Below are 105,836 nucleotides of genomic sequence, written 5' to 3'. Positions count from 1 at the left end.
CAGTCTGGCACAATTATTTGCCAAGCCATGCGGCAGCTATATAGGGTCATCCTGTTTAGGGGTTCATGCCCTTTCATCTGTGTATTGTCTTTTCACAAGTGCTTTACTCTCAGAATTGTAGATTCCTTACATCTCCATCAAGAAAGCACTCCTTCTTCTCCCTCATCTCCTTCCCCCCTCCCCTTTGGTGGTTTTCTCTCTTCATGGTTTCTATTGCTTCAGCTGCTCAGATCAAGAATGGCAATATTTTCACCACAGCTAAATAAAATACACCCCACCCACTCATTGCCACAACTTGCCTTTAAACTAGCTGGAGCAAAAAAACATTCCAACAGGTAAAATATTAATTTACCGTGGGCTCAAATGAGCCTCGGAGCAGTGCAATGCTCTATGAAATTGCACAGGACAGAGCAGGTGTTGTCTGCAGCTGAATTCATTAGACTTTAATATAAAAGGTTGGAGGTGGGCCCATTGGAAATTGCAGGTCCAGGTTCTGCATCCTGTTGTGACTGCATGCATCTCACCACAATGTCTCTCGATAGTCCAGGGTGTTTCAGATCCCAAGGCGCTTAAAATCCAAATGCAAATTTCCCTGAAATTCAAGGTACCTAAATTCAATGGCCAAATGGAGAAAAAGCTCAGCAGTGCTACTTCTGTTGCTTGGTCTCAAGCCCAGCATGTGGTTCAGAGACATATCTGTGTAACTTTGCTTTTGCTGTGAAAACCTCAGCTCCACTCAGCAGCGATCCTTCACTCCAGGAGACATGTTAGTCCTCCTCTGCTCTGCTCAAGTCTGGCTCAAGACATCTTCACTCTTAGTAGGATGCAAAAAATCAATCAGGAGAGCTATGGAAAGAACAAGAGGAAGCACACCACCTGACTCATTCAACACGGTCTCACAGAAATAAACATTTGACAGCATAATGTCACCGTTTGGCTCTATAATCTAAACTGACAACATGGATTGCTGTTACAAAAGAGAAAACTGAAACCATGTTTTCCCAGATTGTGGAAATTAATCTGGTTGGAGAAGATCCCCTTTCCACAGTGACAGCAGATGGCCCCCCACCTCCCTCCTGTAGCACCTCTCCCTCACAGGTCACCAGTTGGGATTTGGGCAAAAGGGGGTTGCTCAGTGTAATGAGGCCTCCTGAAACTTGAAGGAGCAGTGACCTACAGGTCAGGCCCCCACCAGCGGGCGCAGAAAGGTTGTGGGGATGGGAGGCCCTCAGCTTCACCCTGGCTTTGGCGGAGTATTGCATTTTGAGGAGACAGCTGCAGGGCACAAGCCTGTGTGAAGCTCAGGAGGTCCCACGTAACTCCCTCCAAACCATTGTGTCCCGGTGAGAAGGGCCTGCCATGACAGGTGACGAACAGTGGTTTTCAAGGACTTTTTGTGGCTGCCATTAGCTGGTTATACTACAGTAAGAAAGCTCCCTTCAGTTCAGTGCAATGAACTGAGGCGCAGCAGAAAGGCGATGTTCACTCCGGGAAGGAAGGATGGGGAAGTGACCCAACCCCCAACACTTATCAGTGACTGGTAGCGCTGCCCCCGGGGGCGCTTCCCTGCAGTGCTGATGATGAGGAGCACCCTTATTCTGCAAGCTGCCAGACCAGCATCCCTGGGGTCCAAGCTCCTCTGGGCTCGCCTGAACCTTCTGGCTGTTTGTCAGGCTCATTGCTCATGCTATCGCTTTTCTGAGATTCACAGTGAAACTCAGGCCAAGCAAGACCAGATGTAATTTATTCCAAGGAACTTTGTGACTGTCTGTCTGATCTAAAATTTGAAAGGCTTGTGAATTACTGATGTGGAAAATGTTTTTCCAGGAATGCTTGCACTGGTCCTGCTAATCACATATGTACAGGGGTATGTACAACATAATCAGTTCTCCAGTGTTTTCCCCAATAGAGCAAAGTGACTACTTTGACACTGGAGCATCAAATTTTTCCCACTTGCATTACAAAGCCACAAGTAAGATTGGGGTTCCCTGGCACTTAACAGTGTAGAAAAAATGAAAGAAATTACAACTGTGCTTCAGTTTCTCTGCAGAGTGGATTAAGAAACAAGCATGATATGGTGGCTTGCTCAAAGCTACCTGAGCAATCAACAGAAGATGATAAATGAAGTCTAGATTTCTTGATTCTCATCCAACTGCCTTTCCATGGGACCTTATTGTTTTCACTGACAATATTATTTTTTGTTTGCATAATTTGCAGTTTTAAAAGATAGGTGAATTGGATCTTGGTTATATAAACTGAAAAAAATCACCTCAGCAAAAAAAAACCCCACAACATAAAAGAAGCTAGACATGACTGTGAAATGGCCGTGAAGACAAAAGTGCAAGGTTCAAGCCATCATAGTAGGATGCAAAATGTAAGTGATTTGCTCCAGAAAGAAAAAGAAAGGTTGATCAGCACATTCTAAATTATAAAAGGTTGAAAATGAGAACCATGAATTCTTTTGCATGAGTTTCTCCTGAGACTGGAAAGAGGAACATTTGACATAATTAGATCAGTACAAATGAGCCTGAACAAAAATGGATTGCTTCTTCACGCAGTTTATTAAGCCATTCTGAGAAATTGAGTGGTAAATTGAATCAGTCATTGAATCAAATGTTGCATCTGAATTTAGAGAAGAAAGGCATAATTTCATTAAACTGTAATAACTTTTTCTGCTGAGATGATGACTAGGCACAGTCAAATTTGATGATGCAGGATATAGGATATAAATTGATAATTCTCAGCACTGGGAAGGTGTGGCAACCCTTCATACCCTCTCTGCCAGTTTGGTTGGGTGGAGGGAATATATTTTCATAGTTTATGATAAGCTGCACTAATCTTACCCTAAATTTCATCAGTAGTGGTAGGGGAAATGTAGGTGATTTGATGGCTCTTGAGTAAGTGAGAGTCACTACCTTGTATTGGCTTGGTCAGTGGGAAATTCTTGGCCAACACACTGTTGGTGGTGGACTGGGCTGTTAACATGTAAGCCCAGGTAGGACACGTTCAGAAAGCCCATCACTTTCATACCAAATTGCAGGTGATGTTTTCCCTTGATGTCATGTGCCCCTGACCCAGCTAGATTTCAGCTAGTGAAGCAATGTTACTATTCTTGAGGCCTCATCCAGGTTTGAGTCCAAAATAAATAAAAGTAAAGATAAATTTATCTTTCCCATGATGTATTAAGGCATTAGGGAGGACCAACACACAAGCAAACAACAGGAACAAATCTAGTCTGCTGCAAAAGGATTTTGTTCATGTAATACAATTAACGTGCATTTGAAGAATTTTATGAACAGTTTTGCATGGCATTTAATATATGGTAAACCCCACACAGATCTTTCCTATTTGTCTGGAATATAGGATGGTGTTAGCTCCTCCAGAGCAAAACCAAGATCTCTGCTGCAAACAGGTGACAGCCTGCAGCTTTAAATACCAGCTCTGGAGGGCAGCTATTTCAGCACAACAGATGTCTTTCTCCTGTGAAATTCCCAATGGCAGGAGATGCTTGGGTTTATGTATGCTTAACTGCTCCATCCTTCAGCACTTCCTTTCCCTAGAGTGAGGGAAGCTTAAGGAGAGCTCCACTTCCAGCAAGGATGCAAATGCTGTTTTGAATTACAAAGAGGAAAATGAAGGACTCTCCCTGGGCAGCCTGACATGTATTATAAATGCCTTTGTTGTAGGTGTAGTCTTGGGTCTTTCTCCAGCAAATAAGAAAACCAAAGGGTTCAAAATACTCTAGAAACACAAAGGGCCCAGTTTAACTCCCAGACCTTGAGCAATCTTTCCTCCCACACCCTAAAAAAACCCAAAACAACAGCAGGCAACAGGCTCCCAAATGCTTCTGCTGTAGTTACACTTCTCAGTGTAGCAGAGTTCTGGCCAGCAGCGGATTACCTTTTAAGCAGGCAAGAAGAAAGCATGGAGGAGTTTGGACAAACCATAACACCTGTGAGCTGAAAGCTGCTGGGGAAGCAGGATGAATTATGCAGGGAATGGCTTCTCTGTACTGGCATTTCCAAGCCATGTCTTCCTGATTTGGTCCCATTGTTGCATGCAGAGCTTAGGTTCATTGTATGGTTTGTCTGATCCCAGACAGTTCCCTTCTTCGCTCTTTCGCCAAGCCAGACTTGAAAAGGTTAGAGAAACACCTGGGCTTTGACATAGTCTACTGCAAGGAGAAAGACGTTACCAGCATATTATCCTTGCTTTGTTGAAATATGGAGGAGGACACACTGAGGAAGACTGAGCCTCATAGTTTAATGCAAGATGGCTAAGAAGTAATAGTGAATGCAAAAAAGACAGAGAAAAATTACAGGAACCAATAATCTTTCAAAACCAGTAGTTAAAGATCAAGAAATACAGAATCAAAGGGAATTTGAACTGCTCTGCCCAACAACCAGGAATATAAGCCTGACCAGTAATATAAAAATAGCATCTTCTTATAAAATGAAAAATCTGTGCTAAGCCACAAAGCTTCAAAGTATCATTTGGTTCTTCTATTAAAAGTATCATCCTTCTCTGCCAGACACATTCCTACTACTGTCCATCCAAATAGAAAAAGAGAGGGAGAAAACTGCTCAAACATGATGAAATAAACTCATTACAAAATTACAGAATATATACCAATTACAGATAAAAACATGGAAAGGGATACTCAGAGGGGAAGTTTGTAGTGCTTCTTCCAAATGACTCACACCTGTCAGTGGCCTGAAAATTATCACCTCTAAAAGATGTCATCTTCTAGCACACAAAGTAGAATCATTTCATAGCAAAAATTAAAAAAAGAAAAATACATGGGGGTGTGTGAGGGAGGGACCGTTTGTTCCCCACTCTGCCCTAGAGGAGCGAAGAGGGCAGTTTGCCACTGCCCCTTGATTGCCATTGCCCCTTGAGCCCATCGGCTTGCTACCTACATACACAGACAGCAACATTCATAGAAAAGGTTTCAACCTTTGCAGTTGGCTTCCTGGAACCTCTGTATCTACTCTGGTGATAGGTTAAATCTTGACTGGTCTGGAGGTGTGAGCTGGCTTAGGTATGCCACCAGGCCACTAATTCTAGGTGCTTAATTGGTGCTTAATTGCCTTGCAGGAGGGGGCCAGTAATACTTGCAAACCAAATCCTTATAACACTTGCACACAGTGCAAACCGGCACAGGGCCTGCGGTCAGAACTTCATGCTTACACTGGGTGACAACAAAGCTGAACTGCCAGTTAGTGATGACAAGGTGAGTAATCCCAGCAAAGATCAACAGGGAAGTTAGCTGAGGCATGATGATTGTGCACTGAGCTGCTTGGAAGTCCCTCAGGTGGTCACAAAAGCGTCACTGGCCGATCCTTGCTGTTTCTGACAAAACTGTTCATTTGTCTTTCTCTCCCATAACAGCTTGTCTTCCTGCTGGATATCAGGTGTGAATACCCTTCTGCCAGGACTTGAATGTCAGCCAAAGGGCTGAGTTCAACAGCTGAGAGTGCCCGCATAAGCCCTACTTTAAATGTCCTATCTGGGAACCTGCATTCTGCTTTCAAGAAACAGGGGGGTAAAAAACCCCAAAAAATCCCACCAACAACTAATTAAACATTGCTTTATTGTGTTAAGACAGGAAAGAATAAAACAGCTAGTTTGGAGGCCAACACTACCAACACTCCCTTGGCTGCAAGCACAGGGATGAGAACTGGAGCCTATCTTTCCTGGGAAAGGCAGCTCCCCACTACCATTCCCTCAAGCCCCTCAGCTCCCATACTTTTGGGCCATGGAGGGGACAAGTGCTGAGGCCATTTCACTGATCCCAGCATAAGCAGCCAGGCAGAAGCTGGAGCTGCTCGTTGCCTTGGAAAAGCTGAGCTGCCCTTTCAACTACTGCTCTCGCTAGCAGCCCTCTCTGCCCTCTACCCCACTTACCTCTTCTTCACTGCATTCAAGCTGCTCAGTAGATGACAGCTGCATGGGGGCACAGGAAGATACCTTCCCCATGTGAAGACACTCCCCAGACAGCCCCCTCTCCTTCTCCCAATGGCCAGATCTTCAAGGCCTGAAGGCAGAATGAAAGCTGCCTTGCTGTTTTAGGGAGCCTTGGGTTTGTTGGATACCTTTGGGTTGACTGAGACTTTTCATATCCCTACTATATCTTTTTCAGTTCCTTCGTCTTCAGTGTGTTCATGTGGGTATCTCTCTGATATATAAACACCTCATGTATTGTACAAGGTGCAATGGAGACAAAATATTTTTAGGTCTTCCTGCTGGCTCTGTCTATGTCTCCTCACTACCCTTCTGGCTTCTGGATTTGGGTTGTTCTACTCTTCTTCCTCTTTAGACCTCAGCACCAGCCTTATATATCAGACTAATAGAAAATGCATTTTCTTAAAGGTTATAAAACAGTGAATTGTCTGAAAAGGTCTTGGTTTACTGAAATTTTGCATTAAAAACACGTTTTTACAGCTGTACATTTTTTGTATGTTACTTATGTTTATAAAATACATAACAGGTGCTTAAAAATACACAAGCATCAACAAAAACACTTTGCCTGTATGACTCAGCATTTGGAAAGTCAACTGAAAAATTGAGTCCAGCACTGAACTGCTGGCAACTCAGTGGATGCCTTTTCGCCCACCCATTTTCACCCCCCTGCACTGTCTCCCCACACACTTCATTACCATGTCACTTCTAAATCCATTAGAATGGGATTGCTGATGCTGTGTTTGCTCACAGACCTCAAACTCTCTCAGCATCTCTAGTGTTCTGTGAAAGTCTGTGTTAAAAGCTTTTTAAAAGTATGGCTAGATTAAATCTACCACTTTATTCCTGTTGGCTCTCTGGCTGTGCAATATAAGCATTTGAGCTTTGAGTTAGATGGAATTATGGCATTAAGAAAAACACAAGTAAAATTAATGACCGGACAATGGTCTACCTAAAGGAATATATTTATTCCTTACGACCTTCATACTAAACTGTAATATAAGCATTTATTTTTTCATGATAAGATCAGTCTATAGTTCAAACATACCAAAATTAGACCTCACAGAGAGGGGTAGTCAAGCTCCTTACTTGGTGTGACTTATGAATACATTCTTTTCTGAGTCTAAAGCTACTGTAGTCCTTCTAACACACTTTTTGTGGAGGCTTTTTTCAAGCACATTTGTGTGTGGAACAGCAAAGGAGGGAGCAAAAAGGGAAGTTAATGACACACCAAGGGAGGGGGAGAGAGAAGATAATCATCCATATTAATACGGCTTATGGAATTTCCAGATGTTTGTTAATGAAAAAAACATAGAAAGGATAAAATTAAGAGGAAAATTTAAATAAAAATAATTGAAAGCCAAGTTCACATTTGTCTAAAGTTTGCTGCAGCCCAGAAACCCTTTGTGTGAACCTGGACTGATTTATGATTTCACATCAAAACCACGCCAGCCAGGGGATTTTGCATGGTTAGGTTGTGAGACCAGATGATTCTCACTACTTCCAGGGTTTATTCAATTCCCGGAACACAAAAGAAAAGCCAGAGGGTGCAAGCCTGCATGAACTGACATAAAAGAGAAAACAGCAAATCTCTGAAAAGCACAAGGGCCAAGTTTTACATAGCTCCAGTTGTGAACTAGGAATTTCCACATATTCTTTCCACACTAGTGATTCCTTTGAAATTGCACCCTCTTCCCCTTCCAGCCCAGAGAGCCTGAAGTTACATGTGTCTTGACCCTTCTGTAACTGCACAGCTTGGCCCTCAATCCTCATCTGCAATGCTACATTAAAGTTCCCAGGAATCCTTAGCCAGGCACAGACTTGGGACAGAGGAAGAAATCAAGAGCTTCAGCACATGCTCCAGGTCATGTAAGGCAGTAGTGATCATACAGCTGCACAGCTCCCTGCACGCTCAGCATGGCTGCCTTGGCTTGTGCTGGGCTATTTTTAAATCACAGTATGCCATTTCCTCATGCTTCTCATTCTTCTCTCTCGCTATTGCTTAGAAATGTTATTATCATTTATTTAAATGGCTGGAATACCAAGCAGTCACAATTTCCTTTCTAATCTGTGCTGACTGCAGACTGCTATTTCTCAATCATGCTTACCCATTTCAACATGCAGATTTTGCACTTCCCATGATATATATAGTGCCCTCTGACACTGGTTCATCGGCTTCTCAGTTCATTGCAACAGTGTCCTCACAATGCCAAATTGTCCTGAGAATCCTACAGATGCTGTTTCATGACATTATTCAGCATACATTTCAATCATAATTATTCATTACAACTTCAAATCAACACAGGGAGGAGAGCAGTTACCCAGTTGGAGGTCCTACTTGCATACCTTCCTCTGACATGGTTCCTCAGTCTGTTTCTCTCCTCTGTGGAAGAGATTTATTGGTTTTACTCAAAAAAAGTGATCCATTTTGGTATCAAACTGACTGACAGTGAAAATAAGAAACCCCACAAGCACCCCTCTGCAACTAAAAGCCACTAAATAACTCTGAAATATGGTCTCCTCTGTGCAGCTACAATTTTTTCTCCATGGGACCTGTATTTGAATAGCTCACCTTGCAGTAATCTCTGGGAAGTCACTAGCACTGTACCTAAAGGTTTGCAAGCTCCCTCTAATGTGTCCTCTAGTGCTTGCAAACAGCAAGGACCAGAGTCCTGAAACTTGCTATAGCTGCCATTGCCACTGCTGGTTTCCCAGTCAGTGAGGGTTTGGGAAGCTCTCTTCTAGGTGATTCCTCCTAGTCAGAAATCATCATTATTAGCAATTCTCTCTCAGAAAAGGACACTTTTCTTGACTGAATTAAGTCACACGTGTCTTTGTGTTTTCAACAGGAGATTTTTCATGTCAGCTTCTGGAAATGAGGCCAAATCTCTTTTTGCTTCTAGCAACTGCTGGGCAACCTGTTACTGCAACAAGGCCTTTACCCTCAGCCAGATTCAACTACCCATGCTGTTTCTCCTTCCTCCAAAGGCCAGACCACACTCCTCCTCCTCCATCCAGCCACCTCTCCCACCATCCTCAGGGCTATTTAACTACTTAGCTGAAACGAGTTACAGCTGCACATCATCCATGTCAATCAACCCACTCCCTTCCAGGCAAGGCCACAGCTGCATAGTATCAATGTTAATCAACCCACTGCATTCCTCTACAGTCTGCATTGCCCGGTCAGTCCTCAGCTGGTGCAAGGCAGCATAACTCCTTTGCAGTAAATGGGGTTGGGTGAACCTCTTTGTGCCGTGGAGGATGCCACACCATGGGACAGTGCTTGCTCTGTAAAGTACCCTCGAGCCCCATAGGCTCTTAGCTGCTCTACTTTCAACTTTTCTCATCGTGGTACTCATCTGTCTAAGGCTTGTTTACATTTTTGTGCAATTATTTACTGGTTGTAATATAATGGTATGTACCATGTCTGAGTTTTTCTTGTGCTGCTGACCAAAAATGCATCCTGATGTGATTTGGATTTGTGTCATCTACCAGTACTTCAGATTAACAAATGTGCTGTCATGGAGCATATCAGTCTGTGCACTGAAAATGTAAGATTATGACAGCAGCTCTGAGCACTGTCAGGAGCTCCCAATCCAAGTCAGGATATTTTTTTTCTTTAAAAAAAACCTTGAAGATGAAACCAAAACCAATTACAGTCCACAGCTCTGGGTGATCAGTTCACCTGTTCCTGCTCCTTGGAAGACATTCAGATTACACAAGGCCTGTGCCACTGGAAGAGCACATAAACAGGGAATCCTGGCATGGTGATCATAAATCACTTCCCATTCCTGAGTGACTCGGGAATAGTTCATAATAAGTAGTAGTCCAAAGTTGAAGTTTTATCCTTTTTTAATAAATTAGAGATCTGTTGAAAAGGTTGAGAAAGGAAAAAAATCTCTGTGCTTCATTTTTGCAATCAAATTGGTGAGCAGTTCTTGGGTTGGCCCTATTAATAAGAATTTCGAAGCTATTTAGACTAAAGATGCCATCTTAATCTCTCATTGCTATGGAGTTTCTCCTAGACTGCCAAAGGAGGCAAAAAAGTAGCACATGATGGGACAAAACTACCAAGTTCTCACCTCCTTGACAACCACTATATGTGAAACAAGTCAGCACTTCAGTCAAACCAGTCCATGGGACCGCTCGAAGAATTTAACAATTTCAATACCTCAGATGACTTTCTGACACACTCTCTACTGGCCCTTGTGCAGCTGCCAGATCTGCAGGGTTCCTGGCTAGGATCTGACTAAGGACATCTTTTCCCAGCTGGGTAATTACTTCAGACTGTGCAATGTTGTCATGAGATTTAGAAATTTAAATCTAAACTTGAAATTAAGCTTATTTTACTGCATTCTTTCCCAGCTTGTGCTGTATCTTCAAAACAAGCTTGTTTAATTCAGTCTTACTTAACTTATTGTGGGATTTGAGCTGGAAGAAAAAAGGAGATAGTGTGTGGAAGCTAGCAGGGTAACAGGGAGTGGGAGTCCCACCCATCATTTCATCTTTTTGTGTGTGTGTGTATTTTTAATCTTATTTAAATTCAAGTGCTTTCAGTACAAGTTCACCCTAATTCTCTAGCTGCCATTTGAGAATGGAGAGGAAAAAACGTCTTAGTTAATGTGATGGTTAATTCACTCAATTTGATCTTTGAATTAGAAAGATGTACTGACTTCTCCATCTCCATCTCAGCTGGTCGTCCCTCAGTGGTGTAACCAATGAAGTGCATCACCACATCCTCTGTGGCAATGGCTTTTGGAACTAAAGGTCTAAAATAGAGAGTCGAGTCCTTCTGCAATGTTTTCACTCATTTTAGATTTGTTAAAAAATATAATTATGTAAAGTATTGTCCATTTAAGAGTAGTTGTTTTCACAACACTTGCACTTATCGCTAAAAAACCAGAAGAGTAGAAATGACATGGCATTTCTTTCATGAGAAGTTCCCATAAGCAATCTTTATTTCTTGTGGAAGGCTGAATGAAGAATAATCCTAGCAGGACACATTAGTGTTGTATACTAATCTCTCTTTCCAGGAGATTAAGGAACCTATGTCATCTCACCGCTTTCGTGTCTGGAATAATCTCTAGAATAACTTTGAAGTAATTATTACTCTAGCTATTCCATGTACAATTGCTGTTGATTCTCTTTCTAAGCTTGTGGCAAACACCACTTTTAAAAGACATTGTGTAAATAATAAAATACATCTGGCATTTCAAGGTAAACTTTATTCCTTTAACACTAACATTTTTAGGTTAAAGATTGCATGTGTGTTTGCAAAGCCCGGTGCTTTTTTTTCAGTGCTGTTGTAGTTTATTAACGTCTCAGTTATTCAGGGTGATCAGCATCAGTAGTTAAGAAAAAAAAATAGTAGAAGAAGCACCCAGATAGCTGAATGTACCATCAGAAATTAAATTCTGACATTCCCACCTCCCTTCACATTTTCTAAATAAACAAATGCACCCTTGCACTAGCTACCCCTCCTTGAATTTGGTACCACCACTGCTATCAAACAGGTCAAGCCCAAGTGATGAATTTAAGCAGTTGTGCAATGTTGTTTAGAATGATCCTTTTTTTCCATCTCAGCCCTTATGAGAAAGACAGCCATTTTTCAGAAGGTTTTGAGTACTCCAAGTCAGAAACTTCACAGATACTGTCCGCTGTTAGGAAGCACCGAGCTCCCTGGGAAACAGGCTCCCTGCAGGATTCCCAGCTTAGACACAAAACAAAATGAAAACTTCAGCAAGGGAACTAGCTCCCGGGCAGCAAAAGCTGATCTCCTGGTGGGCTGATTGTACCTTACAAGGACAGCACATATGACTTAGGATTGCTTTCCTTCAGTATCCTCATTCAACCCTGCATGTCTTTTGTGAGCGCTCACAATTCACTGAACTTTCCTAGGGGCCTCTTTGTTGCTCCCATTCATCTCTTTTTTTTGTCTTCCCTAACAAATGCTTCTGCTGTACTTCACCAGCCTCCTTTGTGTACAACATTGATTTCAGCGGAAAACCTGTCTCTGAAGATCAGGCTGGTTCACTGCCCTCTTCTCCACTCCCCTACTCTCCGAGTCTGTGCTGCCAGCTTGCTCAGTCACTGAACTTTCACCTACGTTTTTGCCAAGTTAATGGTTTCCCTATAGACTCAATAGATGGGCATTGCTTCCTTGTCATGTTCCTTTTCCTTCTTGAGTTTCAGAAATGCACATAACTTTAAGCTACTCTCCAATTACAGCTAAATTATTCCCTAAGGTAATTAAGGTGAAACATTACTTTGAAAGACATTGCTAGTGTTTTGAATTAACAGCAGCATTTGATACAGTTGTTAGTATTTTTCCATTAACGGTGCTAACCTCCCCATCCTCCCTGCAAACCCATAAAATTGACCCAATTCCCATGGAGCTGATGGGAAGAGTCCAGGTGCAGTTTCTCCCAGTGAAGCTGAAATAAAACATTTGCAAGGACAAGCTGATTGTCAGAACTCCCAGCTTCATTTATTGATCTCTCTCATTCAGTGCATTACAACTCAAAAAGCTCTTCCTCCCCCTTTTAATCCCCTTTAATCAGTGGCAGATCATGTTTCAGCAGGGCTTTAATGGATTCTTGAGGATAGTTATGGAGCGCTTTACCCTTATGACTTGGCGGCTGTGTAATCATTCTACTGGCTTAAAATCCATCTGATTTCCTGGAATTCTTCTGAAAGAACTGAAAGGAGCCCGACAGTGACAGAATTACACCACAGCAGGGAAATCTGCTCATACGCATGGTATGTGCTACTGGTTACTCGTTCTGCTCTATACGTGCCTACCAGTGACAGTTCAGTATATGCAGAGAGAGCACAGCAATGCTCATCCACAGGATTTCAAAAAGGCCTGATTATCCTTATACGAACAATGTATTTCCAAGGTTAAAATTACACTGTCCAATGCAGCACATCCTTCAGCATTATTTATACAGCCCTGAGCTCTCATTCCCTATTGATGGAGGACAAGGGAGGGCTTTAGGCAACCTAATTCTCTAAGATACAATCAAGGGCCGTATGATCTCTGGTTGCTTGAGTAATACTAGCATCACATTAAGCCTTAGTTGAATGACAGTGCCATCTTTGCTCAGCTAATGCATGTTTTTAGAGGATAACTTTATGCTTGTTTCTTGCATGTCTATTGCTTGCTTTTTTCTTTCTTTTTTTTTTTTTTTTTTTAAGATGTTTAGGTAGATTTTAAAGCAAATGAACATTAACATATTGCTCAGTTTTAAATGTTCTTAGATGAAAACTTTTGAGATAAATGAAGGTATAAGGATGTGTAAAACTTCTCCATCGATTGCTCTGAACAAAGAAATGCAAGACACCTTAAAATATCCAAGCTGGCCACTCAAGTACAGTGGCAGCTACAGTGCCTGGAATACTGGGCTGGAGAAAACATCTGAGGTTAGAAGTAGGTCAGTCTCATAGCCTTTCCCTGATAAAATTAGAAAAAACCCAACACTCTCTGGGCTTTGGATTATAAAACCCTTAGAAATACTGTAAGTATTCTGTATGCAGTGAGCAGGTATCCAAACTAAATGATTACGCCTAACAGGAGACCTAAAGCTCTTGTTTGCAGTCTGAAGGGAATGTGGTGTCACGCTAAGCCTCTGGCCAGCACAGTGTAGATACGGTGGTAGCTGCTGCACCTGACGGGTCACAGACCAGTTCCAGTTCCTGCCACAATCCTTCACTAACAGTAAGTGATGTGGCAGGCCAGCAGGACCATTTGAAACAGAACTTCATAAAATATGTTGAGAGAATAAAGTTGTGAGCTAAGGCTATGCTTTTTGGTAATTCTGTGGCCAAGTTTGTATATGTATGTCAACAGTCCCAACCATATTATAGTAGATCTTTCTGTGGGTGACAGCATTTTGGCACACCGGTACCAAGCTCAGTTGTGAAGCACATTGCTACCATGTTCAGAAGGCGGAAACAACCCAACGTACAGCTCTTCCATGTAAAGTGCTTTTGTTCTCCCCAGAAGTCCATGATGTGACCTCATAGGTCAGTTGCCAAGCTGTGGACAAAGGTCCATAAGAATTCACACAAACAGATCAAGGCATGGAGCAAAGAACCCATAATAAACTGGGAAATTGAAAAGAGTGTATTGTCTTTCTCAAGAAATATGGTAATTGTCATGTGCACTGCAGCCAAGGCCGCTCTGAGAGAAACCATTCCTTGCAGATGTGCTTGTGATTTATGCTGCAGTAATTAGTCTCCAAATCACAAATATTTTCACTACCAGTAAACATCAAGGAAAATGGAAAAAAACAGCTATGGACAGCAAAACAACTGCTGTGCATGGCTGCAGAATCTGTCACTGCCTCAACAGCTTGCAGAACCTGCACTCCAGGACCAATGACTCCTTCTGCCTTTCTTTGGGCTGCTGGTGTGGAGGTAGCAAGCAACAAAAGGTATGAGAACCAATGCCAGTTTGCTGTTCAATTTGGAGACTGTTGTCTGTCCTGTCTGCACGAACAGCTCTCAGCTGTTGAACTGCACTGAATGCCTGATGTCTAATTCCCACCTGGTAAAGGACATACAATTACACTGAAAATTATTCTAAAAGCAACTGCTCGCAATGAAAATACAAATAAACCCATGAAATCGAGTACTAGATTTTCTTTTAAAGGCTATATAGCTCGAAGGGAAGTCGTTCTTATGTTTAAAACTAAAATGTAATAGGTAAAATTTCCCAAATTTCCAAAATTTCTTCATTTTTTCCAACTATCCAAATAGCTGTCCCTACTTTGAGCAGGAGGTTCCTGCTTAGGGACCTTCTGAAGTCCCCTCCAGCTTGAACCCTTCTGTGATTCTGTAACTAAGAATTACTTGAGAACTGAGAGTTCTTAAATCCAGCTTAATTATTTTAAGCCTTATGTCTACTTTAAAAGCATCCAGGTCTGTCTGTCCTGCTTCAAAGTGCACAAGTGAATGCTCAGAAGCAGGCTGCACCAATAACAGCTACTGAAAAAAAGAGGCAATGAAAGAGGTAGTACTATTTCTTTTGCTGCATTTGAAGCTGCTAGGGAAGATGACCCTAACCATTCAGATCTTTCAGCCCCTTCCACAGAAGGTCCACATGCCTTCTTGGTGGCAGCGTAACATTCCTCTCCTAACCACTTTCCCCTTTCATTCCTAAGCCTTTATGTAAGCCTTGCAGATTGCACTGCCTACACAGCACCAGGGCTTCCTGCAAACCTAGAACCACGGGCAAGCTGTGAGCCTCACTCCCTAAGAGAAAGAAAAGCAGAAGAGGAAAAAAATAAAACAAGAAAGAAGAAACACCCCATCTTCATGAGATTGCCTGTGTTTCTGAATGTGATGCCTACTTTTTAGAGACTGACCCAAGTTTCAAAGCTAGAAAACATCATGAGATGCAAGCTACTGATTCAAGAACCACCTCCAGCTCCTCACCAGAGCATTTACTGTGTTATTTAGAATCATTCTACTACCAACATAAGGAAATAGAGGGCTTTGGTCAACCTGATGTATTTGTCATAAAAGACATTCCTGGTCATTGCAGGGGGTAGTGGAATAGATAACTTTTAAAGGTCCCTTCCAACCCAAATGATTCTATGAAATACATTTCTCCCAAAACCTTGAACTCCAACTATTAAAAGAAAAACATACCCCCTGAATGATCACCTCCTTTCTGGTTACAAAGCAGCAGATTTAATAGGGCTTTTTGTTCTAATTCAGAGCACCTGAAGGGGGCCAGGAAGCTGACCTTCAATTCTCCATGGTTACACCTGTGAGCTGGGGGTCTCCTCCTCCTTGGGCACCCATCAGACCCTCCCAGACAGGGTATCCAAATCAATGGGCCTGCAGTTCACCAGCTGAGTGTCTGGCCCACATTGGTTTAACTCCATCAACTAGTTAGATCTGGTTAATATTAGAGACTAATAAAGTTCATGTGTTTTGGAAATAAAGGTGAGCCAACAGTTAAATCTGCCATCAGGAAAATAATAAAAAAAAGGTTAGAGGAAGTCTGAGAATGATTAATGTTGGGCCCAAACTAACCAGAAAACAAATACTCCTCAAAGCTACCATCAAGAAGAAGAGAGCGAAGCCAACATTTTGATGCATGATGATGTAGAAATAACTCTGACTGAGAAATGTAACACTGGAATCAATTTTATCCAATACTGCAAACAATAAAAATCACAAGCCATAGTCTACCCTGGATGTACACATGGAACTCCCATTGATTTCAGTCCTAGCCACACACATGCATCTGAGGGTGGATTTTTGAACCCCAGGTCTTTAATCCACTACCTCTACTAAGCTCAGTTATTACATGCAATAAGGATGAGGGTTGCATAGCTGTAACTGAGAACAGAATTTGGCCCATTTATTGTAAGTTCTGTGTCTGAAGTGGGTTTTCTCCTACTAAAGAAACCTAACTTTTTAGGGTTATGAAAAGTCATAAGTGGCATATCGTAAAAAACTTCCAGTCCTCAATATAAAATACCCCCTGGAAAACTACTTAAATGAACAGAATCCATCTTCCAGAGTCAGGAAATGATTCACTGTAGAAAAAGAATGAGGAAAGGCTCTTTCAATTTCTTTGTCTCTGGACTGGACTGATGTCTCTGCTAGTTTTCTGACTTTCAGGTTCCTTTAGTACCCTTCTATCCAACTTGTACTGTCTCTGAAAACATCTGACCCTTTGCTCAAACGTAGTATTACTGCATCTGTTTCTCCCCACTTTGCTTTGGCTAGGAACACTAGGAGGACAGATAAATAACCAACGATGTCAGAAACATACATCATAAATAATTGGGAAATTGAGGTAATTTGAATAGTCTCGCTGAGTTCTGATACGCATTAACTACATGCACAGCTTTAGGAAAGGCTGCATGCAATTGCAAGTCTTTAACCTGGGGTGCATCCCACATCCCACAGTGTGCTCTGCAGAGCCTGACCCAGTGCTACTGACCTTAAGGGAGTGCTCTTCAGAGTTCATGGCTCATGTACTGAATGCTTAAATCCACCTGGAAAATCAAGCCAATTATGTTTTTCTTAAGAATTCTGTGCCAGTGTTTGGAAAGCATAAATTATCACAAAAATTGTTAGCAAAACAAACAGAGGATTTCCAGGGGACCACAGAAATGTAGGTGTTTGCACAAGTTCTGTGTTTGCTTAGGGTCACTGGGAAATTCTAGCCTTTATGGGCTGAACTTTCCAAAGGCATAAGGAGCAGCTAGGACATGAATTGTGACTGAAAGCCAATGGAAATGAGGTGACAAACCTCCAGTTCTGCTCTCAAGAATTTTCCTGAGGATTTAGCAATGCTATTGATATTAATTTCGAGGACACCCAAATCTCTGGCTGTCAGGGCCCTGAGTGTACTCACCTCAGGGTTCAGCTGCCAGGGTCAGGATCAGCGAGGGACTGTTCCAACCTATGGCATACATGGAGGGCTCTCCACAGTGCTGGAGGGAGGCCACTTTCAGCCAAATCAGGCACTTTGACCCTGCCAGACCTATCACCATGCAGCTCTGTAGAAGCGTCCCAGAGGGATATACCACCATAACCTTTAAAAGATGTAAAGACAGGCCACTGGATGCTCTCTGAGGCAAGGCACCTGACCTCTGAGAATACCTAGCCAGATCACAGCTGAGCCCCATCTTTCCATCCTATATCTTGGCCGTGAGCCTCCTTGTGGACTTGAAAATCACGTGGGAAGCTTTGCATTTGTTCCAGCACAGTGGCATTTTAAAAAGGGGCCAGTTTACTGTTCTGAGGAGGTTTGGATTTATGTGCAGAGAAAGAACAACTCCAGTGCAGTAAGACACAATCCATCAGGCAACACATGCTCAATTCCCACCAGCAGCTTGGGAGGAGTTTTTTCCCAACAAGCGACTTACCTGTCATGGGCATTTGCTCCACCTTTCTTCTAGATTCAGACACACAAATTGTACCACAAAAATCATGAATTATACAATTTTTTAATCAAAGGTAGGTGTTTGCTTCAAAGCATTGGGTGTCTAACTGAGAATGAGGTCTGACTGTTAAAGCCCTAGTCAATAGTCTTGGGAAGCACTGACAGAGGTGTTGAAGGAAATTCATGATAAATCCATCAGTATATCCTGGAGTTATTCATTACAGTATTTCTCTGTCTTCTTTAAAGAGTAAGGGAAAAGTGATTTGCAAAGTAGACTGTAATAAGCATTTGTTTATGAAAGAAGAAACCACACATTGATATGTGACAATTCAGCTCTTGGGCTGGAAATATTAAAAGTTACAAACAGCATGGCCTTTGGTCAGATGATCAGTGCCTGTAAAAATAAGGATCTGTACATATTATTCCTTCTGTCTCAGTGTAAGAGTACTGTGTTCAGCTCTGGGGCCCCTGACATAAGAAGGATACGGACCTGTTGGAGTGAGTCCAGCAGAGGGCCACAAAGATGATCAGAGGGCTGGAGCACCTTTCTTATGAAGAGAGGCTGAGACAGTTGGGGTCGTTCAGCCTGAAGAGAAGGCTCCAGGGAGACCTTCTATCAGCCTTCCAGTACCTAAAGGGGACCTACAAGAGAGCTGGAGAAGGACTTTTTACAAGGGCGTGTAGTGATAGGACAAGGAGGAATGACTTTAAACTGAAAAAGTTAGATATACATTAGATATAAGGAAGAAATTCTTCACTATGAGAGTGGTGAGGCACTGGAACATGTTGCTCAGCGAAGTCGTGGATGCCCCATCCCTGGAAATATTCAAGGCCAGGTTGGATGGGGCTTTGAGCAACCTGGTCTAGTGGAAGGTGTACCTGCCCATGGCAGGCGGGTTGGAACTAGGTGGTCTTAATGTCCCTTCCAACCCAAACCATTCTATGATTCTATGTCCTGAACTGGGCTACAAGTGGGGTGTCAGCTTAGATGACCACATTAACCTTTTGGGTTTAAAATCTAGTAAGTCAAAAGACAAGAAATGTAAAAGTAAAACAAAGTTAAACATAACTGAGCCTTTCACTCATTTCATCCACACATCCACAGCCACGCAAAGGCACTAGATTCACAATGGACTCATTTGGCACTGAGGAAGCAAACCTGAATGAGGGAACAGTCTCTTCTTGCAAACCGAATCTTCCATCATTTGGTCCTGTTTGTGCTCCCAACCAAGCCTGAAGAAAATACACAGAGCACACCACTTCCTTTGCTGAAGGCCCATGCAAGTGTTTCTGATAAATTTATCTCATGCTGCCCTGTGTAATGGATGTTTCAAGTGCCTTGGTGAGGCTTCTGAAAGGACTGACTGTCATCGGTTGATACCCCAGGCCTGTGTGCAGACACAGTTGCCACAAAAGAGACAAAAAGCTAAAATAAACACCACAATATCTGATGAAAGATGGCCGTCTCTTATCGGAGCCATTAAAATTCCAGTCTAGAAGGGAGAGTGGGCCGGATTGTCCCCTGGAATTTGCAGTCGTCACTCAGAAGAGTGTGGTATTTAATAAAATGGTAAATAGTCTGGGAAGTGCCAAATACATTTTTTATTACAGTGCTGTATGGTTGCCTGTTCTCTGATTGATGGTGTATGACAACGTTTTGCTGATAAGAGCACTTGTGAGTGCTGACTTAGCTTGGTTGGGTGGGTTTACTTCCTGGGAGAATGGTTTTGTATGGAAAACCAGACTTGCCTTGTTTGAATTACCTGAGTAAACCCAGCCTTGTAAACAGACTTACATGAGGCCTTCTGCGGAAGGTGAGTATCACTCTTGTAAATCACAAAAAGCTGCAGGATATATATTCCTGGCTCTGATATAAGCCAACAAAAAAGAAGAAATTCACAGCTGGAACTTTAAACCTCTGCTGTTGTCATTTTGCTCTGTACAAATTCATTGCACAAATGAGGAATCAGCCTCTTTAATTATGTGAGTAGATTTCAGCCAGAAAAATGAGGAGAAGCTGGGCATCCAGCTTTCCATTTCCTTGACATTGGAAAACTTTTCTCCAGAAGTACTCCAGCTAAACTTGACCCAGTTTGATTGATATGATCAATTAAAGGAAAAACTTGGTCCTTACTTTGCTTTTTACTTTGCAGACACTTGCTAACATGATTTTCTTTACTAGGACCTTCAACATTACTATTACACACATGTGGAAAGGCTTTAGTCTTCGGATACTTAAAGAGAGGTACCCTATTTTCAGTTAACTCCTGGAAAGGTGTTAAAAATCTTTCAAAAGCACTTTTAAAATAAGTAGGCTTTTAGAAAAGAGGTTCAAGTGGCTCTGAGTACTGGTGAATGTTTAAAAACTTACTTATAAAGCCTTTAAAGATAACTTTTATCCCTCCAAATCCATGACCTGCACTGTTGTATTAGTATCCACTCTTTCCCTGTTTTCTTCCTGCCTACCCTGCTTATGACTGGACCCAGTTCACCCTGAGCTTCTCTGGTCTCATGCACAGACTGTTAAAATTATTCTTCTATCATGATCAGCCTCCATATCTTTGTAATGTTGGCACTGCAAATAGTTACCGCTATTGCTATGGTTGTTACTGGGAGCACTGGGACACAAGGAGGGTTTAAGATGTGTACTGGTCCAGTCTTAACTCTGAGAAGTGGTGAATTCACCTGATGACAGTACCCTGGTGGTAGGACTTCCTTGCCTACTTTACATATGAAGATTTAAGTGGTAATTGTGGTTCATGTTACCTCAATACAAAAATTGGGACCTACTCCTAATCACAAATGTTACTGGTACTGCTATTCTATAAATGAAAATGCAATCCAGAAGTTTTCCTTACTCTGCAGACCTTCCAGAAAACACCTTTTCATTATGGGTAGCATTTCTGAAAAGTGTGAGGTATTCTACAAAGGCATCCTTTTGCTGTACTGGAAACAGCTGCCATCAATTTGGCAACATTGACTTGCTTTGCTGCATAGTGAGACAACACGTATTTTGGAAAAGATCTTTTCCTGATCTTGCTGAGTTATTTGGCATCCAAATTGCCAGAACACAGCCAACAAATTAAGAAACAGAACAATAATAAGAAAACTTTCCCACCTGTGTGCTAAGAAAGTTAAGTCAAAATCCTATGAATGTTTGCCAACATTTCTTGCAGACTTCTATTGCCCTACCAATATACAGCATCTTACCAAAAAATCAGCTGTGCCTGTCAGTGATTGAATGAACTTAGACATCTTTTATATGCAAGTTATATCAGTAATTTATTTAATTCCACTGTTTGCCAGTAGTTCTCCAACCTTAACATCCAGCGTTAGGTAGGTCTGAGGGAACACCAGCACTGAACCTTCATATGGTTTCTGTTTACTGGAGAGCCAGAAGAAACATTACATAGTATGTCACAGATGTTAAGAAGGAGATGTCCACAGGCATAAGAGATATGATGGATGCACTCTGTAAATGTGCTGGATTGAACAGAAAACCTGTGTGCGCAGGGTCCTAATTTTCATAATGGTAATTAAGGTGCCAAATATCACTAACTGCAAAACACGTTACTTTCAGTGGAAGAAGGAAAGGCTTTCCTGCATAAACTATGCTTTGTGAGACACCAGAGGAAAACAGGAGACAGTTTTGGCCTAGGCTGAGGACAATATGCCCCCACTGTACAGACACTCCTTGTACAGAGGTGATGTCACCACTTCCAATCTGATTTGAATTGCTCTAGATGAATGACCATAATCACTACAAGCTAATTCAAACCAGTGGAATATGCATTTAAAGAGAGGCAACACAATTACACAGGACAAAGATTCTTGCAGGGCATAACAGATCTTATGAGCAGCTGGTAGATAATAGGTTTTTTTAAATAAACACTGCCTAAATGCACAATCCAGATTGCACACAGCTCTTTGAATCTCAGTGGCTGCTGTTTCATTTTCCCTGCCGGTTTCAGCCAGAGACTCAGAAAGATGACAATGAATTGACTGCTGGTTGTGATTAGAGAATTGTAAAGTGGCATCTCCATTAGTAGGTGACCTCTCTAGCTACTAGGTTTGCTTCAAACACCTCAGCAGAAAGTGTGACACCTCCCAGAACATTATCAGGACTCAGGTGGGAGGGAGGCTCCAGAGAGATTTTTCTATGTAAATTACTTTTCAAATCCAAGCATGCTTCATATAACGGATTGTAGTTATAGGCTGCAGTGTAATTCTTGCTCTCAGAATTTGGTATATCATTTCTTTGCTTTACCTACTATAGGCTAGTCCAGAATCACAAGAGACTTCTGGCCAACTTTTTACATGTTTCTTTTGGCTGAATTTCAAAATCATTGCTATTTTCTTGAACAGGTGTTATTTCACTGATGAGATAGTTGCTTAGTTTAAGGTAACATCTTTAGAGCTCTCCTTTGCTGGACTGTATCACCGTTGCATTAGGAGATGCCTCTGAAAAACCACAGAAGGCTGCTCAGGTGTGAGAAGAAGTAAGAGGAGTTCAACAAATGCACTCATTGACTTGGAGGACCTTGTCCAGATCAATACCTGGTAGCAACATGCAAATAGTGCCTCATGTTCTCACTATGAGCACTTTAAGTTCAGCAAGACTTTGGGGATTTTTTCCAACAGGGAAATATTGCCATTTTCTCATAAACCCTGTAAGTAGCCTTTGCTTTGATATCTCCCCTCTGGACATAGTTCATCTGAGTCAAAGGAATCCATCAGAAGCACAGATGAATGGCCAACTGGACAGGTAGAATTCTTACACTTATTTGGATGGATGAGCATTAAGTACCTGAAACTCAGCGTCTTCTATAGGTGTCAACATCAGCTCTTAACACAAAAGAGCTGAGCCCCATGGTGGGACCAAGTTCTGCCCTCAGACAGGACCTTGCTTTTTGTGCTACAGAGAAGAGGCTTCCCCAAGGTGACAAGGTACCCGCTCTGAGATCTGTCGCCTCTCCTGCCAAGTAGAGACAACAGGAACAAGTAAGAACTGAGATGGAAAAGAAGAAACCAAAAGCTTTTTTAAAAAATATGCCACATCAAAATAAAGGCACACCATCCCAGCTGTACAAAATTCGGGCCCTTAAGTTTTTTTCCAAGTAAAGATATTAATAGCAGAGACCAGCATTTTTGATGCAATTCTTTTTATGTAGAACAATATAGAGAGTCTGCTGTCATAAACACAGTAGGATGAAAACAACCAGAGGCAACTTCTCTTCTCACAGCAGCAGAACTTTCCCAGCCAGCTCTCCGGCCTCTTGGGCTTCTCCCAGGACACACGTCTGTGCAGCTTGGCTGTGCTGCAGCTCCCCTTTGCTGCTGTTTCCCACATGCCGTCTCCTTTCTTCCCCACCTGAACTGTCTCTTATCCACCCACACATATTCTTTTCCCAAAATAATACCCAGACAAAGCCGGCTTCCCACAATATTCAAATTCCTAAACTGCCTTTGTTTTGGGTGGAAACATGTGCTTAGCATTCTATTGCAGTATCTTAAATGAAGGACAGTTTTCTGCAAGACGTAATCCAGCTTACAGTACACGAGCATGCTGAGATGTGACTTTCAGGCCTTTGCCCTGAGCTCTCTCGTTGAACATCAGCTATCATGTGTTTACACAATCCTAGAGCTAAGTGTCCTTGTTGTGCTATCAAAATTAACAGAATATATGAAAGCCTGCTGTCTTGTTTCTCTTGAGTTTGACATCCAACACAGATAGCCGTTGTATTTGCAGAAATACTGTTAGAGTCCTGCACCTGTGATAGATAAAGCAGAAGCGCTGCGTGAGAAAGAGCAAATGGAAAACGCCTATGAATCCGTGCTGCACACATCCTCTGCCACATGGCAATGACTTCCTCTCCACCACCTCCTCCCAGCTAACAAAATGGCCTGGCATGTAGCCAAAGCACAATCCTCTGCATTCAGGGCAGAAAGTGAGTATAAAACTCCACCCTCTCTTCTTTCGTAGGGTTTTATGTCTGTTGGGCACAAGACCATGAGGCATTGGTCCTGTGCACCTCTGAAAGGTGAATGTGAATCACATGAAGCTACAGCAGTTCCCACCTGTACCTGAGCACTGGTAAGAGAGTAAGGGGTTTATAGCTTAAGTACTTGCTGCTCTGCCTCCGTAGCTCCTGAGATCTGTGGTGGCAGTGGAATTGAGCCCTGTTATTCTTAGGCGTTTTCTCCTGCCCTGTATATACCACTCACCACCCACAGACATCCTGTGAAGGCAAGCCACATAGCTTTAAAAAACGAAAGAGGAGATGAAAGATGTAAAGTGCACAGGTAAAGTTCCTTACCATACAAGTAGGAGTGTGGTGGGTCATTTACTTGGCGCCTGTGACTGCAATGCCCCTGGGGAGTCCTGCTAAATGTTATCATCCTGCAGCAGGGCTTCTCCTCAGAGCCCCATAAAAGAGGCTGGGAAGTTACTTGCATTCCAGGGCCAGCAACTGTTAGAGTACTACAGAGCACTGATGCCCTGGCTGAAGGATGTCAGGAATGAGACATTAGCAGACATCCAGATCCTGCCTGCACAGATCTTCACAGATGGTGACTTGTATCCATTTGAGGACAGCAAAAACAGCGTAGGGATACAAGCTAGGCTGAAAGACTGAAGCCAAAAATATTCCTGTCACTTGATCAGTGTCAGTGCCAAAGGACATGGCTGGACAAGCTTGCTTGCTCAATTTTCCATTGGTCTGCCATGAAGCCCAAAATCACTCCCTATGGATGCATGGATCTGAGGCATTCAGGTACAAGACACCTTCCGTGCTGGGTCAGCCGGCATGGTCCTACTGTATAGCTCCTTTCAGGAAGCAGTAGCATCCACAGGCAATCTATGAGGGCAATCTCAGGAGTCTGGGAGGAGTCATTGAAATACTCTATTTCTCAGAAAAGCACTTGGAAAATGCAGCCAAGAAGCAGAAGGGAAGTGTGAGGATAATTTTTTCTTTAAAATGTCTATATCTGTCAAGCTTGGCTGAACATGAAGACTTTGGGGAGGTAGGACTTTTGAAGTAACAATGAAGGCCATTATAGACTTTTAATACCAATATACCCCAACTTGGGTATAAAGTGTAAGAGAAATGACAGGAGAGCTAGAAGAGACTGGCTTGGTCTCAGCACACTTCAAAGAAGGCACAAAACCAGTTTGGATCTACACATACATCTCTCTAATTCACTTGAGTACTGAAGTTCAGCTCTGCTCTGCTAAAATGCTACTTTAGTGCTCAGGAGCAGAATCTGTACTGCATTTTGGAACTATAATAAGTAGCTAGGACTCAAGTTTTGCAAAAGTATCTCCTTATAAGCACAAGCAAAAAGGCAGAAGTAATTTTATCAAGCTAAATACTGGGGACGTAAATCTGCAGTAAAAGGGGAAATGGAGAAGATAAAATTTTTGTCTGAAAACAGGTCTCATTCCAACATAACCAATTCCATCCCGATCCAGCATCAGAAAGTGGTTTAATGAACCACAGCTGAAGTGGGAAGCAGAATTGCTCAGGTTTCAGGACATGCTGTCTCTGCTTCACAGGGTGCAGGGAATTTGTGTCAGGGTTTCAAGGGAAACCCCTTCCCTTAGATCACCTGCTCCATCCCACTGCAGTTCATGCTGATGAGAATAACAGTTATGAGCAGATAACAAAATGTTGGTTGAAGTTGCACATGGAGTAAGCTATAGGGCTCTGCTCCTACCTTTACAGGATATATCCACATATAGATCCATGCATCTTTCCAAAAATACCTATAAATACACAGAGGCATAAGATTTCATTTCATTTAACCCACTCTTCTATTTTTGGCTATCTTAGGGAGGGCCAAAGAAAGATATCCTGAAAGCTTGATTTCTATTCTGACAAATCATCCTTTAGAGTCAAAAAGGATGCATTTTTTACTGGGGAAATCTCTCCTGATTCTGCTGTGATAAAGCAGCATCCTCAGACACCAGGTCTTTTTGCAAAATCATACCTCTCAGGCAGGTGGTGTGGGTGTGAGAGACAGAAAGCTCTTGTTCACCCTGGACTCCTTTAGCCTCCCAGCCTCTGACAGCTTGAGCAAAGGGAGGAAAACACAATCACTGCTGGAACAAAATGTCCTTGTAAAAACAACCGATCTTCCTAACTTTAAGCATTTACTAATTAAAGCTATGCCTAGGAAACAAGACCTGTTCTTTCTAATCTCCATAGAAACACTCAGCCATGCTTCCTTCCTAACCCATGCACAGATCACTGCAAGCATGTCAGCATGGGCCAGCAAGCCTTACTGGCTGGTTCAAGCCTTTTTAGCTAGCACAATGTTTACCTGAAGTATGCAGAGAGGATTTTTTTTTAAAAAAAAGCGTTTCCTGTTTTTCATGCATTACAACGGGAAACCTGGGATGTTGAGAACTGTCTGCAAATTCCTGGAAATCCACAGACATTTGCATGCATTCCCAAAATATTTGACTAAAGCTAGGACTAAAAATTACAACTATGGAAATTCTCTTTATAGCAGGTGTTGGTCTTCTTTTGTTAGAAAACTGTGTTATTAAGGTATTTGTCAGATTGACATTTTGCCTTGGAGACTCCAGGTAGAAGCTAAATCGAAATCTTAAATTATATTTGAGGTCTTGCTTGCAGTTTGATGGCTGGAAATCTGATGGCAGCCTAAAACAAAGGTAAAGGACACACTACATTCTTCTTCTGGTGCAATCTAGGAGTGGCCAGGAGCTTCCCACCTCTTGTCCTTGCAGCTGCTTGACAGCCTGTCGGCTGCCTGCAAGCAGACTTCTGGCAATCTGTTTGGGTGCACGTGGCAGGATAGGGAGCTGCTTGCTCTGTAACTGAACTTTCTATAGGGAATGCCTTCTTGCAGTGCATGGGTCCCACGGTGATGCTCACTGTTGGGACACACAGCTAACCTGGCTTTGGGGAGACCTTCAGGTGTCATGCCCACTTACCATTAGGTCCTCTCCTCACAGTCAGAGGTATACCGTGGTGCTCAGGATAGCCTTAATGCTGGCACAGGGAATGCTTTGGAACTCCCTCGTTTGTCTGTACCACGAATGGTGATCCTTTATCTTTACCTACACCAGCAGTGACTCCTGCATGCTCTAGAAGCCATGGTGTGATCACCAGTAGCAATAAAGATATGTGCTGCCAGACAAGGCAGCTCGCTTGCCTTAAGCCCTAACGCACAGGAGCTCTGCATACAGCAGCCATTGTCATTCTGTGGCCAGCATGGATTTTTCTTCCTTCAATGAATGTTCGCTTCATTCATTCCTTACCTCTTTTTCCCTTATTAGTGAGGGGAACAGCTTTTTGGTTGGCCTGTCTCACGGTAGCAGTTTACTTAGCATCTGGGAGAAATCCTGAAGAAAAGAAAAAAAAAATCCATTCCAGGAAGCAAGACTTGTGTAACGAGCATGGTTTCCATATCTGCTCCCTGACTAGCATTTCAAATCCATCTTAATAACAAAGCAACTGAAGTCTATTTGCATTTTATAAAAACAAACCTTGAAATCCTAACCTCAGGCTTTGAAATAGAATCTAACAGCTCACAAATTCCATGTGTCATGCTAATCTGAAGGCTCTGCCTACCATAAACATTTCTGAATCCACAACTGTATTTAATGCTGCCTCTGCCACACTTCAGTGGAAGAGGAGAGAGAAAGGCAAAGCTCTGCAGCACTGAAAGTAATCAGCCTTAGAATAACCAGCCTCATATAATCAATCTTAATTGTAAAAATGTTTTCAAAAGAAAAAGAATAGAGTAGAAGTTTGTGACATCAACAACAGGATTATGTGGACATTGGATTTGTAAATTCTATTGTCTGGTTAAATTACCCAATTCCCTCCATCTTTCCAATGACAGATTTAGCCAATTAACAAGACCAATAAACTTTATGATGTGTAGATTAGGATTTCAAAATTGATTAAATAATGTTTAGGAGGTAAATGCAATTAGGCTACATCACAATCCTGATGGTATTTCTAATTAATTTGGAGCTTCAATGTGAAAGACCAAAGGCCAGACGCTCAGCAAAGCACAGCTGATAGTAAGATAATTAAGTTATAACACATGATGCTCTCTCCCATTTGGCCTTAATCCAGAACCCTAGCTTTATGCTAGAAGAGTTACTCTAATTATACACTACAAAAGGAGGACATGTCTCTCACTGGTTCTAAGTCATGATATGCACCCTTAATCCCTGAATCCACAGAATTCATACACAGCAGAGAGTAAAGAGCATCGGTGCTGAGTCAGACTAGAAGCCCATGTTGTCCTCTGCGGTGCCTCTGAGAGTGCTCAGCAGCAGGTGACCGGGGACATCCCTGCCAGCTGGTTGCAGTGGGACTTAAAATTAAGAGCAGACATACTTACGTAGGGGCCTGGATGCCAAGGAATGGAAGGGCCAGGGTGCACAGGCAGAGACAACTGCAAACAGTGAGACTTCTGCAGCTTTGCCCTTTGCTATTTCCTCTAGGGAATTAAGATCAATCTTAATTAATAAGATTATGATATTAGCTTAAAAGTCTATCAAGCTGTAGAACTGGGTATTTCCACATTCAGCAGCCTGAGGAGGTCATTACCACAAGGTCCCTGAATGCCTTAAAAGCTGTGAGCAACTCCAAGGAGACTAGAAAACTTTATGTACACAGATCAGGCCCCAAACAACATGAAAAGATGGTCACCTATTTCCATGTACACCAGAGAAGCTGTAGTGAACTGTCATTTTTCTATGGATACTTAATAAACTAGGTGCTTGGCTTTGAATGTTGAAGAATGTTGTGGTTGCACTTTATTTTTTAGGAGGCAATCAGCATTTTTTCCTTTCTCCCACAGAATCTGTTGATATCTACAGCTTAAGCACCAAAGAGGTGTGAAGATGAGAAAAGGGCAGGAAAGGACAGAGACGTATGTATAGCACATCTGCAAACAAAAATAAATGTATTTTTCACTTGATTGTATTGATATATCTGCTTACAAAGTTTGGGTTTCATCTTGTCCAGCTAGGTACATATAAGAATTATCAAGATTTCCCTTATAAGCAGTAGAGAAAAATAAACACCCCCAGAGGGCATTGTACCTCAGCACTGGCTGTACTTGAATGGGGTGACTAACCCTTCAGAGGTGGGTATTGCTTTCTATAGAGAGATTTAAAAGGATGAGCTTAGACTGGGATGACTGGATTTTAGTTAGTGCGACAAACCCACCCAATGAGACCAAAAATATGAGGATTTTTCCTAAAGAACAAGTCGGTGATTAAAGTGAGCAGGATACTGAGAAGCAGAACAGAGCCCTGCTGTAAGAATTATAGCTCATTTACATTTACCTTCCCATTCATTTGCTTGTTTGCAGCATTTAACCACTATGTACTAAGATGCATCCAGGATCCTTACTCTATGTTGGCTAAGCAAGTTTTTGAGGTGAATGGGAATTTTTCAGAATAAGGATAAAGATAATACTAAGAATGCACATCTGGATTTCTTCCTGTGAGAAAAATAGGACGAACAATCTTACTTATCCTTTGCTACAACAGATGAATGTCATCACCCACTAAAACCTACTTACAACAGGACAAGTAAAAAGAATTCACTGCCTTTGAGCCGAGCTTAGACAACTCTGTTCCTGGAAGTAAAAGTGGCTTCTTTTAAGATTAATGGTGCATTCTGCATCCATTAGCTTAACACAGGAAATGGGAAAAAGGTTTTTGGAAAATAGCATCAGCCTTGGGCAATACGTGTATTTGGAAGGCTCTGTAACGTGACTTTGCTGAGACCTTGCTTTCTTCTTATCGTATTTACTCAGAGCTGCTTGATACTTTATTCTTCTTTTTATCCCGGCTCATTCTCGCTTCTGCTTTCCCCTGCTACATTCTTGTAGTGTGTTATTTTGGAGGTCAGGAAAAAGATCATGATGCTTCCAGCCATGAAACTGCTTGATGTGTGTTCATTGTACCTTCCTTTTTTATTTCCATCCTTCTCATGATTTCTTGCTCACCTGTGACTTCAGTCTCCAAAGCTTGTTTGGCACCATGAGGTCCCCACCTATCCTTAATCATGATCTTTGTCATATTGATTTATTTTAAAAATATAATGGTGATGCAAGCTTCTTTTCAGCTCTTTTGTAGACAATTCCCTTTGGATATCCATCCTTGAAAACTATTTGTTTCATGATAGCTGGAATCCATCTGTAGCCTCTAAAGAAGATGAGCCTACTCCTACGCAATAAAACTGGTATTAAAAAGCCCTAGTGTAACTTCACTGATTTCACAGAATCACAGCAGAGGAGGAATTTAAATCCACTGGGTTTATGCTACTTCAGAGCACAACTTGGTGTAACTTGTTCGTTGGTTTCAAACCCCTGATGTAATTTGTGGCCTGTACTTTATGTATTTATCCTGAAAGTCTTTGCCCTACCCAACTCTGTCTAGAGAAACTCTTTGTTTCAAAGGCAAAACTACTAACTAGTGCCATTTTCATGGGGAAAAGTCTTTCTAGAGTAATTCAGTGTTATCATTCTGATTTGAATAAGTTATCCAGCTGAAGACAGCCAAATTTGTTTCTGGGAAATCTTCCGGTTAGTAAGTCGCATGGATGTCGGTGACGGAAAGGTTGGTCTATTTTTTCTAAAGGTACTCACTGTAAACTCTTCTCCTTACTTGTACAGCTGATTTACAAAGTGGCTGCCTGCAATAGCAAGGGCCTGATGGTGAGCTCAGAAGTAGATTGTTACCTGTGTTCTCAGGTATTTCTGTGGTGGAATACGCCTTTGTGTAATACAGAGCTACTGTATTACACTGAACTCCCAGTTAGAAGTAAACATGCACCTAAGAGACATTTTCTTTGTCATACCTGTTGGTCTGAGTTATTATGCCTTCAAACTTTTAAGACTTACATACGTATTTTTGCTATTGCCATTTAAAGGTGGTGGTTAAAATAAAGTATGTGAGGTGTAGAATAGCAAGTTTCGAGTTGTTATCTATTGACAAAGATTAAGATGGTCGTTTAATCTTAGAGACCCAGATATGCTCAGCAGATATGCATGGACTGACTCTGATAAGCAGGCAATGACTAACCCAGGATTTCTCTGTGATGTGAGAGCATCGTCGTTATTGAGGGTGGAAGGATCCTATCTGCCCTGCTCTGCTCAGCCTGCTATGTGATAAAGAGCTAATGCAATCAAACTAATGCAAGTCAGTCTTTGCAGCAGATCCAAGGCTGAATGTTGGCAGCTCACTTTTTAGACATAAAGCATACAAAATACAGAAATTTAGCAGAATGATGCTTACAGAACTGGCTGAGGGTGCTTTGCTCAAAGATATTAAAGGAAAGGGCATTTTGCTATAATTTCTGAATTGGCATGAACTTAACCCCAGAGTCCTTGTCAGTATTGCCTCCTGTGGCTGGGAGACTGGCAGCTGGGTGCAGAACGTCTACACTAGTGGTTCCCACACCTAGACCATTGCCACCAGCCAAAGACCTAAATCCCAGAGACCTTCATCAAGCACAATTCTGACGTGCTGCAGTGGTCCACGAAAACTGGCACCGACTCCTTATTGTTAAATGCTTTGGGACATCTCAAATATGAATGGAGCTATATAAAATTCAATTCTATTGTAAAGAAAACAGCTGTCATGAATTAAGGCTACATTCAGTTTTTGAGATGTGGACAACTGTCCAGTAGGGAATGAACAGAAAACTCAACTCATTTAACTTTAAAACGGAGATTTGTCTTCTCTTTCCCAGAAAACAGAACCCCAGGGATTTTAAATCTATAAACCACATATAGCATATCACCCAAACAATTTCTTCTGAGGTCTGAAAAACCCCTTGCTGCTAATTATTGGTTATAGATGGTTTGAAAGAAATATGTAGTTTTAATGCTGGGTTTAATTAAAATGCCTTTAATAACAGTCATGGATTTTGCAGCACAAGTGCTAAAAGGCCAAATCCTGCTTTTGCAGAGAATTGAGTTCAGAGGAACTAGATGAGCAAGCAGCCCAAGCCAGATTTGGGCCAAACTTTGCAAAACAGTTCTGCTTTTAATATGAAGTCTGCTTTCCCAATAAGAACATTTTCTGGAAAGGAGCAGATTTACTGTTTGAACTTTATCATTTCCTCGTCTTCAAAACAATAGGAGAGAAAAGGAACCTTTCCAATTTTTCACCCCTTTAATTAATAAGACATTCTTTGGCATATGACAGGAAAAATATGTGATGAATGTATTTGATAGGTTATGATTAATAGTGGTCTAGGGAGGTTTTAGAGATATGAGACGCCCCATAAACACGGAATTAATACCAAAGTGAACATTTTTATAATGTCCATTTTGGCACTCTCCTTGACCTAAGATGTTAGTAGCTTTATATGTAATTTAATTAATGCTTTAAAAAAATATAATGCAAACAGCTCTTTTCAAACCATAACAACCCATTGTATGACTTATGTGGGTTTGAACTGGCACAGTTAGTCAAAACATTCCTACTGCCACTTTATTTCCATAAACCATTTGTATTGTAAACTTTAACAGAAATTTCTGTGCCAGGTTTGAAGAGTTCAGGCAGAGGGCACTTTGAATATAGGGCTGGATGTAGCCCGCTTACCAAAATAATTTAATCATGTAAATATTAATACTTAGAGAAAGAGACGGAAGCTACACCAATGGTATCTCTAACTTATAGCCAGAATCTGCAGCTAGATATATTATAGGAAAAATTAATATCTCCTTTCAAGTCTGAAAATGTTGGCCCTGACTTACCTCTCACACTGGTGGAAATTACAAACAACTAGTGGCATTAGTGCCAAGGGATCTTTTGGCCTATTGTCCATCCTTTGCATTAAAGGCGATGTAGGTGATGTCTTCCACTTGGTCCTCTCTGGAAAGGTCCTCAGTCCAGAGCTATTTTGGGTACTCTGCTGAGCTGATGGTAGAGGCAGTCAACCATTGAAGAAAAGCCAGCTGAGACAAGTACGTGAAAACAGAAAGACGGTATTATACATGCTCAGTGGCTGCCACTGGAGCAAAATGCAGAAGGCGCGTATCCATGCAGGATGAACACCAAGCCCAGAGGGAGTCACTTAGTTTGAAACCCTGAGCTGGCCATGGAGTTGAGCTGAGGAGCACCAAGAAGAGGGACAAAATGCTGCATGCGCTACAGCTCCTTCATTTCTGAGCACCCAGACCATGGTTATAAAATAGTAATATATGCATTAACCTTCCCCAGCCTCCAAAAGAAACAACAGAAGGGAGGAAAAATGGAAAGTTAGTACTGAAAACAGCCACCCAAGGGATGGTGCTGTTAAAGGAAGGATGGTTTCTGGTTTGGTTACTAAACCATCAATCTTTAAGGGACAACTGAGATGTCCAGGCTGTCCCTAAAAAATGAGGAAAATTAGAATATGAAGCTGAGGATCTTAAATCATGCTTCACCAAAAGTGTAAGATGCTTTGTCAAGGATGAGAGAACAAGGATATTGAAGGGGTTGTGGTGAAAAGATGTATTTTTAGAGAAAAATGAGGTGGAGTAAGAGACCATGCCCTAAGAGACCATAAAGCAGTAAGCAATCATGTAGCATCGGTAAAACTATTCAGAGTACATAAGTAGAGTATATTGTGCTATGCAAAAATATAGGATGAAAAAGAAAAATAAATATTTATAATAAGGATAAGGTCCAGGTTTTCCTGAGTATGATAGCAGGCAATTTTCTTTATCAACTACGATAAAGTTCATTAAACAAGAGGGCATCTTAATTAGACTTTGTTTTTATAAGTGATAAGAAATAAAAACTTGTTTCAAGTGGATCATGGGTTGATTCAGTTTAAATACAATTTAAGGATAAACAAAGGCAGTTTTATAATTAAGGTTTTAGATTTCAAATAGATAAAGACTGAAAAATAAAGGTATCTAATTAGTGAGCTATCCAAAAGAAATCAAGGACATGAGTGCAGAGGAAACATAGAATTACTCAGAGTCAGACAGATGAAGCTTATCTGGAATCCGTATCATAAGCAAAGGAAAAATCTTTGTAAACTTGTGGGGGAGCACTCTGGACAGAAAGAGGTAAATAACCACCTTACTGAATATACTAAGATTTTAGAAAAAGCCTTTTCAGGAGGGAAAATTGAATGATCAGCAAAATGAACTACATTAGATGTCAGGAAACATACAGGTAAAGTGAGAATGAAATTCAAGCTGAATTACGAAACTGAGACAATAAGCAAAAAGCTGTTTAACCATATCTATAAGACTAAAGAAAAAGTAAAGCCCGACTGGAGTGAAGATGGTATAGAAATCAATGATAATTCAGGTAGAGTTTCAAAATTCTTCCTTGTTTTTAATAAAAACAACAAAATAGGGTAAGGTGGGTAATGAAAGAGAGATCCTCAAACTGGAAATGTACACAGCTGAAGCTGAGGCAGAAATCTCTGGACCAGGCAATCTCTCTTCTGGAACTGTGAAAGAACTGGCATGAGAAACTGAGGATCAGGTAATAATTTTTGTACCAATTACATTAAATTGGCATGATGCATCATGGTTGAACATAGGTAAAGTAATGCTGCTGCTTGTGAAAAGATAGAAGTAGCCCACTGACAACTAAAGACTAACCTGACTTTGAGAGTATACAAAGTATAGAATGAATTTTGAAAGAAAGTATATGTAGAGAGAAATAAAAAAATTATATAAAATGCAGTATGGCTTTACCAAAACTGAATCATGTGAGAATAAGCAAGTATATTTCTTTGGTGATAAAAATGCTCTCCTAGATGAAGGAAGCACAGCTTTTTATCTGGATTTCAGGTAAACATTTGATATGAAGCCGTAAGGAAAAATGCCATGTTATGTGCAGAAGATGAGAATTAGTATAATAACTATAAGGTCAACAGGGAACTGCCTAAAGGGCAGGTCATAACAGATTCTACTGAAAGGGAAATTATCAGGTAGGAGGAAATCTATTATGTGATGGATTGACCTTATGACCTATTCACTTAATGGTTTCATTAGTGACCTTGGCATGGAAAATAGTAGCAAATGAGAGATACATATGATGACATAAAACTGGAAATCATGAAAAGAACCGGAAAGAAAGACACGGATAACCTTGGGGGCTGGTGTGCTAGAAGTGAGATCATGTGTAACAGAACTGAAAGCAACACCCTTGCACAGAGGAAGAAAAGACACACGTCTGCCTCCATCTGCCAGCTACTGGCTAGTTTGAAACTTCAAAGACAGATAACTAGTAAGAAGCACATGGATACAGGTTGAATGTAGGCTATCTGCCTCCAAACCATGAATTTCTACTGGAAAGAAATATCTGCATAGGAGTGGACCACAGGATGGGGTCTGGGTCATCAACAGGATGTATCCATGGACAAACCCAGAAGCTACTGTGGTGAGTATATAGGGGAGGTACTTCCAACAGCAAAAGGAAAATAGTAACGCTTCCTAAGAATCGGTGGGAAGTCCACAGAAGGAATACCATTTTCTTTCCTGTTCATCTATTATCAAGAAAGAAGCATTGAAACTGAAAATAATGCAGGGGACTTCTCAGAAGAGTGGGTAGACTACTTCCTGAGAAAATACAACAGGGCTTATTTAGGTCAGCAAGGTGAAGTTTGAGAAGAGGTAGGATTGTTTTCTCTAAGTACATTGGGGTGGATCAGAGAAAAAGCTATTTAAGCTGAAGGACAGCTTTGGCACAAGAGCTGTGTGCACTGCCTCCTACTCAGAGCTGTAATTTTTTCAAAGAGTTACCCACTAGCAGTATCTGAAGGAAGAAACCTCACTAGCTCATTATTAACCACTTTATGCAATGGACTTTACTTCCACCAGTTACCTGATGTAGCCAGGCAGAGGGCTCACAGCCTGCAGGATCTCTTGCAGTCCTACACTCTGAAGTTGTAGCCACATGCATCTGAGGTTCACTTGCACCGTTTGCCTTTGAGAATTTCAATATAACCAATTCCACTTATGACCCATCCTCAAAAATATTTAGACACTTTGAAAATGCTGGCTTTGAAAGGAAGGCAGAAGATCTTCAGAGTGCTATCTCCACAACTTTGGCAGTATTAACCTCATCACAGGGATTTCAAGAGTTAATCAAGCTCAGAAACACTGAAGTTGAAAAAAGGAGCAAGGACGGTGTGGGGCAGGAGGGAGAACTGTCAAAAGAAGGCAAGTTAGGGTAAGACCTTACTGAGCCCTGTCCTTTCAAATTTCCTGTGCTTGACACATCATCAGGATGATGTCAAAGTGACTTAACCAGCTATGACACTTCATTCCAATGATGTGGCCAAGCAGAGGAAATTTGAAAGAATGTGGCTTATGGTACTGAAAACAATCGTTTAGAGAAATGCATGACTGCTGTTTTTCAATTTAAATGAATTTTAAGCCCTTTCTCCTGTCTCCTAAACACATATTGCACCACTTGAAATATTTGCATTGCTGCTGAGCTTGCCAAAGGTTGTTAAAATGGCTTTACTGTGATTAAAAGGCAGCCTCTAGTTTTGATGTGGGGACTTCACCATATTTTCGGTGGTGTATTATAGTGTCTATGGCACTACATGCATAACTACTAAAAATAGAAATCTTAATTCTGTTTTTATTAATTTTAATACCATTAACTTGTAATAGTAGCACTGAGCAAGCAAGCTCTATGAGCCCAGAAGCCCCCGAGCTTACAGCACACTTGCCTGGTCACGTGCCCAGTCACTGTGCAGCCCTCCTCCATACCCCTGGCCAAGCAGTTGCACAGAATCATTTCCAGGTGTGTTTTGAATGTCTCCAGAGAAAACGACTCCACAACCCCTCTGGGCACCCTGTCCCAGTGCTCTGTTGCCCTCAAAGTAAAGTTTTCCTCACATTCAGATGGAACTTCCTGTGCTGCAGTTCGTGCCTGTTGCCCTTTGTCCTGTCACTGGGCGCTGCTGAGAAGAGCCTGGCCCAAGCTCTTGACACTCACCCTTAAGATATTTGTAGCCATTGATAAGATCCCCTCTCAGTCTTCTTCAGGCTAAACAGGCCTCTCAGCCTTTCCTCATAAGGGAGATGCTCCAGTCCCCTAATTACCTCTGCTGGACCCTCCCCAGCAGTTCCCTGTCTCTCTTGAACTGGGGAGCCCAGCACTGGGCACAGCACTCCAGGTGCGGCCCCACCAGGGCAGAGCAGAGGGGCAGGATCACCTCCCTCACCTGCTGGCCATGCTCCTTTGATGCACCCCAGGGTCCCACTGGCCACCTTGGCCACACGGGCACACGGCTGGCTCGTGGGCAACTTGCTGTCCACCAGGACTCCCAGGTCCTTCCCCACAGAGCTGCCTCCCAGCTGGTCAGCACCAGCCTGTGCTGGTACGTGGGATTGTTCCTCCCTGGGGGCAGGACCCTACACTTGCCTTTGTTGAACTTCATGAGGTTCCTCTCCACCCAACGCTCCAGCCTGTCCAGGTCTCCCTGAACGGCAGCGCAGCCTCTGGTGTATCACCTGCTCCTCCCAGCTCTGTATCACCAGCAAACTTGCTGAGGGTGCGCTCTGTCCCTTCATCCAGGTCACTGACAAGTCAGTCGAACAGGACTGGACCCAGCACTGACCCCTGGGGAACACCGCTGGCTACAGGCCCTCAGCTAGACTGTGCCGCTGATCACAGCCCTCTGAGCTCTGCCATCGCGCCAGTTCTCAGCCCACCTCACCGTCCACTCCTCTAACCCACGCTGCCTGAGCTTGCCTGTGAGGATGTTGTGGGAGGTGGTGTCAAAAGCCTTGCTGACATCAAGGCAGACAGCATCCACTGCTCTCCCCTCATCTACCCAGCCAGTCATTTCATCATAGAAAGCTATCAGGTTGGTCAGGCATGATTTCCCCTTGGTGAATCCACGTTGACCACTTCTGATAGCCTTTTCCTCCACATGCTTAGAAGTGACGTCCAGGATGAGCTGTTCCATCACCTTTCCAGGGATGGAGATGAGGCTGACTGGTGTGTAGTTTCCTGGGTCCTCCTTCTTGCCCTTTTGAAGACTGGAGTAACATTTACTTTTCTCCAGTCCTCAGGCACCTCTTCTGTTCTCCATGACCTTTCAAAGATAATGGAAAGTGGATTAGCAATAACATCTGCCAGCTCCCTCAGTACCCCGGGGTGCATGCCATCGGGGTCCATGGATTTGTGGGTGTCAAGTTTGCTTAAGAGATCTCTAACATGATCCTCCTCAACCAAGGGAAAGTCTTCCTTTCTCCAGACTTCCTCTCTTGCCTCCAGGGTCTGGGATTCCTGAGGGCCAGCTTGGCAGAAGGTGTTCAGTAACTCTGCCTTCTCTGTATCCTTCATGACCAGGGCACCCACCTCATTCAGCAGTGGACGCACATTTCCCCTGGTCATCCTTTTCCTGCTGATGTACCAGTTGGTGCTGGAGATGATGGGCAATACCCACTTATCTGGCCAAATACTGTGTCAGAGCCTGAGACAGCAGGGACTGCCCCTAGGATGCCCTAGCAGTTGTTTTTGTGTAGGCAACTCCAAGGTGACTGTGTCCCACAGCAGCAACTGGCCTGACCACAGCCAGTGCCTGCCAGGGCAGCTCACCTTGTCTCACAGCCCCCACCCTGCAGCAATCTCCACTGCCATGAGGAGGATGGGGAGACACTGAACACAGTGGCTTTTTGGGGGTGCCAGATGTGGTGGACAGATGCTGCTGTCTCCATCTCTCCCAGATCCTTCTTAAGAACTTTACATTAAAATTTCTTCTTAACCTTGAGCGGCAGTGTGCCTCATGACAATATGGTATAACATTTTCCAGAGCACTGAAATGTCTTGGAAACATCATTTTCAAAAGAAAGCTCATTTTCAAAAATGTCTTAGCCATGAATAGGCTTCAATAACATGAGTCACAGTGTCTCAGCTCCCAAGGCACATCTGAAAACCCTAGCTGTGCTTTCATGGGTAATAGGAGAGAGCAGATTGTTCAGACGCCTGTTGAGAGAACGTGCGGTTTATCTGTGTTTGGGGATACTTAGCCCAAATCTGGATGCAGTAAAGTAACTTCTAGGAAGAGAGAGACTGTTACACCCAAAAACATATATCAAAGGAAACCTTATATATCTCCAAAAACAACTGGTAAGATTTCTTTTGGTCCTGAAAAAAAGGCTAGATAGATTTTAAAATGTTATGGGATAAATTAAAATAAAACAACTAAAATTTATTTTTGAAGGTGGAGAAAAAGGAAGAATGAAATGCTCAGAAAATCGAATACTTATGTGACTCCATCTCTAAAACACACAGCAACTATATCTGTTAAAGAGGTCTGAGGACAAACACAGCTTCAGTACTTACACCTTTCTTAGTTACAAACAGATAGCTTTTATTTAAAGAACGTGAATCCTTTCTTTGCTTTTGCCAGTCTTTCTTTGTTAGATGCTGGTTTACAGTTTCACCTTCCACTGCTGTTTTAAGCAAGCAAAGCTTTATCTTAAACATGGTACATAATATGTTCTGCCAAGCCTTAAATACTTGAATTCATCTTATCTTTATGGTGACAAGCTTACATTTGAAATAAAGTATCAAGGCTTTTCAGAGTAGAGGCATTTTCAGATAAAAGCTGTTGCCTTTTTACAGCAGTTCTCAGCTTTTATCATTTGAAAAAGAGAAATACCTGATTATTGGTTAGCAACAGCTTTTTCAGGAATAACTGTTTTGGAGAAAAAAAAAGCCAACTCTATAATTTTACAATCTGACTCAAAGCATTGTTAATTTGCATAAAAAGTTATGTGATTGCTGAAACCAAATGGACACCACACACATCTGTCATCTGTGTTTGAAGTACCACAAAACTCCGCGTTGAGAGGAAGGAGGGGAGGGAAGCAACACAGACCAGTCTAGGACTAAGAAGAAAAAACTTTTTCCCATGTAATAACTTTTACAAATGGTATTTGTCCATGTCTTCCTTACTCATGTACGCTCACTCCCACGTGAACTGTAGCTATTACAGTAGCCAAGAGCTGTTGGCCAATTTATCTTTCTACCAAAAGGGGTGTGATGTTCGATTCCCATAAAATCTGTTAAAAAGACGCTGAAAAGCCAAGTACTTAATAGAATGATACTTCCTTCTGAGAACACAGCCCTATCTTGGTGGCAAAGACCATTCCATCTCTCACCAGCCATATAGCAGCAGATTTGCAGTGCTTACCTGGCATAGGCAAAACAACATGCTGAAAAACATGTTGAAAAACCCAGGTTTTTGTGTTCAGGTAACACTAAAATGGGCTGCAGGTCTTTCAGTATGTCTGAGGTAAGGTCTGGTACTTTGTACTTTGTAAGCACCATGAGGACAGTGAAGATAAAAAGGATCCTGTTAAGCACGTGCCGTAGAGAACACAAACTTTCTAATGGAACTTTCTTTTTCTTAGAGGGTGTAATGGCATTATTTTGCAGTAATATTTTGCCAGGTAATTCTTTCATAACCCCATTGACAATTCTTTCATATAGGTGCTATAGAAGATTGTGAGCCTGACACAACATCTTTTAAAAAGAATTTGTGAGGGAAGATATTAACAGTTTTCCAAGCTTTTTCACTTCAGAACTCAGCTATGATGCTAATTCAGTCATAAAAATGCAGTGGAAACTATGTGCAACACGTTTGGTTTCAATTGTCTGTTGATTTCACTTGATTTATATAGATCAGATCTTTGCCAGTGACAGCAAAGATTTTTTTTTTTACTACCAATTGATGCCTTACACTAAGTCCTCAGAGTTTGTGTCAAATTTTAACTTGGTTGGTTTTAGCCTTGTAAAAAAAGAGGAAGAAAAATGTTCCAAAATCAGCTCCCCCAGACTTCCTTGATCTTACCTAACATTTTCATATGAATGCCCCTGTAGGTCTCATGATCTCATTATTCATGAGCAAAGATTTATAGCATCAATTTTATTTCCAAATATGTCGAAGTGGAAACTAGCATTTCAGGCCTCTTAAAACATTACAAGAAATACGATGTTGAGAAAGAGGTGTAGGAGGAAAGGTAATAACAGAAGTCATATAAACCCCTGGGGAAAACCTGCTTCCTTCAAGAAGCAGTATCTTTTTTTTTGTATGGAGCTTCATGTTAAATGAGATATTTGAAAGGAATTCCATACTGGTATCTCAAAGGGATCTGACCAGACAGAAACATGTGATTTTGAAATGCTGCTGAGCTGGAAGGAAAGACAAGACCAGCACATCTGTGGATTCTGTAGAGACCAAGGAGCTTTGGGCGTCTATCTGCAAAGTATCTGCTGTGCACTTTTGTTTTGTTCCTTATTTCAGTCTGACACAGCCAAGATCCGTGGACAGGATGCATCTAGCTACTGGGTGACATAAGACTAAACTTCCAACATAAAACTGCTATTCTCACCCATACAGTTTTTTTTTTAAAAAAGAAAACAATACTTTTTCAGTGGAAAAGATTAAGAAAGAAACATGAAAACAATTATGTTCATAGTCTGCAGAAAGTTATATGCCTGCAAGCATAGTGCGTAACTGTTGTAGTCACGTCAGATAACCCCCAGACCAGAGAGTGACATCCTGCTAAAATAGTTTACTTTGCTGGATGTCTCCTCTGAATTCCCCCACTTTCTCTCTTTGTCCTATGTTTCTTTCCTCCTTATCGCTAATCTGATTGTTTTTCTAACCTGCTGCTGTTCAAATGGCTATTTTGAATGTTATTTTGCCCTTGTTCCCCATGCACTGGTGTCATAACTGGGGGACTCTCATGCTTGCACTTAGAAGCCACTTCTTGGGCTGCCGCAGTGTTTTTAAACCATGACAATCTTCTACAAACATCATTAAGAACCATTATTCATACAAATACTTTATCAAACCAGAGTTTCTAACATGGTCTTAGATTTCCACAGCTGCCACATGATGCATAAATCACACAGAAAACAGGTTTGTAGCAAGATTCACAGTGATTCCCTTTTTTTTGTCAGCTTTTGGGCCTCTGGGCGCATTTTATACAAACCTATTTCAACCACCATATTTATATTTACAAACCACAGACCCTAAAGAAAGCAAAAGAAGCTGCTTAATAACTGTAGTTTTTAGGCAGGGAAGGAAGCCATCAAAGATATCCAACAGTTACACACCTCATTAAAGGCCCAGTGAAGTCAGTAATAACTTTTTCTTTTGATCCATCGGGCATCGAACAAAAACAGCACCCAAGGAGGAGCAGTCAAACGGGATTTAAAAAGTCTGTTAGGGAAAAAAAATGCCCCTAAAACATGTTAATTCCCCATCCCTTTGTGGACTATGACCTTGCCAGAGCCCTTCTGCCGCTTCTTCTTTAGCCCCACTAAATCTATTCCATCTCCTTTCAGTCAATGACACTGAACTGAGCTGTGTGCCAAGGCTGTCTAAATTGTCTTTCCTCTTTGCATGTGCAGAGCAATTTCCGCAAGATACGGTTTTGCTTAGTGCCTTGCATGACTGGGGATGGAACAAAAGAGGAATTCTGTGAGCTTTTTTATATTAAGCACTAATCCACAAAGATATATCTATAATCTTTATGCGAACAGCCCTCTCCTTTTGATCGTAACTTAATGATGGCAAGTATTCTTTTTCGGTAGGTCAAATATGCTAGGTGATGCTTCAGATGTTCTATCTACTAAAAAAGAAAATGCTGCCAAAGGTTGCTGTTAAAGGTGAATCATAGGAAGAGCAAATTCAATCCATTCAACGCTGCATGTAATTACTACAGCAAGGATTTAGGATGCCATGCAGAAGTACTGTTGTCCTAGTTGGACAGCCTTTGTAATGAAGGTGGGAAATGAAATCAGAGTAATCTGTTTTATATCAAAAAGGCATATTAGTTGATAGGAAGCATCAAGATAATCTCTACTATATGTAATATCAGCCTTGACACTAGCCACTCAGCAAATGATACTTCAGCCTTTTAAACTCAAATTGGTCCAATGTGGAGATGGGAAGACATCCTTCCTATGAAGGAACCCAGGGAAAAGCTGGAGGAGTAAACTTTCTACCCTTTCCTCCTTTCTTATCTCAGTATAAAAAGGCCTTAGAGACTTGGCCAGTCTAAAATTACTTGAGCGAGATAAGAGAGGTAGAGGTCAGTAAAAAGAAGACAATTTGGTGGGATGCCATGAGATGGGTGTCCACTGCTCCATATGGGAGGAGCATGCACTCAGGATGAAGAGTCAAGTTTGGCTGTATGCATGTTTGTTCAGAGAAATTCAAGACGAAGGAGGCTTTTTAGGTCACATAACCCAGAGAAAAGAGTTATGGCAGGGTTTATTCCTTCATCTTACTACCACTCTTGGATAAGCCAGTGGCAGAGTGTGCTACTCAGCAGGGTATGGTGCCACTAGCGCAGCTAACAGTGCACAGCCAGGGGAATATATGGGTTCCCTATCCAGGGCACAAAGAAGAGTTAAGCAACACAAGCACATCCCTTTTGCAACCAGGGTGCATGCTCATGCTAGTTTAAACCTACCTTGCTTAGCCAACTCCACCTAATATACCTCAGTGTGAGCTTTATCCTGAGCCATGCAAACCTCCTGAGAACCCCTGGGACACCCTTGGGCGTACCAACATCTGTACTGCCCTGCTGATGTTGCCACCAGCACCTGTGTGAGAAGGATTCATGGGGAGAGGGCAGCGGGGAGTGTACCTGCTCTTGCTGTAATCCCAGATGTCTCAGCAGTGTGGCTGAAACAAAACAAGCTCTCACCTTTTGGTCACTGGCAATCAATTCGATCAACGTTTAGTGTGGTTGCTTCTCACAAATTGGTATTTTCTTGGGATGGGTAGATAGACACACATGCACAGAAGAAGCAAATAGCTTTGCACTGAAGAAACCATCATCACTGACTCCAAGGGATGTCCACATAGTTATACTCACACAGTGGGATTTATAGAAACTGCAGTAATATGATGCTAGCCCCACTTGTCTGTGAGGAATGAAGACCTGACAAGCAAGCCCCAATGCTTGCACTTGCCCAGCTCCTAAGTGAATCGTAGGGAAGTGCCCATCTTTGCTAACAATTCATAATCTTGACTCTTCCACTGCAGCCAGAGTCATAATTCTTCAATTTCGCAAACTAAAGCTGGTTTTATCTCTTTCAAAAGACAGGCAAAAGACCTGCTTGCTTTTTAGCCAAGAGTCTGGCACATAATTAATCTCGGTTCATCTGGGAAACAGGTACAGTTCCAGCATCTGCCTGGGGACATTTGTGTGCATGTTACCCACCTCCCTGGGTGAACCCAGGTGTCCAACCCCTCCTTTTGGACTTGTCTTATTTTATTTAACTATTTCAACAGTGTTTGGGCACAGGAGGAGTGAATGGTTCCATATCCCCATGGTTTTATAGCTCAAATGGATGGGAAGAGGTGGGGTTCCACACCCACACTCAAGCCCATGCCTGAAGAAACACCAAAACCACATGAAAGAGAAGAGATTACTCCTACTCCATTAAAATCTGAATTACTCTACATGAAGTGGAACTTCAATGTTCCACACTAGCGTGTATCCACAAAAGACCTTGTAGTGGCTCCAGCTCAAAGGCAGGTCAGAGCCTCTATCAAGGAGATAAGAGATACATGGCCAACACTCTCTGAAGGGAGTTGGATCTGCCTGGCTAAGCCCCGACATCATCAGGCTGTTGATGAAAAAGGAGATAAATGCATTCCTCTAAAAAAGTAATCAGATCTAAGGGTAAGCAGAGTATGACAGTTTCTGTTTTAAAACAGCCACAAATTGCACTTTGTAGGGTACTGTAATGATTAATTCATTGTTACCTGGCATCTTCATGTTAAGATTGAATGCTTTCCTAAAAGATAAGCCCCAGAAGCCACTGCACTAATGCTTTTGGAAAGAATAATTTCCTCTTTTGCACAATTTTCTGGATTCACAGCTTATGTTGTACCGTCTTCTGAGCAGCCGATCGCATTGATGCCTTGTGGCCTTAACAGCTATTAAATATCTTCTAAAAGCTTATTGATAAAATATTAACCACATCTCATACCTTGTGTATTCAAAAGGAAATTCAATTTGACAAGTCTACTTAAAAATAAATAAAGTTTCCATTTTTACACAGTGCCCACACAGACTAGAAACTCCTTCAGATTTTTGTGTAAGTACATATGAATTATTCAAGAAAATGAACAAAATCTGATGTTCTCTGATCCTTCTCTCAAGAAGCTTTAAATATAAAAATTCCCTTGCTTTCTCAGAGTCACTTGCTTTTTGTTCTTTTTTTTGGTTTTTTTTTTTTGAGAACCACAGTTCCTGCAATGCAAAATCATTGTAAAGTACAGACAGTCTCCAAAATGAACAAGAAATGTTGTGAAATGTCTTCATAGTTCAAAATACCACTATTAGGCAAAGGACCCTTGTTCCATATGCCACTGCAAATAGCAATTAGTTCAAGTAGAAAAGATTACAACCAGGTGCAGGTTTTGAAGTGACTTTTGGCGGGAGGAGGGAAAGGTCTCTCTTTTGTTAATTGTCTGTGGTAATTCATCAGGCATCTGAGGAATTTAGGGATATTCAACCTTTTGTGCTTAGCCAACAAAATACAGCCTACATGGCATCTGTGAACTGGGTGGAGATACAGAGCTTACTGGTGGTTATCAGTACACTGAAGTGAAGGATGACGTAAGGAAGAAGCATATGCTATTTTTTTTTTTATAGCACATCTATTTTGCAGGGGCTTTGTTGGAGGCTCATTAAGAAGAAAGGCAGGACAAGCCCCTCCAGTGTGGGAACCCATGGGCAAGCTCCACTTGAGGGCCCATGGCAGGCAGCAGGCAGATGAGGTTACTGCAGCAGTTCCCTCAAGTCTTGCAGAGCTATAAATGACATTCAGAAAATGACAAAGAAAGGAGACTAACACAACAAAGTGTGCCCCTGGGAAGAAAGATACTCTCAAAACTTCAAAAACCTCCTTAAAAGATTGGATTAACTTCTTCTAATCCTTTGAATCATGGGTAGATATGAGTTCAAAGGACTAATGTAATTTTATTATTACATTTAATCAAATATTTAAGTTAAGAAATAGGAACTGAGCTAATGGCAACCTTCTCTTATCAGCTTCCAACATCTGAAAGCAGGAATGAATTAATTAAGTAAATGTAACAAGCTTAGGGGTATAACATACAGCAGCAGCTGAGTCAGCTTGACCATCGGCCAGTTATTGGGGTGAGATGTGCAGTTCAAGTACTACCAGATGATTCAATGCACATATCTTGGCACTAACAGATAAGCCAAAAGGGATGCCCAGAGGGAAATAGTGTCATAAATTGGCAAGGCAAAAAGTCATTCACCAGCTTAAACAAAATGCTGTCATCAGGGAAGTTGTGCATTTAATCCATACAGCAGGGTAGGCTACCCTACCAAATGGAAGCAGATTTTGCAGGTTAGCTTCTCATTAAAGGAGAAATGTGTTTTGCCAGGTCCAGGCATATTTTATGCAACAGGCTTACATCAGGCCGTGTACTCCAACCCCTCATTTTCAGGAGTTTCAGCTCAAATACCAGTTCCAAATAAGAACCCATTGGCCATTTTAAGAGAATTAAGAGTACAGAGTGTGTATTCTTGCCCTTTTCCATAGCTTCCCACAGGCAAAGATTTCTTCACAAGTGTGACAATAATGTAAAATTTCTTCAAAGCTTGTACATTCACTTGTATCGTGACAGGAAATTGTAATATATCACCAGCTCCTCCATCATAATATATGTCCAAATGACATATGACTGAAGACTTTTCTATAAATTAACTATAGATGAGATGTGACTAAATTGCAGTGTGTTTCATCTGTGCACAGACATTTAAGTCAGTACAGTCTAAGAAAGGAAATTCCATTCTAACAGTGTAGGTTTCAGCACAAGCATTTTTTCTTAGAAGACAGGTAGAGATCTTCAGAGGTCGACAACCAAGTACAGGAAGGAAGGAAGAAATTACCTAAAAGATCAGGGTACATTATTGCATATTTTCAATTCAGTGGGAACCTAAGTGTTGCTGAAGGAAAGGTAAAGTGCAGTATAATTTGAATTAATCATTCCAGGGGCTAGGGATTTCTTTTGTTTGCTAGAAAATTAAAGCTGCAGAACATCTAGAAGGGAAAGAAAAGGAATGAGTAAATAAATCTGATTCCTGTTCTGTTACCTCCTTCAACTATCCAAATTTGGGAAATGCATGGAAATGTCATGAACAACAACAAACTCAAATGAAAACCAGCTTAATATCCATGAAGAGAAGGCACTGGCACTATGCTGACTGGATGAAGCCATGTTACCCAGGTCTAGCACAAGACCAAGAGCTAGAAATTTCAGAAACACAGAAGAAAATTTTTCCTCTGCTTCAAGCCCACATTTTAAACACAAAACCCAAGTAACTTCTGGGTTTCCAGCTTTTGCATTCTTCCCTGGCTCTTTTGGGGTTTTTTTTGCATACATTTGTATGTGTGCACATCATATAAATGTTAGTATTCCCTCTGATTTCATCCTTTCTCCTACATAGTTTCTGCAGAAAAACCAGGCCATTGACTGCATGACTCTCAGATGTTGCCATGGTGATGGACCATGATGTCAGAGACACGGGATTAGGAGTTCCTGGCATCGCTGAGCTAAGGGAGAAGCCTGGCTCAGAAGGAGAAAACTCCCATCCAAACAGCTTTGACAATAGAAACAGGAATTTCAAAAGCAGCTAGCAAAGAACCCTCAGTAGTAAAGTATCCCAAAACAACCAGAAATTCAGTGTCAAAAATCTGTTGACTGAGAAGAATCCCAAAACAATTGGCATGGGAATTAATCATTAAAATCAGTCGAGCAAAGCCAGTGTTGTGTCAGCAGTAACTGTGCCATTAGAATCAAGATAATTTTACCCTTTTACCAGTAAAAGGAAAATACAGCTTCTTTAAGTAAATTATACAATGAGTGTTTATTTCAGCTCCACTGGTAAAGAGCTGAGTGCAATTTTAGGTGGATTATTCCCTTGGACGAAAAATTCAGAGTAGAAAAGACAATGTAGGAAGTACGTGTGTGAGTGCGCTTAAAATAATCAGATACCTCAGCTTATATGTGTGGGAATACTGTGCAAAACTGCAAGAGGTAACAGGAGATTTGACAATTAAAGCCCACTCCCACAGTCATTACTTTGGAACAGGAACAGATGTCAGCAAGTGAGTTGGCGGCCCAGCTTTTAGGGACTGAGACAGGACCCTCCCCAGCCCACAGCACAGCTTATCACAGCGCTGGGGATGAGCACTGCTGCTCTCAGCCAGCCGCCAGACCTCTTTCTTGGGGTGGGCGTGCAGCTGGCAAGGGGAAATCAGAAGAAATAAAAATAAAAATGGGGAAACAAATACAGGGAAGGAAAGAGCACAGGGGTCCAGAGCAAAAGTTGAAACTGTGTCATGTGTTATATGAGGGCGGCTTGTAATGAAATGAGCTGGCTCCTTCTCTAACCTTGAAAAGAGGGAACTGGGAGCAAAACGACTTGTTCCTCCGCTCCTGCTTGGGTGGCCTTGCTCCTTCTTGCCGTTGCTATTGCAATGGCTAACCTACCTACGTGCCAACCTGACACACCAGGATGCCTCTAACTCAGAAGAGCTCTGTCTGCTTCCTGGACAGGAAGCCTTGATGACTTGTGTTGGACAAGGACGTGTGATGAGCTGAAGGACCTCAAGCAATATATTTTGATGGAAAATAAATAAACTGAAGGATACACACACACCCCTCCCCCGTTATGACTTCAAAGGTAACTTTAAAAAACAACACGGGAGTCAGCGCCTCTTCAGCACTGCGCTGTGATTTAAGGCATGTCTACACTCAGCAGGGAAGCATTGAGGCAAAGAACCCTGAGCTACCTATTTCCAGAGCTGAATGCTATATAATTAATAACTGGCCTTGCCTCAAAAAAGGGTGCAACCCCACATAAAATCACCTATATTGCAGCTGAGACATGAGCCAGTACCTTTGTGTGTCCCCACGTTGTGCCATGGAGATGTATCAGCCTGTCAAGAGGTTGCCCAGGGCTCTGTGCCCTGCTTTGTGGGGTGGACCTGCCTGATGAAAGAGTTATGAAACAACTGTTAAAAATTTGTGCTTTTGGAATTAAAACTCTATTTCACTTAACTAAATTCCAAGCAGACCAGCCTTTATTATATTTGGTACGGATGCTTTAATGACTTCTAAATTGTTTGAACTGCTGGTAGTATTTTTGTGTCTGTTTTTGCAACACAGAAACCCTGGGCTGTAAAACAGAAGCTGTGACTCTAGTGGACAACATTTTCCTCAGCATTTGTACTGCTCCTTTCAGTGCCAGTGAACTGTGAAGAAGCCACAGTCCAGATTAGCAGTGAGCCCTGTACATTGTTTTCTGCATTGTCTCTTGTGGTATTTTAAGCATCTGATGTATAGAAGAAAATCACCCATGTTGCTGGCATGCACCTATGTGTTGTTGCTGATTCTTCCCATTTTACTGATAGTACTTCATATTTCCCTTACACACGGAGGAATGGCAAGCACAGAAAATTATTTTAACATTAACTCCCACTCTTCAACAGCCTGGCTCCTTCTCAAGTTTGCTGGGTTTTTACTTCTGCCACTCCCAGCACAGCACTCTGCAGAAATGCAGTTGATGCAAAGAGCTGGCTGCACATTTAAATGAAAGCAACAGTGTGGGGAGTCAGTGCAAAGTGCTTGACCAGAATTAACCCACCAACTCAGTAAAGTGGGATGGGGACCCTTCAGAAAGGACTGCTGGGTTTATCTTCAAGGATATTGTTCCCTGAAATAGTAAGATGCTTCTAGTAGCTTCTGCCTGTAGTAAATGCTGCCACATGGTACCAGTTATGTCAAAATTGTTCTTGAAGTTGTGGTTGCAGAAAAAGCACCTACTCGTTCGTATTCATGCATCTTTTCAAGCGGTTTTGACGTAGCCACTAACATTTTTACTGTAGTTCCCTGAATAACTTAATCGTGCTTTGTAATAAATATGCCCTCACTTACAAGTTACTGGAGAAATGCTGTGCACCTGCAACAGGCCACAGCTGAGTGTACAGGACAATCAAGTTGTGTCTTCACAGCTGAAATGAACGAATTGCAGAGATTCCAGCACTAGAAAGTACCTACAAGGAAAAAAAACCCCAAAACTATTAAACCATTATAGCCAAAAGCAAGTGAGAAGGAATTTTAGTGACATTGGAATACATAGCAGTCAGAAGAAAAACAGTCCATTTTATCAGAAGACTTTGCTACTGACATCTGCCTCCTCTAACACCTTGCCGTATTGAAAGCAAGATCAAACTGGAGACCTAAATTCTTGTTAATTTTGGATGTACTGATTCAATGTCTTTAATTCTCACTGCAGGGACAACACAAGTTTGTTTCTTGCAGAGTGCTTACCATCTGTAAAGCACCTTGTACTGCACAAAGGTGAGTAGTCACTGGGCGCTCTTGTGCAGAAAAGCTGATGCCATGTGCAGCTGCTTGTTTTGCTCCTGGTCACCCACCGTTCCCAGAAAAATACACTCAGGTATTTTGAGTCCCTGATTAATTCCCATAATGCTCCTAGGATGTAGTCAAGTGCATCAGACCTCAAAGTTTAGTGCAAGTGCAGTTAAATTCAGGGAAACTAAAGCAGAGAGATACATGGTCTGATCCTCAAAAGTACTGGTAGCTATCTCTAAACTTGATTAATTTCATTATTATTTATGCTCAGTTCCTTTAGGAATGCCAACTGTTGTGCAAATTGCTCAATTCTGTTAAAAAACTCAACTAATTGATTCTGTTTATCAGATTGATTTCTGTCATATTCTACTATAATTGAAAAAAACAAAGTTGCTGGTGGTCTTCTTGGCTTTGATAACCTAACATGTAATAGAAGATAAAAATAAACAATTATCCTCACTACAAGTTTTGAATAGATTAAGTATAATATTCGGGAATACTTCTTCTTGGGTAGAACTCTGAAAATGCATCACAAACACCAAAAATCACTGATGCTAATAACCCTGCCACTGTTTCAGCTGACTAAAAATAGAGGCCTGTGACAGGCTAAGAATAAAAATATTCATCTGGAAGTTTGTAACTCTTAGTCATAGTTTGATTTCTAAAATCTATCTTCAGTGCAAAAAATGATTAATATAAAAGCAAACCCAAAAATAAAGTTTTGGAGAGCTATGAGGATATATTATAGACAGCCTCAGTAGGTGTGTATTTCTGGTCTAGTAAAATCATTACACTAATATTTAAGACAGTAATTGCATTTTTGCCAGTGTGTAAAGATCATAATCAGTTATATATAATTTACTCTTGAACTGCGCATTGTCTTCTAGAGGATTTACTTACAGCACTTCAACCACCAGCCATCACAAGGCCAAAAGAGCTCATCCCCAGTGAGACCCATTAGGTCCTTGGCACCAAGGGTCTCATCCTGCAAATCTGCTGCTCCTGGGCCATACTGCCTCCTGGCACAGACATCCAAGCCCTGCCTCATCCTGCTCCCAGCATATCTGGACCTCTTAGTGTGGCATTTACAAAGTCTGTACAGATCATATGCTCAGTAAGAGGGCTGAGGCAAACTCTTCTGTTCCATATCCCACCACAGTTCCTTGGGTCCTGCAGGAGGAAAATCTCATTCTCCCGACCACCCAGGGAGGAGAGCAGGGAAGGCAGCCCCGGGGTGGGTGGTGTGGGGAAGGATGTGCAGCTCCAGTCCTTTTGGGCAGCCCCACTAAACCTGTGCCTCTGGGGAAGCTGCCAAGGGCCACGAGGCAGTTGCAGCTGGCAGTAGCACAAATTGCTTGGGACTGCTTGTCCCCTGCCAGGGCAGCTGGGGCCAGAGGAGAGACTGTCCTTGCTCATGTGACATACCTCATCTGGAAAACACAGTCTCTATTAGTTTTCTCTTCTCTTCTGCTACCTTATAGCTATATATATGATATAATACATATATAACACCTATAGCTATTGCTATACAATCAGCAGACCAACTGCTGCATTTCTATTTACCAGGTATGGGCCAAAGCTCTACTTTCCCCCATTCAGGATCCCATTCCTTTGGGTTTTGTTCCCCACTTCTTTTGCCAATTGCAACAACTTATTTTCTAGGGGACACTTTTTCATCCCACCATACTTCACAGATCTCACAATCTGATGAAGTTCAACCTCCCTAAGACACAGTTAAAAGTTAACTGCCCCCTTCTTAGCTTTATTCTTCTTTACATTTTGGGGGGAAGAAAATGCTCATTTTTCTCCCTAAATCAACAAGACCTCTTTAAAAACCTGGGGTTAGAAATTCCAGCATGAAATCTTATGCAACAGTCAGGGAAGGGTGGAGATATAAATATCATAAAGTACAAATTCATCACTGAATCTGGAGCAAATCCACAAATTTAAAAGCCGATGGGACACTCAAAGTAGAGATAAACACAGATGGACAACAACAGTGCCAGAGAGAAGGATTAGACAGGACCCATGAGTGACATTAGGGAATGGTCAGATCAAGGCAGTGCATTTTACTCCCACAAACGTCCTTGCTTCCCACCTCTTCCAGTAAGACAAGGTAATAAATTTCTTACCCCCCACTAAGAATTCTTGCAGCAAAGACCTTTTAAGGGTGCAGTCAATATGTCCTGCCTGGGTTTGTGCTTCTGGCATGTCCCTCTTTAGAAAACTGACCACTCCATGACCTTCCTGTGCTCTTCCCGCTTGCTGTGTTGTCACTTGGCTGTGGGCAATGCCAAAACTTCCTTTCTGAACTGTGTCCTAATTCCTGTGACTACCCTGGTCTGCTATGTGTCCTCTTCTAAAAAAATTTGGTTCCTTGGACCTCATGTGCATGAGCTTGCTCTTTGGAATAAATTGTTTCACTGCATGCAAGGAGATTGCATGCAAAAATTCAGTTCTTCCTCTAATGAAAGTGTTGCTGTTGGTCACTCTACCTGGATAGCACCCTTCAGTAATTAAAAAATAAATAAAAAGGGGACAGGGATGGGAATGGGGATATGACATGACAACAGGACGATATAACCATGATATTGCTTCCTTTTCTTCCTTGCTTCTCCCTGAGGGCTTCGAACTCTCTGGGTGCTTCAAAATGTAAAAGCAAAGCTCTGATTTCTGAGATAGCCCATTCCCTCCACAATTCTCTGGCTTGCTCTCAACATCTGTCTAGTCAGACAGCTACTACCAGCATAACTACCACAAGTGTTCACTGCTCAATTAGTAGGGAGTGATGCCACCCACAGTTGACACCTAACACACAGCAATGCACGAGATGATGTTCTGCAAAGTTTAAGCAATTCTCGCTCCCATTTCTGGTTGTAGCAAGCACTTGCAATGAATGTAGTAACCTAAACAGCACCCTGTATGAGTCACAGAAAAATTTTCACCGGGAGGTTTTTGACATTGCAACACACTTCCCTATATTTAGACAGAAGGAATGTTGTCTTGAAAGTTAAAAGAAGTCATGAAATTTTGAAAATGTAACCTCTAGGATGAGTTTTAAAATTCTGCCTGATGTATCCAGGAAAAGCAGCCAGCGGTCCTCTTCCAAGAAGACCAGCCATAAGCAAGTGGTCACGCTTAACACAGCAGTCTGCTCATACACTTTAGATATTCACACCTAAGAGACACTTTTTACTCTGAGCCAAGCGCAGCTTTTTGCTGGAGTCCCCGACATCAGCTTTTATTTTTTCTTTAGAGTTTTTCACTCTGGGGATATTTTTAATGCACTGTAGTTGCAGATGCTGTCAAATGTTGCAGCTGCTGGTTCTCATTCATTGGAGAATCACCATCCCTGGTAGACATGTAGACGTGGTGCTTAGTAGTCTAAGGCAGACTTGGCAGTCCTGGGTTAATGGCTGGACTTGATGATTTTAAAGGTCTTTTCCAACCTGAATGATTGTATGGTTGATCCATACTGCCCTGTGTGCCAAGACTGTTCTGGTGGCTGCATCCTGAAGGCCTGATTCCCTTTCAAACTAGGGCTTGATTCCCTCTTATGCTCTTATAAAGCAGCAATGGGAAAAGACCTTAGCAGAAGGAAGAAATGGGCCCGAAATAAACTGAAAGCACCTATTTGTCAGGTAGCTAATCTGAGATGTTATTGCCATTTATAAAAACTTGTTATTTTTCCACAGTCATCCAGGAATGTTGTTAATAGCTCTTCACCATGGTGCCAAAAGAAACTCTTTGAAGGGATTTAATGCCCAGTTCATTGCAAATATGATCTTTGTTTTTGCCTGTTCTCCAGCCAGCAGCTATGAACAAAACAGACTTTGAAGCCTGCAGCATTATTAATCTGAGACTTATTAGAGTAAGAGAGAGAGAAGGAAATAAAACCCTTCTCCTAGCACTACTAACTCAGTGTAATGGCCCAAGAATGACAAGCTAAACATTACTCCAAAATTATCAGGCTTCATTTCTCATGATGGATAGCAAGCAGCAGATTGCACTTTATCTTTTTTAAGCTGACCTGACTGCAAACAAGGAATGCGCAGAATGCCAGGGCCCTCTGCCCCCTCTGTGCAGCTTCCTCCAGCAGAAACTGTGTATCATGATGCAATATTAAGCACTTTGCTTAGGACAAAGATAGATTCAGAACAAGCTGGTTCCCTGGAAAAAAAAAAGAAAAAAGCTGAAGCTGTTTCCCTTTGCAGACCTGTGGAACATATGCCTCTGTTGATTCTGGAGAAGAAAGCAGGGCTTGGTTAGGGGAAAGAACTTCAAAAAGATATATCATCAACATATCTCTTGAGCGGAGTTTTGATCAGCTTCTTTTACTGTCTGACAAAACAGTTGGTAACCACTGAAACATTTGATATGATGTCATGTGGTACAACAAGGATCAGCTCTGAGTATAAGATGGTCAAATACCTCTACAGTGAAGACACTCCTCTCTCTGTCAAAGGCACATTGGGTTAATGACAAGCACACACTTTATGGGTGCCTAAAGACTTTGCAAGTGATCAAAATCACCAGGGATAAAAGGGTATTTTAATTTCTGTTGAATAACTTTCATTTATCATCATGCTCACAGTTGCATGGTGATAAATTGTCAATTTTTCCCCCAATTAATTTCCTTCCTGATAGAAAAGCTACCTACATAAAATGCCTCTTCTGTATTTTTTCATTATTGTTACCAGTCTGATACACCAGTGCCTAGAGAAGGAAAACAAGCAGCAAACTGAGTTTAACACTGAAATATTGGGAGGAGGGGATTCATCCATAAATTAGTTAGACCAGCTTTGAAAACTAAGGATTGGAATTGAAGTTAAATTAGAAGTAAAGTTAGTTGAATTGCTCAAAGGCTTGGAAAGTGAGGTTTACCTTTTTAAAGAATGTTTATGCCAGTTGCTAGTCTCTGTAGAAGCTGTAGTCTATCGATCAGAGGAAGTTCAGAACCAGTCCAAATATCCAAAAGGCATAGAAATACATATCTAATGGAAGTAAATAAAAATGCATTATTATGTTATATGCTGATAAATTATCACTTTAAGAAAGAAAAAAAAAAAACGCACCCACAGACTGATTTAGCTCACCTTTGTTTGCCTATCATTCCTTTATTAAGTCTTGCCCTGCATCATAAACTTAGGCTAGGTATATTGGAAAACATCAACTGCAAATGAGACTGCAGCAAAACCTTCCATCCCAGGGAGCAGAGGAGACCCTGTCCTAGGAGCGCAGGGTCTTTATCCTGAAACTGCAGCAATCCCAGGCTGGTCTCATCAGTCTCGGTACATAAGGGAGGTACTGCTGGAGTCCTGACTCTCTGTGGCTGTATTTTGAGTAGGTGGTGAGCGTGCTCTACACTACCCAAAGTCCCAGGTCCCTAAACAGCTAAAACGAGGTCTCAGGTGCACTGAGAAGGGCTACCACACTTCCCTTCGAACCTGCAGGCCTGGGCTACACAATCAGCACAGTCTGTGCCAACTGCCATCACTTTTCTTCACTAGGCAAGGACCAAAGCTTGGCTTTCGTCAATTCAGGATCATCTCCTTTAGGTTGTGGTCTCCACTTCTTTTGCTGAGGACGCAGGGGGACACCCACCGTGCCAGCCAGACCTCTCTTAAGAATATGGGAGAAACCCAGCAGCCTGCTGCAGCTATGAAAATATGCAAACTGCTTGTGTAGCCCATAGGTTTGAAGTTGTGGTGACTTGTACTCTCCTTCCTATCTTCCCTAACGAGTAAGACAGACTTGTCCCTAGCTGCATTAATTGTTCCTAAGAAAGAAAATGGGCTCATGTAGCATCCGAATACTGTAGTCCTGCATTACTGGTATTTCTCAGCAGGACTCAGGGTAAAGCCCCTACCACTTGCCAAGGCTGTCATGATGTCCGTCAAAATATCTAAACATCCACGTGGCTGTTTGTCTCTTGCCATGCTCTGGAGTATTTTCTCCTGTTTCAAAGGGAGAGTACAGGGACAGGGTTGCAGCCCCTAAGCCCTGGGTTGGAAAAATTTTCTACAAGCAAAGCACATCTATTTTCTTAATTCATGCATTTTAAAAAAAATATTATGTAGAATTTATTCAACTAATCTTTTCATGCTGCAGAGAGTTTAATGAGATAAAGGAGAAATATGGGGTAGAAAAATGGCACTGCAGTCTCTGCTCTGTTTAGCAGTAATATTTTGTTATTACAAGAATGCTTGGGGTTATATTTTTTTTGTTCTGGACTGATAGATTGTGTTTTAATCTTTTGTAAGACTGGTTGTTTAGATCCCATTTGGAAGGCTGTAGAGAAAATGCTCTTTTCATAAAAACAATCCAATTCTTCTGTAAATATCTGCTGTCATATTTATCCTTTTGGAATTAAATTCAATTTTTTTATTAAACTTGCTACCAGAGGAAGCAATAGTTACAAAAACTGTTGAAATAGGTACCATTTGTGAACATAAACAGTTTCAGATTTTTTTTGTCTGAAGGCTTAAGTGGTTTCATAATTTCTGGTGCTGTTTTGTGAGTGTTTTTATACAGAAATAGACCAAAGCATGCTGAAAGCAGTGGAGAAGGGGGAGGAGGACAGCTGTTTTAAAAAGGGCTGGAGATCAGAATGGGAGGCTGTGAACACAATGAATTACATGTATGTGAGCTGCAAAAGGAGGAGGGGGTCACTCTCCAGATTTGGAAATGATAACAAATATCAGGCTGTCCTGTGATCTCACAGTCTGGAGCTGTAAATCCAGGGAGAAAAAAGATCAGTAGACCACAGTTTGGATCAGGATGCAAGCCTTCAATGAACATGACAAGGTAGATGCCTTTACTACAGGCTAGTGGTGGTTGGTCAGGCACCACATTATAGATGCCTTCAGATTTTTACTGCTACTTAATGTCTACTTATCAAGGCACTTGAAGATAAACCCCTTAAAGATAAATCACTCACAAAGCAAAAAAAAAAAAGGCAAAGAAAGAAGCAGAAACATAGGAAAGGCAGCAAAATGAGAGAAAACATGTCTGCTAAGTAATGGATTAGACTCTATCCTAATGCACACCACTCCTTACCATTGCATTCAGCGCATTCCCCTGAGCTGCATCCCTCCCCAGCTGCTGTAGCCACAGCACTGCCTCTCTCTTTCATATCTCCCCCTCCCTCCAGGAGGCTTTGCATCAGCAACATGAACCAAGGGAGAGAGAGATAAAAATAACCTGCCTTTCCAAATCCATATGGACACTATGGACAGGGGCGGCAGCTATGGGCTCAGCCTGGTCTCTGGGGGTTGTTGGCTGTATACCGAGCAGTGGGGTGCCATGGCTCTTCTGCGATGTACCCTGGCACCAAGGGTGATTTGGTCTTGATTAAAGGTTTTTTGGCACACAGGACTCAGCATTAAAATGTCTACATTATCTCTTCAAACTACATGAAAGAAAAAAAAATAAAACATGACCCCACTGAGGTTCCAATAAGTTTGTGAAACTTTTCTCCAGCACCATTTTGGGGCATCTCTACTCTCAGCAAATGTCCTGGTCACCTTGTGCTAAGGCACGTGTGTAATCACCACTGCTTTGCATGGCTCGTCTGAGCCAGGTTGGCAAGAGGCACCCACCGCACCCACTGCTTTGAAAACATGTCTACAGCGGTATAACTGTGTTACAGAACTGGTTCCCAGGGATTTTCCAGCATTAGCTCCTCTGTGTGAAAGACATTTCTTTGTCTTAGCTCAGCTGTGCTGCCTAGCATCATCTCCCCCTCCACCAAATCTTTAAAAGCTGACTGCTGTTTGAAGAATGACTTCAGCCTCACGAGATCAGAAGTTGTGGGCAGTCACACACAGTGATGCAAAGCCTCTGAGGTAAACGTTGACACAGTGAGGAGGGAAATGGGAAATCAGACCCATGTGGCTTTCCTGAGGGCTTTTTTTTGCATTAGCTGCCTTGTTAACAAGAAGTCCCTCCCAAAAGTCACCAAAAGAAGTAAAAATGGGATCATACTACTCCTCATTCATAAGTCCTGTTTTCACATAGCATTGATTCACTCCACATTCTGGGTTTTTTTTGTGACACACAGGATAGCAACTACCAATAAAACTCATAAGTTTACTGTTTCATCACTTAAGGAGCAGTACTTGAGCATTTACTGCTTAGCTCTATTGTTCCCAGTCTGTATCTGACAACAGTTCAGAGGCAGCCACTCTGGATGCTAATTTGTCTCCAGATTCTAACACCTGCGTATTTTATTATAATTTGGTTATCTGAACAGAGTTGTTTCATCTCTCTGTTATACAGCCACAAATCTGTTTCCTCCAAGCTGCTAAGTTACAGCAAACTCCAGATTCAGTCTGCAGTTCCTTTGAGCTCTGAGTACCAAATGCTGTCGTTTAAAAAGATTAAAACCAGAGATGAAAACTAATTGTTGTTCCATGCATCTGATTTAAATTGGTTGTTCTGTTTATTTTGGAGACTTAAACTGGTGCAATGAAAATGCGAGCATCCATTTTTCAGAATTAATCTTGCTACATTGGGCTTTATGCTCAGCTTTTATTTAACCTTCTTTTTTAAGGAATCACTGAAATCTTGCCTTCATTGCAAAGCTGACATGACTAACAATTAGCACGTGTCATTAAATTAAGTGCTACCTCTACGTTAAATCCTGGAAGTTACAATCAGCTTCAGCTGTGGCTGACTGGTCCAAGGTCCCACTCATTTAAGGACCACTCATCAGCTGACAAGATATCCTTGTCAGAGGGCGCATGCAGGCAAGTGCCATTCCGATGCTAGCTGTCCTTCCCTGTCTTCCCACAGCTTTCCCTGTGTGCCCAGTGCTATTAGATACACTTTCCTGGGCTCTCCGGGGCAAGAATCAATAGCATCATTCAGGTCTTCCAGGATTTATACAGAGAGGGTGAGCCACAGAAGTGTCAGGGGCCATGAAATGAAGGAGAGGGGACACCCCACTGCCTGGCCGAAGGTGACGCTCAAGGTGGATGAGACAGAAGGGAGAAACTCAAGTGTGGGCAACACAGTTAACACTGACAGGGACCCAGGGACAGATCTTCCACTTATGTCAGCCTTGTTTCCTTACTCATACAACCCTTCCACAAATGAGGAAAATGAGATGTCCTGCCAAGAACCAAAACAAAGCCACAGTGTCATTTAATTTCACTTCAGTGGTCTGCAAGCCTTGATCAGCCTTCAGCAGGAAGATGAATCCCCATCACTTGTTTTTTGGGGAGCTGAAATATTAGCTTAACACCACAGCTTTTGTGCTGTGATCCACGGACCATACAAGCAGCCTGTAACTGCTTCTAAAGCATCTTTAGAAAATGTGTAAGGAAAGCAAGGCTCACATTTTTGGTGTAGAGGCAGCAGCTTCACTGGCAGGGATGTACAGGTACTCACAACTCAAAAGAACAGGGGCTTTGACCCATGCAGTCTTGGTAGCCAACATACAACCTGAAACTGCCTGTCCCACAAGGCCTTTTACCACCAACCCACTGGTTTGTTCATCTAATTGGTGGTGTACCAATTCAGGTACCTTGCCTTGCATGACTTTTTAAGGGGCTATATAACATCACTCCCTCTAGGAGCAGAAGGACATTTGAATGGGCTTGGCTGCAGAAACAGGCACTATCTCTATAAGATCTGCATAGCTAAATCACATATAAGGTGATTTGCAGTTGCTTAAAGAAAAAGGCAGTGTAAACCAATGTATTAAAGGTATCTGCCATTTGTATTGTAAGTGTTGTGATAAGTTTCATAAAGGCAAATACTAGCTTTTACTTCTAAAGTGAGTGGACAATGCAAGCTTGTGGCAAACCGCAGTAGCCTGCCTGAATCTGTGTAATGTATGGGGGTTGGACATCCAATTACATCCCAGGGCATTCTGGGAACAGGGATAATGTTTCTGGCCAGGCCAGGTTAAATGCATCTGGCACAACAGACCCTGCAGAAGCTCAGCTGGACAGATGCAGAAACTTGATGTTATCCTATTTTTGGATGCCAAATAGAGCTTACTCTGTTCTTACAAAGCAAGGACAAGAGAGACATGAAGAGGAAGTGGTTCACCGCAACAAAGGCATTCATGGCTTGTAACGCTCTTCCAATTACAAGGAGCAGACAATTGTTCTTCATAAACGTTAGAGAGAGAAAGCTGAAACAAGAGAAAAAGCAGCCTGCCATGAACAGGAATAAAAAGGCTGCATGTGAAACTGCACACTCGCATGGGCTGCTACACGTTGGGCATGACTCCACTGTAACCAGCAGTTAGCCTGTACTTACACCCATCTACACAACATCAGAATCCAGCCCCAAAGTCTCCCTCTATAATTGTGGCAAATACCAGCTTCACCAAAACCTCTCTTTTGTTCTCCCCAGAACACTGGGCTCCCTCCCTTTCCAAAAAAATCTCTGCTTAAAAGTCATAACAGTGAAAGTTTATACCTTTTCCTCTCACGTCCACCACACAGTTTATTTGCCTAGGGACTTCCTAGGAGGAAAAGTGTAGCAAAGATGCAAACTCCAGCTATATTGAGGAGCCTTCTACTTATGTTTGCATCTTGCTGAAGGTCATGTTTGTTCTGGGACTGAGTGATGGCTTTCCCTGATTTTGTCCTGCTATTACATTCAGAAGAATTGCATTAGCATAAAGCTGGAATAGCAGAATAGTGAGCCAGGCTCTTTAACCTTGGCTTTCTAGAAGTCAGGGTGGAGGCACTTGAGGATGGATTAAGCAAAAGAAGGTCCAAACCCACAGTGTTTTCAAGCTTCTTCAGCCAAATGGTATGTACCACTATGGGAATAAAACCACAAAATATTGAGGTTTTAGTGAGCCTTTATGGGCCTTTTCGTGAAAGTGGCTTTCAAGACATGTCCAAGTGGTGACCAACGAGACTTGCTTTATATGGCTGTTCAGTCAGCTTTGGTAGATAAAATTGATATTCCTCATTTCTCATTTGGATGTTTCTGGCTAAGACATGCAGAGTATGTTATGTTAGGGAGTGCACCACATTCAAAACACAGAACAGAAAAACCTCAGAGACCTTCCATCTGCCCCAGAGTCATGTGTGACCATAGCTGCATTATGAAATAACAATAATAATAATCCTACTGCATCTTACCACAAAACTTTGTGACTGTTAAAAAGCACATGGGGAACAATGGAGGTGCATCCAAAAGCGAGCAGGAACAAAGGACAGTGAACTGCCTGTCACCCAGAAACTGTGGCTGTTTTTTAGCAACCCTAATAAATAGACTTCTCCCATTCCAAGGCGGGGGGGATGGGGGGGGGGGGGGGGAACAGGACCATACTAACCACCACCACCAATTAGGTGAACAACAGTGATAACAGTGATTTCATTCATTTAATGTTTTTATTTTGCATGAAGCTACACTGACGAAACTACTTCTTTTTATCATGTTCTGAGGTTTTTCTGATGAGGACACTCTAAAGACACATGGGAGACTTATCTTTCCCATAGTGCAGCACCTGAGGATGACACCAAAGCAAAGGAACCCTTGCATTTCCTAAGTATTCCAAATCCTCCCAACAGCATTATATGGAAAAAGGCAGAGTTATGAGCACTCAATCTCAACCAGGTATTCATTGGTACAAGAGAGCAGCTGTGATGTTGCACTAATCTGTGGAGGGCCTCAGAGAAATCTACTATTTAAACTCATACCAGTCAGAGATGCTGGGTCCAGCAAGATGCAGTACAGTAACGTATCAGTAAGGCACTGGCTGCTACTAAGATATGTTCTTGCTAAATGAGTGGTCCTTCTCCAATTAGCATAAAAATATGGTCAAACCTTTCTAAAAAATCAATCTGTCTTTGCTGGTTGATAAGAAAGTTGGTATTTTCAGGCCAAGACAAAGGCATGAATCAGAAGCCATGAATCAAATGACTAACCACAAGAGATAAATTGGGTATGATCTTCCCTAACTCAGCTGTGCCAAAGAACTTCTTAGCTTAATAACACCAGTCAACACTGGCACCATCCCAGTGGTTCCCAGTGCTTCCTTTAATAATGTGAATGTTTTCGACTCAGCACTTCCATGGTTTCATAAACATCAAGGCTGACATCATTTAAACTGTAAAAAGCATTTATAAGCATTAAAGCTCAATAGCAAAACTAACCTGAGGCTTGAGCTAAGCCTTGATTTATACACTGAAGGGTTCTACTGAACAGGCTACAGGAGGGCTTCACACAAACCTGAATTTCTCATTTACTTTTTCCTCTGTAATAGAACAAGTTAAATCCCTGGAACCAAATCTCCAAGCTCCAGGTTAGAGTTGTTCGGTTTGGGTTGACTTCCAGTCATTCTGCGACAGCTGTAGCATAATTCACTCGCTATACTGAAGTGACATGGAGACATTTAGAAAAAGGTCGCCTTTCACAAAGCAACTTTTCTAGGTCACTGCTAAAATAACTATGTCTCCAAGCAATGCCTGCTACTAGTTGTGAATGTTTTGAGGTATGAGATAGAATCAGACAAGTAACACACCTTTGTCACAAAGGATCATGCACACCACCTACTATGCCCAGAGCATTAAACTGGCATTTGTCCAACAGCAATGCCAGACTTACCCCTTCCGCTGCAATAACTGCAAAGGGAAAACAGTCCCCCAAGATGAACTGTCTAGGCCATCTGTGGCAACCTCCCTGCTCCACAACCCTGTGTTACAGTGAGCTAGCTCACTTTGGTGGCTGGAAATCTTTATCTAGGGCAAACTGAAAACTGCACCTAGTTCTTCCAATGAGTGAAAATGGCCCTGGAGCTAAGAAATCTGATCTTACAGTTTTTCCTTATGAATGCAACTTTTTCACTGAAGACTCAAAAAAGTCCACTTAACTTAACTTGCTGAGTTTGACTCAGCAATTTTTTTTACTATATCCCTTATCAGACAAGAAAGAAAAAATGTTTATGTGAGAAAAAAGTATCTTCTTGACACAGATTTTAAAAGAAGTGTTCAAAAGGTACGTGTGGTACTGACAATTTAATATCAGTAGACTGATACAAGTTATTTTAGGTGAACAGGGATAAGCAAGAAGAATGTATTTGGGAATAGTACGGAGACACTGGGGAAGGAATAAAAGCTGGGGGTGAGGGGAGAAACAAAATGAAAAAATTGTTGCATCCCCTATTGCATGTATTTGCTGGTGAGCACTTCTGTATGATGACAAATCCTCCAGCACAGCACTTTCATTCTTTGCTATAGGCAAGGTAGAGCAGCACTCTCAGCACTTTGAATACTTTTGAACACCTTTGATGTTATTCTTCAAAATACAGAGTGAAAGGAGTAGGCTCGCAGTCTTAATGGTTGCAGTGTGAAACCTGAAAGTGTGACCTATGGTGAAAAGTCCCAAAAGTCAGTGAAACCACTGTGTGGTTTGGGTTGCTTTGAGATGCCTGGAAAAGACATTGTTTCAAGTTTCTGGCAATAGGCTCTCTTTCTCCACTGTGCTAATCCAACTTTACTGCATGGAGAGCTGCAACCCTGATGTAAAAAGTGCTGGTAACGTTGGTACTCACTCACCAGCAGAGTCAGTGCTGTGAGGCCAGCACCTCACCTTTGGGCTGACCTGGCATAAATCAGTGGATCAAAGCTGTGAATATGCACCACAGGTCTGGCCTGGCACATTTGTTTTGGAACCCCAACCATCAGTGGAAAGGCTATGGTACACTCAAGCTGTTTCTCTTCTACATTTTGTGTCTCCTCCTGCAGCATTGTCCCCACAATGAATCTACAGAGAGATCCCTAAAAACAGCACCTTGAAATAGACAGTGTAGGTTCCCCCATATCTGAACCAGATGGGTGGTGCACAAATGAAGATGCAGAAGGACCAGATTTGCTTTGTGCTACATGAAACAACCTTTCCTGGCATATTCTGATCTGTCCTTCAGCAAGTGAACTGGCACCAGGCAGGGAAGATGGAGGTGCGGGAAGTGGGTGGACTAGACTGAGCTAATACGAGCCATGCTTCCACAGTATGACTGAAGGGGATGAATGAAAGAATATACCTCAACCTAAGAATGAGCCACTAGTCCAAAAACTCTTCATCTATTAAGGAGAGGAGCCTGCTGACGAATGGGAAAGGAATGCACAATCAGGTTTTGTCAGGTTCGACTTCATCAATCTTTCTGCTGCAAGTTCTGCCTCTCAGATGTGTTACACAGGGCTGGCCACAAAAGAAGAATATTCAGAAGAAAAAAATCAGGTTTTTTTGAAGTTTTTCAAACCTGTTTTCATTATACATCAGAACAAAACCACTGTATTCCCAAAACCTTCACATCTAAGGGCCAGAGAGGAAAGAGAAGGGCTGGCCAAGCAGCAAATAATCTAGCATCTTGGTGATTCCTCTCCAGAGGGGAAAGCCTGGCTCCCAGCTCCCAAGCACTGTCAGACAGGAGAGGGACAGCAGCTTGGACTCTCCCATCAGAAGGTCAGGGACAGCCAGGTTTTCTTCCCCCACACACTCCTCTAGTTAACTCTCTCTCACCCTCTGCCCCCATCTCCTTGGAACCTCTCCACTCTGTGTAAATAAATACATATGAACAGAGCTAGAGAGAATGAGAGTATGCAGTCCAGTGGTTAGGAAGTTCCCTAGAGATAAAAAGGAGCTGCAGATTCAAGTTCTTGCTCCGTCTGATTTGAAGCTGATTTCAATTAAGTATTCATTGGAAGAAAGCAAAACGGCCAGCACAGCTTGGTGGTCAGGGAACCACTCCAAATCAGAGCAAGGACTCGAACCTAGGGATGCACTTCGCAGGGAAGCCTCCTAACCACTGGCAGATCAATCAGCTCTCACACGTAAAGCAGCAGTGGGAGGAAGGCTGAAGCACTCAGCCAGTTCCGGGGGAGCTGCCTCTTCTGGGGGCTTTGCTCTGAAAGGAAACCCATGGGAGGGCACATATCCAGCCAGTGTGCTAGTATCATCGTGTGAACCAGTGTGCAAGCCTGCCCATGCCCCTCAGCTCTGCCATACAGGCCCCCACACAGACTCTCCCAGCAGGATTTGAGGCTTCCAAGAAGCTGATATCAGGCATCTCCAGAGTAGGACTCATTTTCTCCTTTCCATGATTCCCCTACCAATCTAGGAAGGTTTTCTGCTGATATTATAGTTGAAACAGTTACATTCTCTCAACAAGCTCCAGAGAAGTTCATTTCCAGGTGGAAAAGTTGGTTTTGGATTGTATGGGATGGATCCAACACTAGCAAAGAATAGCAAAAATTATTAATCATAATGTGGGAAATGGAGGAGTACTTGACAAATGTTTCTGTTTCAGATTCAGAAGGAAGCAGAATGATATGTTCAGAGTCTAACTTGATATTTACTATTCCACTGGTAATTAGAGATTATGTTAAACAGCAGTCATTAATGACAACATTTGTAAACCTGCAGGACTTGATTACAGTCCTTGTGCAGATTGCCAGCTTGGCTGACAGAAGTAGCTGCAAAAAGGAAAAATATTTAGATCTTTTAAGGTGTTTAATTCACTCCCACATAACAATCTATTAGTGTTAAATGGCTTAAAAGCTGTCTGACAAATGTATTTCTAAAAGTAGTTGTAGCAGAATCCCTATCATTCAGGGAGGCATTCCATGCTGTCAATGACATCTATACCAACCCTGCAGACAAAAAAAACCCCACTGTGGTAGAAGTTTGAGACAACGAAAAGTGGACATAGGGTGATAAAAGTGATGTGGGGAACAAGTTTTTTATAAGAATTAATTCCTGATCATTTGTATTACTTGCATTTTTGCATACTACAAAATTTTGTTCTGAAAATGCAAGTTATATATCTTGCACAAAGGCTTTATGTCACCCTTTAAGCTATAAACCAGCAATTCAGATATCAATAACTTTGGAAAAACTTCATGGCCACCTTAGATAATCAGCTGAACATGACCCTCCAGGGCAATTCTGATCCTTAGATAAATAAGCAAGGGAGTTTGAAAGAGTGTATAGTTCTAGTGAGAATATTGCTGAAATACCACATGCAGTTCTGGCATCCAAACTTTACAAAGTGTATCCAAAATTTGGAAAGGGTTCAGAAAAGAGCTACAAGATTGACCTGTGGTCTGGAAATCAGACTGAGACTAAAGAAGTTTAATCTGATTTATGCCAGAGAAGTTTAAAATGTAATATGATCACAGCTCACAGATACCCAGATGGTAGAGTAACTTATAACTGTGAGAAAGAGATTTTTAACTGTAGGTGTCACATCTAGTGTAAAAGGCATAATGAAATCCAATAGGTAAAAGCCAAAACTGGACAAACTTCAAGGCTGGGGCATGCCTTTTCATTAAACTGTGAAGGGCACAGCAACTGAATATGATGAACTGAATTCTCTATCGCACATGGTCTTTAAGGAAAGGTTTAAAAGCCATCCGTTATTACGAACCAAAAAAATCATGAGGTGATGCACTGAAGTTTGTAGACGTGTCATACAGGAGGTCATACTAGAGGATGACCATAACCTATCTTAGGTTTAAAAAATTAAAATGTGTGGCTGTAGTTGTCTCATTTTTTCTCTTTCTAACAGAAGATGGCAACTGCCTTTACTACATAATTTCCTAAGTGTCAGCGTCTGTCAGTATTGGACAGTTCAGGTATATAATTACATAAGGAGAACCTTGTTAAATATCCACAGCTAAAAATAATTTTTAAGGAGCTTTAATTCTATTATTGTAATCTAAATAAGAGTTCCTGCTGCACAATGCAGAAAGACATTACTTATCTTCTTGTAATAACGTGGAGACTTTGGGCCTCCAGAATACTCACTTGAATGGACTATACTCACTTTGACTTTCTCCTCCAACTAATAAGAAGTTTTGTGCTTTTCTTTAAACCAAAAGGAGGTTACAAGAACCAGCACAGAAAAAAACCCTATATTTTATAAAAACGAATATTCCTCCTGAGCATTTTATATGGCCAACAGTCACATCAGTAAGTCGAATGAGACTCAAGGGGACTCAAAGATACTGTTATTCACTGTGTATTTCCTAAGTCATGAAGGTACCATCAAGTGTTACCCTTTTGTGACTGCTATCACTGCACAGTAGGAGAAGGTCCTATTTTCTGTAGGAGATGGCTACTTACTTGAAGGTTGAGCAGCAAGAACTTACTTGAAATGGATGTTGGTGCAAAATAACTTCCATAAAACAAGCAACAAGAGAAAACCTGGGCATGGGCTTCCCTAGGAATTCTGTTCTGGTTCAGTAGTGCTCAGTTCACAAACACTTCAGCAAATCTTGAATGATTGATGGATTTTTTTGGCTTCCAATACAGAGCAGATGAAAAACTTACAGTTGTGGTCAAGTCTTCCTTTGAGTTTTGGGATTCACTGAAACCAAAACACCCTAAAGATATCTAATGAAGTAGCAGAGAAAAGAGACAGTCCACCGATACTGTGTGCAAGAAGTTTCCCCCACAATTCCACTCCCTATGGGCTAACAGTCAAAGCAGAAGCAAAGGTGTCAATGGTCTAATCCATGTCTTATAGTAACATAACCCCTTGATCTCATTAGTCAAAGCCTTGACCTCACAACAGATGCCATGCTGGCACATCAGTCCTCAAGTCTGGACTGGCAGTCAGACAGGACAGTAACAGCTTGAATTTAGTGCTATGGTGGCAACCAGCTGAGTCAGCATCTGCCAGCAATTACTGTGCTCTAGTAGCCAAGAGTACCACTTATTCCTTTCTTAAGCTCTCCTAGCCCCCATATATAGACTAGGGAAAACCACAGTATTTCATATCACACTGTATGATAGCCACTACTAAATACTGACTAGTAATATCTTCACTTCTATGTAGATTTCTGCCTTGCTTGTATATATTGCACATAGCATATCCTTCTTCACATGACACTGAAACACAGTGGTCAGTCTTCAGCTTGCATTTCAGGTCAATTTTAGGTTTAAGAGTATGGATTTCCATTTGTTTTCACACATGTAAACACCTTCCAGTATATTTTGGTAAGTTTAAGAACAACACTTCCACATTTTGCTCAGAATTTGTGTCTAGCACTTTGGTGTTTCTACTAACCCAAGGCTGTATTTGTCTACAGAGGGGCAAGGTGAACCTTGGGCTGTAAAGCAGACCCTTAGTCTGATTGACTAGAGCTTTACAACATCCAAGAAGCAGCACAGTCCAAGGCAAGAAAAGGTTGCTATACCATTGACTTAAAAGGCTCCTAAACTGACAGAAGTCTGGAATTGCTACTGTGTCTGTTTTTATTGCTATTTATTGTATTGCACTGCTGCAGTTTCACACAGGGATTAGCACTTCAGCACACTTGGCATTGTACAGTCACATACTTGCCTTTATAATTAAACTATGTGATCTTCCTCCTTTCCCTCCACCTCTCAGTAATAACCTAATTTAACACCTGTGAAGGGCAAACTTCAGACTGTTCAGTGAAACTTTGAAAAACAAGATCACTCTCATGAGATGTGATAATGTGAAAGTTGAAGATAACAAAAAATTCAACACGCCATAGCAATATTACCTGGCCAGTATTTTTGTCGCCCTCCCTTATCATTCTCTTCTGCTTCAGCATGCTACCAAGCCACACTTCCTCAGTTGTTGAAAGAAAAAAATAAAAAGGCAAAATAACTATATCTTCTTTGCAGAGCTAAGCAGGATAAAAGATTGATCAACTTCGATGTTGCAGAGCCAAAATAATAAAACTAGCACACACACTTAGCAATATATGTGCAGACGTAATGCAAAGGTGGTATTTCTCCCTGTCCTGCCCCTCGGTGCTCACTAACTTGCAGAGCACCCAAGCCACCTGGATGTGGCCATGCAATCCCACCCTCCCCAGTGATGGGGAGCAGCAGCTGGGGAAATGTTCCCACCGCCTGGGAAACACGCCTTCCAGCAAAGCCTGTCTGGAGACACAGTGCCACATGCAGCACATCACCATGGCTTCTCTCCAGCTTGGGGCCGCCACGCAGCTGGCGTAGCCTGCAGGGGGAGGGGGGCCTGCACCGCAGACGGAAGTGGGAGATGGGGTCTGAGAGCATCAGTCTTGCCCTGACAGCCTTTGACTAGACAGGTCTGGTTACAGCAGCTGAAGATCTGATCAGCAACACAGAAATCCAGCATGAGCAATGTAAGAATGGAAAGCATCCTGTGCTAGAGGAACATCTGTTTAGGCAGTGAAAACCCCTTGGAGTGCATCATTCTGGGTGAATCAGCACAGCTGAGACGGCTGTTCAGCTGCCCGAGTGGCTGATTTAATTTTTTCCCGGCTTAGCTGCGTGCCATCACTAAGATTTATTAGCTGCAGCACTGCATAGTTCCAGGAGGTGCGGTTATCAGGAAGTATTTGGCTCCCCAGTACTGTTACTGGGCTTTGCACTGCATAAATTACAAGGTGTGCACTGACCAGCAGATAAGCAGACTCTCCATTATGCCTTGTTGTCTGAATTGTCATCCCTCACTGTATTTCCACGTTGGTACTGATAGTACTGAACAAAACCATGACTCTTCACTGGTGTAAATTGGCGTTGCCCTGTCAAAGTCAGTGATGCAATGTGGATTTGCACTCACAGAACATCTGGCCCAGTTTCAAACTCTCTGAATAAAAACTGGTGTCAGGAACCTGCAGGCCTGATATTCTCTGTAATTAAACTGACAGCATTAGCAAGGTTTGTCTTAGCCCTTGTTATGCTTCTGCAGCCTCTGTAGACGGGAAGAACAAACCCAGAAGCAGAACTGTGGCCACTTGACACCAGATGAGTATTAAGAGCCTTATCAAGCTTATGAAAATGAATCCAGGTGAAAGAGAAGACCTAGACTCTGTAGCCTTGAGACAAGTTCTGGAGGGCTCTATTGCATCAGCAGCTCTCCTGATGATATGCTGTCCCAGGGCTGCCCAGACTGAGTCAAAAATCACAGCTCTGTTTTCTGGTACTGGCACTGGATCCAAAATTGAACCCTTCTGATACAAAGCCAATATTGTGCCAGGTTCACGTATAGGTCACTGGCCAATACTGCTTTTTTTTATGTATATCAAAAATTTATCAGCAAATTAAACAGAAACATGCTCATAGGAAATATTTCAGAAAAAAAATCTGTTTTGTGATACAATTCAGAGCAGCTGAAGACTTCAGGGTACCCTCTTTGACTAAAAATGACAGTTTTCAGTTTAACACTGAGCAAAAAAACATTAAGCCACTTCCATATAGAGTAGACACTTCAGAGGTACTGAAATATTGCAGGAACTGCAATTCTCTGTCAGAGTTGAAAGTTATGAAGCAAAATGTTGATAGGCTCCACCTGGATAAACCTTGAAAAAGAAATCTTCTGTGCCATTGCTTTCTTACACATACCTAAGCAGTAGCCATTTTATGAGCATGGATATAGAACTCGGATGTAAGCCAGGGTTCTTGGAAGTCATGAATCTAGTCTGCCTCTGAACTTTGCCATAAATCCCAACACCTTGAAAGAGACAAATGCCTCCCAATTTTCTCCTTCTGGCCTAACATCTAGTTATAACCACAGCTTTGCTTAGAGGAGACTGCAAGAAAAGATGCTTCTCATCCTCTTCAGAAAATATCAGTTTTGAATTATGTAATCAATTAATTCCAATTAGCAGCCAGTTTATTTGTGACCTGAGACATAGAAGACATGGAAATCCACTGCTTTTGAAAAGACTGGTCTTTGATTTAATGACACCACAAATGGCTGTTTTTACAACTCTTTGTGTACGAGTATTTGCACCAGTATAAAGAATAAACCGGTGACCAAGTAAAATCTGGAAATTCAGGCAACTACAGCTTGAATTAGAACCATATTTTTGCTAAGAGTATTTTATAAATGTCTCTTTGCTCCATGGAACCAGATTCTGGTTCCTTGTTATGCCCTATGAAACCGCGGTTACAGCACTCAGCTGAGAGCCCTGTTTCCATATCTCTTCCTTGTTCTTAACCACCCAGCTAAGCACCAAGTATTCTGTTACAAATGCCTGAAGAATCCAAGGTAAACAGTTTGGCTGGAAAATACTGATATTTGAAAATACTGCTATGTTGCTTTTATGGCCTTGCTGCTGGGACAGACCAAAACACAAACCCCCTAAACATCTCCAAATTCTCCAGAAGAGACAGAAAAGGAAACAATGCATTTTTTAAAAAAAACAAAGGATGACCAAGGTATCAGTGAATGAAAGAGGACTTTTTCTCTCTGTACCCCACAGAAGCATCACTTGACACAAAGCAACATGATTTAGTTGCAGGTGTACGAAAGCACATCAAGGGCAGACCACCAGCCACACTAAGACACAATCTCTTCTGCTCCTGTTCCTTCTCTCCTAAGCTCAGAGGGAGCCGTAACTTGAGTGACATCCTTTGGCAAAAGTGTGCATCATTCAGCTAACTCCGATGTTCGCTTTCAGGCAGAACTCAGTTCTTGGCAGTTTTATCTGAGTTAGTGTTAAACAAATGCAAAGTAGAAATGGAATAAAAATATCAGGTTGTCAGCTCATAACAATAAGTTGCTGAGCCTTGGCATCAATAAAATACAAATTAATGGAAGATGATAAAAAGCACACAGGAGAGTCATCTATCACACTGACACACCGCATTACAAAGTATAGTTTACCTAATATATACTGCCTAACGTGGCTTGAGTAATGTGACTTCTCAGCCTAAGGGACAGATTAGATATTAGGAAGAAATTCTTCACTGTGGGGGTGGGAAAATACTGGAACAGGCTGCCCAGAGTTGTTGTGGATGACCCCTTCCCTTGAAGTGTTCAAGGCCAGGTTGGATGGGGCTTTGAGCAACCTGGTAGAGTGGAAGGTGTCCCTGCCTGTGTCAGGGGGGATTGGAACAGTAAAGTCCCTTCTAACCCAAACCATTCTATGATTCTATGATCTCCAGGCCCTCATATTACCTCCCTCCTAGCCCTTTGCTCTGCTATTCCTGAGAGCAACATGTTGAAGATGAATACTTGCTTGCATCACTCCCTTAAGGTCAGCACCTTAAGCCCAGAAATGGAACAAAGATTACCACAGTGTTTATTTTCATCTCACTGTAAGGATCTTATCTTCCCAAAGTTTTGCATTACCTCTCAGCATGGCAGGGCAGGATGTAAAAAGTAACTCTTACAACAGTGTAAATGTGTTACTGTCATGCCATTAAATTGTCATGTTATTATGTCATATTTCCAAAATAGAAACTGAATGGTTACAAATCACAAAACCAACAGAAGATACTTGCTATTAAATCACTGTGGGGGGAAAAGGAATTACTCTCAGAACTGTGTATTTTCAAAGAGAGTTCCTGCAAAGAAATAACTTTTAAACTAAACTTTATTAAATCTAGCATTTGAATACTTTTCCCCTTGGTAAAGACCTTTTATCCATTAACGCTGGAAAACGGCCCTTTGTGGGAGTCATTCCAAATCAAATTTTGGAGAGAAGCAGGGATAGTGTGTTCACAGACACATATGTGCAATTAAATGAGTACATGCTTTCATAACAAAGAGCCAACTCAATTACCTCCCAAGTATAAGGCTTACAGAGAGGCAGATGTGATCTTTATTCCAGAAGGTTTACCAAGCAAACATGAGAGAAAGAATGTGGAAGAAATTTATGTGAAAGCAAATACTTCATACCTTATAAAATCCCCATTGGCTGATTACAAAGATCTCTTGGAAATGCCAATTAGTCAGGTGTCTCTTTGTCCTTTTTAATTCTCCTACCCTTATTAAATCAATATCTCAGACAACTTAATGGCTCCCCAAAGTCTAGGTCAAACAGAGAGGCAAGAGGAGGAAGAATGAAAGGCTGTGCTTAATTTTGTGCCATGATCTAACTATGGGTGAGGAGAGAAGGAATAATTTAGCTTGGTTAAATAATTAAATATACAGTGCCTTGAAAGGAAAATCGGCCTTCACTCACAGAACTATCAAGACAATCCCTGACCAAAAAACATTACTGCTGCTGGTTGCAAAGTTGTGACAAATTCCTTTCAGACATTTCATTTTTTTCTGCTCTGCACATAGGGACTTTTATCTCCTCTCTGACAGCACCCTGTGAAGAAGAACCTCAAGACCGAGATACTGTCCTGACTGCACCCAAAGCACCCCCCACTGTCATGGGCAGAACAAGACTCTGCTGCTCACAAGTTGCTGTTGACCTCAGTCCTTTCCAGCAGGTGCATGAAATCTGGTTGTGGCACATGACGGGGAGCAGTCGCCATAGACTGTTTTTTTGTCAGATTCAGCAATACTTTGAAACTTGGCTAGCGTGGAATACCATACGTTATAGGGAAAATTGCATTGATGGAGCAAAAACGTTCTGACTGAGGAGGATAAAAATGAGGAGTACCAATCCTATCCACAGAAAAGTTTGGAAGGACAGAGCCTGAGCTGAAGTAAGTTGATACAGTTCCATTGACCTTGAGAAAGATACTACCCATTCGCATCAGCTGGGGACCTGTCTGAGGATGTGTATTATAAGCCACTTCTCCCTTTTAAAATGATAGTGTTGGGTCCAGCTAAGAACTGAACTATCTGTTGAATGTGCTGTGTTCATCCCATTTGATTAGATAGGACTTTAGAGCAACAAATCTCTTAAAATTAAACACTTCAGTTTGGTATCTAAAGAGGGGATGAGATGAATTTCAGCCTAATCATACTAAATCCTCACTTCCCATACCCTCAAGACTGCTTACATTCTTGCTAAGAAAACAGATACTCCCCAACTCAAAGATCAGACTCTTAGAGAAGACTATTTTTTTTAAAAAAAGCGTAAATATGTAAACACAAGCCCATGCATTTCTGGGAACCTAGATTAGATTTAATTTTACTGCTTCTCAGTAATATCCATACGATACAGAAATATTTAGAGGTCCCAGGGTAAACAAGAAGTGGGAATATGCTAATTAATGAACTTCTATCTTAACACTTGCTATTGACTAAAAGCAGAGAGGGAAAGCTGAGGCCATATGGTGGTAAAAGGGCAGAGAACAGGACAGAGAGGAAAAAATACACGAAACCTTTCCCTTTATTTTGGAGATCAGCCATTAGCTGAGCCAGAACACAGACAGGGGCAAGGTACATGGGAAGTGACCAAGGCAGGACGGGAGGAGCAATTATGACTGCACATGTCTTTGCCTGGACAACATAAGGAATGGCACCACTAGACACAAGAGTTAGATCAGGGCTGGAATCAAAGTGAGAAATCTTTCCCATTTTGAGAATGTTATTCTCATAATGTTCCTGTAGTGCAATCTGAAAAGGAATAAAGTAAGATCCAAAGTGATCCAGGCAGGGTTTTGAAAGGCTAACTAAATCATTTAGAGTGCAATCCACTCCCAACACAGCAGGTTTTCAAGGAAGCCTATGTGTAGAGCTTTTGTTGTGTTGATTCTTCTGCCTACTGGAAAGAAAAATCATAAGGAGTATTCCTCAAGATTAGTTTCTTTTCCAATTGATCTGAAGCAGGTCCTCCTTCTCCCTAGCTGATTCACTTTCACAATGAAATGGTTCAGAAGAGGAATGACTATTAGGTTGACTACAATGTTTTTTTCAGCAGGGGTTTAGACAGGTAATTTCTTAAATTATTGAAGTGCAAAATCAGCTCTGAAAATTAGATTGAAAAATCCAAATATGTCACTTAGAGAATGGTAAGATGAATACAACTGTTTGAATTACTAGAAATTGGTTTTGTGGATCTATACACTTAACAAACCAGAGTACATTGTAATGCAAACCCCGTTTTTTCACTAAAAACATTTAAAAAATGGGGAATTTCTACCATGTTTGAGCAAGCAATGATGTTTTGTACAAAAGGGAGTGCCAAAAAGTAACTCTTGCTGCCATTTTAATCTCCACGCCTTTAGTCTGACTTGCACATTCTCTGTAAAGCAGTGTAGCAAATGAACTTGATCAACAGTTCTCAGTGTGCATTTATGGGTGTGGTCAGTTCACGTTTAACGCAATTCTATGACCTCTAGCACTAGATTTGGTCTGTACATCTCCTAATATTGCACATGTTGATGACACGGACCAAGCAAGGTAACACAGACCTCTCCTGAGAAACTGAGAAACCATTAAAAAAGTTTGTATTCCTCATTTGGCCAGACCAATTAATATTTAAAGTCTCACAAGAGAACAACTGTTATTTCTTTCCTAATATTTTTCGCTATCAGAACTTTAATGCATGTGGCATAATGAAAATTATAATAATGTCAGTGCTGAGGGAGTTTCAGCTGCCAAAATAAAACCCTACACCTGCACAATCCTAAGAAAGAGAGACTGAACACCTTGGGGGGATCCATCTCCATGGCAAAGTTTCCTGGATTGGGGCCATTGCTTATTTTATACCCATGGACTGAAAATTCCTGAATTCTTCTGCTTTGCCTTCTATGAGTTGCAGCAGTGGATGAGTCATTTTACCTCATACCTAACATGTCATTTCCCATCATCTATGGAGTACGCAACCACAAGAAGATGAAGCAAAAACACAGCTATTTCTTATCTCACAACTGCGTTTATTTTGAGCTAATCAGTCATACTGACATCTGCTTGGCCCTAATCCTGGTTTTGTTAATAAGCCATTTGTGTAAATCTGTTCTGTGCAAGACCATGCCTTACTGCACCCCTGAAGACTGATGAATGCATTTTGGAAGCCAGTAATGTTTTAGAATAAGCCCACCTTGGAACTCCTGTAATTTTCCAATAAACATTGTCCATGAATGAGCTCATGAACCTCCAGTATGAAGACCAACTTTATCTCTGGGGCCAAAGGCATCCAGAGGGCAAGTTTCCAAATAGGAAAACAAAGCAACCTCCTTCCTCCCCAAGATCTTCCCCCAAGTCTCTGCTGCTGCTTAAAAGAAATGGTCCACTCTTTGATGTGAACCCTTGGAAATACTGTGGTTATTTAATTATTCTGTTTCTTGTCTCCTGGTAATTCTCCTAGATCCTTGCTAAAACATTGATTCATATTTCTGAAGGCTGGAGCAGACCAGACTGATCATCTGGTCTGGCCTCTTGCAAAACATGCACCACAGCATTTCACCCTCTGATCTCTGAATCAAGCCTTGTACCTTGTGGGACATCCAGGGTATCTTGATTTTGCCTCCAAGTGCTGGAGAATTTACCATATCCTTGGTGAGCCATTCCAGACGTATGTTGCCTTCATGGTTAAGACATTTGTTTCATTTCCAGTTCAGATTTTTCTGATTTTTCACCTTCCAAGCCTTATGTCCTGCTGTGCTCAAGGCACAATAAGCTCTCTTTGATATCCTAGCCTTCACGCCGTGCAAAGACTTCAGGCTGAGACCTGAAGGGGGCTTCTCTGTCTCCTACTCAGATAAACCCACCACCTGGAGTTTCTCACGTCTCTAGCTGTCAGGAGTGGATTTAACACCAAACTCTGGTAATTCCTCTCTGATGTCTCTGCAGGTTCTCAGCATTTGGTCTAAGGGCAGAGACCGGCATGGGAGGCAACAGAACTGGGCAGGGTGGGACATGTTTGCTCCTGAGCAGTACTTCTTCCTGGACACAGCCCAGCCTTGGCTCCCTTGTCCTAGCCCCACTGCCATCTCGTGCCACTGCTGCTCGCTCACCCGCCTGACGGCATGTTGTCACCACTTCCCAGGACACACTACTTCCTCACCCGGTCCACAGTGTTTATTCCTCGTCTGCCTAATCTCTCATTCTTCCTCTCAAAAAGCATGTTTTTTGCACCACTGGGCTTCCTGAACAGCTCTGCTTATGTCACTCTGGGTATGCCTTTGGCTATTTATTCCCTCAGGAAATGCCACGTCACCTGGAAACTTGGTATTTTCCCTGTTACAAAATAAAGCTTATGGTAATGAATTTCTTACTTTTGTCAACTTCCTTACATCCTTGAGAGGCTACAGCTGCAAAGTCCAAAGACAGACTTCTCAAAAAGCCCATACTAATTGGCTCCACAGGTTCTCACAGCCATTGGTACATGACTATAACACGCATGTTTCACAGAGGAGGCACAGGAATGGCAGTGCCCAAGCTATAGCACTTAAAAATAGTTCAGCAATGATGGTATTCACATCTAGACATTTCTTTTGTCCTGCAGTGTGGCATAACCTGAATTTGTAGCAGGGTGCTGGGAATGCATAAATAAACATGTCTGTGAAAAGTGGGAGCACTGAAGTCTGATTTTCTGCCATGCTGCTTGCCTGTGGATCCACGGGAATCCCACCAAACGTTGCAGGGATTCAGCTTGTTCTGTGGTCTCTGCTCCAGCTGAGGCACTGGTGGAGTCTCTTGCTCCAAGCCAGATGCCTACTTTCCAGAAACTCCCAGGACCTTAGCAATGCTGAGGTCTTTATCCCTCAGCTGTTTGGCTGAAATAAGCCAACCACTTCAAAACTTTCTGGGGAGAGGAGGAATGACATGCAGGCAGACAGACACTCATGCAGACGGACAGTCACAGGCTAAAAAGGGGGCAGAGATAAATCATTTGTGTGGTGGGAGTTTGCTCTCAACCACCTTGCCAAGCTTTTCTCCACCACTTCACAATCTGTGCTGTGCAGTCGCTGGCTGCTCACCCTTGATGGACAGTGAGGCAAATCCTACCAGCTTTTCTAGCCTTCTGGCAGTCATTCGCCTAGGAAGATTTCTCTCCTACCCCTCTTCCTGGTAAATTCATATTATAGTAGCCACCGAGAAAAGCTGCAAAAAGTGACTACCGAGTGTACCCAGGCTCCATCTGTTGCTCTCAGCAAGTCTTAGGAAAGTACTGACAGGCTTAATTTACTCTGAAAGACCACTGAAATCTGTGAGATTCATCTGAAGCAGCCCACGCCCTGCGAGTCTGCAAAGCCGGGAAGCATCCCAAGAGCCTTATTTCGGAACCATGCTACACTAAGCACAGCCCGGGAGTCACTGCAGTGTGCCCATGCCAAAATCAGTGCAGGAAGCCCCAGGGTGCTACCGAGGGGACCCCACTCAGCGGGAAGGGGACAGCTATGTCAGGTCAGGCAGAACTTCACCTAGGCTTGCCTGCTCCCAGATGGCTGCCTGGGCAATGCGGTTTTCCAGGTTGTGTCTCATGGGCACACGTTTGGTCTGGGATCATGCCATGTCTCTTTCTCCCCGTGGCAGAGGTGCTCTGGCAACACCTGGCTAGCAAGGACAGACCCTGCAGCAGGAGGCAGAGAAACAACTCCCATTAGGTGCCCAGTTTGCTTTATAGGTATCGTTAGTGCAGTCAAAACACCACAAGCACAAACCAGACTGCTCACCCAGAGTATCATATGAGGCCCCTACTATCAGCCCAGTGTGAATTTGTCACTCTCATGGGAAAAATCAAAAGGCCCAGGGCAGCAGACAGTCTGTTAGCAAGCTACAGAAATAGTGAGCGGCTGATGTCTAGACTCAGGAAAGGAAATTCCTGTTCATGTTGAGAAGAGCCACACACATACACATACAAATAAAAAACAGGAAGGCATGCACTGCTGTAGTCTTTGATAGTGGTCCAGGGGAAATGGTGTAATTTGGTAGAAGCAGCAAACAAGGCATCCACGTAGACATAACCTGTCAGGTCAACTGAGGAGGGTGCGTTGACAGACAAGTCTTAGAGAAACCGGATCTGGTACAGCAGCACAGAACTGCCTCCGCAACAAACATAGTGGACAAGGCCCTGGGATAGACTCCAGACACTTTGAACAGGTCAAGACCTCTTAACAGGGGTCTAGAAGGCTGCAGGTTGTCCTATCAGCTGAGGGAGATGCGTATTTGGAGCTGTCATAGCTCCTATCTTTTGGCCTGGGAGCCCATCTGTGTTCAGATACATTAATCTCTCTTTGAAAAGGAACTGGGTGATACGTGCATACTCACAAGACTGTACAAAGTTCCTGGCCCAGACATATTTATCACATTATAAAAGACCTGTAGAAGTGCCAGTTTTGGTGAGTACTATGTAATGTGGTTCCAACCACAGACTTTATTTTTCCACCATTATGAGGACCACAATCTCTTACCCAATATAAATAAATAAATAAATAAATGAGAAGGGTCAAGGGGCTGCAAATCATACTGACCTGTTTAATTAATAGCAATACAAGCCTTTTCTTTTTCTTTTTCTTTTTCTTCTTTTTCTTTTCCTTTTCCTTTTTCTTTTCCTTTTTCTTTTTTTTTTCTTTTTCTTTTTCCCTCCCACACAAAAGATATTTGCTAGTAGACTGGAGGGCACCCTGCTCCATTTAGCAAAGACCAGAACAGATTCACAAAGACTTGCCAGGCCTCAGACATTATGTGATCTGAATGCAATTTCTCCACCCAGTCAACAAACACTCTATTTTTATTAATTTCATAAGAGGCTAGTAGGGAGGGAGGGAAGGAGGGAGGAGGGAGGGGAGGAAATGCCCTTTGACCAAGCAGAATGCCAGAGCTCAGTGAATTGTTACTAGCACAGTATGCTAAAACTAAAGCTGGGCCATGTCTTTTAATTTCACAGCAAAACTAGCCTTAGGACTAGAAAACAAGAATTCTGTTCCACTGGGCTGGCACAACAGCATTCGACAACTTAAAGCAGGAAGTGAAGAAGAAATCACCAATGAGATGTCAAGGGAATATAAAGCAAAGCATCTTTCTTCTACAAAAGAATATAGTTGGGACAATAGCTCTGCCCCTGCACATTACTAGGCTGTCTGCTGGCACACTCGAGCCAGGACCAGCCCTCCTGACTGGTCAGACCACCATGGCAGCCCCCTTCCCACAGACAAGCTCCGTGGGCAAGTAGGAGAGGGCGGCTGTGAGCATGGCAGCACAGACTGGTGTCCAGTGGGACCCTGGATGCACAAAATATGGCCAGCACTCTCAGAATGCCATCACAGCAGCGCCTACAGCTCTTGAGCAAAATAGGAAGGGTCTGAGTGGATCCTAAGGAAAAATAAAGGTTAGGATAAAGGGACTGCCACCCTCAGGACAATTCATACTCTCTGCATCCTGTTTCTCCACTGGCCCCAAGTAAAGAGTTTCTGAGAGCAGAACAGAGGTTACTTAGCTTGGAACAGTGAGGTCTGTGCATTCATGCAGCTCTGCCATAAGCAATTATTTTGTGTCTGCTGTCTCACCCTCTTTCCAGCTCCACAGCAGAACCTCACTGCAAATTTTTGATGGAGGCCAGGTATCAGTGCTTGCTCCTTCAATCACCTTTGCTGGCCAAAGAAGTGCTATCACAGCTCCCCTTCCTTACCTTGCCTCCAGATGACTGCCGCCTTGGTCTACATTCAAAAATTTCCCAAGGACCCAGCAGTGTTCCCATCTTACCAGAAGAGATTGTGAAGATGAGTGTGCAGTTCATCCAGCCATATCCATGGTAATGCAAGTTTTGCTTATCTCAGTCTATCCCACCATTTGCCTCCCACCTAAAATAGGCTTTTTGCCTGAACACAAGAATGCTTTTGTTCAAGGCAAGTCTTTTGGTTCAGAGTATGTGTCACTGAATGAAATCTATGCAGGAGATAAGGCTAATGGATCTAATTTTCCTGGTTCACCTTAAATTTGCTAGATCCTGCACCCCTGGCTGCATCTATATGGGACAAAGAAAAGAGATTTCAGGTAGCTCAGCTACTGAAAATATCCTCATTAAGACTTCTCCTGATAAAAACATAAAGCATTATGTGTGCATGACACAGTTGGTAATCTGCTTTCTGCAAATGATAGTCGATACAGGACACGTTCCCCTTTTTTCCTGGTCTCCCAAGCATTCTCTCTGGGAGATTCCTATCTGAGAGCTAATGCCACAGTTGTGCTCTTCACAGATGAAGAGTTACACTAAAGAGATTTCAAATACCATAAACCATAAACCACTTCCTCGGAACCTATTTCTAGGAGCAGACAGCTTACATTGCCTGGCAAAACTTTTGTTCAGTACAGAGAGCATTCTGTGGGTGCTAAAATTAAATAGGTGATTTATTTTTCCTGCACCCAAGCAGTTTGCTATGAAGTTCTACGCTGAACAGCTTCCCTCTCTGTTGTAAGAGAGATGAGGTCACCAGAATTACAGTAAATACTGAGCCCAGAAAAACTGCATTTCATGTTCGTCCATCATGCTTTTTGCTTGTTAATTCTGCTCACGTATGTGACAGTGACTGTTGAATAATTTCAAGACTCTGCAGACACAGACTAATTAAAAGCTTATAGAAATCTGTCAGAAGCTTCTTACTGATGTCTTGGGACCCCATCCCACACTATTTAATAACATGTTGTTTAGAAGATTCAAAGACAGCTAGTAAGGAGAGAGCAAGAATGCACCTGGATAAAGAAACACACAATCTATTTATTTCTTCCTTCTGTCCTTGCACAATATTCATTTCTTAATGGGTAAAATATTTTTACAGTCCCTTAAATTCCACATTTTGTGTTTCTTAACTTTTTTTTAAACTATATGGTGCAGCCAGGTGGTGAACCAATAACATTTTTCACCTCAGTTGACACAATTAAACACTATGATTTTCAACCACCAAGAAAAGTTGGCTGGTTGAGTAAGGGCAGTTTGACAACTGAGATATTTATGCACAGCCAAAATGAGATAGTGCCCTATATTTTAAACAGTTCAAGTCAGAGGAGAAAAATGTAAAATTGGTTCCTAGATAATAATGCCTAATCTTTGTTTTTATGGCACATTGCTGTGCAATTAAGGTTGGCTCGTGAAAGCTGTGCGTGAGCGCACTCAAATTGCTGAATGGCCTCATAGATGGCAGGAAGGAAAATAAATATTCTACTGTTTATATTTTCTGAAGTAAAATCTTCGAGATAAACAGTGTGTCAGGCTGACAGGTGTGACTTCTTTAGCCTTCTCCTGATGAATTTTTCATTCACAGCTGAGGCTGATAGCCTGAAACTGTTGATGGAAAAAAAATCCCAGTGTTCAGATTTTGATGGGAGTATGAGTGTCTGGGTCTTAGAAGAATCTGACTTCTGTGCAAGGAATTACAGACATTCTGTTGTGCAGGTGTGGGGGAAGGACCGTGCTGCAGCTGCGCTGCATCAGGCTGGTATTTCACTCAAAGTGCAGCAATATAAGGGTATGGCATTTTCTAGGAAGGTGACCAGATACAGCTCCCCCATGACACCTGGAAAGCAGAAAGGTTTCCTGGGTACTTAATTCTTCATAAAAAAAACCAAAACCTTGCACCACCACACCATTCTTGATTTTAGCAGGTTCCTCACTTGCCAAAATTTCCAGTTCTTTGTGGAACTGCTGCTTGTAAGCAAACAGCAGGAGCGTTAATAGCATCTTCCCCTGGCTGATGGTTTTTGGTTTGTCCAGGGTTTCTGCTTAGATCAGCCCAGGTCCAAGAAGGAGTAAAATATGGATGGAGAGAAATGGATTTGTATTGAATACAATGAGGAAAAAATGGTGAGCAGGGATCATCTGTGCAAGCAATTTCACATTGTAGAAGAAAGGCTGCAATCTCCAGGCTAACCAAATGTGAAAAAAGGCTTGCTGAGCCCCTGCCAGTACATGGAAATTCCAAGAACAACAAGTTAATCCAATAAGATCCAATAAGACATTGAGATTGAGAAGTAGAGAGACAAATTGTGTTCATACTCCATGAAAATACAGAGCAATTGTAAGTCCTATAAACTCCCCAAGATTATTTTTCCTGTCCAAAAAAATCACTTCTGTCTCATATGGCTTGAATTTAAACCAACTAGCTTAAATCCTTGCCCTTAACTCAATCACTGAAAAAATAAAGAGAAGGTAGGATCGAAGTTCAATGCAAAGCGGTGGGGCAGCGCATGAGCTGGGCAGCGCGTGGAGGGGTGTCATGCCAGGCAGACACAGACCCCTGCCCCACCACTTTCACGTGGGGCTTGGGCCCAATGGAGCCCAAGCCTTAAAAAGCTGTAACAGCTGGAACCAAAGGGCAATCCCTCCTCTGCCTAGAGTTTCTGAAGGACTGTCACACTCCAGGAGGCTTGTCAGTGGCCACATGTGGATGCATGACAACTCCAAGGTATCATTTCTGTACTGACAAGCATCTGAGAGCATTTGAGGAGGAAGGATATCTCTAACCTTTCACTGCTTCTCTTATGGAAAACTTTCTACTACATATTAGTGGTCTTCCCAGCTGTTTCAAGCATAGATCATTTCAAGTTTTTCTGAGAAATTATCTGCACAGCCCCTTTTCCCCTCTGGAACAGCTGATTTATAAGGTGATGGCAAGAGTGTATGTACTCCATCAGGTCACCTAGCAGTGAGGGAGAGATTAAAACTGACTCTAAAACCTTTATCATTTTTAGGTGGTAAGTTATAAACACTGCTGAAGAAAGGCAAGAAGGCTAGAAAGCTCTGAGCATGACTTAAATGTAAAACAATGGGAAAATCAGGGCTAGACTATGACTGGATTACACGGGAGTCTAGACCACACACACACAAAAATACATAAACCAGTTCAGAGCTGAAAAGCATGTATAGGTTTTCTAATCTTCACAGATGATAACTGAGAGGATCAATTCTCCCCCTAGAAGTTCATTTCTACTTAGAAGAGCAGTTTTGTAAAAAATCTGTTTCCTGTGAATATTCAGCACCTACAATGCTTACTCCAGCAACCATATGTGCATTAATTTTTGCTACTGTTAGCACCGAAGAGCCAATGGAGTCATGAGAGTCAATTCCAAAATGCAAAGAAAAAGGGACTGCAGCAAAGAACAGATTGTGACCAGCAGACTCCTTACCGCTGGTGGCAATGCTCCGCCAGCACGACTGGCAGTGCCAGCAGTAAGTATAGGGAACGAAACAGAAATCCTCTAGCCTTCTCCATTTACCACATTTAATCTGGGCTTGGCAATGCCCAGTCAACACAGAACTCCACATTGCTATTTTTTTTCCCAAAGATCTGCTGTTCTGTCCACAGCACAACACAATAGATATATATAGCACTTCTAGAAGGGTGTACATTTTCTTTCCTTTTTTTAAGACTAAGCTCTGTTTATTTCTTCCTACCTGAACTTTTCCTAAAGATGAATCTGTATAAGATCTCCCTTGATTTGCTTGCTCATTTCCTTAAAAAAGGTAATGAAAATAAATAACCAGGAGGAAAGAGATGGCATGTCTCTACAAGGTTATTTGTGTAAGATATACTATGCTATAAATTTACATGCACGGAACAGTCAAATTAAAAGGCTAAAGTTCAATTTAAAGGCCCATGCCACAAGGAAATGAAATCATAGTGTTAGCTACATTTCCCAAAACGAGAAAATATTAGGTACAAAGAGATGCAGAGAGAGGGAGAAGTAAAGGCACTGTTTTGCTTTGCAGAGCCAGGGAGCACCCAGCTGAGCAGGAACTGGGGGAGAAGAGCTCGCAGCTGGGCATGAGGCACGAAGCGGCTGGCAGCCCTGCAGTTTTCCTGCTGCCACGAGGGCGTTCCCAGAACGTCTGAAAGCAGAACTTGGCAAGCAATATGGGAGCTGGATGGAAAGGGAGAAAGACTGGGGATTAAAAATGATGGCTTTCCAGAAATAAAAACAAAAAACAGCCACCAATTTCTCCCTTGCATCACAGAAGACATGAGGATACCAGCATATATCAACAGTACGATACTCCCACTCACTCACCCATTCATGTTAGCTTGCACTGGTTTCCTCACTATTTATCAGAAGGAAAAGGCAGCAGTTTTATTTACTGCTGTGTGATAGAGTGATATAAATAACAAAGCCTGAAACGAGAAGCACGATGCCCCAGCTCCACAGTAAGGAAAAAAGTAGCAGGGCTGGCTGTCAGGCACGCTCCCCCGTTGAGTGGCAGCACAGTGATCCAACACTGTGCTACCCAAGGCTGTAGCCACCCACCGCTAATGCAGGCACAGAACACGACCTTTTCCTCTGTAAATAACAGTACTCCATCCAAGTGTCACTATTAAATTCTTTCATGTGTGATGCAAGCCGTCCCCGGGAATAAATAGTCCGGTACGTGATTATGCAGGATGGTTTTATAGGGAGACAGTTTAAAGAAAACACTGCCCACACCAGATTAGACTTGGGCAATTCAGAGAAAACTATGAAATAGCATGCACATTTTTTAAAGTGTCACATTATACACACTCCAAAATCCCAACATTTGACTATTTGTTTTCTTTTTTCTGATGCTACATAATCCCTAGGCTGAGGTTCCAGCAACTGAAAGCACTTGAGCCTCAGACAAAATGGTGTCAGCCCCACCAAAAGCCCACCAAAAACCCAGTTGGAGCTGACCGGGGGAGCATGTGCAGTCAACGCTAACTCTGATCCCATTAGGTCCAGGCAAGGACTGCTCTCCCATAATGCACAAAAGCATGAGTGTGCCAAAGTGCTGGCTTGCAGTCCAAACCAATACTCAGACAAAAACAATCCCAAAATAGACTCAATGTCCTAATTATATCTCCCCTGAATATTAGTAGAATATTACAGTCTTTAAATATAGACCTTTCAAAAAAAAATCAAGGCCATTCCAAGGTCTTCAGCCAGAAGCATCTCTCTCCCACACATTCATAGTAGTCCTTGCCTTTACTCATCTGCTGTCATCCTCAGTCACAAGAGGTCACACACTGACCCTCCCAGACCAGAAGAGATACAGGGAGGTTCCACCCACACACAGGAGGGTTGTCAGATCAGACCTCTGACTGGGAAGGAGGGAGGCTAAGCTTCCCAAGAAAGAGGCTCAAATCACATTGGAGTTGCCCTTTACCTTTCCTTTCCAAATTCCTATCCTGTGTGGGGATTTAGGGAGCACGGACCAGCTCTGCAGCTCACCAAATAATGCATTGTCCACATGTCGCTGGCTCTCTTTTGTCCCAGCTGGCTTTAGCTGGCTGAACAGGGAGGGGTATTCTGTGTTTAAATCAAACACTTTTACAATCTTCAGGGTCCTCTTCATGTTATTCATATAACAAAAATTAAAAAATCAATTTCTGGTTTACCCTTGTGTGATGACCATAAGGCAATTCACTTCTTGCTGCTCCCTTGCACAAGAGGGAAAGAATCCTGGTATGAATGTGTGTAGCCCCCACGATAAGGGACAGTTTGCCTTTTACCTGGGGTTCTCTCACTTCTCTTGACACCTTCATTGCACCCACAAGTCTTTTATGGGAGTGAAGGAAAGAGAGTGACTCTAAGGAACAGCTATTGCCATGGCTGAGCATTATTGGAAAGTGTTCACATACTGTCACCTATAGAGTCTGTATAGGAGAGAACAGCAAGTAGGACAATCCTCTCCCCGCGTTCCTCTTTCCATAGGGAAGTGTGACAGAGGAATTATCCTAATGGTATTTGAAGTAGTGCCAGTATTTTGCTTCAGGAGGAAGACTGATAAAAAAAAAAGGTAACATACCTGGAGGCGTAGTAGGGGTAAGAGCATAAGCAATTCAGAGGTTTCAGACAGGCATTCAGAAAACTACTGTGTGGTCTCTCTAGCTCATTGGTTCATAAACTCTAACGTTCCAGGGAATATTTTGCAGCACTTCTGCCCTCTCCCTGATACAGCTTGAAAGCAGTATAGTATCTTGATCTCTATGCTGTGCCGGCCCAAACATCTGCTGAAGAAAAATTAAGAGAAGACCAGCTGTGTAAAAGATAAACAACACAAACTTTATAATCTCTGGTTTTTCCTCCACTAATATTCTGTTTATTCACAGAACTACTTTATTTTATTGGCAATTCTGGTGTTCAGCTGGTCTCAGTCTATACGAAGTCTCTTCTTCAAATGGCAGGATGCTGATCTGCATCAGCTAGGGATCAAGCCCTACATGTAGGAGACATACTGTATTTCCTGTTTTCAGGTCCTTGATCTCCAGCTTATTTTACATGGAAGGTTTGCCAGAGGTGGTCTGCTTGCTGCATAACAGCTTCAAAGTCAAGCTGGGCAACTGCTTGATGGAGGATGCTTCACACATATGTTCCTGGCCCTTGTCTTCTCTTTCATATGCATCTTTCACCTTCTCAGCCTCAGCACCATGCCCATAAATCTTCCCTGGGACATACTATGAGAAGCCACAGAGGCATTTGAGCTCATTCAGTGCAGCAGCACTGTGTGGGGAAGGCAGTGGCTGACAAACAAGAAACACCTCCCCTCAGGTGGCCTGCTCTTCCTTGTCAGCCGCGCACTGCTGAGAAAAGTACCCGAAAACCAGCTGTCCTGCCAAAAAGGACAGAAGAGTTCCTTGCGGGCAGCATGACTGTTTTATTTATTTATTTTACTTATTTACCACACTCTAGTCACTAGCTTGATTTTCCTTCATCTTACAAATTGCCTGCCAAAGACACAGAGCATCTGGCTTTCTTCAGCAAATAAACGGTTTGCCATGTGTCTGCTGTCCAAAAAGACATGCTACCCCCAAGTTACAATCCTGAAAAGGATTCTGTCAACATGTTTTATCAACTAATAATAATAATAAAAAAAAACCTCCTGTGTTTTTCTCGAAGCTATTTATAAAATGTCTCCAGAAGCCAGACAGTGAATCAGCCTCCTTATCCAACTTTTGTTTCTACCAATGCAAATGCTCTCGGGTTTGTTATTGGAGGGTTGTTCAAAAACAGCTGGGCTGCTGGCATTCAAGCTATTTCTTTATTTAAGGGGTTTTGTTCTGAGTACAAAGACGCAGATTCAGAGATCATTCACAGGCTTAAAGTCAAGCATATACTTAATTACTTCACTGCACTGAGGCCTAAAGCATTTGCATTGAAGCAAAACTACACACAAGCAGCCTTTCCAAACAAGCACACACAAGCATCTGTGACGGGCTCAATACTTGCAGAGCAAGGGTTGTAAATCCCCCCAACCCTGGTGAGCTGGAGTTAGTCAAAGTAGTTAAATAAGTTGGGGTGAAGACTGTGTGCACACAGCTTTCACTTGGAAAGTGGCTGGGGCAGAATGTGGAGGGGATCACACCCTCACAGATTTCCACACAGGGGCTGGCTGCACAGCCCACGCTCAGGCAGAGAGCACGGGTAAGGAATTTTAGCCTAGTGTGCCATACATGCCTGCTGCTCCTGGTGCTAAAAAAACTAGCAAACCAACACAATTACCTCCATCCTTCCATCCTCTGCTCTCCCATGCACAAGGGCTGCGTTGCCTAGGTTAGTAAGTGCTCACTCACTCAAGGACTGAACGTCCCCATTGCATGTAGGACTGTTGCAGGGAACTGCAAAGCCATGAATTTGCTATGAGCTAGCTGTGTGTACTAGAATGTAACAAGAACTGATGCTACGTCTCATGAAATGCTGTAGAGGATCTGATCCAACCCACACTGAAGTCAAGGCAAAGACTCCCACAGATTTAAATAGGTATTAGATCAAGACCTCAGACTTGTAAAATCTTCAGGGCAGGGGCCATGGCTTTGTTACAATGCACAGTGTGCACTTAATGTGCTCTCTAAGTAATAATAAATAAGAATTTGAAGGTAATTTGACAGAGGGTTAGGAAGAAGTTTCCAAAGGGCTATATTATCCCGGCATACTCATGTATTCTACCAAAGCTGTGCTAATCTTTTTAAGTATCTTTGTACAGACTTTAAAATCTTAGTTGGTTACGTGGGTTGTAATTCGTTCTGCAGCAGCTATTCATTTCACATCAATAGCTCAACTTGAAAAAATATAAAATAAAAAGCCTATCTGTCTGTTATTACTCCTTTGCACATAATTAATGGCTTGCTGCCCACCTTTGCTGAACAAAATCTTTTCAGTCTTTTCTGCTCCCCTTTACATGCTTTTCCTCCAACATGAGACAAAACTCAAAAATTTATCTTCAAGTTCAGAAGTCAACAAACTATCCATCACTTTCAGGGCTCTGCAGAGGAAGACAAATAAACTCGGGAATGAAGGGACAATGGAATCTCTAAAATGCACCCTGTTTCCTTTGACTAACCAACTGATAGACATGAACCAGCTCTTGTGGTTCACACTTAAGGATGACTGTAAAAGCTTTTGACAGCTAAGTGAGGTAGGGTGGGTTTCTTTACAGAAAGATACTCTATTTAGGACTGTTTCTTCCCTGTAAGACAGATAGCTCTGCCAGCTTTGAATAAGCCATAGACTGGCCCCTTCACTTTCTGAGTCACTGGCAGACTTTTCCACTTCTGCAAGACCCTCAAATTACAACTTACTGGCCGAAGCACCACAAGAACAAAACCTAGAATTCAACCTGAAATCTTGCATAGCACTTAAGGAAGCTAATGAGCAAAACCCAGGCCTGCCATATATCCATTGCTTGATGTCAAGGGGGATATATTTGTTTTACGGGAACTGTTTATCCCAGGATCTCTACTGGGATACTGGCATTTTGCAAATGCTTCCTCTGAGATATGCTATCAGTTTGCAAAACAGGCTCTTTGAGTGCTCTCAGCAGTTGTGTGCACAGATAACCTAAAATGACAAGTAAGGCAAAGCACAACAGATTATCAGTTGAGAGGGGAGATGCTGGTGTCTGTGACAGTCAGGGGAAGTCTACAGTAACTCAGCTGGGCTCCATCGAATTATTTGCCCTCCACAAATGTCACCAAGTTCAGGCACTGTCCCAGGAGGGGGAAGGATGCTTGTTTTCACAGCTTTGTAAGCCCAACTGCGCACTGGTAGGTGTGAGCACAGGTAGTTGCAAGTCCTCTTCACTCTCAGCAGGCCTCTGAGAACCTTGCAGGATTAGAGGACAGGCTGCTGTGTGAAAGCTGTTCTGCTGGAGAAGGCATACAGTCGTGCCCAGATGGATGACAGCAGTGCAAGTCTGCCTAAGGCATCAAAACTTGGGAAGGGAGATTATTTTTACTGACGTCTCACAACTAAGGGAAAATTTTGTTCTGCCGCCTAATGTTTTTTTCACCTGAGCAATTGTAGTCATAACCTCACCTAAAGATGAAACAAGGGGGAGCGGGGTCCTTCCAAAAGCCCTCACTGACATTCTTCACATGTCACTTCACCAGAGGCAACCAAAAGTTATCTTTCTCATTCCCTGTTTCTCTGTTTACCTATTCTGACAACAAAGACTTTTCAGTCACATGGAGGGTTTAAACAATGTACCGAAAACCTGTCATCTGACCTCCACTGTAAAACTTCTGAAATTCTACGGGTCACTTCTCCAGCAAGCCCACCTCTAGAGCAGCCCCCCGGCTGGCAGAGCTGCAACAGCTGAGGATGAGGCCCTGTCTGAGGGGGTGCTAGGAGTGTTTGATATACCAATTGCAAGGCTCATTTCCATTGCCGTAAACTGCACACATTCAGAGTTTAAAGGTGTCTTAAAAAACACCAGAAGGTGGGTCAAAATTGGACCCTTAAGTCATGAAAGATCCACCTGACTCTTCCATAAGGATGAAGCATACAGTTAACCTCTAGGTTCATTTAAGATGTTCTGCTGGAATGAGTTTTAAAGACTTCCTGCCTCCATTCTTTGTGGACACTGTTCTTGATCCAGTCTAAATCTCCTTTGATCCATTAGGTTTTTTCAGCCTTTTCACCAAGTTTTCACTAGTGAGCCAATGACTTTGCCCAGCAAAGTCTCTCAGACTCAGAAGAGACTTTTTGGATGAGAAGAGATCCCTTCACACAGATGAAGATCTATCTCCATTCTTGCTCTCAAGACACCACATTACATCCTCATACTTACAGCAGAGTTCCTTACTCTGAACCATGACTGACCTTCTGATAGAGCTGTCCTGATCACTGTACCAGGACTAGTTGCCAGCTGCATAACTACAGTATTCCTCATTTTTACTTATAGCATCTTCCTAAACTTAATGTGAATTCTCCTAAATCTCTGCTCCATTGACTAACCCTTTTTCTCACTGTCAGCCCCTCAGAAGTGTTGTCTACTTACATCAGTGTCTCAGTTATAGCTATCCTTTCACGTTTTAATCACTGCAACATCCCTATTTAGGTTATCCCTGGACAGCAGGCTGTAGCTAGGACAGTAAAGCCTTTCACTCTCCTCTCCAAGTAGCCCCACTGGCTGCATAATTGCCCTCAGTGCAACAGAATACTGCTCTCTGCAAGGCAATACATAATTAGAGGTTAGTTTGAAGGATGCCTGTGCAAAGTTACCTGCAAATATCCCCTTTGTGATACCCTCAGGTAGGGTAGGAAGCATGATTTCATCTCCATAAGATGAAGGATATAGAGAAGGGAACAAAATGTGTTCCTTCCTCTACCACACTGAGACAACTCCTTGAGCGGCTGCAGTAATCAAACAGGGAGCTATAAGGAGGCTGCAGCATCAGCATCTCCCTCTGCCTCCACACATCTTCCTCTATCTACAAACTCATTGTCTGTTATCAGAAAGATGAAGGGTAGCAGCTTTATTCACTCAAGAGGTACAGGGACTTGTGCTAAGCAGGAGACAGAGCTCAGGAAAACTCAGGCAAGAGGGAAGTGGTTGGAGAAAGGTTGTGCTGAGGTGAAGTGACGTGCTTATTGCCCCATGAGATGTTTGTGCCAGGATGCAGAACCGGGTCTCCTCATCTGAACCCCAGCCCTCACCTTTAGCACTTACAGATCTTTTCACTTTCCATCTACTGCTACTCACTCTGATGTTTGGGCTATTTTAACTATATGTATAGTTAGACCAAATTGTTTGCCTGGAGCAAAGAACTGTACTAGCAGATCTGAGCTTGGCTTTTATGCACATGTACAAAAGGTGCTTTGCTCTTCATCCATCTGATGATGAGCATGCTTCCTTAAAGAAAATAAATAAATAAATAAAAATATTAGCTTTTAGACAGAGAAAGATTTGTTCTGTTTGGTGTGCTTCCAAAGTACAGCTTCCAAAAATGTAAAAGTGTCACGAGGCTGAAGTGTTTGGACATGCAAAACATAAGGTTAAGTACATGACTTTGGAAGGAAGAACCTGTCTTTCCAAAAGCATAATGATGGGCCTGAGGGGAGAGCATGGTAAGAGCTGAATCAGGGCAAGTACAATATAGCACTCTGATTTATGAGCCTCTCAAAAGTGTTCAAATATCCAGCACTTGTCATGAAACCCAGTCAGACACAGAAATCACTTGAATGGGCTATAACGAACATTTATTCACCGAGGCAAGTATTGTACTTACCACCCGCATTACTTAATGGCACATTAGGATGTCTTCTGGTCACCAGAGCTGGCTGCACCTCTCTTTATCTTTGGTTCATTTAATATCCATGCTTAAGATGATGAACTAAAAGGGTTATTTGCAACCAGTCTTCCAGCAGCAAGGAGACAGTTATTGCATCTTGAAACACCCTGAAGTTTCAGTGAAGTCAGCCTTTACTTTTGAGTGGGTTATCACTGGCTAAAGCTCACCTCTCATGGGGTAAAATTGATTTTTAGCACATGGCAGGCCATTTCAAGATCTCAGAAGGGTGACAGCACTTCCCCCTCCGCTCGCTCCACAGTTTGGCAATCTGGAGTTAACCTTTCAGAGACAGGAAAAAGGCAATACAGCAAACCTTTACTGCGGGTTTGCAAGAGGTTCATTTTGCTGCTGCGATAATGATTACCCAGCAAGCTTGGAAGGCAAAGGCTGTTATTTTATCTGACAGAGGCACACGGGTTTTATTGGGACCAGGCACACAGAACAGATCAAGCTGGGACGTGGTGCAGGAATATAGTCTGTTTCTTAGTTCATTGCTATAGTCTATAGCAAGTGCACAATTCTGACAGGTAATTGCAACTTTTTTTTTTCTCCACACATTACTGTAACGTTTTTCTTTTTAAGGGGAGAGGCATAAATATCTGCCCTTAAAACTGTCCAAGCCTGCTAGCAACTGTTCTTGCCAGTCCTTGTCCAGAAAGAGCGTTACAAGGACACACATTCTTGCAGAGCTCTGGTGGGAAATCCCCTATTAAAAAAGGAGCCAATGCTTCCATGTAGGACTGTTTATGTACCAGTGTGAGACATGAGACACACGGTCAGCCTGGCAGATAGAAGTGCACTTAATCTGTTGAGTAGTATTGTTTGTGTGCCCTTCTGCACCATGTAAATGGAATTAGCTTTAAAGCATTTGTAATTTGGGAGATAGCCGTTGTTTCTGGCAATGGCCTTGGAATTGCAGTCAAGAATTTTTTCACAATACAAACAAAACAACCCTCTCAACACCCCTATGATCTTGTAGATTCAGACTGGCATCAGAATGCCTCCCCAAGATCTGCACTCAGGCTGCAGATTGGTAATATGGGTATTTCCAAATATGCAAGAGCACAGTTGGCAAACATAGCATTCTTCTAATACATTTTTGGTATGCATTTAACTGAGCTTTTGAAACTCTATCTGAAAAAGCAGGCATACCAATGAATTCCAGCTAGAGCAAGAGAGGGATGGTCCAGATAACCTCTGAGCCCTATTGAAGTAGAATCACTCTGACCTTTAAGTGAGTCATCAACAGGGAAGCAGTCAGACTCATTACACTGCTCTTTGCCATCAAGCAGCAGGGAACTGCAAAGGCTCCCCTCTGGTGGACAAGCTTGCAGTAGAGAACAAGTCACACAGATGCTGATTTTTCTGCTTCTGGTCCACCTAAGCTTAGTCTCTTCTTTGCTCTGCTCTTTCCCCATCTCACCTTCTGTCTCCAGCTCCTGTCTCCATCTTGTCTCCACCTTCCTCCTCTCCATATCCCAGTCCCCAACACCAGTCACACCCCACCTTCTCTCCTCTCATTTGTATGGCAACTGATTTGCCTTTACCTTCCCTTCCTCCTCCACAGGTGAGTCCTCTGTCCTTCCACTAATTGTGTGAATTACTTTCCTTCTTGATTTAGACTCCATGGGGCTTTGAGAGGGGGAGCTGTTTCTGTTGCACCATACCTGTGCAGCCAGCAACAGCTGAGAAGGAGGGCCAGAGGGCCAGTGACCTGAAATTGTGCATGTCTCACCAGCTCCTGAAACTACAGGACAGACCTTTTACATATTCATCCCTGCCCCATGCCTCTCACTTTGCCTCTTCAAGCATAAAAACTGTGCTCTAGATACAGCTGACTAGCTACTGCTGGAGATGCAAAGGTAGGGACCTGCAAGCTCTTGCCTTCATTTTTTTAAGTCTAATGTAAACAGCCCATGGCACCTGGAGGTTGGTGGGATGACCCAGGAGTCAAGAGGAGGAATTTAGGTCAGTTTACAGCTCTTTTTTTCTGTTTGTTTTCAAGCCACTGCTTTCAACTTAAATGACCACTGTTTTGGGTCAAACAATCACATGTAAAAGATACAGCAAACCCAACCTTTGATTATGCCTGGAGAGCTGAATGTAAGCATGTTGTTAAGCCTCTCTCCTCTGAGCATCACTTCTGTCAGACAGGGATCCCAGACTTGACAATTCAGATAATTAGAAGTGGTGAGGGGAGAGAAGCAAAAGAAAACACCACAGCTTCTTGCAGCCCTTCAGCTGTCAATCTTCCTTAAATTTCACAAAGAGACAGCACAAGGCTGTGAACCCAACTTTTTAAAAATCCTCTGCAGATCCTGTTGCCTTTTTTACATGTGTGCAGGACACACTCCATGCTAGGCCATGTCTGCTGTTCTGAGCTAAACAAAATTGTGAAGGACATGGCAAAGGAAATGCTACAAGCCAGAGGAAATGACAGCATGCCTTTTGCAGATAGCACTCTTGTCTCCATATCATTATTAATCTAACATCCCAGTAGAAGCTGTCTGTGTGTTAATGAGATCTGTCCCTGTCAGATGACATGGAAAAATTACTATGGTCAGACCCCTGGAGGTCACCAATAATCTCGCAGCACTCCTCAAAACAATGCAATGTTAAGCCCTGTGTCATAGGCAAATTGGCTTTATCTACCCAAAATTTAAAGAAATCAAACAGCAGCCATCATTTTAACAAGTTTGCCCCTCCCAGATCTTGATGGTCAGGGCGCTGTTAACAAGTGATCAATTAGCCTGCTTGAAAGTACTGATAACAACATTTTTGTGTCAGAGTGACGGGAGGGCTGACTGCCAGGACCTAATCTCCCCCTTCCTCATGGCAATCATTTCTGAAAACTAAGCAGCTCTCAGGCTGGATGACAACAGCGTGAAAACTGCTTGCTGGATTTCTTTTCAAGATGCCCTCAGAGAAATTAAATGGAATTTTAAGACTGAGGCACAGGGCTGGCCCCACTTGGTGCTATCAGCCTTGTGTGGGCACCGAGCCCCTCCAGCTCCCCTGCCAATGGAGCATGTGCCTGCTCAGGGCTCTGCTGCTGACCAGCCTCGGTGGGGTTCAGGTTCAGAAAACACAGATGCAAATTACCCTTTTCTGTGAAAGATTGAACAAACTGCTAATATTGCTTTAGCAGACAGGTGTGGTTTGCAAACTCCAGCCTTTGTGTGATTAGGACTATTTGTTCCTCCCATCACTGATCTTCCCACTCCCACCAGACCCTTCCCATGCCATCAGTCCCAGGGCTTTGATCGACACAGCTTGTGGGTTCACCTTAATTTACATCAGCTTCGGCTTGGCATTCCTTTCAGTCTTCTTCTTAGGGAAGGAAATGAAGCCAAAATTTGCCCTGGTAGGAGAAATGCAGCTGCTGTGCCTGTTTGGCTGCAGCCAGACAAAGTGGGTCTAAACTCAGATTTGCAGGCTCAGGGCTGATCCCAGGTTTCGTGGGAGCAACGTACCTCACTGTGTGTGCCCCCTTTTCCCTGAACCCTTCCTCGCTACCAGACCAGCAGGCTACTAACACAGGAAGCTGCCTGCCCTGTCAGCCTGTTGCCTTTGAATATTTGTCCCCCAAGTCCTCTGGCATGGGCGGACAGGCAGCCAGGCAGAAACCATGCTTAGGGCTGGGGGTATTTGGGCCCTGGCTGTGGAGTCCCCAAGGGGTAGGTATCCACCGCTTGCCCAGAGCCCAGGCTGGAGCCAGGGGGCCTCTTCATGAGCCCACAAGGCCACACGCATATTGTAACCCCAGCTACAAGGCTGGGACCTTGGTTTTACCTTGTACTGCAAAATACTCCATGCTATTCCTGTTCTTACCATACAGCAGGAAGTCTCTGAATCACTCATAAACATCTGGAACCTGTTATTTGAGCTTATATAAAATAAAACTGCCTGTTTTCTTTAAGACTTTTTGTTCAAACATACAGGTGATCACGCAAAAAGGCAATGCACCAGCAGACCTGTAGAGGACATCATCTGATGTGATTCTTAACCTGTTTGAAGACTCATTAGAACAAAGAGCAAACAAGCTGGCACAGCTGGTGCTATGGCATGGCTTTGCCTGAAGTCCTCAGCACTGCGGTGTCCAAGGACATACTGAGTGGCGAGCCATGGCTTGGAGCCACAGCAGCCTGCTGCCTGCTTTTGCTCTTCACTTGGAGAGGAAGAATCATGGCATCAGACCCATGCCTGACGGTGCAAGTGCCACCTCTCCTGGTGTGCTCCAACTCTCTTACAACTGTCAGCATGACACGGGACAGAAAATGGGTACTTCTCCTCTCCTCCCCAGCCCTCTTCTTTCTTCTCCAGGTATAGGGCACTTGGCCACCCCATTGACACTGCTGCCTCCTTTCTGGACATCCCTGCACTGGGAGCAGCTGATGCGGGAAGCAATCACGCATATGCTCACTGCCTGCTGGCTTGTGTACTCCATCACCTGTGCCCAAACTACCATTATACCTAAAACCAAACAAGGCTCTAGAAATTTCTTACCAATCCCATTCTCACCAATCACATTTTTAACAGAAATTCTTCACCGGAATCAACAAAACAGAATCCTTATGCCCCTGGAGAACAGCTGTATGAAGCTCAGTATATAAAGATTCATCCCCAGGATATCAGCCTTAGAAACGGAGTATTTTCTAAATAAAACACAGCTAACCAGGCCAGTTCAGGGAGAGACCTACCTGGGGGAGAGGCCTGAATCCATGATCTCCTTGCCAGCTAGAGGACTGAATGGTGCCTTAATGCACCAAGAAGTAATTTTTATGAGTGTTACTTTGCAGTACAGCTGCATCTGGTCTCCACATTTTCGCTAATTCCTGCCATTTCTGAGTAACTTAAAATAACTCCTGTTACCTCACTTTCTCCCCCCTGCTCATTACATTTTTTTAATCACTGATGTCACCTCAGCTCTTTTCTTCAGTCACAACAGAACCAGTTTCTCACTCCCACTTTGGCTTCTCAGTTTCCAGTCTTGTCACCTCATTCTTTCTCTGTTCCTGAAAACTTATACTAGCTTCGGCTAAGCAAGTTTCTTTTGCTGCCACTTCTTACCACCTTCGGTTTTTAAAAATGGACTCTTTATACTGTCCACCTCTCTTTGTCCTTCTTGGTGTGCCTCTGAGGAGGTGCTTTTCTTTCTCACGGTATGTTCATTTATTGTTTTGGTTTTACACAAGAGCAAACTATGACTCATTCTATAAAAGCTATGTATTTTAGATTTCAAGAACATCATTGTGCTATTGGATGCAAAATCAGCTCCTGAAGTGTTGGCAAGATTAATTAGGCAAGGTTTAGAAGCAGAACTAATAGCCATTCCTTGCCCCATGCAAATGCTGCTGTTGCCCTTACCTTGAAAGAAAATAGAAGTGAGATACGTTAGAGATGTGCCCACTCAGGCCTAGTTTGTCATACAGCTCCAACCTCTGTTCTTTGTCAATTAAAGCCATTCAGTGTGTGTTCATAGTCCCACGGTGTGTGAGAGCAACCGTCTGGCCACCAGACAAAGAGCTGGTGCTGGAGACCGCTTTCCAGCTAGAAGGCTTGGGGGCAGGATTCACACCAGCCAGCTTCTCACCAGCCCATGCCCAGTGAGAAGTCTGAGCCCTTTCCTCTATGCGAAGGTCCACAGTGCAGCTCCAGACTGGAGGCCGTGCTTTCTTACAGAGCTAATAGTAAGAGCTTTAGTCCTTTGAGGCCTCAGCAAGACAGCTTGAAAGTGGACGTAAGAGCCAGTCAGGTTGGAATTAGGCCATTGTGCAAGCAGGAATTTCCCAGGGACAGCACTACAATTGCCAAACACAACGTGAGTTCTGCCTTGATGATCTCATTGCTGAATAATTCAGTGATTCCTTTCAGTTAACATCAAAAGGGATGAGCAATCTTCAAGGAGGGCACCGCCTTGCCACAGCCTTATAATAGAGTTATCACAGCTGTGAGGGCTAGGAGAGCGTGTGGAGGGCTAAGCTGACAATGCCCTTTTATGTGGGAACATTAGAAATGAGTCTGCAGGTCCAAGGTTACCTAGCGTGCTCTTTGGAGACCTTCCTCAGAATTACTCTCCACAGTGCATCAGAAAGCACTACAGACAGTTATGCTGGCATGTTGCTCTGGTAAATCACAGAAGACATTACAAAACAAATGCTGGCTTCTCCTTTCTAAATTATTTTTCTCCATTTTGTTTAAATCTTAGAAGTTATTTGATTGTTTCTTTTAGTTTCTTTTTTGGCAGCCCTGGACAGTCACACAAACAGCTGCAGAGAAATTGCAAAATAAACCCTCCCCCTTCTCTTTTATTTTCTGGTAAGTTATGTTGGGAAAATAAATATGAATGGCACAGATGTTCCATTTTTCTCTCTGCATAAAACAGTTTATGACATCTTGCAAATGCTGGAAAAATATTTCTTTTAAGAAAGAGATTTCATTTTCTCAAGGATACTACATTTCAGAGATGTTTTAAGGACAATTGTAGAACAAAGCCTGTTTTTTTGATGCCTTTTTTTCATTTACTAATAATACATCAGAGAAATAAACCTGATGTTTTAAAATTAATTTTACCGGTTATTATTTGGATTTGAAAATCTATTAAGTTTTTCATAGTTGCTGATCAGCTGCTACAAATTTATACAACTCTATAGGCCCCCAACTAACAGACTTAAGGAACAGAGTTTCAAAATTAATGATACATCAGCTACAGTGGAGGATGTTTAGCATAGAAAGTGAATCATTACCAAAAATTTACAAAAAAAAATAATAAAGCAAGCAACTTTTTCTCTTTAATTATGTAAAACAAAGAGAAAAAGAGTGGCTGAATAAAGCACTACAATCAAATGTATCATCACACTACACCAAAAAAGCCTGCAAGCCGAGAAAACAGTAAGGGAACCAGATAAGGTGCCATTCATCATGCATTTCCTCTGCTGTCAACTCCCTCCATTGCTCCCATCATAAGTAATTGGACCTTTCCCTCAATCACAGCCACGTGGGCTGGAAAGGACCTTGAAAGGTCAGCTAGTCCATCTCTCCGCCCCAGGGCAGAATCAGCTACCCTTACTGTCACTCCTGACAGACGCTTGTCTAACAGCTCAAAAATCTTCCAGACAGGATTCCACAAGGGCCCCGGGTGACCTATTCCCCTGTCATGGTCTCCTGGCCTTTGGAGAGTTTTGTCTGGTGTCTAATCTGAGTCATGCCTGTCACAATTAAAACCTTCTTCTGCAAGGGCTTGGAAGAGAGAAGGTTCCTGCTCTTTCCATCGCTCACCGGACGCGTGCACAGAAGTGCTCCCCTGCACAGACTGTGCCCTCAGCCCACAGGTCTCCTTGCAAAAATCTCTTTCCCTGGAGTATTTCCCATCTTCTGCATTCAGGAGTGGAGTTTTGCCTAAATGTCCCGTTTGCTTCATAAGGTTATAAATTCAACAAGGAAAATCAGAATGTAAATGTATGGTCACTTTTTCAGGGCATTCCCTGCTTAACAGTAATTTCCCTGTGTCCCCTTTTCACCCTCCTTTGCCCCACAGCTCTGTTTCAGCCAGTCAATCGGCTCATTTTGCTTTTCAGACACCCAGCAAACAAGAATTTATCCTTATCAAGTCCCCAAAAGACCTGTAAGGACAAAATAGCACCTCGTTTTGGTGGTGCTGGTAATTACCATTCCCATAGGCTCAGTCCACACTGTGGTTATGTAGCAATCAGGCTTACAGATTTCCACAAGAAAAACACTTCTTTGGAGAAAAAACTCACTTCAGCTAAGTGATTGAGAAACGTTCTGCACTGTCAATTTGTTTTCTTTTTGCACCAAGTTCATAGGTTTTATAAAGTATACACACAGCTCCCTTTTCTGTCAAAGACCACAGGTTTTTGATAGTGGAAACATGAAGTAGCCTGCAGTGTTCACAGTACATTGAAAGCATCCGCAGTGTTGCCCATGCACTTCCAACTTGGCAGCGAACGTTGCTTCATATTGTAGATCCAATCTGAATCAACTCTAATACTACCATGATAGTCAGTTTCTAAGAAACCTATTGAGAAAAATTCTTTTCTCACCTAGTAATTATAAATCAGAGTAATTGTCAACAGTGCAATGGTGCTGAATCTACAACACTGCAAGTTAGAATAAAGTTCAGTTCACTGTTGCTACAGTAACAGCTAAGAAAAAAAAGACAAATCCTTAAAGGTGATCATTAACTGAATGATAACAATTTTGAGAGGAACTTGGCAATTCACTGTTAAAACGTTACCTGGACAGAGCACAACATAACCATATTTCTGATTTCCTTATGAAAGACAGAGAAAGAAAACAAAGGCAGGAAGGAGGTTGGGGGTGGATGGATGGTGGTGGTGTGTGAAAAAAACGTCTAAAATCTGTTTATTCTTTTAGCCAAGCTCAGCATTTCAAACTAGCGGATCAGATTCATGTTACTCTACACAGAGGTTCCTTATTTTCACTTGAATCTCTGGAAGAAGATATTATAAGGTTTAAAAAACAGGTTCACTACAAGAAGACTTCCATGAGATTTAAATGTTACCATCTGCAGTATAAGTTGGTGTCACCCACTATCACTATTCACCAGCAAACAAGCAAAGAAGAAAAGGAAAATGTAATCAAGCAACCATAGCACAGACCATGAATCAGGACTCTTGTTATTTGGCTCTGCCAAAGGTTTCCTGTGGGAGCACTTCACTTCTCTACCTCCAGCTTCTTCCATCTGCAAAATAGGTGCAATACCTCATGCTGTGAGACTTCAGACACTTATGAAGCAGTAAGACTCCCTAGTGCAACAGTGTAAATGGCTGTTTACTAATTAACAGTCCTATTATAAAATAGAAATAATTCCACTAGTGCTAATATTTGTTCCACCTCCAAAGAGATCTCACTCAATCATGAGCTCTATGTCCAGAATAATTCTTGCCATTCAAGAAATAAGCTCCTTTTTGACCCTTGGTGTGTTGTACTGCAATCCGTAACGAAGCAAAGGTCTTCGATGGAGCCCCATAAATGAACACAACAGGAGCAATTGATTGATTTCCACTCGATTTCTGAGTTATCCACAAGATGTTTCTGTTCCTAAGCCTGACAGTACTACAACTTACAAACTCACTTATGACTTTTGCAGAATCACTGCTGTTCAAAATTTTGGCATCAGATGACAAGACCAGATGAAATTAAACAAGTGAGTTTTGCTTTGTTCAAGCCCCACGCTCAAACTGAAACCTGGATCAAAACAGATTAAAACAAAAGATAAGGTTTTCATTAACTCCAAGAAAAGAAACCATCAAAGCCATCAGAGCATGAAATAATTGCAAACCTGTGCGAAAAAAGAAAACAACTTTGGATACACTGAAGACAATTTTTAATTCACTTATTTACTTTGGCATAAACATTCTATTACAACTCAATTGGGATTTAGACCTAGCAATGAAGGAGGACTTAAGCATGTAAACTGCATCCCTAAACCCACAAATCAGTCACTGTCTACCAGGGAGATGCCTAAACTTCAACAGCCCCACAGGTTCTGACCTCAGGTTTTCCCAGGAGTCCATACATGCATTTGGGTGTCACATCCTCAACTGGGCTGAGCTTCGCTCCCTCTACTGCACACCTAAAAATCCAGTTAGGTTCATCCATTTGTTGAAGGCATAAGCTTGAGCAGTTTTGGAACAGACACAGCATAAGCAAGAGGTCTGAACGCCTCACAAAATGTAGTAACAAATTATTTTTTTAACAACCATCACAGTTTTCCATTCCACTTTACATGTAAAATTCAAGAAAAGCTGCAATGTTCCCAAATACAGCATGACTTCATCAACACGTCCTGTGAACATTATGATGATATATGTTCCTGCCATCCTTCTTTTCCAAATCACCTACACTATTCACCAAACTGTGAAAGTATGGGCATCCAGTTAAGGAACAGGAGAGGACAAAAGTGAGGAGAAAGGAGAAAGCTGCGAATCATGCATTTCCATGAACCAAAGAAAGCAAAAGTATATTCAATGAATTCCAACCCCTGACACAAATTTTCAATAGGGCAATGGTTCTGCTGTTGAAGCTGAAAGCATGGTCTATGTGGAAATAACTCAGCTTCATATCAAAAAAACATTTTTATTGAAAATTCCACTTATGTTTTCACTTTCCTAAATGATATTACACAGGAAATGCCGGTAGCTGCGTGGATCTTTGAAAGGGAGGGTGGATGAAATAGGTGAGGGTGTACATTTCAACAAAGACTTAAAATAATATGTATTATAGCTTTTATGGCAAGTATGATGCCTACTTATTTTGCACTGATACTTTTTTCATTCTGGGGGCATGCAGCTTTGTCCTTTTCTCCTTTTTCTCGTGTCCCTCACTTGAGGTCACCAGGCTGGGTCACACACTGCCCATTGTAATGTGTGAGCAGAACCTCGTTTAACTTTGGGATGAATTGAACAACATTTACTGAATTATTTCTTATTTGTGTGAGGCTCAGTTTAAAATGCATTGGCTTCCATACCCTCACAGTCTTGTAGTAATTTGGAATTAAAAACTTGAAGTTATTTTTCATGAGCTAGAACAATAGCTTTTATATCTGTTGGCACATACGACTGACAGGGTACTGGCAACAGGCAATTTGCAGCATGACTTGCCAATGCCTGCATGCATATTTCTAAGAATAACTCAGTGTCCAAGAATTAGGCCTGTTATATCACAAGCCAGGACTAGCTGACAGCTGTTTTAAATTACAGTGGACTGAATGATATTAGTTTTATTGTAGTTGGACTGACGCTCTACTTTCTCTTAATCGTCCTAATGTTCTGATTTGTCCTTTAGCCAGCAGTTGCACAACATTTATTTATAACACTCGAGGTTTAAGTCACAAATGACAGATTGGTTGGATTGTCTTGTACACATGGAACATGATCAAAACAAAGGACTACACAGTTAGAGAAATTTAAGCTTCTTTTCAAGGGACAGCTTGTAGAACCAAGGCTAGGATATTCCTTGCATAGCAGAAAAGGCTGGCTTTCAAACAGTCCTAGTCTAATTTTCCTAGAAGGAAAGCATTTCTTCCAAGACCTGCACACTATTGTGAGCTACATAATCACATCCCACTTTAATTTCTTCTTGGAGAATAAGACAAAAGCTCTTGAGCCTGCAAACTGCCAGGTACCTCAATTAATTAGAGACTTCAGAACTCATTTATTATATCAAGCACTAATGTCTACTCAAGGCCAAATCTTGATCACATTATAGACAACAGTTAATTTTTCAAAGAGTTTTCTAGGAGCAGAGTATGGCTATTAAACTTACTTGCATATGAACTTTTAACAGCTTATTAGAAATTCCTGTTTCTTCAGGAGAAAACAAATGGATGCACATTTTGTTTTGTTCAGTTTTCAAAATAACGAAAGAAATAATTTACTAGGAACAGCAAAAAACCTGAATGTAAAATTCTGATTCAAGGTACAGGAAGGAGTACTACACTGCCTAGCATTAGGAAGCCCCAGGGGGGGTCCTGTGTCCAGCTTTAGGCACTACACTTAATGGAAGAGTCAGACAAATTTCAGAGTCTGCAGGAAAGCAACAAAAGTAATCAGTCTATATGTAAATCATATCAAGAAATGAGAACTGCAGGAAGGTGATGGCAGAATGGAATACTAAATGTTAACAGTCTTCAACTATGTGAAAGGCATATGTATGACAGGAAGGATAAGCCCATTCTCCATTTCCAATGATAGTAGATTGAGACACGGCAGACTTAAACTGCAGTAAGAAAAATCAGATCAGACTCTTGGGAAAAGCTCTGTCATGGAAGGGTAGCAAAGCAATGGAAGTGCTTGCCAGAAATGGGGAGTATCTGTCCCTGCAGGTTTTTGAGAAGAGCTGCTTGATCATATCACAGGTGGAGAGGTCAGTAAGGTGGCCTTGCAAGGGTGCTCTCAACTCTGTCTTCTAAGATCTGCAGGGTTTTCTAATACTCTCCTAGTTTATTTGAACTTAATACACCAGATAATAGCCTTTACTATTTGTCATTACTGTTACTACTTCAACACATTTGGAGTCAATAGTGTAATCCTGTATGCTATTTAAAATACACCATTCAAATGCTTTCTCGGTTCTGCCAAAGCAATGCCATATCAGTGGCAGGACTCACTGATATGCAGAAAAAAATGTATAACAATAAGTAAACCAAACAAAATACCACACTTAGGGACTGATCTCAAAGAACTCCGATCATGGGAAGTTGTGCCAGACCCTTGTATGTCACTGGTTTGAAGGCTAAGTCCTTTATTTTGTTTTACTATATATTCAGCCTACAAAAGAAATATTAAAAGAAGCACAAGACAAAACATATGAGAATGACAATATCTGTCTCCTTATTTTGAGGATATTGCATTCGTCAAGCATGATAGTACAGTCGAAGCAAAGCTGAATCTTGCATTTAACACCATGGTCTACCTGCCTTGTATATAGGGAACGACATATGACATTGTGCCCTGTGAAGCTTCTGCTTAATTACACATTCTCAACTGTACTTTAGTGAAGTACACTCTCAGCTAGTTGTGGAACTGCTGGTAATTATTCCTAAGCAGTAAAATTGTGAAGGAAAAAGAGAACCGCTTTTTTTAAAGGAAGCTCAGGTATCTGTTATGGAGTTTCTGGATCTTTCCCAGTCTCCCTGATAAATGAACATGAGAGAAAGAAACTTTTCATACTCATATGATGAAGTTTCCTGCCCATTGGTGGCTCTTTGGTCTCTTGCATTACATGCCTAACACTGCACAGAACATGACATGTTTTGTAAAGGGATGAGAAATAATCAGTAGAGCCAGCAATACTCAAAAACAGCAATGAAGAATGAAAATAAGCAAATTACTCATATGCTACAGTGATAAATGGTAGTGACAGCATCAGTGCTGCAGCTGTGGCCTCCTTCAACACCATCCCCTCCACAGGTAAACCAGAGCTGACATTCTTTCTACTAGTATTCCCTCTTTCACACACAAACACTATGGTTTTTTTACTTTTGTTAAAAAAAATGTCTCACTATCTGCTTTAATCTTTTGGTCTAACTCCCTTGTCCACACACTTAAGTCATTAACATTTATTCCTTTGTTCCATTGTCTCATGGGGATTCCCTCTAATTCAGTATGTGGGGATTGCAAGGATTAATGGAAAAGAAAGTAAAACATCCAAATTTCTCGTGATCTTAGAAATGGATAATTAATCTTTATTTTTTCAGCTATCCCTCACTGAGTTGTCCATTAAGGTAACCACACTAAACCATCCTTCCTTCTAAAGGTGGTATGCTTTTGGAAAGGGATTTATTTTTAATCAGCACTAACAATCTATTATGGTCTACAGAGCATGCTCAGTATGAAAGGGATAAATCTTCAAAGTGAAGTATAAAAATCTGCTAACCATTATATGGATTTTGCAGGTGTACC

General features: G+C 42.2%; 1 long non-coding RNA gene across 3 annotated transcripts; it reads right to left on the bottom strand.

Annotated features, from left to right (window-relative positions):
- Window positions 1-17,917: 17,917 nt before the first annotated feature.
- On the bottom strand, window positions 17,918-92,505 carry LOC308066591. Of its 3 annotated transcripts, XR_013929208.1 has the most exons (3): window positions 52,434-92,505; window positions 49,861-49,979; window positions 17,918-48,915 (listed from the first exon to the last, which is right to left on the bottom strand). It is a non-coding gene; the product is annotated as an uncharacterized lncRNA (long non-coding RNA). The 3 variants fall into 3 exon arrangements; XR_013929207.1 differs by having other exon boundaries at window positions 49,861-92,505; XR_013929209.1 differs by having other exon boundaries at window positions 17,918-49,979; window positions 55,186-92,505.
- Between the last annotated feature and the right edge of the window lie 13,331 nt (window positions 92,506-105,836).

This window comes from Falco punctatus (genome assembly GCF_963210335.1).
Source record: "Falco punctatus genome assembly, chromosome: 6".
In the NCBI taxonomy this organism is placed as follows: domain Eukaryota; kingdom Metazoa; phylum Chordata; class Aves; order Falconiformes; family Falconidae; genus Falco; species Falco punctatus.
The sequence above is the reverse complement of the archived record's forward strand: the minus strand, read 5'-3'. Positions and strand labels throughout refer to the sequence as shown.